Source organism: Mytilus galloprovincialis, chromosome 6, assembly GCF_965363235.1.
Source record: "Mytilus galloprovincialis chromosome 6, xbMytGall1.hap1.1, whole genome shotgun sequence".
Taxonomy (NCBI): Eukaryota; Metazoa; Mollusca; class Bivalvia; order Mytilida; family Mytilidae; genus Mytilus; species Mytilus galloprovincialis.
The window spans coordinates 61,968,269-62,112,447 of NC_134843.1; the positions used below are offsets into that span (position 1 = coordinate 61,968,269).

At 31.8% G+C, this 144,179-nt stretch overlaps 1 protein-coding gene across 1 annotated transcript; it reads left to right on the forward strand.

The window, feature by feature from the left end:
• Positions 1–41,949: 41,949 nt before the first annotated feature.
• LOC143080051 (ras-related protein Ral-B-like) lies at positions 41,950–76,126 on the forward strand. Its single transcript, XM_076255708.1, has 4 exons — positions 41,950–42,730; positions 66,919–67,001; positions 72,419–72,602; positions 74,654–76,126. The coding sequence occupies exons 1-4, from the start codon at positions 42,145–42,147 to the stop codon at positions 74,896–74,898; spliced, it is 1,098 nt and encodes a 365-aa protein (XP_076111823.1). The 5' UTR covers positions 41,950–42,144; the 3' UTR covers positions 74,899–76,126.
• Positions 76,127–144,179: the final 68,053 nt, after the last annotated feature.

Sequence of the window (144,179 nt, forward strand, 5' to 3'; positions counted from 1 at the left end):
AATTTTTTGAATGTTTCAGAAGTATTTTATGACAACTGGACTATTTTCATCATTAACTTAAGCTTAGTATAGATTTATGGTGTCAGTTGAGTTTAGTAAATCATGCAGTGAATATCTTTTTTATTAATATATATATAATTAGTTATCAAAGGTACCAGGATTGTAAAACAGTAAATAAAGCAACTTATTAGATTTTAAAAATGCGACCATTGCTTTGTTTTGTTAATTTAATATAATCATGATTATAGAATTTCCATAGCAATCCTTGATAACATTTTTAAAAAAGGAAATGTGTTCAATGTAACATAAAAAAATTATTTTAATTAAATTTAAGTAGTTTTTTTGTCAAATTAAAGACATTGCATACAAAAAGCACTTTAATATGGTTTAATTACCCCAGTACATGAGTGTTTTACAGGTAAAAAGAAAGCCCTATTTTCTTAAACTCGTGTATTACTTAGTATATTCGAAAGGCCTTATTATTTAAGTTAAACAGGATCTTTCAATTTTGAATAAATGTTATTTAAAATTTAATACCTCTGACCAGGTGTGATCTCATTAATGAGTATGCCCCAAGCAGAGGTAATACTTGATACTTCATCACTAATCAGAAAAACAATTTTATTAATTTCTTTAATTTTATCCCTTTTTATAAATTATATGTAATATAAAAAAAAAATTATCCCAAATTATAATAATATTAGATATATTTCTAAAATAAGGTTAAAAAACATTGATTTTGGTGGCTGTTGTTTTATATGTCAGTTAAAAAGAAATTTATTTTAACAGTTAAAATAGTAGAGGTTATTTGGTTCAGTATGGTTCGGACTGGTCGAGTTTTGTTCAGACCTTTGGTTAAGTATGGTTTAGACTGGAAAAATAGGTCGAGTACAGGTCGAGTAATAGTTCGGACTACAAAGATAAGGGTCAAGTACGATTCAGTCCAGTCGGGTATGGTTCAGACTGGGGTCGCGTAATGTCAAGTAAAAGTTATTAGTTCAATATTTTTGATTTTTGTTCGACACTTTAGCTTTTTCCACATTGCTTTGAATGTGACAAAAAGCAAAAGTTTCGGACAAAAAGCTAACTTTTCGGAAAAAGCAAGTCCCGGACAGAAAGCACCGTATCAGTCTGTCAATAGATATCCAAGTATGCGTGATGATTGCTTTAACATATTTTGTTTTTATTCAGTTTAAAGCCAACGTTTTAGATAAATATTTTATAATTCCTTTTAATTAATTGGTCAACTGTTTGATTCTGTTTAAACTTCAAAACCTGTAGAATTGCATCAAGATGTGGTACATTTTATGCTAGTTTAAAGCGATGGTTTGAGCATTTCTGATATATATAAAAGAGAGCCCATAGATACAACAGGGATGGCGGAAATGAACAACAATTGTCATGAAAAAAAAACACCCACAAAATGACACAAAAGACAACATTAGTTTACGAAACACAACATTAAGACTCAATATTGAGCAACATAGACCCCACCAAAAATCAGGGATTATCTCATGAAAATCTTAAAGTTTAGACGCGCCAAATGAATAAAGTTTCATTTTTATTTCAATGAACTGGGGCGATGCAACTGATGGTACACTATTAGTTTTTGAAACGATAATCAGCAAAGAAGTTAGGACTTGAAACCTACATTGAACACGGTATATGTATATGTCCTTCCCGGTTTAATCAGCAATCTGCACACTAGTATGTTCTTCGGTACTTATATTTTAAAGTTCCTTTCTGGTTTAGTCAACGCATCAAACCTTGTATAAGTATTGGCGTTCAAGTAATATAACCTCGGATATCATTACAAAGTAATTTATTGGCGACATGTGCAGCTATTGCAGTACAATTGGTACTGTTAATGTTTTTATAACAATTGTAAAATAAATACTTCATTCATAAACAAATAAATAACAAAAACACTAAGATTGTAACTCCATCACACAAAAATTGACCGCAGATCCATTTGGCTGTCTATTTTTGACACATCTTTTATATGTGTTTCAAAATTGTATTGTTTATATCAAACAAGAAGAAAATAAAATTCATCCTGTTTGTTCCAAATAAGTATAAATCACAAAAATCAAGTGATAGCGTAAGATTGATAATATAGTAAAGTCGACATGTTAGTACTGTTCTGAACACTAGCACTGAAGGATTGTTTTTAAAAGTTGGCCAAATGTATACAAACAATCAGTTATCATACAAAATTAATTATAGTAATACATGTATGTTTGTCTGTAAAGTTCCTTTTCTTTACATTCTTCATATGAAATTCAACAATCCAATCTTCAAAATAGCACTCTCAACTTGTTTTGCTTCTTATTAAACACATATATGTATACATTCACAATTGATTTTAACAAAAAAACACATGACAGTCTTATTTTTGTAAATAACATAACAGTGTTAATTTTTTATATAACTATGTTAACTTCCTGGTGACAATAGTCAAAAACCTATTTTGAAAGGCTGGCTTAGTGACAACGTTAAATCAAAGATTTCCAAATGAGTTGATAGTTTCTTAATGATTATAAGATTAACAAACGGAAAATTTAAATTTAAAAGGTTTGTAATAATTCATGTCATACAATTTATAGGCTACTGAGATAATGAAACCCGGTTCTAGCAGTTAACAAGCAGCGGTATTGACCCCAATACATTAAAAAACTAATGTGTTGATTTATTTGGTAGATCTAGAATTATTTAGTCTACCTTTCTGAAATGTCATACGGGTTACAGACTAGTGGACTAATAATTTCTTTAGCTGTTTGCAGTCCACCAGCAGCGGTATGAACTAAGTGCTAGATAATAAAATAATAAAAATCTAAATCTAAAAAATCAAAAGATATTATAAGCCTGTTTATACCAAAAAGTCTACTATTTTGTTTTGTATTATTGTTCTGAACACTAGCACTGATGAAAGGTTTTTTAACGAGCAAATATAAATACAAACCCTGGTCAAATGTACAAAAAAAAATCAAATATAAGGTTAAAAGTACTAGGCTTTTCAGTAACATGATAAAGTTCGTTGTCCTTAAAATCTTCCTCCGACATTTATACAGTTATTATGAAGTAGAAAACAATTGAAATTTCCAAATAACACTCTCAACTTGTTTTGCTTCTAATTCAATATACACTAACAATTGATTTGACAAATAAACACATGACAGTCTTATTTTTTGTAAATAACGTAATAGTTAACCTTTGATATAAATATTTTTACTTCCTGGTGACAACAGTCAAAAACATATTTTGAGAATCTGACATAGTGACAACGTTAAATTAAAGATATCTGATTGAGTTGGAGGTTTCTTAATGATTTTAAGATTAATCAACGGAGAATTTTAATTAAAAAGTTTGTAGTAATTCATGTCATACAAAGTAAAGACTACTACGATAATTTTCCCCGTAGGTTCGAACAGTCAACCAGCAGCGGTATAGACCCAATGACGTTAAAAACTAATGGGTTGAGAAATTTGGCAGATGTAAATTTATTACTTCTTCCTTACTTTAATGTCATACTGAGCATAGATTATTGCGCTAAAAGTTCCGCAGGATTTCCATCAGTCCAGCAACAGGGGTATAAACCAAGAGCTAGAAAATAAAATTAATTTTTCAATCAATCAAGGAGATGTACAATTTTCTAAAGTTAGGCAATAAAATCAGGCTTGAAGAGTTCAAATCAAAAAGTATAAGTGTCATTTCAGATAACAGTTTTTCAACATGCATGAAATCCACAAGGCAATGTTTATATATAAGAAGATGTGATATGAGTGCCAATGAGACAACTCTCCACGTTCAATCATTGATATGATTTGTATAACAGTTCCAAAAATAAATTGTTGTAAAGTACGAAACCAACCCAATACGTTGTTTACTTTCTTGATTCAAAACATTTTGTAAACGACGTGTAAGCAGAATCCGTTATATTGGGAAGATATAATTGAATTGGGAAACCAACAATTAGATATTGCATCATACTGAATGGTATATTTTTTTTATCCGACAACAACACTTGTACTTTCATTTCAAAGCACTTTACGGCTTTTACATTTATAAAGACGTTTTGCAGTATTTATGAATATTGGCAAAGTAATTATAAAAAAAAGATGTGGTATGATTGCAAATGAGACAACTCTCCACAAGAGACCAAAATGACATACAAATTACCAATTATAGATAATCGTACGGCCTTCAACAAGGAGCAAACCCCATACCACATAGTCAGCTATAAAAGGCCCCGAAATGACAATGTAAAACAATTCAAACGAGAAAACTAGCGATCTAATTTATGCACAAAAAAAGAACGAAAAAAAGTAACACATAAACAAACAACAACCACTGAATTACAGGCTCTTGAATTAGAACAGGCACATACATTCATAATGTGGCAGGGTTAAACATCTTGATTACTACTACAGTTTTATTAGAAGTTAAATTTTTTTGTATTGTAATAAAACAACTGCAAAAAATAAATTCAAGATAAATCAATTACATGATATTATGCGAAGCATATGAACAATACATTAAGATATTTGGAAATGATTGCAAAAGTTATCTCGGACTCCCTCGTGCAAACTTCTGATTCTTTGTCCGGCTTTATGTCAACTCTTTTGGTCTTTATTGGTTGATGGCTTTTCATCTTCTTTATAAGCTTTGGATTTTTAAATAGTTGGCCTCCAGCATCTCTGAAGAGACAATGACAACTGGTGTGAAAAATGATACCGTTTATGTTATTACTCCTACCACTAGGTCCTTGTCTCTGCTGGTGGACTGACCCCCATGGGTGACTGGGGAATAGAAATATGGTCACTTTGGCTTCTCCCGACCGGCAGTAAAACGCTTGCCGAAGTGGGGCGTCCGTTTGGCTGTGCGGGATGTATCAAGTTCGCAGTCACGTCCGGTCAGAAGGGGACGTTAAATCCGATGTGAATAGAGTGCCACGCTCTTTGTACGTTAGGAACCCTTGCAACAACTCTTTCAGGGGTCCGTAGGTGGCCTGTTGCAAGGCAAAATTTCTGTCCCTATCCAATATACCCTCATTTTCCAGTGGCAGTCCAAATTTCCCCGATCATCAGCCCAGATGGCCTTTATTGGATCAACCTTCCTATTGTATTTATTGTGAACTTTTTTTCGTCCTGAATATGCATGAAATATTTGCCACTGGACGTTAAGCAACCAACAATCAATCAATCAATGCTGGTGGACTGTATTTCACAATAGTATCACGACCCCAGTATCCAGTACTTTTGTACTGACCTGGATTTTGTGTTAAATTAAAATTTTGTGTTACAACATTTTGAAAAGAATCCAAAATTTGGGAATGCATCCCCCTCGTGTAAAGCTCTGATTCTTTGTCTGGCTTTGCCTGTACTTTTTTGTTCTTTTATATTTACAGCCCTCCTTTTTTAAAAAGACTCAAATGTTCAAATACTTTCACATCTATCATCAATGGAGAGACATTTTGAGAACAGTTGAATGAATGAATTGTTGTTAAGTATGAAATCAACCCTACACGTTGTTTACTTTTTTGTTTACATACACTTTGCAAACAATGTGTTAGCAGATGAATGTATAGTGAAAACTATAATTAAATTGAGAAACCTACAATTATACATTGTATTAGGCTTAATGTTATTTTCTAATCCGGAAACAACACTTGTACTACAATTCCAAAGCACTTAATGGATTTTACATCTATTTTGACGTTTTTATTAATATTTAGCAGGCGAGAAGACATTTTTACTGCAATTTTGTATAAGTAGTGAACAGAACTGTTAGTTTTCTCATTTGAATTGTTTTACATTGTTATATCGGCTGTTTTTTGTAGCTGACTATGCGGTATAGGCTTTGCTCATTGTTGAAGGCCGTACGGTGAACTATAGTTGTTAATTTCTGTGTCATTTTGGTCTCTTGTGTACAGTTATCTCATTGGCAATCATACCACAACTTCTTGTTTATATTAATATGTTGCAAAACCATTGACTGTATATAATTTACTCAAGTAAAAATGTTGTCAAATAAAACACTAATATATGATCTTATGCGACGCTTATGTACAAATAGGTGATATATTAGGAAAGGATTATTTATATAAATTGTTCAAAAGAAAATAAAAATTAACTTAAGGCACTGAATACCAGACCAGGTTAAATGAACACAGACGTGAGGTTTTTGAAACAAATACATAAAAATTACGATTGCACAAATAGACGACGGCATACATTTGCCTTTGATTGTATAAAGCAACTTATGTTAAAGCTGAACATTATTTCTGATAACATGGCGTATTCAATTATGGTCCTGGTATCTCTGATTACTAATTATACATAATTTTAAGTTTCATGTCATGTTTGTCTGTGAATAAACTAAAAAAAAATCATGTTTTAATAAAACATACAAATTAAGTAAGATATTTGTTCGAAGAACATGTCACGTAATAGTCAGTGGAAACCTTATGCGTGGTCATAAACTATCAAGAGTCAATTTCTTCTACCAGTCGTCACTGCCATTGTCAACCGAATAAGCAAATTCAGTGGTAATGTTATAGGTAAAATAATGTCTAATAAAGCTTTTTGCAAGAATACCCATCGTGCTTTCGACCATTCTGTTTTGATGTTCAAATGATAATGACCAGATGGAAGATAATCCGCAAATATATGTATGTCCAATAGTCGACCCAAGACGTCAACAGAGCTCTCAATATTTGATGGAATCAAATATTTCACTACAAAGCTTTATTGTTTTCAACCTATTTCTGAGTTCCTTAATTAAGTAGATGGTGAATAAACGGGACAAAGAACGACCGTTTCCAATACAAGTCTGGCAGATTGAATATTCAACTGATCTTGGTGTCCTGTTGTCTCACGCTGCATCAAATGAACTACATCATCATTGATTCCAATCGTCGTCAGATTCGTCTTTTCTCTGCAGCATTTCATTATAAACGATGTAGCTTTCCTCGACAGCTTGAATAAAATAAACGTCTTCAAGTTACAAGTTCACAGACAGAGGGGTTAAAGGTTGTAAAATAGACTTTCTTGCTTTTGTATCCTTATCCTGCGTGAGATCCCCAAGAGCATAGAAAATGAATAAAGGATCAGAGTTTTTACCTTCCGCGGAACCTATGAAATCCTTGTTTTTCAATCGTATCAATATTCTGACACGAAATGAAATTTTGGGTTTTGTTGAGCAGTTGATTACCTTAGCTGTTGCATCGGGCAAACATGTCAGATTGAATTTAATCCGCGCGCATCATAATAAGTATTTCCGGTGGAATATTAAGTTCTTTGATCGCAATACACTAAATGGTTTGCCAGAACCTCGTTACTATTTGCCTTGTCGTGGAGATTGGCATCGTACTGGCTCAAGCGATAAAATCTTGTTGTGATGACGAGCAATAATCTATAATTTTGCACACATACGACATTTTCGAAATACTGCATGAATCGAACAAAAAGATGGAGTCTTCGTTATATGGTGCTGCCATCTTACATTAATTGAAAGCATTTATATGCAGTTTATTTATATTTGATCATTGCTACAACTGGTCAACTTTTTTATGACTTCCTAATTGAGGAATTATCTTGTAAAGCCTTTGTGTCTATACTGTTAGCTAAAAAAGTACTATCAAAATTATTATGAGAAAAGAAATTTTCAATTCTACGTAACCTTGTAACGCAAAAGACCACCATGAAGTTACTAAAATCTGATGAATCATATAACTTTATATAATTATATATTTTTCATGATTTTTATTATGTAAAAAGTGTTAAGATATTTTTCAACTGTTGATGAGATTACATACACAAATGGTAAAGTTTTACAGTAAATCATCTCCACGTGATCCTCTAGGGAATGATACACGATATCAATATAAATGACATGAAACCAAATTTAACATTGTCATGTTTTCTGACTTTCAAAATTATAAAAAGCCTGCGAACTGTGTTTTTTTTTTTTTTTGCTATTTTAGTTCCTAGTTACATTGTAAAATACCAACGTTTGGGTAAAGATCGCTAAAGTAATTCATTTTCGAAGTTAAGTACTAATTAAAACTTGAGTCTTTTTTTTAAAGAGTGGTTAAAAGTTTCAATATGTCAAACCCATTAGCCTGACAAGATGCATTCTAACTGTTTCCAATTAGTGTTCGTTAAAGCTTTCAATGATGACAATTGATTGCTTGCAGGAATATTTGTTTTCTACCTCACAAAACGATAGATTGCTATTCATTTAATTTGATTATAAGAAACAAAAATGTTTCGTTTGAATGTTAAATTTCTCATTGTTACATTTATGAAATATTATCATCGTAATGCAACAATAACCCTACAGATCTCTTATAGAGAGAGAGAGTTGTCATAGGAGTTTCTCAACATGAAGAGAATCCAACATTTCCCGGAACAAGACGTTGGATTTTATACATCTCACACATATAAACGCAACTATACAACTTGCAGGAAGGTTTACCCATTAGGCATAGAAACACGACCCTTTTTATATACCCCTGGATATGGTCGAAAATATGTTTTAAGTCCATCTACGGCCTTTAAAATCCTTTCGGTAATACTTCTGTGTAAGACCTGTAATCAATTCGACACTTCTTTTAAAAAGATTAGGATATGAATCAAAACAAGGATTAACATAAAAGTTTATTGAAGAATCATTTATATGATCGCATATTTCAATTGACGATCTTTATAAACAATATGCACGTATATACTTTGATTTTTTTTTTGTTCGTAATAATACATACGATTCTAAAGTTTTACTCACGTCAAAGCTAGGGCAATGATCAATAAAAGAACTGGTACAATACATCAACATTTGAAAACAACGAGACACCTTAGATCTACAACAGTGCAAACGTGACACTTTTCTAGTGCATCGAGATATAAAGACATCATAAGTGTCAATAATTTCACGATACAACGAAAAAGCACTTTAAGCTTTTCAAATGGTTATCATGCACTTAACCGTTTGAGTAACACATTATTTATCGGAAATAAGCAGAGAATTAGCAGCAGGAAATGTCAGATGACAGTTCACTGACCACCAAATTATCGATAATATTGATGATATAGTGAAAATACCTACATGACAATTTCTTACTTAAAAAGAATACAACTCGAAAAAAGGTTTTTAATCGTACAGATTTATAACAATGCTAATGACATTTGGATGTTTGATTTTGGTTGCTTTTTATTTGACGAAAATGCCACATGTACGTTCATTCATACTTTATAATCAATTCCAATTAATTATTTATTAACTTTCTTTTTTTTTAAATGGTCCAATTGAAATAACATAAACGGTATTATTTTCATCATCATCATCATCATCATCATCATCATCATCATCAGCATCATCATCAGCATCATCATCATCATCATCATCATCATCATCATCATCATCATCATCATCATCATCATCATCATCATCATCATCATCATCATCATCATCATCATCATCATCATCATCATCATCATCATCATCATCATCATCATCATCATCATCATCATCATCATCATCATCATCATCATCATCATCATCATCATCATCATCATCATCATCATCAGTAATGTTTATGTTGTTTGTATTATAATAATGCATGCTCACGTTCAACTTGTATTGTTATATATATTGTATTGTGGAGAAGACTTAATAAGTATGTTTTACTTTTTGTCAGATTCTTTTTGATAAGGGCAAATAAAATAAGTTCAATCTAAAATTAACCAAGTTTTGAGGTAGTGTGTGTCATTTTTGTAGTGCTCAAACTTTAAAATGAGTTCTGAGAAAATTTTGTAATGGTTGTTTGTCTTTAAGTGAGTTTAGTATTTATATCAAGGTGTTTTATGGCTTTTAAGAACTTATGATTCTCGATTCCCCATTGTATCGACTCTCTTATTAATTTCTATTAAAATTATAACATTTGTTTTTAAACTGACCAAATACTACGGCAAACAAACTGATTAAATAGAAATAAACCATCACAGAAAATGTTTCTATAAGGATCCTGATAAATAGCAGTAACAGGTTAAAACATTTTAAAAATACTGTTTTAGAAAAAAGAAACAGATTTTTAATGATACGGGAATCCTTATCATTCTGAAAAATCTTTTTTTAACAACTTCAATTGAAACACGTTTGCTTCGCAGCCTTGAGCTCTTGTTTTCTAAAGATTTGACAAAAAACAGCAAAGACAGAAGCCAGATGTTGACAATAAGATATTATATTTGCGTCCATAAAAGCCTACGTTAGATTCAATTATACGGTCGGCCAGATATGTCTATGTGTCAAACTGACAACAACATATTAAGCTTTATCATTATAGGATTGCAAATTACTTTAAACATTAGCAACCTTGAAATGATACAAATCATCCTATTTACTTTTCTCATGAGGACAAAAACAAATTATCTTGAACCAGCAAGGATTATTACTAGATGGTATAAAATAATAATCTGGATATTGTAAAATGCATCAAAAGATTAAACCTTTATTAACAACAAATATTTGTTATATTTAATTTCTACATTGTTTTACTTAGAACCAAATGGCTTTTATGGGGTATATAAATGTGGTCACACTTCTTTCAGTCTTTCAGTCAGTGTATTATCAATCTATGAGTTTGACTGTCCCGCTGTTATCTTTCGTCCCATTTCCTCCGTCAGGCAGTAAACTTTATGATTAGGGGGCATCCAAACCACTGTTAATAGAGTGTACATACACAGTCCACGTTCTTATTTAATCGAAACGCTAAATTCGACGTCGTATCGTGACATGAGATTGTCCATACTTATTTTTAAACGTTAAATAATAACTTTGAAAAATGTCTATAGATACATATTAATGACAACATATCTAACACCATCTGTAATACGTTTGTGAATGACATATTTGTCATTCTTTAAGGAAACAGTAATCAACCAATAATGTTATATTCACATGTTTCTGTCCTTTTCTACATTAATGTTGTTTACTCGATGCGTTTGTTTTCTTAACATGCACGAGTCATGCGCTACGCGATGCGCAGTTGATCGATTACAATTAAAGACAGTAAAATCGTTTTTATACTGCACTCGTTCTTTTGGAGCAGTCAAAATGCGTTGACCGTATATTTCTATGTCATATACAGTCGCTGACCTGATATCACTTTTTCTCGTGAATATTTAAATACAAATTGCCTAAATTGCAATTAATTATTCATACGACCTATTCAACCTGTTATTGTTTCCAAAGTATACAACAACTCAAACTTATTTCTTTTGCAATTTTTAGAAGAAAAAAAACATATTTCACTTGTTTATATTTTTGGTTTGCGACCTTTCTATCATCATGTTTTATGCTTATTGTTGATATTTTAGTTCATTTTCAAACAAACTTGTTCATCATCGATTGCAGGTTTCAACAGGTAGATGTACATTTCATTGTGCTGTACATTTCTCCGACTGCATGATATGAGGCCTTTTTATAAAAGGGGGAAGTTTCCCAATATTTAAATCAAATAATAACATACACAATAAATAGACAATAATAGTGCATTGACTTATCCAAACGATATAAGGATGAGGCTTAGAAACGGGAAAATGCGAGGCTGTGCACTATTATTGTCTTTATACTGCAATCTAAAAAAAAACATTTTCAATTGTTGTTTAATCCCTAAGGTTATTTATTTGATTTAAATATTGGGGGAAATCCCCTTCAATAAGGCCTCATATCATGCTCGCGGAGAAATATACATGCAATGTACATTTCCCTGTTGAAACTCACACTCGATGGTGAACGAAATCGTTTGAGCATGGACTAAAATATCAATCATAAGCACAAAACATAATGAATTATAGGTTGCTAACAAAAAATATTAACAAATGAAATATGTTTTTCCATTAATTGCAAAAGAAACAAGGTTGAGTCGTTCCATTCATCGTTGTATGCAATTGAAACAAGAACAGGTTGAAGAGGTCGTATGAATAATTAAATATAATTTAGGCAACTTCTATTTAAATATTCATGAGGAAAAGTGATATCGGGTCAGTGACTGTATATGACATAGAAATATACAGTCAACGCATTTTGACTGCTGAAATAGAACGAGTGCAGTATAAACACCAAATGAAAAAGTACTCTTTAAGATTGCAGTATAAAGACAATAATAATGCATTGACTTGACATATCAACGATATAAAGATTCGGCCCGAAACGGGGAAATTATACCTCGGCACAGCCTCACATTTCCCCGTTTCTAAGCCTCATCCTTATATCGTTGATATGTCAAGTCAATGCACTATTATTGTCTATTTAAAATTTGTCTGAAAATCATAAATATGAGCAGTTGCTGATTCGTCCTTTAAAATACTAGTAAGAGAGTGTTTGATCTTTAAAATATAAGTTTATCATTTTTTTAACTGTTATAACAGGTTTTTCCTCTGCGTGAGATTAATCATTTGAAATGTACATTTGTAAAATATTGTTTTTTTATTTTTTATTTTCACTGTTTTGTTTTCTTCTGCGTAAGATTGATTATTTGAAATCTTAAATATTTTTGTTTTTTTTTCACTACCGAAATCACCAAATACAATATATCTAATTCTACGTAAAATATGTCGACACTGTTTCTCCTTTTATATATATATATAAAAAAAAAAAAAAAAAAAAAAAAAAAAACGAACTTTTATAAAATAGCTATTACATGTAGATACATGGCCAGGATCTCTTCTATCATTGCTTTCCTTGATGATTTTTTGTTTTTTTTTTTGTTTGTTAGTATGTTTAATTGTTTCAAATCAAAAGTGTTACTTTTCAACATAAAACTTCAAACATTTTACTTCTACAAACCTATTATACTCTTTAATTGTTGAGAAATTTAAAAGTTTTGAATTTTCCACACTACCCTTGCATATCTGTATGTTTTAGTTCGGTTCATAACTGTCATTCATCATATTATGTTCTATTGCTTTCAGAAATGCTCAGTGCGGCATTCCTTATTTTCACATCAACATTCTCAACAATCTATATACACGTCAACATTAGAAGTTTTCTTTACGTTTGTATCGTTAATTCTGAAATGCAATCAGATAGTAAGAGCTGTTTCAAGAGAATATTTCAAATTTTGATTTTTTTTTTTTTTTTTTGTCTTTCGTTAAAAGTGTTACACTTTTAAAATATTTTAGTAGCAGCATTTTTGCTTTTTTAATTATCTTAGATCGAAGAAATGTTGTGCTCAAATTATCATTACGAGGGTATCACCAGCCAGTAGTCAACACTTCGCTCGGGCTTCGGTGTTGACATGAATATCAATAATGTGGTCATATAAATTTCATGTTTAAATACTTTGGATTTTTCGAAAAACGAAGGATTATCTTATCCCAGGCATAGATTACCTTAGCCGTATTTAGCCCTACTTTTTGGAATTTTGGATCCTAAATGCTCTTCAACTTTGTACTTCTTTGGCTTTATAAATATTTTGATATGAGCGTCACTGATGAGTCTTGCGTAGACGAAACGCGCGTCTGGAGTACTAAATTATAATCCTGGTACCTTTGATAACTATTCGACAATGTTCGAAATTCCTTCTTATTCCATCTCACTAACAACTCTATGGTGTTGTATTCAATGATTCTTCTCTTTTTTTAAACTTGTTTGTATATTACTTTTTTCCGTTGTCTGTATTAGTGGAAGATATTAGCAAGCAAAATCGAGGGAATTGTGCAAATGATGATACAAGCATGAAAATTACTTCAAAGCATTATTATTATATACTTTGTAAGAAATAACTGCTGGCCATTAAAAAACATATTTTTTGCAAGATGGCCACGGCCATTTTCTAAAATGACTGTTTTCTTTAGTTGGAAAATACTGATTTTTCTCGAAAACTTTTCTTTGAACTTCTTTTAGTAAAAACTAATTACCAGGTTTGGTGGCTACCTTCCTTACATCACATATATATCAAAAATGAATATTTGACATATCCAGTATTTGCGCATGCGCGAAAAATGTAACGAAATTCTTTCAAAAATATTTGAACTATTTTCTATATATTTAGTGTTTTTGGATTTCTGATGATATTATGAATTGGTTTAATAACATTTTTCAAGCTTATGATACACATTTGTTTCACACTTTTGCGCATGTGCAAACTATTTATAGACATCAAGACCGATTTGTATGCACTACCAGGCAATTCTGAGGCATTCGATTGTTAAGGCGAAATGTCGTTAATTCCGGAGAAACATCAATTGTAACTGCAGATCAACCACTTTTGGAAATGCCTAAGCAAATTCAGTGGGAATGGCCTAATTTGTAAAGAAAATATAAGTGTATCGTCATGTTTGGTGGATTGCACATTGGAATGACTTAATATAAAACTCTAGGTTATATATTGCCTGATAGGGGATAGACATGTTGTCTCTCTGAAGCCAATATTGCAACACCAAGAACGGCAGATTCTTTTTATGTAAACTATGTTTAAATGTACCTAGGACTAGACAGGCGCATCAGACAACTGCATGTATTTTGCTTAAAAGTTGTTAATTTCAGATTATGAAATATAAACTCAGAATATATAGTTATGTCATGAATCTGTGACGTTCAATGAATTAAAAGACTGGTGTAAGGAAATAGAGTCATCTCGACCACAGTTTAATTCCTGGCGTTCAATCATAAATCAAGAACTTCTTCTGATTTTGGTATTATGCTCATTTCATGAGTGAGATTTCGTACTTTTCAAACAGTCAATATAACATGTATAAAGCATGACAGCGTATTTTTTTAGGTCTTGATCGTGTAAATTATGCTCGATCGTTACCGACCCATCTCCGAGATATGACTTTCCTTTCCGAACATCACCCACAGGTGGCAATGGAATTTGAAAATGATAATTTCACTGTACGTTAGATCAGCAAATTTCTTTCTTGTAACACAATTGATCAGGCACAAAAACAGAATAATACAATTAATGGGGGCGATGTTGGTGCCATAGGATTAACCGAAGATCCCTTTTAGACAAATGGATGGTAGCTGGACCCGGAGTCAGTATACTAGAATATTAATTTGAAAGATCTAGTGATTTGGGTCATTCTAAAACAGAGGAACGACATAATGAAGACTCTACGAAAACACAAAAAGATGTCTTTAAACAGCTTTAAAGGCTTTGCAGAGTGATGAACGAGTTTGGAAATTAATTTCTAGAAGAGTCGTCAGATTTGTAAAAAAAATACTCCATTTAGGAAATTGTTGATTCGGAAACAAGTAAGATATGTAAAAAAACTCCAAGATATTGGTCCAAACAATACAAAGATCTGTTGAAGCAAATGCAAAACGAAGCAGAACCTGCTTTTTATAACCAAATAAAAAAGAACAACTTCCTATTTTGCCCGCAAAATGAAACTGGAAACGTCTTTGTCAAAAACAAAGCTAGAGAACCTTTAAAGGGATTGCGAATCTTTTCTAGACTTTTCATTTCTTGTTACAGAAGACAGTTTTACTTGGAATATTTCTTTATCCGTAAAAAACCAAACTGCTCCTCCGTCTTTATCTCAGGATTTCACTTGAAATAGTGGTATTAAATCGCTGCAAATGGGTTCACTTGAAACATTCTGCGATTTGCTCATCCAAATTCGGATGCATTTATCGTTGGTGGGGCAGCAATGGTTAATTTCAGGTCACAAAGTTGGACAAAAATATTTGATGATTATGCTAATGATGTCATACTGCCTTATATAAAATCTTGCATCGATAAATATTCAAAAGTAGACATTTTATTTGATGTTTACTAAATGAATAGTTTAAAGGCTGTGTCAAAACAAAGGCAAGGTTCTTGTGCCAGATGGAAAGGTGTTGGTTCTGGTAGAACACCAAGGGTATTGAGTAGTTTTCTCTGTGAAGATGACAACAAAACGAAATTGTTCAAGTTTCTTGCTGACAAAATTGCTTCTTAAGGGACTTATAAAAATGTGTATGTTACTCATGGTGAAAATATTCTTTGCAATTTCAATAAAGATACTTCCTATATCTATCCCCTTGTTATCATGAAGAAGCAGATACACGAATGTTTGTCCATGTTCGGCATGATTATGAAAAGTGTTGTAAAATGTAATTTTAGGTAGTACTGACACAGATGTAATAGTATCAAGAATTGCAGCAATCGAAAAATTAGGTAGGACAAATTGTGAATAGGTTATGGAAGGAATACTAGTAACGACTTTTGATGGCTTCCTGCACGTGAAATATCAAATGCGTTTGGTCCTTGTGTAGCTGCCATTCATTTAGTGGATGTGGCACTTTGTCGAATTGTCACGAGTAAGGAAAAAGGCCAGCTTGTCTAACAATGGACGGCTTTCCAGATGTAAAGCACGTTTTTGTTTAGGATTAAGTATGAAGCGAGACACGATGTGAATTATTTGCAAGGAAGCAGCGGCATTGTAATGCAATTCCGCCTACAAGAGGTTCTTTTCCAGAGCACATCAAAAGAGAAGTATATCAAGGAGGAGTTGTTTGGGCTAAGCCTGATTCATGTATTCGACAGGTACGTGTTCCAAGTCATGAACACTGGGGTTGGATGAAAGAAAGAATCAATGAGAGTTGGATACCAAAATGGAATTCTTTGACTGCCGTTGCATTCTCGTGTCACAAAATTTTGAAATGCGGAGGCGAAAATCCAGCTGTGTTGGTAACTGTAGATGCTACCGTTCTGGCCTTCCTTGTACGGGTTGTTGTATAGGCAACTATCAGATAATTATAAAATAAGCAACCTGCCTTTCTAACCAAACTAGGCATTTAAATTCAACAAAGCGTATTTGCCGCCATTTTGGAACCGGAAGTCACTATTTTTCTTCATTTATGTGTTGTTTTGTCAAACCTAGGATTTTTTTTAACATTGGATTATACCTATAACACATCGTTCAAGGATTCACATCCCTTGTGAAGTTGCTTGAAAGTATAAAAATTGAAATTTTTGACTTTTTTGCCGGCATTTTGAAACCGGAAGTCACCTTTAGTTTCATTAATGTATTGTCTAGTCGTAATGTACATGTAGGAACTGTCATTTACGTTCTATTAAATCTAACATTGGATTTTACATATAACACTCCTTTTAAAGGATTAAAGAATTATTGTCAATTTGTAATGACGCTATTTCCGAAATGTGTGGTGGACATCTTGAAAAAATGATTTTTTTTTTTCTGGCCAGCAGCGGATTTTTTTTAATTATCATTTAGTCACCCTTTATACCAAATTTCATGCTTGTATCACGATTTGCACAATTATGTCCATAATATATCCCACTATATATTCTTTTAAGATTAAGGCATTCATCTGTCTAACCATTGAGGAAAAGACCACGTTATGAAGCAGTTCTTCTAGTATCAGTAGTATCCTTAATTTAAAGTTAGCTGGGATATATGAGATACAAGTACTGACTTAAATATTGCTTATTCAATGATAGAACATCATCCATATATATCTGAAAGTAAAATTAAACGTTTAAATGGATCACACACCCGTTGCATGTGTGTATGCTTTCAGTTTTGTTAACAACTGTCGTATTCTTATATTATATTGCTTTTAAAATGTTTAGTGCGACTTTCTTAACTTCTCAATGTTACCAGCCTACTCAATCCTCAATAACAGCATCTACATTAGATGCTTGCAATGCCTCTTTATCATAATTTCTATAAATCATTCAGATTGTTCAATACTTCAAGTTGTATAGTACATTTGTCGTTGTTTTTATTTTTTTTAAATTTGATTAAAAACATTTTCTGATGCTATTAGTTTAAACATATTAATCCCTTTCCACTTTGCGGGTGCAAGTGCTGCCTTGTAGCGGCATTAGCCTACTCTTTTTCGAAATCTACAAGGGTGTCTTTAACGTGCGAGAGATATGGCTCTCTCTTAACACGGGTCAGCCATTTATCGTCCCCTTCCGACGGACTATCATCGTTTCCTCAAGACCATACTCGCAGATGGTGTCAAGGAAGAGCCGAAAATTGAGTTCCTGAAATTTTCATCCCAAACGGGAATCGAACCAGGAACCTTTGTGTTAGTAGTCCGATGCACTGACCACTACACCACGGCTCTCCAACATATTTTCTTTTAAATCTAGTTTAAAACGTCTATGCACTTTCAAATCATACCACTTGAATAAGATTGGTTGCTGTAATTGTATTGCTAGATGTTTTTATCCTTCGTAAACGATTAATTTCATCAAAGTCACGCTCTGATGTCATAATTGTTGTTGATACAGCTTAAATCTGTGTTGAAGACACATTGGAGCCTTCGGCTGCTTTCTGCTCCTAGATTGGGTTGTTGTCTCTTTGATACATTTCCCATTGCCATTCTCAATTTTATAAATACACATGTACATTCATCATGTTCATGTTCTTTCAATGTGAAGTGTTACTATTTGAACATCATTTATATTTTATTAATGTTTTTTCCACAATATTTAGCACAAGTGCACCGATGATAATTTCGTCAGCTTCTGTTTGACAAGGATTCAACAAAGTGTACATTTATTTGTGCTGCAGGTGTTAAAATATTCATTGTCAGATAACAAACTAGACAAAATATGATCTGTGTGTTTGACAGTTCATTCCAAGTCTCTTATGATTCAAAGTAAAACTTTTCTTTTTACGTATACGCAATTCACAAACACAATCAGAAGCCACGGTTAATAAAGTTTAAAAGCAAAATAACAATACTATGCTTGGCATATGAATAATTAACATGCTATTCCCGCTTCAACACTAGATTAGCTGCGCGATTTACTTCTTGTTATCATAAATTATGTAATGCAATCTGATAGTAAAAGCTGGTGAAAGAGATAGATAATTAAGAAAATATTTTGAAACAATTTCTAAGACAATGGTCCAACTCCTTCTTTATTCGATTTTATTCATCAATGTTATTTTGTTGTTAACGAGTGATTTCTCCCTTTTTTACATACTAGTAATCAATTTCTCGTTGTCTGTATGTTATAAATGTAATTTACAACATTTTCTGATGCTGATGAGCACGCAATTTCTTTTAAAAACGGTTTAGCCACTTTAAAATCTCACCATTTGAAATAGATTCAATTGTGAAATTGTATTTATAGATGTTCCTCCTATGTAAACGATTAAGGTCATCGAAGTCACGCTCTGATATAAAATGACTTTTGTGTACTCATCATGCTAAGTTTTATTGGTACAATGTGGTAATTATTATTTGAAAACTTTCCTGCCATGGCAGCTTTATTTGTATCTGAATTGTTTTCCTTGTGCAAACGAAAAGTTTGTAATCGAAGTAATTGTCTGTTATAAATTGTATGATCTAGCTACGTTTTTATTGTTCAAAACCTCTAGCACTAGCTATCAACTCTAAATGTGCGATCAAGGAGCAAATCCCTCAGCTATTGTTTAACAATGAATAGAAAATGTGCGCACACACTGTTTAGGGCTTCAGTTGTTACAATTATTCATTCAATCCTCATTGTAAGACACATATACTATTGTAGTCTGATTGTTTCACAGAACACTCCAAGTCTCTCATGGGTTAAAGTAAAATAATTCTTCTTTCTCATTTATATTACAGAATTAGTAGCAAATGTAAAATAAAGTGTAAAACACATGAACAATTATTTGCTGACCATGTATATATAATAACGTTATGTAAACAGATTTGTATTCAATTTCTATTTTTAGAGATTTATAAGGATCACAACTTATTATGTATGTCAATCAAAACCCCGTTTAAACAAAATCACAAACTATTTGCACTTGAATAGTGATATCCTGAATTGGCCAGTGTAATATTAAGTCCGGCCCAAGACTAGGAATGAGAAAATATTGAACGTGGCGGGGTAAAACATGTTATTGTTAAATCATTCCTTAACCCGGTGGTGTTACAGTACAACATGTGAATGATCAATCAGCCGTGATGAAGCTTGAAAAACAAATAAAAAATATAATATCGACATTATGTAGGACCACAATTGTTCATAAATGTAAACCAATACATAAATCTAGTAATTTTATAATAAAAACAAAAACAAAATCAAATTGAAAGGAAGTGCAGATAAAACTGATAACATATCTCTATAATTTTAAATTAATATCCTTTAAGAAAAAAATAATCAAAGAATTTACATTGATCTTATCTAAACTTGCAAGCTTTATAAACAGCATTACCGTAACAAATATAATGTAATATTCCGCTTTTAATAAGGTACAGTCAAATTTAATTTGGTAACGAAATTCATGAGACTAAGCAATTAATAGATTACTTCATACATTGATGGCTTCCTTTTCACTAAAATACTTATTACATAAATAAGCTTGCTAATGTTTCCCTAAATATATATAATTAATAGTCGAAAAATGCAAAACAAACAAAAAATAGAAGGCTGTGTTTTTATGCTCTTGGTTTGCTTCACAACTGTCATATTCTGATTAGTAATTGGTTAAACTGCTGTATTCTTTTTCTCTCTCAACACAGCCGAACGTTATACGTATAAATTAGTTGTTTTTAATAAAATATAAGATCTGTCAAACAATAAATCACACTGATCTTTCAAAGGAGATTGAGCAGGTGGTTCTTTTTTTTTACGTTTTCAACTTATTGTTCTAGCTATTTCTGGTTATTTTGTTTTTGTTTTTAAAGTAGCAATCATGGTAATTGTTTCAAAACAAAGCGACCTCGGTTCTCTTATTTCTTTATTTTCGAAAAGAAAAACTTAAGTAAAATATTTTAGGATTAATTTTTTTTCAAAACATTTTATATATCAAAATATTATTCTTTTGTCAAGGTCTGTTGATTTTTCTACTTATAACGTTCGGTACTGTCATAAACTTGTTTTGTCTTACAGGTGTTGTTATGTTACAAAATGTCATTTGTTAATAGTTTTTTTTCTTGTTTTAGGGATCTGTGTTATTGTTTGTTTACCTATCATTTGTTGCTGTTGGTTTTTTTTTCCTCCGACTTTTAAAGAGACATAACCTTTGAAATTCGTGTCACCGATGTGACTCAAATTAGTTTATATGATTTATATCCTACTAAGTTTTAACGTAAAAATTAAAAACGTATATCGATATTATAAAAGTCCAAAGGAAACAATTAACAAATCATTTACTATGATGTATCAGAATTTCGTGCATGACATATTGACTCCGAGGAACATATTTTCTGTTAAGCCCTGCATTTTTTGTATGTTTCCCCTAATTAGTTATGAAGTTTGAAACTTAAAAGAAAGTGTTCTGTAAAATGTTTATTCTTTTCCTTACTTTCGAAAAGTTTTATATTTCTACTATTGATACCCCAAGTGTGACCGTGGGATATTATTAGTTACATAGTGTGCTAGTGACCGAGTACAGTATATATATATAGGGTCAGTAAATTCCATATGGAATTTACTGACCCCATATATACCGTATTACGTCACTAGCACACTATGTAACGAATTTATCTTACCGACTATCTTAACATGTGAAATTTAGACTAGTGACCCATCAAAACTAGCAAGTCTTCAATGCTGTTAGCATTAAGAAACTATACTTCCATTGATCCTACCAAAAAACAGATACCAACAAAAACAACTTGTTAGATTTAAATATGTTTTATGAATTTATTTCAATCTTAATGATCAATTTCTTCTTCTGTTAAAACCTTGAAGAGTTTTTCTCAGTACCGTTTTGTTTTACAAAGGGATGTAACACCACTGCTAACCGTGTATGAAATAAGCCCTGCCTTCCTTCTTACCTAATATGGAATATAAAGGGACGTAACACCACAACTAACCGTGTATGAAATAAGTCACACCCCCTACTAACCTAATATCAAATATACACGGTCTTCACGCGGACGCTTTTAACCAATCATATTCCTAGAAATGTATAAGAGGTAAGATAAATATATTGTCACTTAATTCCTCTTTTGACCGGCAGTAAAAACCCTTGTCTAAAAAGCATGAGATATTTGCCACTGGAAGTTAAGCAACCAATATTCAAGAAAGGTTTCATTTGTTGTATTTACAATCATCTATAGATTGATAACCCTCCAGCAACACTTCATATCATATAAAAAAAAATCTGCTCTATCTTCAATTTACACTGATGTGGTGACAAATAAATATGATAATTCTACCAATTTCGCTACTAACCTAATATCAAATATACACGGTCTTCACGCGGACGCTTTTAACAAATTTTATTCCTAGAAATGTATAAGAGGTAAAAAATAAATATATTGTCACTTACTTCCTCTTTTGACCGGCAGTGTAGTCCGGCCAATCGGTGAAAAAAATGCTCAAATAATGAGGAAAGCGCCAATTTTAGCATGATGGCACATTTTGTGTACTGAGCAATATTAGCTATCAACCATCCTCAAAATTCAATATGGCGGCTTATTTCAAGATGGCTGCCATACGTTCTAAAATAATTTTCAGTATTGCACAAACCACAGTGGATTTGATGCTGGAAGCACACAAATAAACATATTTGAATGACTTGGTGTACTAAACAAGATTTTGTTTTGATCTATCTTAGAAATACAAAATGGCGGCAATTTTCAAAATGGCCGCCTTGAAAAATAAGCAAATATTCGTTATTGATAATTGACCTGAACATGCTGAATATAAGCATTTTATTGATGTATAGTGTCATTTAGTATTTGTCCCAGTTCTGTCCTGTTTGATTTTGCCTTGCTTGTAATTTCATTCACAAAGTAGTAGCTTTCATAACAAGCTGAAATAGTAGCTTTCATTAAAAGCTGCACTATTTGTTGTCTTGGGTCACACATAAAAGCTGTGATTTGGGATTTATCTGCCTTAAGATATTATTCAGTGCCTATCTTATTTCTTTGGTCGCAATACTTTGAAATTTGAGATATTAAACTGCGAACAGAGAATCATTTAAACACGTATCAGTGAAATGGCAGTGGAATTGAGGATAACAAGAACAAGAACATTTAAATGGCAGAAGCTGAACAGAAAGAATATTCATAAAGAACAGATGAGAGCAATATATCTAGAGACAGGACAGATCACACGGCTAGTAATAATTGCTTGGCGGAATTGATGGTCAGACCAATTAGATATTCAATGTTGTGGTGAGACGAATGGACAAGCTGACAACAACTGAAGAAGAGGACACAGTTCAATCTAAAAGTGCATGTGAACAGCAGCGAACCTTCCAACAACTGGCATCTGTTGTAAATGAACCAGTGGACAATCGAAATAAAGAAGTTAAAATTCCTGCATTGGACACATCTTCTAACCCAAAATTTGACCTTAGCCAGTACAACACAAGTTTACCAAAAGTACACAACAAAATCCATGCCTTGGGTCTTTCCCCAATTGTAGTTCTCATGAACCATCAACCGCGCCAACTCTGTTGAAGGTGTCTTCACCTTAAGTAAAAACTCCTATGCCAAGGCCCTTGACCCTGCATGAGCCAGTTCAAATTATTCAACAGTAATCTCCATTTAAGAACATAGTATAAACCTGTAGTACTAATCAAGGATACCAGCGAAAGGCTTATGTGACTTCTTACGCACGCTTACTATAAGGCAATAATATTTGGTTCAGAGCAGCACACCATTACAGAAACAATTGGCTGCAAGTGGATTCTATCAAGTTTCTCCAATGCTGAATGCAGTGCCTACTTACGGTATCATCCCCGTCGAGTCAATGGCAAATCCCACATTTATCACTCCAATTATGACAACCTCGTCAGCTCCTGGAGCTCTAACAGGCTTCCCATAACAGCAGGCTGACTCCACTGACCAATCCAGGAAAGGGCAGAGGAAACCAAAAACGTGTGGCAACAGACTTTTCATTGGAGAGAAAATATACCCGATGGAAATAAAATCTTGATGCAAGGGACCGGAGCCGAAGCCCACAGCTCCAAAAAATGCAAAATACTCAATTGAAGAGGATCCATTACTTGGAGGCGTTCATTTACTACTTTGCACGAACTACCGGTAGATGACAATGGGAAAACAGGAAAAATTTGTGTAGGCCCCAGATTGCCAGGCCAATGTTGGCTTTAAGTACGCTTGCAAGGTAAACACAGATAATGCATGATTCAAAGGCCTTAAAAAGAGCATTCATTTGGAGCAGCGCTTCAGCAAGAAAGACGATCAAACCAGATTGAAACCGAAACATTCCGTCGAGGATGTAAAGACAAAGATTCTTCAAGGCATGTAATAGAGAGAAACCCAGAAACATTAAACAAGGCGTTAAAACAATTGAAAACCTCAATAGCAAGCCAGATGGCGATATATGGATAAAAAAGTGCCAATTATGACCATCGACAAGTCTACTTTGCTGATGGCGCAGTATTACCGACCGATAAAGGAAATATGAGCAGTCCTAAGAATAATGAGGTGAATAACCTCACACAAATTGTCACAAAACTAGATGATGTTATGCTTTCAACAAATCCGCATAACCGTGGATTGGCCGATCAATATAACCTCGGTTCTTCTGATCAAATAATCATGAAAGATCATCAGTTCAATGGAAGATCACCTGATGGATATACACGTGGAAGATCTCCTGAGCAATACAATCGCGGTAGATCACCAGATAGAAATACACTTAAGCTTAATGCCTATCGATCAGCAACACCTCCACTAAGCTAGAGATCATATAGTCCCTAAAGACAACGGTTAGCATCTCCACGGACAAACTCCAGAAATCCCGTCTATTTCAGACAACGGTCACTTTCACCAGGATACGGAGCAAATCAAAGCTCAACCCCAACAATGAAGTCTTTAAACAGCAAAGGGTCGGGCCAGTAGCAAAACGCACGATTCCAAAGTTTATTGGCCATGAAACATCAACTCATCACAAAATTGAACAGAGGCCCACGGCCGCGTCCGATATTGTCATCAGACGAACCATTTAGAAAGAGCTTAGAAATACGAGGTACTATACATGACCAGAATGTGAGCATGATTGTGGACACTGCTGCAATGATAACATTAGTAAATGAGAAATGAATTCCGGCAGAAAATGGAGATTTGGAGAACGTAACGCTACGTGGTTTAGGTTAACAGCTTGTTATTGCGAAGATTATAAAGAACGACTCTCCACATTAAAATGGGATGTGTACAAAGAGCCATTAACAGACGATGTTAATTATACTTAGGCTAGATATTTTGGACACACTGAGCGCAGTGATAAACATAAGTACTCCCACAATTACCATCAACAATAAAGTGATAAATGCGGCATTTGTTAACAGTGGAAACGAGATTGCAACTCAGCAAGTTTGCATCACAGACCCCCCAAACTCAAAAATGACTGTTAAAACTAATAAAAGTGCTGACCAGGAGTGCATTTTAGGACCATGCTCGCTGAATAGTTGCGAATCGGTTTCGCACGTAGTTGAAAGAGGAAATAGTTGCCCCTTAACCATTTTAAATGATGGCAATTGTCTAATCCGCCTGAAGAAAGGTACACCTATTGATAACAGAATAATTTGACGATGTAGTGGGTACGGCAGATGAAAACGCGATAAGTGACGTAAGACGTGGCATTGAAGAGACACGAGACAAGGTACCCTCGGCACTGCCTCGAAGTTCAGATGAGTTGCCTACTATTCCACCACATTTAACCGACCTATAGACTCGTTTCAACCTATTTCATTCCAACCATTTAAACTGAAAGCGTTTAAAGAACAATTACAATAACATGTAACATATTGGTGAACATTTTGAATTTCACTATTTGTTTTGGTTTATGCAGCCATATTTGCTGTATGTGTTATAGAAATAACCAAATATTTTTTTTTTATATTTTAAAATTAATTGATAACGAATTCAAGAACATGAAGTCCATTTTTAAAGAATCATTACTTTAATTTTCGAAATTATATAGAATACCAATATATATGGAAGTGTTTAACGACCTTGACTGGCTATACAGTCCTCGCACGGTCGGTTTATAGAATACCTTTAGGACAATCTTGATATTTATACCGTGTTTCCGCCATCTTGAAAATGGCAGCCATATTGGATTTTTCAGAGTGGGTCCATAGCTGAAATCAAAGGATATATAACCAAGAACTACTATGCAAAGTTTCATGCTTTCCTCATCTAGTGAGCAATTGTGCTCTATATCTGCACCAATCGGCCGGACTAGTAAAACCCTTGTCTAAAAAGCATGAGATATTTGCCACTGGACTTTAAGCAACCAATTTTCAAGAAATGTTTCATTTATTGTAATTACAGTCACCTATAATTAAGTCAAGTCTTCCCTTTACCCTTAAGATTGATAACCATCCTGCAACCCTTCATATTATATAAAAAAAAGTATGCTCTATCTTTAATTAACACTGATGTGGTGACAAATAAATATGATAATTCTATCAATTTCGCAGACAGTACACCCGTTTAAACTATACCAATTAAAATTAGAATTACAATACATTATATATTATTATACAGTATTGTTTGATGTTTATATGACAATTATCCACATAAAAAGTAATTGAAATTATACATTAGATATTTCCATACACTTAATTTGTCAATTTTTTTTTACATTTTTTAATTATTTTTACAAAGAATTATTTTCACGCAAGAATCCGTTCATGACGTGATGAAACCACAAGTTTTCTGGACACAATCTAATTGATATAACTGTCTTAAGGCATTTCATATATGAAAAATATTCGTGTAAATGATATCTTTGCGATTAACTGCCGGCTTTAAATTCAATACGTCCGTCAAAATAGTCTGTTGCTAAAACAGCCTTAGTCTAATTTTGTTTCTCTTTTTCTTACGATATCAAAACAGCATAACAATAATATGATATGTGATAAAAAGATATAAAGTATTATTTACCAACAAAAAGAACGAGAAAGTTCACCGCAAGTTTATATACAATGTTATTATACCTTTAAGGGAAGAAACCGATTTCAATTAACCGCAACTCCCCTGAAAGCATACACAGTCGGGAATATTTGTGCTATTACAAATAAATGTAGTGTTTCTACTTCTTAATTTTGTCTTTCAAACACTTTTTTCAACAGAAAATGTCAGTTTTTTTTAGAAAATATACTGATTCAGAAACCATTATCGATAGATTATACGTGCCTAAATACGCTTTCCGCATGCTCAGTCGACGTACTACTCGTGAAATGTAAAACCTCTTTGTTTCAACACTTGTCCGATTGTATCGCAATTTTGCGAGCATCTTTTAGTGTTATAAGATGAAAGACCTGTACAATTTGACTACCGATTTTAAATCCTATTTTGCTTTTTCAGAATCTAAATAAAGAATTATGGGTTTCTTATTGTTCGTACACCAAAATAAAACTAATTTACTTTGTACGTCATTGGTTGGATTTCGATTGCTTATCGTCGCTGGGCTTCTAAAATGTTGTAAATAACAATTTTTTCAAGAAAAATATATCTCACAAATAGGCTTTGAAAATTTTTACAAAATGCATGCTTCCAAAATGCCGTATGTGAACTTGAACATTTTTGCGAATAGCAGTGAAATAAAAACTTTGACATTTCTGGATTATCAGAGAGCTTATATTATTTTCACAGAAATAAAGAAATGTACAATTATTTTATTCCCAAAGCCATTATAAAACTATTTTCAAGTTTTCATACAACATTTTGGAAGCAAACTTTACAAACAACTGGCATTGGCAATTTTGTAATATGTCTTATCTCAAACGTTTTGATTGGTCTAACTGTATGCTATTTTGTAATACCAAAGATTTCCTTCCGCCCAGACCATTGGTGTTAAAAAATATTTTAGCCAAAAATTTAAGTCATATATGATATTTCGAAAGCACAGCGACGTTATGAGGTTTTAAACAACTCACAATTTTTGGTATACGATTTTGAAAATTTACCCACAATGCTTTAGATTCTAAAATGGCGAATTATCTAATCAGACTGATTAGTATAGAACTAAGCGTATCAGTTACTGTACATATATGAGCCAACACCCAAACGATAAAAAAAATCTTCATACAATTCAAGAGTGCACGAATTCATATTTTTGTGCACGACCTTACGTGTCAGATTCTTTTTTTACGAACTAAAAGTTTAGCGTGTGACTTCATCCTGAGCACGAATATTTGTGTTAAATATATTTCGAACATGTGATAATGTAGTATGGACCACACAGTTTTAATGAAGGATATAATATGATATCCCTATGCACACATTTACCTTTACAAGCTCATAATCATCACACTCAATCTTACGAATTTAAATACATGTATCTACTTTAAATCATCTACTTTAAACTGAACATCTCACTGTTTTAATTACATTAGATTTAAAAAAAATTAGTATGATTGCCAATGAGACATGAGACAACTCTTTATAAGAGATCAAATTACACAGAAATTTACAACTATACGTCACATCTTACGGACTTCAACAATGAACAAAGACCTACCGCATAGTCAACTTTAAAAGGCCCCGAAATGAAATACTTGTTTTTTTTATATGATCATAATAATATACGTGTTGTTAACTATTATTATGTAAATAGATAAAACATGGGAAAAAAATGAAGCTGGAATCCTCGTAAAATTCTTTTAAACGATACGGTTGCGTTATCTCTATCTCCGTCTTAGTAAATTATACATCTTGCAGATATTGAATAACATGTTTGAAGCCAAATTAATGTCTTTAATAAACACTTTTCAAAGGTTAAACAAGATGTCAAACTTTCACAAGTAAAAGTACAAGTTGAATTCTTCACGTCATCACAGTCTTCAAATCTTTTGTTTGTTGCTTAAATACATTGATTTGTTTATATTATAAGACTTTGATTACTAGTAATCACCGGTATTTAACTTCAAAGGAAATTATGTTATCTAAAAGAATTATACAGAATATTTAACATTCAAATCGCGATTTTTTACATTTTGAATTCTTTGTGTTTTCTTATGTAAATAAAAACTTCAAGCTAGCATTCTCTTTGAGTTTTAATTTCATTTAATGCGCTTAATTGTTAATTCCAAAGGCAGAATGATATCATATAATAGCATTTCAAAGGAGACAGCTATCCATTAAAGACCCAAGGTCAACGATAATGACAATAACAGATAGGTCGGCGAACCGCTTTCAACAAAGTCCATAGAGTATATATATATACATGTATTTAGCTATGAAATAAATAATTTGGTGAGACGACATCATCTTTTGGGCAAAAATGGGAGAACAAGAGATAAAACATTTCTTTTCTTTCTGGCTACTCCTGTATGCGTCCGAAGTGCTCTTCTGAAAAATCTTTTGCATGAATGAAGGATCTCACTGCCAATAAGAGGTGCATAGGTATTTCGCATAGAAATGATGATTGTCTGTTGAAAAATTAGTTTTCAAACGCAACATAAAAAAAAATATATTGGATTTTTTTAACAGCAAACTTTTCAAAAAAAATCTATTTTCTGTTACATCTTTACCCATGTCACCCAGTCTGAAAAGCTACGACATGCAATATCGAAGACGATAGTTAGGAACCTGGCAGTCAGTGCTTCCCGTTAGTTCTCGTCTGTTTTTTTTTTCATTTTTCTGTCAATAACCAGATACATTTTTGTTTGAATTGTCTATCATTTTGTCTTGTCAATGCCATTTATAAAAGCTGGCTATACGGTGTGGCTTTAACTCCTTGATGTCATTTTAACTCTGTTGTATAGTTGTCTCATTGTAAATGATTATAATACCACATCTCCTTTTCATAATAATGATCATAGTTGTATGTTTGAATAGGTTAGAATGAAGTTAAGAAAGGCGTAGGAAATATAGCTTCAGGTGGATGTGATATCTTACCATTGGTTTCTTTATTAAAGGTAGAAAATGATTGAAATCTAAGAAAAAAGTTCGTCCCATTCACAGAGAGGGAGAAGAGACTAGATAGCATACCTATACCATCAATTTTGTCATTGCAACATGTAATATTCATTAGGTTGTCACATAACAAATTGATACGTAATCTTTTATAAAAAATATTCATCAAACCAATAGAAGTTACTTCTATGCCACCCCCCCCCCCCCCCCTTTTCCAAGATACTGGCTGGAAAGGCCTTCTATAATACTGGTATTCATATAACAGCTCTTTTTTCAATGAATAAGAATACATACAAAGTATGACTGTGTACAACTTCATATCTTTGTACAAAAGTATAAAAAAAAAAGCTTATACTGTATGCGCAACTTGCTGGTATTCAGTAGATATCAAAAGCAATACAACATATACCTTCTAGATAATCAGCATGTTTATTTTCAAAAAACAACTCTGCAATTCCAGCCTTCGTGGCTTCCTAGTCGTTTTTTCTATTTCAATTATCAGATTTACTGAAAAACAAATCTAAACAATAATGAATTTAAAGAAAACACAGATGCTGCTTGGCTTTCCATGCTGTTATTATCGTCAACATTTGAAGATCCAATTACCAATCCCTATGATGTTGACGGAATCTAATATTTCATGCATACAAGATAAGTATGACCACAAAAATGTTCAAAGAAAACATTTTAAAATATATGATTGTCATTATTTTCAATTGTTATTTTCACCTGCGTTATATATAATGACGTCTAGCTATCACGGATAGCATAGTAAAAATTGCTGTATGGCTGTTTAGGGACCAGATGAAGCCTGCCTCCGATCGCAGGATTTTCTCTTTTTGTTGAAGGTCCATTGACGGCCTTGTGCTGTTTTCTGCTCTGTTATGTACATGTATCTTAGACAAATTTCCCGTTACCGTTTTCCATTTCATACAATGTCTTTTTGATAAACAAGTTCCTGCAATATAATTGCTTAAAATTGTGGGTTTTTTTTCTCTGAAAATCCAGTAAATATTTCATGCATAATATAGCGAAATCAAATGATAAATTAGATAGGTATACAGGGCCGTAACTACCTATGGGGCAGGGGAGGCAACTGCCTCCCCTGAATTTTCTACAACAATTTTTTTTTTAAAGTAATAAAATGAAATATTGACAATATGTACACGAAGAACTTGAATTTATATTATAAACAACCTAAGTTTACAGTTTTAACAGTGTTCTCATGATACGTGATATATGTCATTTTCCGGATTTTTGATCGATAGTGAACCGTTTCAGTATTTGTTTTATTTTATTTTTTCGTGTGGCCTTCCGTCTGTTATTCAGTATTCGTACTAGAACACATATATGAAACTTTGCTTTCGACAATTTTGAATAAAACTTAACTATTCACATTTATTTAGGGGCTCAATTAAGCAGAGGAAGTTCCCTTTGTATTGTGAATCGGTTGAATCAGCTGTTGGATCATTTTTTTAACGTCTCCCGATCGTACGAGAACATTTTGATCAATGCCTTAGTAGTTAAACACTCCCATTCGTTGTAGCAGGGACTTTCTATACTAAGTATATACTAGTATAGAAACTTTCAAAGTCCTTGGTTGTAGTTATATACATGTCTGTTCAGCTTTCAACAATATTGAAATTCAAGGTCCTCGATAAAAAAGATATCTTGCGTTCTATGATATCGCTTTATATGGTTTTTTTAACTTACCAGTTTGATTTCTAACAAAAATATCTTTAAATACAGATGATAATTGTTTGCATAAAAATTGCTTCCAGGTTCCAGCAATACTGATGTTTCTTAAAGTAAGGAAATCGAAGGAAAACGGGTCATTTTTAGCCACTGATTTTATTGAGAAAAAATTCTGCGGTCACAATGTATTTAATGTTGATTCTTAAAGTAAGGAAATCGAAGGAAAACGGGTCATTTTTAGCCACTGATTTTATTGAGAAAAAATTCTGCGGTCACAATGTATTTAATGTTAATAATTATAGGTCAAAGTACGGCCTTCAAGACGGAGCCTTGGCTCACCCCGAACAGCAATCTCAGCTTTTTTTTTTTTTGCATAAAAATTGCTTCCAGGTTCAAGCAATACTGATGTTTCTTAATGAAAGGAAATCGAAGGAAAACGGGTCATTTTCAGCCATTTTACTGAGAGAAAAAAAAATCGACAGGGGGCGCAGCCCCCAAACCCCCTCTCTTAGAGGCCTCAATCGGCGGCCCCCAAACCCCTGCCTCCCCTGAATTGGAACCCTAGTTACGGCCCTGGTATAGGTTCTGAAAAAAAGTTGGTCGGAATATAAGAATGGAATTAAGACTGTCTTTCGACAAGGAGAGCATTGGTTGGAACCGAAAAAAGTAACCAGTTTCTTTAGCGTGCAATTATTATGGTATTCTATTGAAAAGGGACGATTTATTTTACCGTGGGTTTGAATATTAACTCGAGGTGGCCATATTTCTGTACCCCAGTACAATAATTGGGTATATGTTTAGAATACATTCGTTCAAAATACGTTCTTATGAATAATGTTTCTTGTTATATCAAATGAAATATAAACTGTGTTATACAAATAATCCTAACTCCAAGCTTTGATATACAGTGAGTCGTTTTACTGATCTGGGATCTATGGATTTTACATATCTATTAAGGTTGTACTTGTACATGACAAAGGATGTTATGTTAACCTTTTTCACAGTGAAATAAAAGTACAGGCAAACGTCTCATTGAGTGCTGGTGATTGGTTATGTCAGGAAAGAAGCAACTTAGACAATGCATCTGATATATGTCCTAAGACAGTAATTTAATGGTTGTTGTTGCCATTTTTATCTGTCTTCCTTATTAATTTCATTTATTGTTTAAGGAGAAATCTAGTCGTTGGTTTTATCAGAGATATATCTACTTTCCCTATGTATTTTTGTTCATTTACAGAATCAAATTGATGAGCTGAAACCAAGTCATATTTGCGGATTGCTATTTTATCCTGTACTACACATTGTATTAAAGACCCATAGCTACATGTAGTTTATCCTGCACTACACATTGTGTTAAAGCCGTTTTGATCATTTCAAATATGTTTATTATGAATATTATATAAGCTTCAAAGTAAAATTTTGCATTGTTTTTTTTTCTAAACGTCCAGTCGTAAATATTTCATGCATAATATTAAGGACAAAAACTCAAATAATCAAATTATTGAAAAAAGTCAATGTTCGGCAATAAACTTTAAATTACAACAAGAAACATACGGACCATTTAGGGTTGATTCAAGAGTTGTTGAAATTATTAAACATAAATGCAGATTCATTCTCTCTAGCTATAGCTTCACGAAGTTATTATGATTTTAATGTTCTAATTCCGACCGAACTGCGTATTTACATATCCCGCCCCTCTTTGGGATTGAAGAAGTGCTGGTGAATATTTTGCTATACCCTAGATAACCCTTGTCGTTATTGTTTTGAAGGAAATCACAAATCTAAATGTGTCGGAAGACCAGATTGAGACCGGCTGACGCACGCCTCCGGATACGGGATTTCTTGCTGTATTGAAGACCCATTGGTGACCATCGACTGTTTTCTGCTCTTTGATTGGGTTGTTATCTTTTTGTTACATTCCCCTTTCCTACTCTCAATTTTAAATTCAAATGTATTTCACTTACCTTAAACAGATCCCTTTTTTTAGTATTAACAATATCAAAGACTACTAAAACTAAATTAAAGTTGGGGATTTGTTATCTGTCTTAATAGATATAGGAAGATGTGGTGTGAGTGCCAATGAGACAACTATCCATCCAAATAACAACTTAAAAAAGTAAATCATTATAGGTCAATGTACGGCCTCCAACACGGAGCCTTGGATCACACCGAACAACAAGCTATAAAGGGCCCCAAAATTACTAGTGTAAAATCGTTCAAACAGGAAAACCAACGGTCTAATCTATATAAAATAAAAAAAACGAGAAACGAGAAACACGTATAAATTACATAAACAAACGACAACTACTGTACATCAGATTCATGAATATCATAGCATAGTCACATCCTGTCCTTGTTTCTTGTTGTTTTCAGTGTTGTTCAATATGAAGTGTTTTATGAAGTGTTTTGTGAACTGTTGTTTTTCTTTTTGTCTTTTTTTTCAAATGACCTTGGTGTTGTCTATCCATATTACACCCATTAGTTATAATTGGCGCAAAATCTTGTCAGTCGAGAACTTAGTTGAATATAAAGTATGATATCTGAGTTGAAAATTTAAGGACTTTCTGAGAGTGACACAAAGTGAAAAAAATTAACAAGACCTTTTTAGGAAAATTGGTTTTTATATATTAAAATGTCATTTTATACTCTAAAGAGTATTATTGTTATCATCTATTCGTATCTTTTTTTCTACCAGCTGGTGCATGTTAATTGGCTTTCAGAAAAAAATATAACATATGTTAACATCGCGTGATCAATCTCTCATGTCTCCTGCTTTCAAACTAGTTCGATATATTAACATTTTACTATAATACTTTGTGATGATTTCTGTTTTGATAGTTTAAAAAAAAGTAAAGGTTTTTTGAATATTAAACCTTTAATTACAGTTTGTTATACTGTTATCTAGATTTGTTTCAGTGTGTTGTGTAAGAAACATGTCTGTTGTTGTTGTAAGATTATATAAAAAAGAAGATGAAGTACGCTTGAAAAAGCGACAACTCTTTACAAAAGACCAAACGTCACAGAAATGAGCAATTGTTATAGGTCACCGTACGTTTATACCATATATAACCCTTGTGTTTATTGTTTTGATGGACATCCAAAATACATGTATGTGTCGGAAGACCAGCTGGGGGCCAGTTGATGCACGCATCCGGATGCAGGATTTTGTTTTGCTGTATTGAAGAACCATCTATGGCCTTCGGTTGTTTTCTGCTCTTTGGTTGGGTATTTGTCTCTTTGACACATTCCCAATTTCCATTCTAAATTTTAAGTTCAAATGTATTTCACTTACCTTAAACAGATTTCTTGTTTTTAGTATTTATTACATTTTGTTTTGTAATACCAAAGACTACTAAGACTAAATTAAATGTTAGGGATTTGTTATCTTTCGTAATATCATAGCATAGTCACAACAGGTCCTTCTTTTTTGTTGTTTTCAGTCTCTCTTAATCTAAAGTATTTGATTAGAAGTGTTTTGTAAACTGTTGTTTTTCTTTTCGTCTTTTTTTCGAATGGCCTTGGTGTTGTCTTTCCATTTTACACCCATTAGTTATAATTGGCGCAAAATCTTGTCAGTCGAGAACTTAGTTGAATATAAAGTATGATATCTGTGTTGAAAATTCAAGGACTTTCTGAGAGTGACACAAAGTGAAATGAATACGAAAAAAATTAACAAGATCTTTTAGGAAAATTGTTTTTTATATATTAAAATGCCATTTTATACTCTAAAGAGCATTATTGTTATCATCTACTCGTATCTTTTTTCTACCAGCTGGTGCATGTTAATTGGCTTTCATGAAAAAATAAAACATATGTTAACATCGCTTGGTCAATCTCTTATCTCTCCTGCTTTTAAGCAAGTTCGATTTATTAACACTTTACTGTACAAACCTCGTGTATGATGATTTCTGTTTTGACAGTTTAACAAAACAAAAAAAGTAAAGGTCTGCTGAATATTAAAACTGTAATCGCAGTTTGTATATGGGTATCTAGATTTATTTCATTGCGTTTTGCAAGACACAAGTCTGCTGATAATGTTCGAATAAATGTGTTTCAAAAATTATATGAACAAAATAACCATTAGCAGCAGTTGGGCCCGAAAGTTTCAAGTGGAATGCGCCATTTTAACTGTCCACCTGTAAAAAGCATGATGCCGATTTTCGAAGGTACGTCACCATGCAACAGGAATAACATTGACAATCCGGTAAAATGTACTTTCTGCATACAGGCACTTGTCTCAGAATTTTTCCCCCATATATACTTTAAGCCTGTGGTTCTGCATTATTATCTATTTATCATCAATACATAATGATAATACGTCTAACAACCATTTAATCAACCATCATGATGTGAAAAGAGCATGTCGTCACAAAATCGCTACAGTGACAAGACCAAAACCAAAAGCACTTTGACAGCGATTCAATAATTGGTGTTTCTAGTCTCAAAATGAAGCAAGACTTTCAACACAGGTCACTACACGTTCCGGACACTAGTAAGCGGATTTTTATCAATATCAATGTGCTTAAACGGCTGTGGGTAACTTAAGTTACCCACAGCCCAAGATGGCGGACTCTAAACTCGTTGATATTTAATTCATACAAAATGTACCTTTTGCGACGTTTTTCATGCAGAATGTAAATATTTATAGGATTATTGAATAAAGAAATGACTAACAATTACCATAAATTTGTTAATATAGAGTTCACTAAAGCGCAAGGTCAACTTTAAAAAATGCATAAGATGTCCGTTACTTTTTGATCGAAACTAAGCAGACTGTCCGTAACTTTATTTTTAGATGTGGGTAACTTTTGATTTAAAATTTTAAGAATTATAATTTCAACAATTAGAAGACAATTAACATCATATTTGTAACCTTCGCGGCCGTTTATACTACTCATTCACCACCAAATGTGATTCTATTAACGCATCATACTTACACCACAGACGTTTTATGTGGGGTTTGTGGTACTCCATCCTGGTTATAGTTTGAACTTTTATTTACTGATGTGCGTCTTATCGACGTTTTTCGCTTGTCAGACCAAGGCTTTTCCATACTCTTTAATGTTTTGAGTTTAATTATATGTTTGCGGTTTACCTTCACCTCTGTTTCTTTCTATGTGTATTTTGATGAATACTCTTTGACGCGGCTCGGTATTTATACATCCCACCAGTTAGATATAGTGTTATGATTTTTTGAATATGTTTCCTAGTATTTTTTTTTCTCTCTGTGTATGTTATCAGGGGTTGTTAGACTATTAAATTACCCTGCTGTCCTACGTAGTTATTTATATTTTTATATACTATGTCGAATTGTTACACTATGTTGACTGCTCTTTTTCTTTTATTGTCACTGACTTTTACCTATTGTGTCTTTTAGTTTTATTCAGTTTAATGAGATTTAATGCAACTTGCATACAAATGAAATATGCAGCTAGCTGTAAAACTAGGTTTATTCATTTATACAAAATGTCCTTTTTTTAAGTTTTCCCATTTACTGTAAATCTTGGCCAGGGTGCCGCAATATCACCGTGCGCAACGTCCCAGTGTGTCCAGATTGACACCCCTTTTATTTTACTGTCAATGCTGATGGGATTTGTTTTTGTGGGGATAAGAGAAAAGTGTTTTTGGCTTTTTCAAAAAGACGGAAAAAGTTTGTGCACTTAAGTCTCGTATAGTCTATCCACTGCATGCCTGGGCAATTTGGGTTCCCCTCCAAAATCCCGGATTCACGCTACCCTTGTCGTTGCTGGCAGAAAATCAGTAAGTGTATACATGCTACATGTATGTGTAGTCTACTTGTTCAAAAATAAAAACGAACAATTATGTTTCAACAGTTTATCTGCTATGATCGGAAACAACCCTCCGAACTAGGCGATTCGGTTACCCCGACGTTATACAAAATGAGACCCGAGTTTTGCGGATTTATCGTGATTTTTTTCATATTTTTCCCAATTTTGTCTTCCATCGATACAATGAATTATATCATACTAGACATCTACTTCGTTTTGTGAATATGTATTCGATGCAATCTCTATCATCAGTTTAAACATTACATCCGCGTATGTCGATTCTTTGAAAGTTACGGACATCTCTATTGGTATGATGAAAAAAGTTACGGACAAGTTGTTTTGAAGTTACGGACAGCCTAAGTGTTTTTTTAAAATCGTGCCGTGATCGTTTATTTTGTAGAATTTAATCACCTTTCCAGTTTAGGCGTTTCCCTAAACGATTAATACAACTTTTAAATTCAGTTGTTTAATTGATGCATTCGTGGTATTGTTATTCTATAGAAGAAAAGTATCTAACCGACGCAAGGCGGCTCCATCTTGGGCTGTGGGTAACTTAAGTTACCCACAGCCGTTTAAGCACAGTGAATATGACGTTGATCATGCTGCATCTGTTCATTGAAGAACTCAGCTGTTGGCAAATGTCAACAAAATATAAATTATAGCGGGGAATGATCGGAAACAAATATTATCATAAACTTTCCAACAACCTTACTTAAAAATACAAAAACAAATATATTTGATTTTATATTAGGATTTTGATAAAATATTTTTCCTAGTGTAACGATTGAAATTGTACATCAGTTTGTGGGTTCTTTACAAAAAAATTTCAAAGAAACATAGGATTCAGCTCGCTTGGGCAAAGTAGCCCTTATAGATAAATTTTGATATGTTTAATAGATATAGGAAGATGTGGTATGAGTGCCAATGAGACACTCGACATCCAAATAACAATTTATATAAATAAACTATAATTACAGGTTAAGGTAATGCCTTCAACACGGAGCGTTGGCTGACACCGAACAGCAAGCTATAAAGGGCCCCGAAATTTACTATATAGTTTAAACCATTCAAACGGGAAAACCAACGGTCTTATCTATATCAAAACGAGAAACGAAAAACACGTATGAACTACATCATCACACCGCAACCACTGTACATCAGATTACCTTCATTTTGGCGAAACACCTCTTCAATTGAATCGGTTCTTATATATACTTCACTTTCAAATATTTAGTTTTCAGCGTTCTGTAGGTGAATGCTTTACTTGAAATTCAGCATTTTACATTGTACTGCTTTTTTGAGAGCAACATTGGTGTATGGCCAAAAATGGAAAAATCCATCATGCAGCTGACAATGTGGCACTCTCTTTACATGTCCCATTCTGATTGGACGTATCTGTGTTCTTTAACTTTGATCAAAGTTGATTATCGTACGATAACTTAAAAATGCATAAATAACAAATACGGAAAAATGATATCCCTTGATACAAAAAAAAACCTTTTCCTTTTATTTGTTATTTAAAAACAGAGGTTGATTTAGAGCTCCTAATGGAGCTACGTATATGATAAATGCATATACTTTTTACAAGCATCGGTCCAAACGTTGTCTAAGGGAGCAGCCATTTAACTTCAAAAGTTGTTTATTTGAAGTGAAAAAAAAATCGCGCTTAGCTCTTAAAATTTAATTTATTAAGTTTTTTTATCGCTACTGATCAAACTATTTGGTTCAAAATTTAACACTATAAGGTAGTGCGGAAATCTGGATTCTGATATTTGTTTTGTCCTCTGCTTCCCCAGATTTTTTTCCCATCAAACTGGGGTTCAGAATATTTTTATGTACGATTATTGAAGCCCTTCGTTGAAGTATTCAAGTAAAATAAATAAAAAAAGTGTCACCTTAGTGACAATATTTATATAGCAGGTTCCCAAATAAGATTACCATTTATCGCTGACATAAATTATTCAATATTTTTTTAATTTTCAAAATGCCGACGCCTACAAATGGATAGATGGGGGCATAATGTACAGCGGCAACTTTTACATAAATATGAAGGCTGGAAATAATGTTTATGGCATACGTTTATAATAAATAAGATGAATGTGTTCAGCTTTTACAAAACCAGAACGATAAGTTGGATGTTAACGTTTCTTATTTTTTTTTTTTTTTACCTTTTTAATTTGATTTGACTTTATTGGCTTTTTCAAAACTTTATTTGATTCGGGCGTCTTTAATTAGTCTTTTGTAGACGAAATGCGCGTCAGGCGCAAATACAAGATTTACAGCCGGGTAACTATCTATGAAGAGTTTATGTAGATACCTTATAAAAATTTCCTGACTCCAGGCTACCAATAATTGATCTTACTCTTAATTTCGGCGTAAAAAGATATCGAAAACCTCCCACATTCCAGACTAGCACAATGTTCATTGGGACATCATGAATTCAGATTTCCTACCGTACCAATACTTAGAACTGAAATCATTGATACAAGGCAATATACAATCGTCATGCAAACGATAAAAAAATGAAAACAAAACGCTAAAAGTTACGACCGATGCGCTTTTCTGGATCAGGAACGCTCAAAGCTGAATATCTAAGGCCAACAATTAATAAAGAAAGGAAACTGTTGTTGATTAAACCATTAAAGATGATCGTTAAAGATTTATTCATCTACTGACATGATTGCAGAAAGTAAGAAATCGTAGAGCAAAACAAAAAAAGTTGAAATCAAATGAGATAATACAACGTGTATTGAACCATTTTATTGCTTAAAGTCCAGAAGAAAACACATTTATACTCAACCTAACCATACTATTTAAACTACTGCGAGTTGGTCAGTTTTTACTGTTACTCCTAAAATATGGGTGCTAGGTAAACCATCATGTAAAATGGTCATTATCAGAGCCGTGTGTCTTGTTTCATAATGAATTCTCTTCTTTTAAGAAATATTTATTTTGTCATCCTATTTTTCACCCCAAAGAACTGTCCGTACCTGTGGTTTTATTTTATACATTAACTTTAATTTATGTATCAGCATGTTTTCACTTCATTCTGTTTCGTTTCGTTTCGCAGTTTACAGGTACCCCTCTTTTTGCCCCTTTTCTATTTTTGACATTTTAATTAAAAGTTTAAAAAATCAAACATTCAAAAAGTGAAATAATCAAAAATGCACGTTAGGTTTAGTATTTTTAAAGTTTGATCAAATTTCTAAACTATCAAATTTAAAAACTATATTTAGAATTTTAATATTTTAATTATTTGGTTAACATTTCAAAATTTCAAAACTTTTACACAATTTGAAATTTTGATATTTTAAAAACATTGATCAACATTCCAAAAATCTACAATTTCAAAACTTTTTAAAACTTTGAATCGATAAGTGTTACACGGACCCCCCTCGATTTCTTTCAAAAGTTTCTTTTTGTTACGTATTTTGTGACTTCAATTATTGCTATGTGCGTACAAATGTAGCACATGAAGACGAGTTCTCTTTAAATGTATTAAATGATGATTTGCGAGCGATTATGTTCTTATAGAAGAGATCAATTATCATAATTGTCGTCATATTACTGCTCAGATGTCATTTTGAGACTGATCATTATTTATACGAGCATACGAGTATCGACATAAAACATATTTTAAATATTCAGTTTGATTAATTAAAGATCATTTTTCTTCAATGATATGACGTTTCAAATTATTGATTTTAAATTTAAAATCTGAAAAGAAAATAAGTTTGAAATAAAATCAAATACAGCGGTTTGATAATTATTTATTATAGAGAATATTGATTCGAAATATTGAATAATGACGTTGATACATGTATTTGCGTCTAAAAAAGTGAGAAAAAAACTATAGAAATAGAAAAATCTTCTGATGTACGATAAGAAATAATTCAAGCAGCTTCTTCACTTTTTTAAAATAGTGAAGAAGCTGCTTGAATTATTTCTTATCGTACATCAGAAGATTTTTCTATTTCTATTTTAGAAATGTTTTTTTAAAATGTATAAAACAATAATTTTAAAGTTCTTTCCTCTTAGTGTACACACTATATATATGTGTGTTTTCACCTTAACATTTCTTAAAAGATACAAGTTCTGGTTTAGTACGACTTAGCTAAGACTGGAACGTAACATTTCCTGTAATGTGCGTGTTTTATATATTTTTGATAAGTCTTTCAAAATAAATGGAAAATCCATTAAACTATTAATTGAATAAAAAACATAAACAAAAACAGGAAAATAAATACGAATAGTACTTGACCACTCACAAAACTTGTATCATATATAATTGTTTACTACATATAATTCATAAATGTGTTGTCACTATTATTTCAATAATTTGACACCCACAACCTGTAACAGTTAATTGAATATAATATTTCTACGTTTAAAATTAAGTGTTCAATGGTATTATTTACAACTAGTATTGTTGCAGCAGATGTCAGACTATTATTAGTATATAAACAAGATAAAAGTTCAAATAAAAGCAACAACCGTATAACAGCTGTCAATCAATACCCGATCTTCCTGATTATCATAAAGGAATATCGGAAACATTTACATTGTGACCAATTGATTAGTTTGTAGCGTGAAATCAGCATTCAGTAGCACAGTAGGAGCTTAATGCTTGTCATCCAATAAAACATCAGCAATCATCTATAAGAATTATCAGAAACCAAATAAATTTACTGGTTTTATAACAAATCAAGCAGTTTGTTATATACATTTTAAAAACCATGTGCTATAAAAAGGAATTACATACCGCCGTTTTTAATTATTTCAAATGCCTTTTGGCTTAGATGGATATAAAAGAATATCAAAGTGAAAGTGATTGTGTTTATTTTTTCGAATGAAAATGCATTATAATTTACAAGAAGTTGAAGAAGGGAAACTAATGTACTTTGATAAAATGAAACATGTTCCAAGCCCTCTTATTGGGGAACATGTTTGCAAAGTTTCGAATAATAATCTGGACATAAGTCCCAGACAGAGGGCCCGATCAACCTCTATGAAAAAGCCTAAAAATAAAACGTTCGAAAATTTCGAAATGGAAGAAATTCGTCCGAGAACAAGCAGTTTACCAACGAAAAATAACTACAGGAGGCCTTTAATAAAGAACTTGAGAACAAACTACGAAGACCAGGATCATGACTTGTATAGACTTAGAACGTTTGATGTGACATCGAAAGGCATTGTCAACCGCGGGGATTCCATCAAATCTCGAAGTACTAACAGTATTGTTTCTTCCGAAGGTGACGGAAATGTCTTGTCTATCGAATCTAGCTCATGTTCTCAAAATAGTTTAGCTAACAGTGATGGTTCTATTCATAAAATCAAGCCTTATAGAATTGTGATTCTCGGTGCAGTAGGAGTTGGAAAATCGACTATTGCTCAACAATTCCTGACATCGGAGTATCTTTTCGATACAAGCGTAGGTAAGATACTGTTACTCAATATGTATTATTCTTTTGCAGGGGTTGTCATAATTTCTTTTTGTATTTTTTGACTTGTGAATGTTTTGGTGCTTGTCTGATTTCAAGTTTCAAATTTTAAATGGATCTTTATGATTTTTTTTGATTTTTTTTGTTGGTACAATTTACTTTTTGTATATCTTGTTCGCTTCCTGTCCTCTGGATATCACATCTTTTTCAAATTTAAAACAGTTTTTCTTTGTACCTTAATTGATTTATAAAATTGAGAATGGAAATAGGGAATGTGCCAAAGAGACAACAACCCGACCATAGAGCAGACAACAGTAGAAGGTCACCTGTATGAGTGTATTTAGGTGAGAAAATACATGTAAATATATGTATTAAAAAACTTCATATTAATATCATTCATATATTCACATACTCGAATGTTTGGTTACATGCACTAAATACATGTAGAATTTGGTACCCAATTGTATTCAAGTACATGTAAGATGAACCTTTCCAAGTAAATGAAATAAGAAGTGCAATAATATCAATGTCATTTGTATCCGAATCGATATCAGTTTCATTGGTAACAAATTACATTAAAAAAATGTTCATTCAGTTTCCCTGGTTTAGAAACCGTTACTGTTAGATCTACTTGTATGTAGATGAAAACTTCGAAATTTTTAACTTATGTCGATATGTTTTGTTTTTTTTATTATTCTATGCAGAATTTATTTTAACTGCTTTTAAAAAGACTTCCCACGAAGAAGGAATTATGAGTTATGTCAATCGAAATAACATTGTACATTCTTTAAGTTGCTGATAAGAAAATATTAATGCATAAATAAATGATTACAAATAGAATTTTATCAGAAAAAAATAAACATAGCAAACGTCTACCAAACGAAAAGAGAAAAGCTTTGAAGCAAACAATTTGTTTTGGAAAAAATAAATAAATTGAAGAATATCTTTAATTTAAAGAAGCGGTTTAATAATCTGTACTGAATGTATTGTTTTGAAAGAAGTCGAAAAATATACATCATAGGTTAACTTACAGACATGTATAAAAAAAATTGTAAAAAACAATCGCTGTTTCTAAATCCAATCCTTTCATCGATGTGAGCCGGGTTCCAAGTTGAAGGCAGTACTTTGACCTGTAATGGGGTTACCTCTACAAATTGTGACTTGGATGGAAAGTTGTCGCATTGGCACTCATACCACATCTTCATATATCAATTAAACGATTTAGAATGTTAGTGTTCTATCATGGCTCTTTTCGTGAATTGTTCTCTGCATCTTTATCCTTTCCTTTGGCCCTTTATGGTTTTGACGAAGGTTGATCTAGATAAGAGCTTCAAACGAAACAATAGTAAATGTGAATGCAACACCCGTCACAAAGTTGGAATATCCATTTGGTATCTTTCGCCCCTTTTTTTAAAATGTGCTGAACCTAAAGAAAAACTATTCAATACATCGTAGTTGACATTTTTTCGCACGGCATAGGGTTTTATGCGATTGCTTTTTCTAGATTTTAAGCTTCGTACGTCTCGGTAAAGGCGGGTATTTTTTAAATGTTTATAGAATTTCAATTAAACTTTGTAAAATTGAAAAAAAAATCAGATTGTCTTTGATTTGTTTTAAGACTTAATAAAAATAGTACATTAGATAGGTTGTAAGCGTCTTAAAATATTTCTACAAACGCGATATACACTTTTTAAAAATTTATTATAAACTCATTTACTGCATGCAAACTGAAACTTTCATTCTTGTTATCTTCAAGTTATTTAATAACGTTTCTGAAATTTAGCATTGCCAGCCTGCCTTAACTAATGATTATATATAATTGTATAAATACATAATTGTAAAGACAAAGATAGTCTTATTGCATGGAACACGCAGTTCAATTATTTTAAAATGAATCTCTGGTTTTACTCAAATTGACTTTAAATGCTCACATTAAGTCAAGTAAACTTAAATAGTTATAAAGGTTCATTTAAGAACGTTTTTGTTATATATCTACGTTTCTTTTTTTTTAATTATCCTCGGCAGTTTTACAATTTTACACTGAACGTTCCTAGTCTGTGATATTCCAGAAAAGTGAATCAACAATTTGCAAGATTATAATTATTCTATTCCAATTACCCTTGGTAATTTGGATTAGATTTTGTTTCTGTGACACCCGGTAAAGAATGCAACAAAGTACATGTATCTAGCTGTGTGGAGGTGGTTATACACGACAGTTGGTCATACCATACAAAGGATGTTTTTTATTTAAGTCTGACTATATATGTTTTGTTTTGATGTACTCATATACCTCAAGCAAATGACTCATCGGCACGTTATGACAAATTTCCACCTAAAATTCTAAAACATGACCGAAAATAAAATAAATGCCATTTCCTATAAGAACTGACTAAGTGTATGATCGATGAGATAAATGTTTGTTTTTCATCTTTTTTTTTTATCTTGAAAGGCCAATAAACAATTAAATTTTTCGTTAAAAGCATCTATATCACGCATTATCACGTTTCTTCTACTGATTTGTTGTCTTCATTGAAGCGCATTTCAATATGATCTTTGTGTCATAACAGTTTTAAGGTTAGCGTATAAGATCACAAAGGAAGACAGGAAGCAAATATTTACATGTAATAAACACTTTGCAGGCGTCTTTATTTAATTTGAATTTTGTCCATAATCGACATTTGTATCTCAGAAATAGTATTGTGGCTACATTATATATGTGACATTTCCGTAAGCTCCTGTCTAAGAACACCAAAACGATAAAAATTTATATTCAAACTTAATGAAAAATGTTTTCATACAATAAAAACAAAATTTTGTCCTTGTTATATTACACACGAAGAGCTGCTAAACGTTCCTGGTCTCAAATTATTTAATGAACAATGTTTTCATACAATAAAAACAAACTTTTGTCCTTGTTATATTACACACGAAGATCTGCTAAACGTTCCTGGTCTCGAATTATTAACACACATACATGTAGGTGGCTTTGACAATGTATTAATAAGGATTTGTTTGTGTTTAGGAATAGACAAAAACATAGGTACTGAACATTTGTAGGTGTTACTGAGTGGGAAGTGTGAACATGGTTGGTGTGGTTTAATACCATTTCAACAACATTGTACAAATTACATGACTTTTTTGTACATATCAATTGCCGCCATGGATTAAAACAGAGGTACTCCGATCAAAGCTCTCAAAATGATACATCAGCCCCCATATTAATCGTCGATAAAGTACTAGTATATGGTTTGCTCAGAGAATTATTTAGATGAAGAAAATCAGAATTATACTTGAAGATTCCGAGAAAATTTCTTTAGAATTCTCATTAGGGGTTTACTAGAAGCCGTCACAAGAAGGAGACGGACTGACGGACGATCAGCCGAACGAATCAACGAATAAACAAACGAAGGCACCATACATAAATCTGTATATGATTATGCAATGTTACATACAATTTTCATTTCTTCAATCGTTATTCGTGTTAAAGTTGAGCTACATGTATACTCAAACCCTGCGAAGAATTTGTACAGTATACACCTCCCGATTGCCATAATAATCGCATTCATGAAATCAAACGTTGAAAATATAAAGTCACAAATAAGACGTGTATGAAAAATAATGCACAAATGAAAAGCAAATGTTTTTATGCTCCATTTATGGGCATTATTATTTCTGGTCTGTGCGTCCGTTTATCTGTTTGTCCGGCCGTTCGTCCGTCTGTCCCGCTTCAGGTTAAAGTTTTTGGTTGAGGAAGTTTTTGAATAAGTTGAAGTCCAATCAACTTGAAAACTAGTACACATGTTTCCTATGATATGATCTTTCTAATTAAATTGCAAAATTAGACTTTTTACCCCATTTTTACGGCCCACTGAACATAGTAAATGATAGTGCGGATGGGGGCATCCGTGTAATAGATATATACACATTCTTGATTTTTTTTCTTTTTCAAAAAACAGATACATGTAGATAACTCTGATTTGCTATCCTTACCAATCTTTTCAACCAGTTACATATACTAGTAATGCGTTTGCTGGCTGAAGTAATTATAACTTGATTTAGTTTTAATCTGAAAACTGCAGGTCACTTTGCGCCTGGCAAACGGAGGAAAGTTTATTATGTGTTTAAAGGATCGTAGGTGTAGCTATTAAAATTAAGATACTAATCTGGCACTTGGTGAGATCTTCAAACTTTCGTTAATTGTATATTTTGGCACATCACAAACAGATTTTACGTTGGGAACAAGTTTTGATAAACATATTGCAACTAACTTTTCAATCGTTTTTCACGGCATGTCATATACAAATCCATAAAAGCAATTGCCCTCCCCTTCACCTTCTTCAGCAAACAGTTTTGAAGAATCAGACGTGTCACCAGAGCGCCATTGTTGTTGGTAATGTTTTATTATAGTATTTACTCAGCAATTCGTCGCTTTAATATAAATATTTGTATCGTTAGAATATTCAATAAATACTACACAGCAAAAATCTATTATGCGCTGCATATGACAACCTATCAATTGTTTATACTAGAAATAAAGAGAGCCATCAAGTGTTCTAAATAAGAGTCATCTATTTGTAATGTAAATGAATTAAAAACTCATTTTATTCCCATGTTGCCAAAAGGTCAATGTGAGCTTATGCTATTACTTATGCAGTAAGTACTTCTTGACTCAATTGTTCTCATTGATGGCTTCGCCTTATTAAACAGTGTCTAAACAAGTCCTTTCGGAGCCTTATATAACTTAAGGTGTTGTATGGGTTATACTCATTGTTGAAGGCTAAACAACAGCCAATAGTTGTTAATTTCAACGTTATTTGGTCTATGGTATAGACTTTTTCTAATAGACAATATAAATGTTAATATTTACGATGCGTGCAATGTTTAACTATCATGATAATTAATGTAGTCCTGTTTTCCCCCTGGATATATCAGTAGCTCTCAAATAAGTATAATAAGTGTGTGCCGTAACATATCGCAATACAGCTATTGTTATTTTGTTTCTTTTCAATTGTTTTTGGCGTATTTCTTTATACATGAACGTTCTAAACACCTGTCTCCCATTGGTAATAATGAAGTTGTTTGTTTTATCTGCTGTGAAGGTAGACGATCTAAAAGGACGTTGTAAACACCTTAATAGACCACTTTGGAGTCACTGGAAAAAACTCGTCAATTATGCTCGCCTTTATAACGTCATTAACCAGATAGAGGGGATCGCCTGTATCCCTACACTATTAACCTTTATCAAGCGTCTTAGTTATCATCATTGTGCAGGATAAGCTAGAAATTATGTTTGTTCTGTAGGTACTTTATCTCAATTCCCTAATGATACACGTGTTGATTGTCAACTACTAGAATTCAATTTGCCGAAAAATTCGTGCAATATAGTATCATAATTTTCCAACCAGTCGCTCAACGGGAACGGAAGTGACGAGGCCCATAAACGCACAAGTGATGTTCACTACAACCAAAGTTTTGACGGAAATGCATCGAACTCGAAAGTTGTCTGTTACATCGGTACTGTTGGAGTGTTTATTTCAGCAGTTGAGATAAACAATTTTCATATTTGAACAATTTATATAATGGCTATACTTCAGTTAAAAATCAATTATGTATGAACATGCTACAGGTTGTTTACCTATATTTGTCAAACAATATTCACAGTAACACGTTTTAAGTGGACAATATGAGCGGTAAGTGGTCTTTTATTACCATTCATCGTCAGCAAGACAGAATTAGTGTGACAAAGGTAAGCACGTCATTAACGACCATAACTAATTCATTTCTGCAATAAACGATATATAAAGAGGTATAAGATCCATTTAGTCGTTATAACTCGAGATGTGAACGAAAGTTGATATAATAAGTCCTTAATAGCACAAGGTAAACAGCAAACAGACAACAAGCAAACCTGCCGAGTCTTCGAGTATAGTCAAGAATCCTCTCCGTGAAGCGCGCATAGACAAGATAGATATGATTACCTAGAAGATTTGAAATCAACACAAACACCACATTAAAATCTTTTTTTAAAGCCTAACTTTTCCCCTTTCATTTCTATTGTAGAGTGGAAGATTAACTTCAAGCAAAATATTTGACTATGTAGCCAAATACACCTTTCACTCACCACACTACATTTTATAAACAATTCAACTTGAATTCACAATAAAACGAAAGATATCAGTTATATTGTGAACGCTGCAAAGGGGCATTTTGGTATAGAAGTATGCTCTCCCCTACCGACAGTAAAACCCTTGTTAGAGTAGGGCGTCCGTTTAGCTGTGGAGGATGTACAAGTTCGAAGCCACGACCAGTCAGAATGGGGACGTTAAATCCGATGCATCATTCAAAGAGAGTATCATAATAACACTAACCCTAACCCTAACCCTAACCCTTATTAATTAAACACCCCAAGATATGTCCCTGATAAGGCAACATGAAGAAAAGAGGTAAATGAAACAGGAAATGGGTTAAATAAAGGTTGAATCAAATCAAGTCTTACAAATAGACCAACATATTGTGCCAACACTATTGGTCTTAATATAGACTTAGTTTAACTATATTATACATTTATATCAATACAGCTTACTGCTTGATTAAATCAAAGTAAACATGTCAGCCTTGTTATATTTCAACTACAATTACATGTTAACACTTTTCTTTAAATATATACAATGCATATAATGTTGAAAGTTAAAACAAATACTGATGCATTTACTAAACGTTATAGATATCACCTGGATGAATATTATGCGTCTCAATATTTTTATGGCGATACACCAAAAAGATGAAATAACAAAATATTTTTTCACAACAAATAACTACAACATGTTCAAGTGTGAAATTACTCCTTTTCAGATAACACAATCAAAAACTGGAAAGACAGAAACCAGCTGACAAATTTGAATGTACTCCCCACGACCCTGTTTAGATTCAGTTCAGATCTTACACATCTATCTTTGCCAGAATGACAATGCCAATAGTGTTAGAGATGCGATTTAAATTATTCACTATGATCAGACACCAAACAAAAATTATACCAAACCATTCAATAATACTTGGTAGCTTAAGCGTATGACTTCGTCGTTTATGTTTTTCTCTTACTGATGGCATGCTCAGTAGTTTGATTTATTTTCCAAGGAAACAAAATTTCGTGGATTGAAGAAAAATTGGATTTTTCGATAATATTTGACTTCGTGGTTTTCCCACAGTCTGTCATCTTCGCTAACCAATGGTTATGATAGAGTCAAAGTTGTAACAGTTGATTTACAGCTGCCCCAACTAAAAAAACGTTGCAACAGTCATAAATAAAAGGATTAAACGCCTAAAAGGTTGTCACAGTCATAATAAGACTGTTGCAACTATTTGAAAGCTGTAAAAGTTAGCTAATAACTGTCCCAACATAGAAAACGTTCAAACAGTCATAAATAAACTGTTTTTTTTTCTTCTAAAGATGATGTTATAATTGATATGAACTCGATAAATGTTCATTAATCGATTTAAAAAAATAATATATCAACCGATGAAATAAAGTATGTCAGAAACATAATTACGGTGTACATGTACATTTGTGACATCATGTTTCTTTTCCCGCGTAATTGACTGGCTGATGGTCTATTAAGTAACATGTATGACTGATAATCACTAATTTTAAATCAATTTTTAACAACATATTAATTTTTATTTGCATAACGTACAGTGGTAAATATTTCCTAAATATTCAAGACAACATAAAAGAATAATTCAAATAGGGGGATTCTGCAGTTTTTGTTTGACTTTTGGTTTTTGGTTATTCCTTAATATGTGATACATGTGTATGTTGTATAGTGGTAGCGTTTTGCCTTAAGACAGGCTACACATGAATCCATACATAGCTAGTTCTCTAAGTTGAAAAGAAAGTGGCATGAGACATTAGATTGAACGTTCCAATTCAAACCGAACGTAGATCTAATGCGTTAAATAAACCCTACAAAGTCAATTAGCACATCATATATCAAGGGTTAATATTTTGTACGCCAAACGAGGGTTTCGTCTACAAAATGAATGATGTATCACCTGAGTGCAAATTAGCAGTGTACAGTGCACAATTTTGTAATTAAACATTCTTGAAATTACAAGGACGCAACATTGCAATTGATTTATAACTATTCATTATATGATTAAATCAGTGGCATGTTATTTATGTAGTAAAGTAATTAAAACATTCCTAATTAAAAAAGATAATGGAACAATTCCAAATCCAAAATTAACAATGCGATATGTTTTCTTTCGAATGTAATTGACGAGGGCGTTCGTTCAGTACTTTTTTCTAATGTATTCCATATATACATACAGGAAAAATTATTTCACGATATCAATAGTTCATATTTAATTAAAAGCAATATACAAATAAAACAAGTTTTTAGGTTATAACTGTTGCAGTTGCTAGTTTGTAATTGTTTGATTTAGATAAGCTGATATTAGAAATAATTACTGATGTATTCATACTGAGTAAATATGTTGTACTTGTTAAGTAGGCCAGTATAATCAATGTTTAAAATTTACTAACTAACATAAAATAAAATGTCCATTGTACTCTGAAATACCGAATTTGGAGAAGGATTCAATCCGACTCTTTCCACTCCTCTCACATGAGCTAAAAATACAGAGAGCCAAAAACAAAAACGCGTTGTCCAATAGTCCTTTATGTTCAAGCATTGCTTTATTATTGTATTATCTTTTTTAAAAATGTTCCGGTAGTCAAAAACAGGAAGAATAGCCACATCAGTTAAATATGTCTCAAAAAACATAACCAACCGTTAAAACCTAACCCTACTTGTGTTCTTGATTACTACGTAACTGATAGGCTAATTTTTCACCAAACACAAAGTTTTAACAGTCGATGGATGTTGAGGACCAGTAACATTTTTCAATAAAATATGCAAGTTATTTAGTTCATCTACATTTAATCTGCCGATCATTTTGACAATATCATATCGTTATTACTAGAAATTACAGAAGCTGTCGATAATTGCCATCCCCTGCATGGTATTGGAGGAATTTATCCATGTCAATAATGTTATCTATAAAATATCTTTGAATAGGAACGATGTATGTCAAATGCAAGTCATTTTAATACCATGGCAGTATTTTATGACACATTGTAACTTGTCCACAGTCTATGTTTTCCAAATTTTCTCTTAATTAATATTCCTATACATGTACAATGTAGGTGCATTGTAGTAAATACGTAATGACGCATAAACTGTGTTTAACTTGACCATATTTACTACATTAATCGATCCCGAAAATGTAATAATATTAGGACCGCAAAGTATTGAGCCATTTTTGAACATGTTTAAAAAAAAAAAAAACGATATAAAAAACCTTGTTTGTTTTTTAACTTTCTACGTCATTATTTATTTTGTGCTATATATACGTTGTTGCTGTTTTATTGAGGTATAACCCATGCATCTTTATTTAATTTATAAGACCAAGTTTAAATGTTTCTTTTGTATAGTAACAACGAGTATACATGTAAACATGTAAGTGTATGATTATACCTTACAGTAAACTACCTTTTCCATGGATATCCTTGCGTTGGGTTTCACCTTAATTTAATTTTTCTTACGGTCTGTTTTCAACATTTAATCCGATTATGCTATTCTAATCCCATTTCCAATTCAAATCAAAACTGAAACAACTATTTTTCACTTCATATCACAACTGCATAATTTAAATATATTTCTCTAGTCAATATGGAAAAAAGAAAAAGTGTAAACGTTACAGCAACCAAACAACAAAGATAAATGTAAACAAATACCAATAAACAAGACAGTGTATATGTTTATGTAAAAATAACTGATCAAGTTTTAACCAAGTTGTGATAATTCTTTTTAGACACTATTAATGACAACCAAAAGGTCTTTCATTACTTGACACTGAATTTAAAATATACCCCCGGCCACCTCTCTCCCCCAATATTTTTTTTTTATTTAGAACTGTCTGTACAAACTGTAATTGTAATACAACTTATAATTAAAGTTAAAGATATAGAAAATGAAAAAAAAAAAAACCACCAGAAAATACTTTTATCATCCAGATTTTACATACAATACCGACGTCTTGACATTTAGAGATAGCGTGTTAAGCTCTAAACAAAATAAACCCTTCATTAACTACTGCATAAATATGATGAAAACGTTATATTTTAAATTGGAAGTAATGTAATTACCAAAAAATGGATATGACAAATTTCTATGGTATAATATTACTTATTACGTTAAAAGAATCCATCGAGACAAATAGAAGTCAATTTAGCAATACATGTTGCGTTCTTCCTGTACACATATGGGAACTGGCGCAATAATATATAATAAAATTGAGAATGGAAATGGGGAATGTGCCAAAGAGACAACAACCCGACCATTGAAAAAAACAACAGCAGAAGGTCACCAACAGGTCTTCAATGCAGCGAGAAATTCCCGCACCCGGAGGCGTCCTTCAGCTGGCCCCTAAACAAATATATACTAGTTCAGTGATAATGAACGCCATACTTATTTCCAAATTGTACACAAGAAACTAAAATTAAAATAAAACAAGACTAACAAAGGCCAGAGGCTCCTGACTTTGGACAGGCGCAACAATGCGGCGGGGTTAAACATGTTTGTGACATCTCAACCCTCCCCTATACCTCTAGCCATTGTAGAAAAGTAAACGCATAACAATACGCAAATTAAAATTCAGTCCAAGAGAAGTCCGAGTCTGATGTCTGAAGATGAAACCAAAGAAAATAAACAAAATGACAATAATACATAAATAACAACAGACTACTAGCAGTTAACTGACATGCCAGCTCCAGACTTTAATTAAACTGACTGAAAGATTATGATTTCATCATATGAACATCAGGCACAATCCTTCCCGTTAGGGGTTTAGTATCATACCATCATAACATATATGAGAAGAACATAACCCGTGTCATGCCAACAACTGGTTTTTGAATAAACGTGTTTAATTCCGATGCAAAGACCCTATAAGTGAATCAATATTAACGCCAAAATATGCAATCTTTAATGACCTGACAACAGTATCGTAACTATATCCCTTCTTAATAAGTTTATTCAAAGGTTTTGTTAGTTTTTGAGGTGAATACTGACACCTTTGTGCTTTATACAGAATATTTCCATAAAAAATTGGATGTGAAATACATGAACGTATAAGAAGTCTACATGTTGAGCTATATTTACGAATGATGTCTTTATACCGATGATAACATTAAGTAAATGTTTTAACTAGTTTGTGATATCGAAAACCCTGGTGTAATAATTTTTCAGTAATACATAAATTTCTCTCGTTAAAATCTAAAACATTGTTACATACACGAGCGAATCGTACAAGTTGAGATACAAGACCAACGTAAGAGGTAATGTTAATATACATAAATGTTTCACGATAAGAGTTTAAACAAGACGAATCCCTATGTAATGACTACATATATAAAGGCTGTCATTTCCTGGTGCCTCGAGAAATTGATAGAAAGGCATGGTGTACAACATATGTTGATTTACTATATTTTTTGTATATTTGATTAGTGGGGAAAATAGTTTTTAATAAATGAAACACCTTCAAATGTCACACTACAGTGTGTTGCTTTGATAAAATAAATTGTATTTATATACTTCAGATGTTGTAGCATATATAATTTTCTAAGAATACGCAATCGCAATCGATATTTATTTTCGAAAATACAGTACTGTAACAATTAATGCAATTTCTTTTTTTTTTCATGACATTTGACTTTTTTTTGTGCAACCTGGAAAATCTCCATTATCAGGATAAGAGCAATAAGGTTAATGCTTTGTCCTATATTCGTTAATGGTTTGGATACATGCAGAGTTTTAAATAAACGTTTCACAATGTGAGAGATTTAAATTTTGATAAAATGATTAACAACTCTCCGTGGATAGAAAAGGGAAATTGCTTTCCGCTTGTATAAATTATTATGTCTTAATCAATATCTATATGATGATATATGATATGTTGGATTATGCAAGTCTTTGATAAAAGATGTAGAAGTATTTTGCTACTAAAAGTGACACCATTACTTTAAAATGTATTTGAACAAGAAACTAATGCTGGACATTGTTACAGTCACCGACCGGAGACAAGAGTTCATCGCGTACAGCTGACAGAAATTGTTCTAGGGTATAACTGTCAGAAACTGTTTTAAGGAAGAACTGTCAGAAATTGTTTTTTATCTTCAGAAATTATTCTAGGGTGGCACTGTCAGAAATTGTATTATGGTAGAATTGACAGAAATTTTTCGGGATGGAACTGTCGGAAATTGTCAAAAGTTCATCGCGCATAGCTGACAGAAATATTTCTAGGGTATAACTGTCAGAAATTGTTTTAAGGAAGAACTGTCAGAAATTGTTTTAAGGTAGAACTGTCAGAAATTATTCTAGGGTGGCACCGTCAGAAATTGTATTATGGTAGAACTGTCAAAAATGTTTCTAGGGTAGTACTGTCAGAAACTGAGATATGGTAGAAATGTCAAAAATTGTTCTAGATATAACTGTATCAAATTGTTTTAGGGTAGAAGTTTCAGAAATTGTTCTAAGGTAGAATATTGTTCTACGGTAAACAGTCAAAAATTGTTATGAGATAGAACTGTCAAAAATTGTTCTACGGTAGAACTGTCAGAAATTGTTCTAGGATGGCATTGTCAGTTATACACCACAAAGATGAAATAACAATATATTTTTCTCAACAAATAACTACAACTTATTCAAGTGTGACATTACTACTATTCAGATAACACAATCAAAACATGAAAGATAGAAACCAGCTGACAAATTTATAGGCACTTCCCACGACCTTTTTTTGATTCAATTAAGATCCAACACATATATCTTTGCCAGAATGACAATATCAATAGTGTTAACTATGCGATTTAAAATATTCACTATGATCAGACACCAAAAATTATACAAAACCATTCAATAATACTTGGCAGCCCAAGAGCATGTGACTTTGTAGTTGGTGTTGTTTCTTACTGAATGTATGAACAGTGGATAAATTTATTTTCCTTGGGAACCAAATTTACTGGATTGAGGAAAAATGTTTTTTTTCGATAATATTTGATTTCATGGTCTTCCAAAAGTCTACCATCTTTTCTAGCCAAGAGTTTCGATCCAGTTTCCCCCTTTTTTCCTTTGCTTTTGTATCTGCATTGGAGTTCTGTATTTTTTTTATACTTTTTTCCGAAACCGATAATATTTTTGCTAAAGATGATGTTATATTTGATATGCATTCGATAAAAGTTCATTAACCGATTTTAAAAGAAAAAAAGATGTCAGAAACAAAATTATGGTGTACATGCATAGATATGAAAAATGTGGTATGAGTGCCAAGGAGACAACTCTCTATCCAAGTCCCAGTGTATAAAAGTAAGCCATTATAGGTCAAGGTACGGTCTTCAATACGGATCCTTTGCTCACATCGAACAGCACGCTTTAAAGGGTACATTTGTGAGATCAAGTTTCTTTTCCCGCGTAATTGAATAGCTGATGGTCTGTAAAGTCACTTGTATGACTGATAAACACCAATGTTATTATTTCAACATATTGATTACTTGATTTTTAATTTTCATAACGTTCAGTTGCAAATATTTCAGGCATATTTAAGACAAGAACAAATAAACAAAAAAATCAAACAGGTAGTTTTAATTAGACTGCTGGTTTTTGGTTATCCCTTAAAACTTTGTTATATAGTGATATTTAAGACGGACTACATATGAACCCCTTACAAAGTTAAATTAAAAAAAAGAGTGGCATAAGGCAATGAATTCAAACCGAATGTAGATCTAATGCATTTAATAAACCATGCAAAGTCAAGTGACTAATCAAAGATACAAGGGTTTAGATTGTGTACGCAAGACGTGGTTTTCGTGTAAAAAAAGGAATGATGCCGTTAATATGCCTTTCTAGCATGTATTTCATTGCTGGATGGGAGAATCATAGAGATGACCATATTGTATATCCAAGTCAATCACTGGTGGTTCTGAAACAACAGAAAATCCAAGTTAAATATGAATTAATACCGTAAAGCCTTTTTGTGTGAGTAATGAAGTCTAAAGTGCACACGTTTTCATTTTAAACATTCTTGAAAGTACAGGGATGCAGCATTGATTTATAAATATTGATTACATGGTTTAATCAGTGGAATGTTTTTATGTAGTAAAGTAATTAAAACATTCCTAATTAAAAAAGATAATGAAACAATTCTAAATCCAAATTAACAATGCGATATAAAATTGAGAATGGAAATGGGGAATGTGCCAAAGAGACAATAACCCGACCATAGAGCAGACAACAGCAGAAGGTTAACAACAGGTCTTCAATGCAACGAGAAATTCCCGCACCCGGAGGCGTCCTTCAGCTGGCCCCTAAACAAATATATATTTGATTGAACAATGTTTATTTTTGAATGTAATTGACGAGGGCGGTCTTTAAGTATTTTTCTAAGGTATTCAATATATACGTACAGGAATAATCATTTCAAGATATCAATAATTCATATTTAATTAAAAGAAATATAGATATGAAATAGGAGTCTTTGTTATAACTGCTGCAATTATTAGTTGGGAATTGTTTGATTTAGATAAGCTGATATCAGAAATATGCTGCCGTATTCATACTGTGTAAATATGTTGTACTTGTTAAGTAGGCCAGTTTAATCAATGTTTTAAAATGTATCATAAAACAAAATTTCCCATAGTATTCTCTCAAGCCGAATTGGCAGAAGGCTCATACCCGACAGTTTACACTCCCCTCATACCCCATACCCCCTTAATACAACACCAGAAAGCCAAAAACAAAAACTCTTTGTCCACTATGTCTTCATGTTCAAGCTTTGCTTTATGGTAGTGTTACCTCCTACAATGAAAAATGTTCTGCTAGTCAAAACGGGTAGAACAGTCACATCAGTTAAATATGTATCAGCAAACATAGCCATCCGTTAAACCTAACCATATATGATTCCTTTACTTTTACGTTACTGTTTTGCTAATTTTTCATAAACCTTTAAATCGACACAATATGTCAACAGTTGGGTGATTGAGGACCAATAACATTGTTCAATAAAATATGCAAGTTAGTTAGAACGTCTATATAATTAATCTGCCGATCATTTCGACAATATCATATCACTATGAGAGATTTGAGAAGTTGTCGATAAATGTCATCCCATACATGTTAATGACGGAATTAATCTGTGTCAATAGTTTTATCTACAATGTATCATTAAATAGGCAATTTTATGTCAAATGCAAGTCATTTAACAATGTGGCGCTGTTATATGATGCATTGCTACTTGACTTAATTGAAAAAATGTAAACACCATATATATCTCCTTTTTCGAAACCCTTATTGCAAAGGGACACACTGATTTAAACTACAATATTACTTTCTTATGTATGTAGCTTCGTAAGATAACGTTTCAGTTATCTTCTGCGCAAGTCTATCTGTCCATTGTTTTCTTAATAATCTGTTGCTCGAGTTTCCTATACATGTAGTTGCATTGTAGTAATTGCGTTATGACAGCGAATATGAATAGAAATTAGGACTGCAAAGTATTGAGCCATTTTTACAGATGTTTAGAAAATGACAAGACTAATTTGTTTGTTTTTTTAACTTCACATATATAAAAAAGAAGATGTGGTATAATTGCTAATGAAACAACTCTTCATAAGAGAAAAAAAATATTCAGAAATTGACAACCATATGCCACTGTACGGCCTTCAACAATGAGCAAAACCCATACCGCATAGTCAGCTATACAAGGCCCCGAAAGGACAAATATACATCAATTCAAACGAGAAAAATAACGGCATCATTAGTATACATAAAAATGATCAAAAATTAAGGAAAACAAATATGTAACACAGCAACAAACGACAACCACTGAATTAAAATGTACAGGCTGTTTTGGGACAGGCACATACATACAGAATGTGGCGGAGAATAAACATGCATATGTAAGATTGATCCCAACCCCCTTACCTTGGACAGTTGTATAACAGTACAACATAAGAACGAACTATAAAACATGCCTTTATTTATTTTGTGCTATGCTGTCTAATTGAGGTATTGATCACGCATCTTCTTTTATTTTATTTATAAGACCAAGTTTGTGTATTGTAACAAGATTTATACATCAAACATGCATGTACACTGCAGTAAACTATATAATCCATGGATGTCCTTTCGTTTCACATTGATTCAAATCTTCTTACGACCTGTAGTTGAACATTAAATCCGATTATGTTACTCTTAACCCATTTCCAATTCAAATCAAAAATGAAAATTCGATTTTTCACTTCATAACACAACTGCATTACATGTAGATATATTTCTCTAGTCAATATTAACAAAAGGAGACACACCTAAATATAACAGCAAACAACAACACAGACGAATGTGAAAAAATATCAACAAACAAGTGTATGTTTAAAAATATAGATACAGTTTTACCAAAGGTGTGAATAATTATAATTAATAGACACTGTCAATGACCATTAAAAGATCTGTCATTTCTTGAAACTGAATTCAAAAAGAAAAAAAGCAATTGCTGATATTTTTACTTGAGACTAACTTGGACCAAATTGTAATTATACTTAAACTAATCGTTAACGTTAAAGATATAGAAAATTAAAAACAACCGATAATACTTAATTTATTTTTATCTATACTTTTTTCAATACCAGCATCTTGACATTTAAAGATAGCGTGTTCATCTCTTAAAAAATAAACCCTTCATTAACCACCGCATACATCTTCTGCAATTCTTATAGCTTAAATTGGAAGTAATGAAATTACTAAATATATATGAACGCTTTCTATGGCATAATATTGCTTATTACGTTAAAAGGATCCACCGACACAAATGGAAGTCAAATTGACAATAAACGTTGCGTTTTTCCTGTACACATATAGGAAAAGGCGCAATAATATACAAACGTTTAAATGACCACTGCAAGAGGTAATGATTATATACATAAATGTTCACGTGCTAAGAGTACAAAACACTACTTTAAATAAGGCGAATCCCGAAGTATTGACTACATATATAAATTCTGTCATTTCCTAGTGCTTTGGACAACTAATAGAAAATCATCATTTATTGATTTACTATATTGTTTTTAATATCATTGATAGGTAGAGGAAAATAGTCCTTATAGTGCCTAACAAGATTTTGTGAGGTAGACGAAATTGACTTTAAAACGATCGTATTGACTTTTGATGTCCAGAAATAGGCAGATCGGACATATTTTGACTTTATTTACTTACTTCTTAAGTTTGTGATTAATTGTAATTAACATATTCCAATGTTACTGAAAAATGTTTTTTTTTTGTTATGATAAATAATAATTTTACCTGCCGTAGTTGTGCGTAAAATATATTTGGGCATTTCTCTTAAAAAATGACTTGTTTAATGGAACAAAACGTCTTATTTGTAAACTTTCTCTTTTATCTCCACAATAGGCTTTTAAAAAATAATCTTTCAACTGTGTATTCAGAAAATTTTGTGAAAATAGAAGAAGTGGCAATTCCTACCTTTCATACCTTAACTTTCATTGATAAAAGATAATATTGACTCGTCCAGTGTCCAGTTTGAAGGTCATTTTAGTTACCGTACACATTCATGCACGTTCTAATTAATCAATAGTCATGTATGAAAAGCATAAACAAGTTTGTAGGTAAACTAATAACAACTTAATCCAATCAAATTGCCTACGATTCAATAACAATGACCAGTCCACATCATAAAAATGTATAGGGGTAAACTGGGTAGGGAGAAAATGTCAGATATTTTAAGTTCATTATTTTGCAACAACGAATAAAAATTTGTTATCCAATAGATTTGCTATAATTTCATAAACATGTCATTCTGTATTGGTATAGTTTTTGGATCTTTTATTTGCGTATTTAAGGCTGTAAAAAGTTTGGCCTTCAAAAGTCAACATAATCATTGACTTTATACAGAAAATTCGCCTTTTTAAAACATTGAATGTATCATAATTAATACGCGACATCAAAGTAAAATCATTTCTTAAAACACTGCAAAAAAAATAATTCTGATTAATACAGTGGTATTGTCATAAATTGCGCTGGAGTGAACAGTGGTACAACAAACGTCGAATTCCCTCACACAATGTTATCACACACTATAGCATGTTTAATTAATGAAACACCTCCACATGACACACTACAATGTGTTGCTTTTGTTAAATAAATTGTATTTATATACTTCATTTGTTGTAGCATATACATATCTTAGCCTACGCAATCGCAATCATCAATACGTATTATAATAAATAAGCACTGTAAAAATTAATGTATTTTTTTTTCCTTTTGTTTTTCATGACATTTGAATTTTTTATTGTTCGACCTGGAAAATCTCTATATATAAACGCAGGATGAGACCAATAAGGTTAATGTTTTGTCCTATATACGTTAATGGTTTGAATACATGTAGAGTTTTAAATAAGCGTTTCAAAATGTAAGAGATTTTAATTTTGATAAAAATAACTCTCAGTGAATAGAAAAGGGAAATTGCTTTCCGCTTGTATTAATTATTAAGTTTTAATCAATACTTATATGATGATATATGACTAGTTGCTTTATGCACGTCTACTATAGAAGATATAGAAGTATTTAGCTACGAAAAGTGAAACCATTGCTTTAAACTGTATTTGAACACTATTCTGTTGAAAATAAATACAAAAATCGAGGACAAAGGGTTCATTTTGTACCGGCACATTTTATCATGCATTTTAATCAAGCACATGAGGGGAATTTATTGATGGTCTGACTATTGTGTAACATGTTTTTGGAGTAAATCAATCTGTATAGGACTGTTTCATTTATATAAATATATCTAGTTATTGGAATCTGTACTAAGGGAAGAATTGTTTAACGGTGTTCTGATATAGAACTGTCAGGCATTGTTCTATGGTAGAAGTAAAAAAAAATGTTCTATAGTAGCACTGTCAGAAATTGTTCTAAGGTAGTACTGTCAGAAATTATTCTATGGAAGCACTGTCAGAAATTGTTCTAAGGTAGTACTGTCAGAAATTATTCTATGGGAGCACTGTCAGAAATTGGTCTAAGGTAGAACTGTCAGAAATTATTCTAAGGTAGAACTGTCAGAAATAGTCTAGGGTAGCACTGTTAGAAATTGTTCTAAGGTAGAACTGTCAGAATTGTTCTAGGGAAGCACTGTCAGAAATAGTTCTATGGTAAAACTTTCAGAAATAGTTCTATTGTAGAACTGTAAGAAATTGTTGTACGGTAGCACTATCAGACATTGATTTAAGGTAGAAGTGTCCTAAACTGTTCTTGGGTAGAATAGCTTCTGTCAGAAAGGTGTCTGGAAAATAGTTATGAAGAAAGTATAAGAAATAATAGAAAATTTCCGTTTTAACATGTATTTTGAGAATATTACCAATCTTGTCCGATAGTAAAACAAATTGGGCACCCCATGGTAGCAATTTCGCACTATTGTTGAGCTTTTTTTTTAAACCCAGCTCTTAGAAACCACACGCACTACGAATTGAAAAACAAACACCATTAGCGAAAGACACCTGCACAAAGGAAACTCCATGGATTCCTGTATTTTCGTGTGTATCAATTTTTCGTGGATTGCCGAAAACTTGCATTTTCGTCGATATATAATTTCGTTTCTTTTGCCTGTTTCTGGATACAAAGCCTATTGAAAATATGTTATTTGTTGAACATTTTAAATCAAAGTTTATATGTACCCCGAAAACCCTCAAAAATTAGTATCCAACGAATAATAATGAATCCGCAGTAATAAGAAATTTCACTGTTTAAAAATTGTAATCATCATGATTGTCGATGATTTTCATTTAATCATCTATAAATTTGACAACTGATACATTCCCCGCGAAGTCCCCTCCACCAGACAGACTAAGTGTCTCTTGCTATGTTAAGCGGCTCAATAATCGGTCAAAAATACGCTATCAGTAATAGCACACAATAAGAACCTTTAAAGATCAGACGACTTATTTGGTAAACATATCTAAAATCAAAATCTATAAACCAGTCTGAGATTACACGCATGCATCATAGTTTTAAAGTTCATTTACTTAATTAATATCATAAATTACAACTCCCAATTGTATCAATTTAACGAGTCTGATATTTAATAGCGTTACGTTCACTTTTTAAATAGTAAAATAAATCACAAAATAATTCCAGTAGCAGTAGTATTACGGACATAATTGATTTGTCTATCTGTCAACTTCAGATCTGGTTAAGCAGACGCATTATAAATTATGCAATTTTCTTCTAAACATCTCGTAAAATTCCTCACGATCAATTTATCACCTTATTTGAACACTATACCAAACTCTTAAGATGAACGGATTGGTTGGCCAAAATCAGTGTCATATCTAATTTAAGGTGGTACCTAATACTACAGGGAGATAACTCTGTAAAGTCAGCTAAACGTTTTAATTACGTTGTATTGTAAAGGGAATATTAAGATTTTCAATGATCAAAATTGGTGATTGTCAAACTGCTATATAACCAGTGTAATTTTTCTGACAAAACGGTTGGTTCAAAATTTTTGAAATTTGTATGTTTTTGTTGAAGGGTCAAAGGAAATACATTGTCAAAATTTTATGAAAATTAAACGAGCCAAATTAATTTTAGTGAAAGTGTTGGGTACCACCTTAAAACATGCATTTTGTAATATTTGAGTCTGCTCTTTTGAAATATCAGCTTCTTCCCATAAAGACGATGACATGACAATTCGTATCCGCACAATTTTAACTCATTGTGGTTCATTATTTGGAGAGTATCTGTTGTTTCATTGGCAATCATAACCAATCTTCGTATTTTTATAATAATGTTTTTCTCTATTAATAATGTATTTTTGTTAGTTCTTTTTATATAATCATACTGAAGCTATATATTTAGCAGAATCAATACTTTTAATAGTCCTTATGATTCTTATTTCATCTATATTTATTTGAACAATTATAAATGTTGAATGGTAAAGATCGAAGTGTTATTGTGACAGAAAAACTGTCAATGTCTTTAAATACAATCTTCTGAATATTCTTGAGAAACAATTACTACTATATAAATATTTGTGTGAGGTGCTTTAAAACATGTAGGCAAAGTAAACTGAAACAGCTGTCTTGTGTAAATATACATTATATAAATATAATCGACTTATAACATGCACAATGAATTAGTAGAAATTCAAAATATGCTGGATAATTTCTATACTGCATAATATAAAACGTATAAGTATAATTAGTTTGCAGGAAACTCGCGTGTGTTAAATATGATCTCAATATTCTTATAACTGTTTGTTAATGTTTATAACAACCGGTTCATACTCCTGGGCTGAAGCGAGTTGAAAGTAAACGACTGTAATGTCGTGTACTCAGCAAATATCGAATTTTAAATTAAATTTAAAGTTAAAGCCGTTCGGGGTTCGAAACCACGACCTGTCACACACAAGTCAAATTCTATTGTTATCGTTTGTTTCTGGCTATTAAATTAATTTTTCGTTTATTGTTTTACATTTAAGTTAGGCATTTATAGTTTTCTCTTTGAATCTTTTTACATTATTCATTTCGGGCTCTTAACAACTTACTATGTGGTATGGGTTTTGCTCCTTGTTGCATGCTATTTGTGTTTAATTCTACGTCATCTGAACTCATGTGGAGAATGGCAATCATACTAGTACCACATTGTGTTTCAGTTTTAATGTATGCCTAAAGCATAAAACGAACCGCGCTGTCTTTGTTTAAATAAATTTGGTTACAGGGTTAACGACATTGAAAGACATTTAAGTTTGGATTTCCTTTGGAGTTTTTTATTGTTGGTTTTGTAACGCTTGTATTACGTTTTAAATTTTCATTTACGTATTGCTGGCCTATTAACGCTGCTGACACCCATGGACGTTATTTAGACTATGCAAGGGACGTTTAGTCAGTCAAGGTCGTTAAAAACGTCCAGCGTTGGTTGACGATGGTTGATGGATAGTTGTCTGAGTGGCAATCTTACACTATTTTCTTACTCTTTATGTATATATATACCATATCGAACTTATTTTATCTGCGGCAAAATTTATTGGAATCATTACACATAATGTAAAAATTAAGACAGAATGTTAGAAAGCTTTATGACAAACATTTTTAACGGCATAATATTGATTTGACATATTTCATCTCCCATGTTACACTAAACCAGGTCATGATATACTAACCTTCATTGCAATGTATGTCCTGGTTTATTTTTTATCACTATTCAATCTATTTCAAATCAATTACAGTTGTTTGTGTATTTTCCCTATAGAAACAAACAATTGTTTACTATACATTATTATAGCCTCATACCTATTCATGTCAATGTTTTTATTTGTAAACGATTTAGTTTTTTTCTCATTAGATTAATAATCAAACAAACATGTAAAACTACGTTTATTTAGATGTAAACTTATTGTAACTTTGCAGAAGAGTATCTGACGGATTAGGTTAAAAAAAAAGTAGGTTTGACCTCGAACATTTTAAAGACAATAGTTCGAAAACGATTAAAACATAGACAGATAGTACAGGATAAAATACCAAGAGCCCTTACAATTTGATTTTAACTTTCTTTTCATCAGTGGATAAAATATATGTGCAAATTGTTAAAGAGAGGCGTCTGGCACCATTAAAGGCCATAATTTATCCACAGTCCAAATTTCCGCATAAGTCCACATCAAATTTCTGCTTAAGTCCACACCAAATTTCCGCTCAAGTCCACTGTTGAATCCACAATAAGTCGAAAACGAAATGACAATGCCCTTTAAGCAAAAAATAAAGCAAAAAAAAAACAAAAAAAAAAAACAATCTATTATATTAAACTTTGGTATAATTTACTTTCCTGTATATAACAACATCTGAAAAATTACGTTTGACTGTAGTGAATAAAAACATTTAAAAGCATCAATTCCAGTGTATGTTATTATGTCCTCTTGACCAAGCAACGGATTACTTACCAACTAAAACAGTGTTTAAAATATGGTTATTTGTTGGATTACCTTGACTGTAATAAACCATTGTATAATGCTACTATTTACATTGTATCTTTAAGAAGTAAGCGGCAGAAATAATGAGCTCAGTAAATCGTACTTTATCGCTTTATCATATTGGAAAACAAGGTCTCTTGATACACGATTTATTGCGTTAAGCTCTCTTAGAATGTTTTTTTTTATTGACACTAAATCTTTGCCCGGGAATTCTTGACAAAAACATACATGAACATCATATTATTCGTGATCAAGCATATCATTATTTGTCTTGGTGCAATACATTGATTTTCATTCCGGATAAATGATTGCGCTTGTCCCATATAGGGCTTGTCAGTTATAATGTATTAGACTGTTTTCATTGATTGTTCCTTTTTTATATTATAATTTTGAGAAATTGCTATTTAGTTTGCAAGTTATTGTTAATGTACTATTCAGACAATAACCATATCAAGTTTTTTTTAATTATTTGGTATCCGAAACAAAGGGAAGTAATCAGGCTTGCATATTATAATTAAAAATATTAATTCTATAAACATCGAATTCTGTAATGGTAATGAGCATTAAGGAACATGATTTATTATTCAGTTTTTATTAGCTTTGTATTAGCTTTCAGTTTGTAAGTACTGAAAGTTCGACACTGTGTATTTTGTCTTGATGTTTAATGTCGATCATATAAGTCTTATGAGTTTTATTGCATTTTATTCTTATGTTGTGCTGTAACCACACTGCTTGAAGGATTGATTGCTCACAACATGTTTCTTAAATCCCGCAACTGTACAAAGTCAGGAACCTGTTTTTCAATGGTTGTGTTTGGTTGCAATCTGTAAAACAAAAATTGTTTATGTTTTTCTTAACTTATCCTGTCGTTTATTTTGTTAGTTTTCGTTTAAATAGTTTCACATTTGTCAAAGCGGGGCCTTTTGTAGCTGATTTAAAAGAATGAGGTTTGTAGAGTATTGACGGAATAACGGTAACATAAAGTTACTTGCATTCTGTTATATGTTTGTCCAATTGGCAATTATACCACATCTTCTTGATTTATATTACACATTTCTTATTTATCAAATTTTTTAATTTATATTTTTTTCCAGACAGCGAACAAGAAAAAATGGTTTCTGTCCTACTAGACGCAGAGGAATCAACAATGGAGTTTGTTGATCTTGAATCAGATTCAGTAAGTTAGTTAAATGCTTCTTTTGAATCACGATCAATGAAGTTTTATAAACACAACCCACACATACAAAATATATTCTTCAGACAAAGAAAGACTTAAATTACACTACACCATCTGTAGCCAAATGACCATGACCATTTCTTTATTAGGGAGCTCGGAAAAGTCGATATGACTGATGGACATTTTTCTATTGACCTAATTACGGCAATTTATTATAGTTGCTTTAAAGACTAATTTAGTTCGTAAATCTGCTGGCAATTTTATAGTGGGTACACATGTAATTAGTATAATGAAAACAAGATATATCTGTGTCTGCAATGCACTTTTGTCTCATTTGGATACACGAACCATAACAAACTGATCCCGCAATTGCAATCAAATGTACTAGTATATTATGTTATCGGAAAAGTGGAATTTCAACCAAATTGAGTACTAATTACATGAAATAAGAAAGTGATCTACTCATTTTCATTTTTTCTTCTGTATGATATCTACAATTTTTTGACAGCCAATGTTTCCAAAGATGATGTCCAACAAACCTATTGGGAGGCCGAGCTAAGTTTGCTGTTAATATAAAACTAAAGTTGATCAAAATGTCATTTATTCAAAATGTATCATCAATTGATAATGACATATTAACAATAGCAAATAAAAGACAATTGTATGATATTTTACAATAAATGGCGAGAAATTTTCTTATTCCTCATGACCAGCCTCCAGAAAATATTGGTTCTTATTTCTCATTCTTTTTTATATAGTTCTTGATTCTCCCTTTTTACCATACTTTGTCGGTCTCTTTCCGACTTAATGCATGTGTGGGATTTGATTCTTCAATTAAAGCTGTAACGGATGTTCAATCTTTATCACTTTTCCAAGTGACTGTGTTGAAATTCATAATAATAATAATCCTTTTATTCAAAAGCAACACAGCTTATATAACTTTAACAAGCTTTAAAGTCGAAACATATACAAATACTTAATTGCATAATTAAAAAAAGTTTGAATCAACAAATAATATAAATAATGAAATATTAGTATCATATTATGAATTAGTGAATATAGGTACATGCATACATGTATATTATTTTACACTTCTCAAAGCCCTTAAATGACTTATCAACCTCTTTCTTTAACGAAGTTCATTTCCTGCTTAACTCCGCGATACATTTACGTTATATTTCCTGAGCTCTGCTAATGAATGACGTGAACAGTGTAATGTAATCGTATACAAAGTATAAAAGCACTATCAAGCTGATAAATAATGATGACAGATAGATGCATGACCTACATTATCCATGAGTTTCTAAATATGATGTATGATATTCTATCGGACAAGACATATTGTCAGATTTCAGACTTGATAGGCTTGATACAATCATTGTCGTTGTATTTTGGCTTTATTGACCTTTAATTATAGCTCCTTATATCAACAAAATTTTATGAACAATTAAAAACCAACATAAATAGTTAACATGACAATAATTGGGACCCAAAAGCACAAACTATGAAACATACATACAACACAGTTAACTCAAAATATTACCAAAATGAATCTAAGATCTATTTTGAATTTTTGCATTAATATTATTGCCGAGTCGTGATGTTCACCATTAAATAATTTGATTCAATTATTATCAGCGAAAATTATTATATTGATATCGTATTGCAAATATCTTCATTTTGACACGGCGGCTCAATATTAACAAATGACGTACACAAATGCATATACAATTAGTCTTAACAATTAATAAATAATATTTGTCTTCTCAACATTATACCAGCGTTAGCTAAAATGATATTGACATGAAGGGTTCATTACCAACTAAAAATGTGTCGATATAACTTAGGTTTTTTCTTTTGTCCATTTACCGTGTCATCTTAGGAAAATATTAATCCATTTCAAGTACAGTTTACATGAACTTGTCACAATAACTTATGAAAGACAGAAAGCTTGATTTAATGAATTGAAGTCTCATAATTTTAATTACCAGTTCTTATTGACGCGATTGTATTGGATATAAAATTCTGCTATACAAAGAGATTTGTAATGAGGTATGGTCAATCCAACGCAATTAAAAGTGTTATGGGTATCTCAACAAACCCCTGCTTGATATGAGATTTACGTCATGAACACGTCAGCATTGGAAATTAATACTGGAGGCGAGATTATGTAGAAACTAGTGACAAACAATTACCTCCCCTGCAAGCACTTAGAAACTGAAGTTTTTTTTTAATTTTTTCTTTTGTAAGATATCAACGACGACGCCCATATTAAAACGTTCTAGTGAATGGAATCATGAAAATATTAATTCTAGCACTATTAACACATAATGTTTCATTTCATACTTAATGTTGCAATTGATGAGGACAGTGTGTTTTTCGAGTTTTGTGTCAATAAACGTATTATAGATACATTGTACCAGGATTTAAAATTTGTATTTGCGCCAGACACATGTTTCGTCCACAAACGACTCATCAGTTACGTTGGAATCAAAAGAAGATAAAAAAGACAAATAAAGTACGAAGTTAAAGAGCACTGAGGACCAAAAAATTGCCGCATTGATTTAAAATGTTGCTATGGGAGTTATTGTTTCGCATACAAATCATAATTTATTTGTCGACTGATTGTATGCGTTTCTGAAACATACAAATTATCCGTAAATAGAAGTAACTAGTACAGAGAGATTCATAAAAAAAATATACACAAAATCGATAGATATAAACGAATGTTAAAACTATAAATTAAATCTCAAAGCAAATTCAAATGGACCGTCTGCGCTAAATTTATTAAATGCAATTTAGTCAACATGATTAAACTGATATAAATTGCTGATTTAAAGGTTTTCCAAAGATCTAAACTCGCAGTTTTACCTAAGGTGCAAATATAAAAGAGCACAGAATAAAAAGCAGTACAAAAAGTACTCAACTCTAATAAATAACGGTTAAAAAAGAGAAAACAGCCATGAACATGATGAGTATAACAAGCTCAATGATAGTATGATACTAAAACCCCTAACGGGAGGCATTGTACCTGATATTCATATGATGAAGACATAATCTTTCAATCAGTTTAATTGAGGTCTGGAGCTGGCATGTCAGTTAACTGCTAGTAGTCTGTTGTTATTTATGTATTATTGTCATTTTATTTATTTTCCTTTGTTACATCTTTTGACATCAGACTCGGACTTCTCTTGAACTGAATTTTAATGTGCGTATTGTTATTCTTTTACTTTTCTACATTGGCTAGAGGTATAGGGGGAGGGTTGAGATCTCATAAACATGTTTAACCCCGCCGCAATTTTGCGCCTGTCCCAAGTCAGGAGCCTCTGGCCTTTGTTAGTCTTGTATGATTTTAATTTTTAGTTTCTTGTGTATAATTCGGAGTTTAGTATGACGTCCATTATCACTGTACTATTATGCATATTTTAGGGGCCAGCTGAAGGACACCTACGGGTGCGGGAATTCTCGCTACATTGAAGACCCATTGGTTGCCTTCGGCTGTTGTTTGCTCTATGGTCCGGTGGTTGTCGCTTTGACATATTCATCATTTCCTTTCTCAATTTTATAACAAACAAAGAATGTCTGCATTTACTTAATTTTTGCCTAGTATGTATCTTGATGAAAGATTTTGATGTGGATTTAGATTTATTTTTAAAAAAAAATTTTAAAAATTAGAAAATTGAAAAAGTATACAGTATATGATTTGACAGTTGCTATTCACAAACGTGTTAGATCTATTGATTTTGACAATAGATTACGGACTTTACGTTTTCAATTTCCCTCGGAATTCGGTATTGTTTATATTTTACTTTTTGTCATATGCGTTGGGATTTGAATTATTCTCAGAATAAAGTATAGCTACAAAATACACTACAAGTATTGCCCTATTTGCCATATAACGCTCACGCTTATGTTAGATGGTAAACATTGTGCAAAAAATTCAAACGTAATGCACAATAATGACAGAGCGTTTAAATGAGTGCATGCACATTATGTCCCACAAATTTACCATCAAAAACGAATAAACAGAGTAGAAATTATTCATTAAAATCTTATAATTTTACGACTTTAGCGTGGAAATAATCAACTCTTTCGTAGGAAAGTATTTACAATTTCAAACAACAATTAATCGATTGAATCAAACTGTGTTATCTATGCATGCGTTTGGTACGGGTTAGTTTAATTAAACATTAACCAAAATTGAGTTCCTTCAGTAATGATCTTAAAAAAAACAAATGTATTCTGTTCTTCTTAATGTTGCTGTTACTTTCATCTTTTATATAACAATAAAACATAAGTGAAAGTTCTAACTCCTGGTGCGTTTACATTATTCATTTTCCTCATTTGGTGAGCATGAAGCAATATAAGTGCGCTAGGGTCATACATTTCCTACTAACGATAAGCTTGAAGCAACTCAAGTGCATTCAGATCTTTTCATTACTTATGATTACAGTGCATTTGAAACCAAATTTGTACGAAAGACCAAAATTCCCAAACCTCTATTCGGGAAAGTGTTTACCATACTTAGAGCTTTATAATCTAATAAATTAGTGCCAAATTTTGCACTTAATATTGCGTTTTTTCCTGTACTGAATATGCACGTGAATGTATGAAACAAGACAGAGTTGACGTCCTAAGGTAGTCATCATCATATGAGTTTGTAAACGAGACAGCTGCGTGTCTACTTTTTTTCTGCTTTTCAAAATATTTTAACCATGTTGCTTAGCTCGCTCACTCTCTATTACAAGTGCCATGTTGCTATTAGTCTCTCTCTCTCTTTTCCCGAAGGTCAATCTTTACAATATATCTTCTTTCCTTTCTTTCTCTGAAGTAAGGCTAGTCCATTTCTTTTGCCATTTCTAAATGTTTGCTGATATGATTGTTTGTGATGGTCTTTATCAATTATGGTTTTCATGAAAATGAAAAAATGTATATTTGAAACTGTTTTGTAATCCTATTAATATATTTTTTGTAAAGCAGAGGACTCATTACTCTTCTTTGAAGCAACTTGAATTACTATGACCACCAAAGAGTATCTAGGTACTTATTTAAAATTTGATGGACAAAATGGAACCAAATGAAGTATCCTCTGGTCAGTAGAATGTCATGTTGTTCACAGTTTAAGAACATGTGTGACATCTCTCTGAGTGATTCATAAGTAGCTATGCATATGCAAGCTAGTAAACGTTCTGCTCCTACCTTAAAAAACATTTACAGCCAGTAGCAGTTTATATTTTTTTTCCTTCGTGTATCCCAGTCGTTATACGTGGTAGAACATACACGTAGGGGTCATTCATTTGCGTCCATACCATTCCATAAATACTTTCCAGTGAACGTTAATCAAACATATATTAATCGTCGGTTTTTGATTTCATGAATGTACTTGATCTTGTAAAAACATATTGTTTATCTTTTAGGCTTATCAAGTAGAAGAAGGATACGATTGCTACGTAGTTGTTTATTCAATTGATGATAGAAAGACGTTTGATAGAGCTGTGGATATTTTGTATCATCTTCGAAAAGAGAAGCATAAGAAATCAGCCATGATATTAGTTGGCAATAAAAGTGACCTTGTTAGAACAAGACATATACAGGCTGAAGGTAATTAGTATTCAATAACACCTACTTTGTGTACAAAATGCATCTTATCACATTGAAGTACTCGAATTATGGAAACTGCAAAATTATAAAAAATACTTATTAGTTCAATTTTGTTTTAAATGGGATATTATAAAAAAAAAAATCTTAATTGGAAAGTTAATGATGCAATTTTTTGACTTTCTATCTAATTTAATTGGAAAACTATGCCAATATGCCCTGTTTTTCCGTACCAGCAGAATTACCGATTGGAGTAATTAAGTTAGGAAAAGAGACATTAAAGGTGATTTCACCGCCGTTTCTGTTATGGCTTTAATATTATTATTGAGCATTTTTATCAGCCAGCTATGCTAATTGCATGACGGTCTTCATTTAATTAATCACCTTTTAAAGTGTGCCATACAAAGCATTGGATAGTTCTTTACATTTGCAAGCACCTTTAATTTGTTTTTAAATATTGTATAATATATAATAAGTATGTAACGTAACTTACACATAGAGAAATTCTCAATCCACACTGATATCAAACATTAACAACACATGACTGAAGGAAATCGTGTTAGTGCATTAGTGTTAATCAATTGCATCAAAAAGAGTGAATTGCTAGCTATTAAACCCTTAAAGCGAAGAGACTTTTGAACTGTTTTATAAAGTCGTTAACAATTTTGATTAGCACCACCGATTTCGTCTTTTGCATTCACCTTAACACCAATGAATGATGATTTTTATTTTATTTCGAGATATTTTGTTAGTATGGATAGAAATAAGATGTTATATGAGTGACAATGAAACAACTCTCCATCCAAGCCACAGTGTGTAAAAAGTGAACAATTACAATTTAAAGTATGGCCTTAATACACTAATGAACCACATCAACAAACCACAACCACTGAACATGGATACAAATGCAGCAGGTTTGAACGTTCTTACAGTCGCCAATATGCACCCTAAGTTGAAACAGTACAGTAACATTACAACTTAAAAAGACACACTATAAAATAGCAATTGAAATGGCTGAAATTGAACAAAAAGACATCACGACAAAAACAAATTAAAATACACCGAACAAAAAAATTTGACCCATGAGACTATATAAATACAAAATTAATAAAAAAGATCTTATTAAACAATGACAAAAAGATAACTCTCACCTGGAACAAAACAGCTTTGAATAAAATAAAAGAAGCCATTTATGGCTACAGGTGAAATATCACATAGTAAGTAACATTCACTGTTATCCAAGATTATCCAGATTTTATTTCTGTGTAGTATACGATTCTTAAAGTTACTATCTCAACAAATGCTCAAATATTGGGACACGATTTCGTAGAATCATTTTTGAACGTCATAATGTGATGACCACATTATACTCATTTTTTGCTCACTACACAAGACATTTGACGCAAAGCAACATACATGCACTCAAAATGTAAACACTACGAAGGAATGATATCAGTAAGCACATAAATCGTTCCAGTCAGTGGATTTACGACATATTTATTGTTCATTTCTAATACGACTATTGTAACTTTAAAAGATGTCACTAACTGGATTGGAACTTCACAATCAAAAGGATACATATGTGCCCGTTTTGGAAATAAGATGAATGGACATTTTTCATTTTATACAATAATATATACATGCTATAAACCATATAAGTTTGATGAATTAAGTTAGGCGCTACACAGTACAATATTGAGTAGCTAATATGGCGTTATAATTCATCTTATTGGGTTATAAGCAAAATGTGTATAATATGAAATGTATCATTCGGATATTGCAAATAAGGATGGGCATTTGACATACAATGGACAAGGCCATTGGTTATACAATGGAAAGTCCTGTAATAATCATGCATGATAATCGACTGATATTGTAAATAGTTTATCGAACGGGGAATTGATAAATAAAATGGTTACGAAACTAAATTCCGAAACAAGTATGTAACTACATGCATATATATTGTCTTGATATGTGAACAACCTTTTATCTCTAATTATTTCATTATTTGTCATATTTATCTGTTCTTATTTCATTACATGTTATATTTACAGAGGCAAAGCCTGTAGCAGTACAATACGACTGTAAGTTTATTGAAACCTCAACAGTGCTTAACATCAACATCGACGAACTTTTGGTTGGAGTATTGAAACAGATTAGATTAAAACACAAGAAGGACGAAAAGGAACGAACACACGGGACGGAAATTGGATGCATTATGAAAAGTAAATCATTGCTCACCAAACTCTTCGGGAAGGACACTTTTTCAAAATCATGTGAAAACTTGTATGTTTTATAAGATTTTATGTAAATGCTTTTTTTGGGAAGCATCTTTTCAATTCATATGTATATAGTTTTAAATTAAACAGGGGTAGGATATTTGTGATAGAGAAAAAACAGGTTTAAGAGTATATTTTAGTACTTGAAACGAGCGGCACATACATGTAACAGGTATACTTAGTACGACTATGTGTATGTTCATTAAACTTTTTCGCAGAATATAGACTAATACTTATTTCATAATGTTTGAGCAAATAATATTTTCAAACATTTTTATTTCTATGATTGAATGCAAGAAATTCTCAGTAGTTACATTGCAATTATCTGTGGATTGAAACATTCATTTATACTTAAGGTGGTACCTAACACTACAGGGAGATAACTCTGTAATATCAGCTAAACGTTTTAATTACGTTGCGTTGTGAAGGCAATATAAAGGTTCTCAATGATAAAAATTAGTGTTTGCCAAACTGCTATATAACCTTTGTAAGTTTTCTTATAAAACGCTTGGTTCAAATTTTTTCAATTTTTCATATTTTTGTTAAAGGGTCAAAGTAAATACTTTGTAAAAATTTTATGAAAATTAAACGAGCCAAATAAATTTTAGTGAAAGTGTTGGGTACCACCTTAATACTGCAACTAAGGAACCTAGTGCATGTTTTTGGATACAAGCATTTGAATGTTAGATGTCCAGAATTTTAATTGTACAGTTATGATAAATATCAACTGATGTTTGTTTTTTGCCGTTATATGAACTGATGAAATCTTTTAAAGATAATCGGTTATATACCTAAAATGATTTGTTTTCTGCCGACGAATAGCTGAGAAATATGGAGTTAAATACATATAAAAAGATTCTTTTCATTTTCATTTATTTTCTGCCTTAATGTCCTTTTCAATCTCAGTGTGTTTTCAACAATTCTTATAGCTGCATTAGATTTAGATTTGATTGAATATGTAACATAACATTGTTGTTTAAACTGCCATGATTTTTTTTGCAATACAATTGTGACAATCTACATCTCGAGTGCGACGAATTTATAGTTTCACTCGATTATAAGAAGTAAACAATTTCAATCATTTATTCGTTCATTCACATCCCTTTTGATTTATTGTTGACATATTCATTTTTGAAAAATCATTTGAAACTATTGAAACTATTTTTGTGTTGACAGACAATGTGTTTTACAGTGCCTGTATTCATATTTTAAGTAAACAGAAGTTGATTGTACAATAAAAGTTAAAAACATAGTTTGTTGTTATTGTTTTTCTAGACAACTGATAAACAAAATTTTACTCTGTCATAGTTTCCTTGTCGCATCACCAGCAGCAGGTCAGTGTGTGTCACTCATTTTAATTAGCAGATCCTCGTTTGACATGCATTTCAGTAAGTAAATCTTCCTGTGACCTACATGTTAGTTATCATATCCTCGTGTTAAAACATTTCAGTCCGCAGTTTATCATGTGACATACATTTCAGTAAACAGGAGCAAATGAAAATCCTACTTTAAAAAAAACGAACCAAGATAACCTTCTTAAGGTCAAGTTACAGTAAATGAGCTATGTCACAGATTTTGGTTAAATTTTGCAAACCACTATGGGTCGATGAACTTCAACTCAAAATCGAAAAACTATAATGCATTTATCTCATTTATCATTTAAAGTATTACTGATTGAATTCTTACAAAATTGGTGAACATTTGTATAGAAAGCGCATAAAATCGGTACAAAATCTTCATCAATTTGTCTTAAAATCGCCAAAGATTTTTCTTACAAAACTATATGTGATTTATGAGTTTGGCTGTCCCTTTGGTATCTTTCGTCCCTCTTTTGTTGATACATACATTTCCGTTATAATGATGCAAAATAAAAATAGGGTCACCAACTTCGTTTTTTCGATAAACATCATTTAAAGTTTTGTTCTTTGTTACAAAAATCCAATAAAACTTCAAAATAATCGTAAAGTCGCCGCGTTGCAGGCCGTAAAACGTTGACTTTTGACGTTTTTCACTTCCAACAAGGTAACATATTGATTTTCAGACTAAAAACGAAGTCTGTGACCATATGATTATTTTATATCATTATTAACAGAATTTTATGTGTCAACACCATATAGTTTTTAAAAAAAATCAATGAAGTGGAGTTAAAGATTCGGCGATTTTAAGACAAATTTTATATGTTTTTTCGCCGATTTTTGGTGCTTTCTATACAAATATTCACCCATATCAAAAGAAATCAATCTACAATATTTCAAATAATAAAAAAAATAAATGCATTATTTTTTCGATTTTCAGTTGTATTTCACCGAGCCAAGGTTGTATGCAAAATTTTGTGTTTTAGATATACAATAATCATAGATATGCCCAAGTCATATTCTTATCCTGTGCAAATAACCATATGACGTCATAAGCTTTCAAAACAACAATGACAGACAGAAACGTTGCTTAAAATGACAACAGAACTTTCAACAGAAATAACGAACACTTATAAAAAGAAAATTTGACATTGATATAGTAATAATCAGACTATCTGATGAGTTGAGCCATTTTAAACCTTTTTTTATAGTTCGTTCCTATGTTGTTCTGTTATACCACTGTCCCATGTTAGGGGAGGGTTGGGATCCCGCAAACATGTTTAAACCCGCCACATTCTGTATGTTTGTGCCTTTCCCAAGTTAATTCAGTGGTTGTCGTTTGTTTATGTGTTACATAATTTTTTTTCGTTCATTTTTTGTACATAATGATAAATCAAGCCGTTTGTTTTCTAGTTTGAATTGTTTTACATTGTCATTTCGGGCCCTTGCATAGCTGACTATGCGGAATGGACTTTGTTTATTGTTGAAGGCCGTTCGGTGACCTATAGTTGTTAATTTATGGGTTATTTTGGTCTCTTGTGGAGAGTTGTCTCATTGGCAATCAATATGTCTTCTTTTTTAGTATATATATTTGAACGGTTGATGAGATTCGTATAAGAATTTATCTCAATAGATGGGAACAAATGTATGATCATGACAAACAGTGTGATACAGAATAATAAAATTCTTTCTCCTTTTAATGCATTTGATGTGAAAAATATATTATAACATATCCTTTTGCATAGGGGATCTGGTATTCTTCCTCGACCAAATTAGTCATCGGCTATCGCCTTGGGATAGGATGGGAGTTTCTGTATGATACAATTATGATTTGTAATTATTCAAATGGTTTTGCGAAAGATGGGAAAATTCTTGAAAACCTTTGATTCATTGCGGCAAGTTATTCGAGTACATCAATGACCTAAATGTTTTAATCAATCTTGTTTGCTAGTGGGTCATCAATAGAAATACTAAATGCTTGCATAACTACCAAATCGACAACTCAAAGGTATTCACAAACGAGAACAGCAATAACAACTAAAATAAGAAAACAGATAGTGCAATTAGAAATTATTATGTGATTATATCAAATGCTCAAAATAATATGCATATTTACGCAATCAGGCTGCTGCACTTTTCATATTGTCATCTGGCTGTCAAAACGTTATCATGGTATATCCAAAAGGAAATTAATATGTGTGGGAGTCTTATATAATTAAATGGAACGGACACACATGGGAATGTAGGTTCGCATTTGATAATTGATTTGATTATGTCTCAGTCACAAAACACCTCACCAAAAGACAGGAAAGATCGGACACCATGATCTCCAGTACTCTATAATTATCTGTTCAACGTTTTTATTATAAAGTTTATTGATTATGTGAAAATTATCGAAGTACTTGATCACATCATAGGAGAGGTAAATTCTTCAAAAGAAATGAATTTCATAATGGATTTATAATATATATAGTAAACGGTAATAAATATCAAAAGATGAAATATAAAGAATGCATGCATTTAGATTTTACACCCAGTATATTTTCTTGAATCATTAATACAGGACTAGACGACAAAAATGGGGATCCGGGTTCCTCCACAAAAACCATATTTGACCAAGATATAGTGAAGGGCTGTGAAGATATCGCCTATGCAACTATATCTTACTGTTATGGTTAATGAATTGGTTCAACTGTCAGAAACCAACATGTTTAAAGCGATAAAACAAAAGTTGTATCCCAATATATATTTGTTTCAATGATTTGTTGTGGCAATGGTATATTCAAGACCATAAAGTCTCCAGGTGCGGGATTTGCTCGCCATTGGTGGCATTCACCTGTTTTCTTCTCTTTGGTCAGGTTGTTGTCACATTCCCCTTTTCATTGTCTAATTTATTATATTCGTATCTTACTTTATTCCGTAGATACTTTTGATAGAATTCTGCCAGAATGGCAAATATGTCTCATATATTCAACAGAAACAGATTGACTCCACATACAGATGAAAAGTTATATCAATTGCATCACACGAGATATCGATAATACAAAAAAATCCGCTGCAAAACAAATACTTTATGTTCCCAAAAGGAGTTTGAGATATCTGAAATGCATTCAAAGTTTGAAGCGTTGTATTAAACTTCATCATTCAAACCGTACAGTTCTGCAACGAGGGACGAAAGATACAAGAGGGATAGCCAAACTCATAGATTGAAAATAAACTGACAACGCCATAGCTAGAAATAAAACGACAAACAAATAATAGTACAAAAGACACAACATAGAACATTTCGAAAACTAAAGACTAAGCAACACTACAATTTACATATTGATACATAGAAAGGGCCGATTCATTTATTTTAGTCGGTATCAATTTTCGGTGATTGAGGAAAACTTGCATTTTCGTGGATATTTGATTTAGTGATTTGCCTATCTGTGAATACTAAGGTTACAGAAAATGTTCAATTCGTTGAACATTTAAATTCATGATTTCTCTCATAAGCCACGAAACCCTCGAAAATTGGTATCTAAAGAATAACTAGAATTGCCATCGCAAGCAATAGCGGATGTCACCCTGGTCCACCAATTGCCACTAAACAGCAGCCATGGTAACGGCAGCCATTTTGGAAATTCCAAAGTTGAATGCCGCATCTAGATTTACAAGTTAACATTTCTGTAACGTTTCAGACATTTTTGAAGAATTTTCAAAATTTTGCTATTTTTGAACAGTTTCCATGGCAACATTTGAAAATTCCAAAGTCATACTGCTGCTTTATATTGTGTTCCCCATAATATTATACCATCATATAACATTTAATGGCCGTAGAATTAATTTAACACTAATGTTCTGGAATGTTCCATGAAAGTTTTCATATTTTTGCTGTTTCCATGGCAATGGCAGCCATCTTGGAAATGCCAATCCCCGATTGCACATCTGCACATGGAGCTTAACATTATGGTAAGGTTCCATCATCATTGGTCCATTCAATTCCGAGAAATAGTCTGGACAAAAAAGTGTGGAATAATAATAAGGAAAAGAAAAAGAATCGAACAATAACAATATGTCACCCGACCTCCGTCAGGGTGACATAATAATAAATCCAAAGTATTCTGTTATACCACAAAAAACAGTTTAATGTTATGCAAATATCCAACATCTGCAATATATTCCTTTGTGCTGAAAATTATACAATAGAACTAGGAAATTAAGTCAGCATGATCAGGACGAGGATTCGTAATGTAAATGCCTGATAATGTGTATTGTTTGTTTCTTCAACAATGATTATTCAGAGCAGTGATATCGAAAACCTAGAATAACATTTTCAAAGCAAAGAATTTGAATACGTTTTCTGATAAACATATGTATAGCATTTGAGTAAGAAAGATCAAATACAAAATATCTATTAGTTACTTCTTAGCATTCAGAAAAAAAATATATATGCTTTATGCTTTTTCATAGATTTACTAAAAATGTAACTTGACATTTGTTTAATATTTTTATGATGTTATCAATATCATTCCTTATATTGATTCTACACCATAACTGTTATTCTTTGTACAAACATCTCCTCTACATAACTTATCTAGCATCTACAGGCGATCTTAATAGGTGACAGAATTTCTGCTTATATCCTTTTCTCATACCTTATCATTTTCTCATACCTTTTCTCATACGGTTAAAGACCATACTTTGACCTATAATGTTTTACATTTACAAATTTTAACTTGGAAGGAGATTTGTCTCATTGGCACTCATCTCACATCTTCTTGTATTTACTTAGCTGTATTTTGAGAAACATTTTGGAATGTGTGGTCCTCAATGCGCGGCAATTTCGTACTTTATTTTGCCATTTAAACTTTGTTTGATTCGAGCGTCACTGATGAGTCTTTTTTTTAACGAAACGGGCCATTTGTGCAAATACAAAATTTCAATCATTGGTGAGTTTATTTCCATATATTTACCGTAATTTTAAAAAAGGGACGAAATATACACGGGAACTGCCAAACTCATAAATCGAAAGTCAACTGACAACGCCATGGCTAAAAATGAAAAAGACAAACAGACAAACAATAGTACACATGACATAACATAGAAAACTAAAGAATAAGCAGCACGGACCCAACTCAAACTAGGGGTGATATCAGGTGCTCCGGAAGGCGAAGCCGATCCAGTTTGACAAAAGAAACAGAACAAACTTTGAGCTATCTTGTTAGAATATTTTATTTTCTTTCGTACATGTAACTTTCTGAGTGTGAAAACGTATGATTGGAATATTTTTTGTGAACTTAAAAAGATAAAATTTGTAACATCAAAATAAAATTTCTATCTGATTGACATTGGAAAAGAGTTAATTTGTACAATTTCTGTAAGATGTAATTGACTTTAACATTTAAAAGGCAAATTTAAATTGACAAGTCATATTAAATCAGAACCCGTACCACAAAGAACGAGATATAAATACTGATGTCTTTATTTTTAATGCATGCAAATGAAAAAAAAGCTAGAAATACCTAATAAAATATATAATATCAAAATCACAAATAGAAAATAGAAAATATAATATGGTTGTTGTCGCCGATCCTAACACTGCTAACAAGTGAGGACGAGATCTTACTATATATTTAGCTTTAACATTATTTAATTAACAACTAGGAGTACTGACAGCCGAAAAACTTTTAATGTCTGTATTTTTAAAAATTTCAAAAAAGTTAAAACATTTTTTTATGAGTAAAAAAATGAAAGTCCTCCACACACTTTGTTTTCCTTGTCAGATGCATATCACTGATTTATGAAAAATCCATGAGTCGTCCATTTTTCAAAAGCATGAAAAAGTGTTACATGACCTTTGATATCTAATGTTATATTTTATGGAAACGATGCTTTTATTGTGTAATTTGTTATCTACATTTTATACTTAAACCATGCCACCAAATCATAGAATAACTATTACGATACCAGGACTACTGCACGAGATATGCATTTAGGCAATCAACGTCTCTTTATAGATGTCGAGGTAAAACAATGTACTGTTATAGTATATGTGTTAAAAAGTATAAACGCAGTCAAAGATGCAATGATTTTAACAATAAACAAAAGTTTGTACTATTATTGATTTCAATTTTCACTTCTGCAAAATGTATATTTTGTATGTGGGTTCTCATATACCATTATATTACATTGATTTGATTTTTTTTGTTGTAATGCCAATTTTAAGCACCGCATTTAGGCTATTTCGTGGCGGCCAGCTGTTATTGGTGGAGGAAGCCGGAGTGCCCGAAGAAAATCACCGACCTTCGATAGGAAAACTCACAATCCTAGTCAATTAAGATTGGAGTCGAGTGCACCCGAACGAGCGGGGTTCAAATTAACAACCCCAGTGTTAACTGGGGTTTGATTACAGTGGTAACTACTTAGACTACTTGGCCACCGAGGCCCCCATTACATTGAGGTCAGAGTCCATGACACAATCAGGCATACACATGTTGAAGGAACGTATACTCATTTGTTTTATTAACACATAAACTAATTGAAAATAGTGTGGTATTATCTAATAAGTAATCAGAGCAGGAATATAGGGGCATAAATTCTGTTCCGGTGACAATCAGATGCATACGTTACTTCTACATATACATGTACCCGTTGTTTTGTTACTTAAAATAAAATACTTGCTCTCTACTATGTTTTTAGAAAAATCAGGTGACTGACGTGTCAGAGTAATATATTGAAATGACTGCTAGTCTTTCCGGTTTTTTTCAACAACAACAAAAGGAGATACGAGACTATGCCAAATTAACAACAATAGTCTAATTACATAAATTGGAGAGGTCGGCTGTAAAAAAAATATAAATCGACCTCATACATCATAAAAAACATTTTATTAAAATAAAGTATGTCAATAAAGGTTTTGATTTTGTAAATATTGCCGGTATATTTAACGACCATTCTGTTAAAGAACAAATTCCTGGATATTTTGACAATACTGAGCTACCTCTTATTTGTTATTTTTACAAGAAATCTACCCGGAAATTTATGTTTAATTATAGTCAACTGTGTAAAGATGTTAATATCAGTGAAAATACACCTACTTCATGTAATTGTAGTACCTCCGAATATATTTATGGACCCATTTCCCATGTTATAACAGGAGATCTTAACTTCGTTCAAGACCTAGAGTTAAAATCATTCCTCAGTAAAGGACCTAAATATCGTCCCCCGTCAATTATTAATTGGAGTGAGTGTCGTAATATCATCCACGACTCACTCCATACTTACTGTATGAAATGGATAAAACGGGAAAAAGCTGACAAAACATCTTTGGACTCTTTTTTCAATTCAGTAATGAAGATAGTTGATATACGTATTCAACATTTTAAAGAACATTTTACTATTAACAATAAGTACAAAAAACCTATTTCTCGTATCAAACATAAACTAAAAGAACTAGCCATGAAATTTGTTTTTGTCCCGGCCGATAAAGCTGCTAATAACATTATTATTGTTTGACGTAAATTTTACATTGAGGTTCTGAAAAAAGAAATCACCAATTCACCAACATTCTAACTGACTCCATTTTCAGAAAACGACATCTGTAACAAACATAGACTTTTAGCTAACGCTTTACAAGCAGAGCCAAATACAATGAAAGTCCCAACTATGTACTGGCTTCCGAAGCTACACAAAACACCTTACAAATATAGATTTATTTCGTCCTCAAGCCATTGTTCCACTACTAAATTGTCTATTCTTCTTACCAGCACACTTTGTACAATTAAAAATCTGATAATAAATTGTTCAAATAAGGCCTTCGAAAATAGTGGAATTAATTACTTTTGGAGTGTCAAGAACTCGTTGGAAGTACTTGATAAATTGCATGTTTATATTGGTGATTTTGAATCTGTTCAAAGTTTGGATTTTTCTACCCTGTATACCACATTGCGTCACATTCTCATTAAGAAAAACATTCACACACCTCATTAAGTGGGCATTTAAAAAGTCAGAATGTGAATACATATGTTCAAACTCTTTTAGGTCATTTTTAAGTAGCAATAAACAAAAAACTATGTCAATTGGACATGCTTTGATATTATGCCCTTGAATTTTTACTAGATAACATTTTTGTTCGCTTTGGGAATTCCGTATATCGTCAGAGTATCGGAATTCCTATGGGGACTAACTGTGCACCACTTATTGCTGACCTGTTTTTGTATTGCTATGAGTTACAATTCATGACAAAAATAATTAAAAACCCATCGAAACAACATCTGATAAACAAATTTAACAATACTTTTAGATATTTGGATGATATTTTGAATCTCAATAATGACGACTTCAGTATGTATATTAAAGAAATTTATCCTGCTGAACTTACTTTAAATAAAGCTAATACTAACAATGACCACTGTCCTTTCCTCGATCATGATATCTATATCACTAACGGAAAGCTGAATACTAAAATTTATGATAAAAGAGATGATTTTTCATTTCCTATCGTTAATTATCCATTTTTAGATGTTGACGTTCCCTTGCCACCATCTTACGTTGTTAATATATCCCAACTTGTACGATTCGCTCGTGTATGTAACAATGTTCTAGATTTTAACGAGAGAAATTTATGTATTACTGAAAAATTATTACACCGGGGTTTTCGATATCACAAACTAGTCAAAACATTTACTAAATTTTATCATCGGTATAAGGACATCATTCGTAAGTATAGCTCAAAATACAGACTTCTTATACGTTCAGGTATTTCACATCCAATTTTTTATGGAAATATTCTTTATAAAGCACAAAGGTGTCAGTATTTACCTCAAAACTAACAAAACCTGTGAATAGACTTATTAAGAAGGGATATAGTTACGATACTGTTGTCAGGTCATTAAAGATTGCATATTTTGGCGTTAATATTGATTCACTTATAGGGTCTTTGCTTCGGAACTAAACACATTTATTTAAAAACCAGTTGTTGGCATGACACAGGTTATGTTCTTCTCATATATGTTATGATGGTATGATACTAAACCCCTAACGGGAAGGATTGTGCCTGATGTTCATGTGATGAAATCATAATCTTTCAGTCAGTTTAAATGAAGTCTGGAGCTGGCATGTCAGTTAACTGCTAGTAGTCTGTTGTTATTTATGTATTATTGTCATTTTGTTTATTTTCTTTGGTTACATCTTCTGACATCAGACTCTGACTTCTCTTGGACTGAATTTTAATGTGCGTATTGTTATGCGTTTACTTTTCTACATCGGCTAGAGGTATAGGGGGAGGGTTGAGATCTCACAAACATGTTTAACCCCGCCGCATTTTTGCACCTGTCCCAAGTCAGGAGCCTCTGGCCTTTGTTAGTCTTGTATTATTTCAATTTTAGTTTCTTGTGTACAATTTGGAAATTAGTATGGCGTTCATTATCACTGAACTAGTATATATTTGTTTAGGGGCCAGCCTCCGGGTGCGGGAATTTCTCGCTACATTGAAGACCTGTTGGTGACCTCTGTTGTTGTTTTTTTTTCAATGGTCGGGTTGTTGTCTCTTTGGCACATTCCCCATTTCCATTCTCAATTTAATAATATTTTGTTTTTCAATTTTTCCAGAAATTGTTCATCCACTCATATGGTATTTAATTCTGATGGCAAATACGTGTAAGTCCATACAAAATTTATTAAAAACTTTGAAAACTGAATTATATATCATAAGTTTATAATAACCATATGATCAACATTTTATGTGTTGATGGTGGGATACCAGGTACTGGGGGTACCAGCTGACGGTAAAAACGCTGAATAAGATGTTTAACGTGCTAGTAAACTATAATATTTCGAAGATTGACATGACACCTTGTCCTGAAGAATGATTCTTTATCTGATCCCACAAGTTTTGCTCTTTCAAACAGTCTTGGCATTTTACGATTTTGCTATGAACGTTTCAGAAGAGGACTTGGGATGCATTGAATTTTGCAAAGTTGTTTTGATTTGTTGTCGAAATGGTTAGTATATAAACACTATACAGTCCTCAACAACAAATGACTATTATAGCTTACTACAATGCATTACATGGGTTTGCTTATTGATTAAGAAAACAGTAAAATCACAAAAATGCTGAACTCAGAGGAAAATCAATTCGAAAAGTCCATAATCACATGGCAAAATCAAATAACAAAATGCATCAAAAACGAATGGACAAGAACTGTCACATTTCTGACTTGGTACAGGCATTTTCAAATGTAGAAAATGGTGGATTGAACCTGGTTTTATAGCTAGCTAAACCTCTCACTTGTAAGACAGTCGCATCAAATTGCATTATATTGTCACCGATACGTCAACAAAACAAACAGACACAATAGGTAAAAATGTCAAAAAGAGGGGTACAGCAGTCAATATTGTGTTATCATCTTAATCACTATAAAAACAACAAATGTAGCAAAGAAGCACAAAAAGGCATACATCAAATTAACATCCTCATTTTGATTATATTATACGATTTTATTTGTCTATGTAAAATGCAACTATCAAGGAAGGAGGGTTTTGAGTACTGGTGTAAAATTGCGCGTTTGAAATTCGCACAGGTAGATATAAAATAATTTTGTCGTTCAAAGTATAACGGGATGCATAAATACAGTCACGCAAAATAGATATAACAAAAACTGACTTAACAGTTAAAGTAATAATAATAAATAAAATAACAGTGTGGTTCAAAGTATGACGGGATACATAAGTACAGAGTCACGTCAAATGTATATCACAAAAAAGTGGATTAACAGTAAAAGTAATATTAATAAATAAAATAATTTTGTCAATGTGATTATGTAAACATTGTGACCTACTATAGATGCTTTCGTTCATGGATGTTATTTGATCTCTGTTGGATAGACACATTTTAGTACATACATTTTTAGTCATTGCTCTAAGTGAAAATAAAATCTAAATGTTATACTCGATTTCCAATCGTAAAAATGAAGTAAAGGTTAAGTTACATACTTTCACTTATATAACAGGTATCAGACGAACTGGTTCTAAACCACGTGAAAGTCATCGTATTCATAACATGTATACATAATGTAAGAGTTAATGCAGCATTTTAGAAAGCTTTAAGACAAACATTGTTTTCTATTAAATGACATTTAATATATATTTGACATTATCCGTGAAACAGAAACAGGACATGGAATATTGAACTCCATTAAATGTAATGTGTGTCCTGGTTTTGTTTATATTATTTCTGTTGATACTAAATTACAACATATCGTGCTTTCTATTTTGAACCAATTAGAATATTGTAAATATCCTTCGTGTTGTGCTATTTAAACAAACAATTGGGTCATATGTATATACATGCTATTTAGGTCGGTGATTATATTTGTAAACGATTAATTATTTTGATTGAATATAGCTCCATTAAATTACATTTTTAAGATATTTACTTATTCCAATAAAATTGAATCTCTATCTAAGGTGTTCAACTGAAGGACACATGAAAACGGATTCAGTGGGGACAAATTATTCCGAGTCCGCTGGGTAGCATAAGAAAAGTATACAATTATTTATCATTCGGATTTATTTTTATAAAATTCGACATTGAAAACTACGTTTATACTTCGGTTTGAAAATAATGATGAAAAAACATGGACACACATTAGAGAATAAATAACAATCAAGACGATATAAATCATTTTTTGTTTCATCAGCGGACGCATTGACATATATATTGTATTAAAGTACGATATAGGCGGAAGATATCAAATGATATTCATAATTCATAATTCGGAATCTGACATTGTCATTGCAAACACAAAAACAAAAATCCATCAAAGGACGAAAACTAATAGTAAACTGTGATAAAATTGACTCTCTTGTATATACTAACGTATGACAAAATGAATGTCAGTACAAGGTTCGTCGTCCCCTTATTTTGCCCAACCATTTGCACATCAAAACACAAGCCACTTGAAAGTAAACATTGTGTTTCAAAACCAGACAAAAGAGAGACAAAAGATACCAAAGGGACAGTCAAACTCATAAATCTTAAACAAACTGACAACGCCATGGCTAAAAATGAAAAAGACAAATAAAAAACAGCACTCATGACACAACATAGAAAACTAAAGAATAAACAACACAAATCCCACCAAAAAACTAGGGGTGGTCTCAGGTGCTCCGGAAGGGTAATCAGATCCTGCTCCACATGTGGCACCCGTCGCAAATGTCAGGATCGTTCATTGTCTGTTTGATTTTATAATTTAGGTTACAAATATACGTTGTCCAGCGCTTTAATCTGTATAAAAATATTCTGTTCAAAACTTCCTAAAAAATAGGTGCGTTAAAATTCGTGTGCAGCCCATCTGAAGCTTTATCATGTTTATCTAAGGTGTGAAATTGAAGTCACATGAAAACGGATTCAATGAGGACAAATTATTCACTTGCAAGTAACTTCAATAACGATGATTCTTTCTAAAACAAATCAGATCTTGTAGCTTATGCCCCTTTTTAAATCAGTGATTTAATCAAATATTACCTATCAATAATACTACCAATGAACAAATAATGATACAAAACCGCTGTGTGGTATAAACAAATAACTTGTGGCGTATAAACAAATATCTTGACAATGAAATATGGTAATGCGTTAGATAACCTTGGAAATATAACAAATTGTTTAATAACATTCATATATAACATTGAATCTCAAAGAAGTAAGTTGCACTAAAAAATGCACTCTGTGAATCGTACTTAACTAGTTTCTCATATTTGAAACCATGATTGCTTGATACACGATTCGTTACGTCCAGTTTGCATATGATGTTTTTTATCGACAATAACTCATTATTTGGAAATTCTAGACACAAACATTCATGGGCATAATTTCATTCGTGAACAGGGGTAACATTCTTTGTGTTGATGTATTGCATTGATTTTGATTCCGGACAAGTGATCATTGCTCTTGTCCCATAGGGTTTGACAGTTATACATTCTGTTTTCAATAACTGTATCTTTAGTGTTATTGATATTGAGAAATTGCTGTCTAGTATGTCACTAAATGTCAATGTACTATTTCTATTATAACCATATATATGAGATTTATCCAAAACAAGTTTTTTATGTTATAATAATTACATCCCCCCCCCCCCCCAATCATCCAATTGTGTATTCTTAACTGTTATTACATTTTTTTAAATCAAAATTATCAAAATAATTGATTCGTTTCTTATATGTTCTTGGCGAAAAAAAAATCGGCTTCGAATTGTTTCTAATGAAGATAAATCCAGAAAGGACATTCGACGCGTGTTATTTTGTTGGTAGAAAGTAGCGAACTGTTACAAACATACCTCAGCATTGGGAAACATTTATTTATCAGCTGTTATTAACTTTGAACTGTATCCAGTAAATTCGTGTTCTTTAAGATCAACATTGTGTGTCTGTTGTCTAGACGATTGCTTTTCTGCCTCGTAGCTACAGTTGTTTTCTTATGTTGTTCTGTCCATAACGCAGGTGAGCACGCATCAACATGCTTATTTCGCCACATTCTATACGTGCCTGCCTCAAGTCAAGGACCTGTTATGCAGTGTTTATTGTTTTTATGTTTTGTGTCTGTCATATATTTATATTTTGTAAATTGTTTTGTCCTACACTAGGTTGTTATTTTTCATTTAATTGTTTCACATTTTGTCTTGGCTTTAATGGCTGTTTTACAGGAATATGAATTACTCATTATTAAAGGTACTACATTACCCTAAGTTTATTAAATATGCTTCATTTGGTTGCCTTATTGGCTATGATACCACTTTTTCACCGCCTAAAACATTACAAATGTTTTAGGCGGTGAAAAAAACACATAATCGTTTCTATATAAACTTATCCTTTTTCCAGACAGCGAACAACAAATAATGGTGTTTGTCCTAGTAGACGCAGAAAAACCCACTTTTGAGATTATTGATCTTGAATTTGACTTGGTGAATTACATGCGAATATATAAGTGCGTTAGGATCATACATCTACTTCTAACGATTAGCTTGAAGCATAGTAAGTGAATATATACATTTCCATTAATGACGACAAACTTGAAGCCGACAATATGTATATCAGCGCGGAAAAAAACCCCGATTTACATAATCACTATTGAGCGTTCTTGTTTTATAATCATCCGACTAAACTTTATCTGTTTGATTTAATGACATACATTTGTTTTGGTCATTGTTTTATAAATGCACGTAAAAGTTGGACACTAGAAACTAGACGTTGGACGCCAGACATCTAGATGAACCTTTTGCTTACTAACTCATTTATACATTTGTCTATATATCCTTATGTCATAGACTTCCTAGATTGCTCTTGTTTGAGAGTTGCGATGTTTTCTTGACTTTCCTCTCATAGTTTTCTCATCTGGTGTTCAACAAAGGCTATCGCTGTGATATTATTTTTTTTTACTTTCCGTAAAAAATCAACCCATTCATTTTAATGTCATTCTTTTATTTCTGATCTGATGTATCTTTGAAATGATTCTATTTATCAGTTGTTATTAACTTTGAACTGTATCAAGTAACTTTGTGTTCTTTAAGATCAACATTGTGTGTCTGTTGTCTAGACGATTGCAACTTTTCTGCCTCGTAGCTACCTGCTGAGTCAAGTAATTTTCAACTGATTATTACAGTTGTTTTCTTATGTTGTTCTGTCCATAACGCAGGTGAGCACGCATCAACATGCTTATTTTGCCTCATTCTATACGTGCCTGCCTCAAGTCAAGGACCTGTTATGCAGTGTTTATTGTTTTTATGTTTTGTGTCTGTCATATATTTATATTTTATAAATTGTTTTGTCCTACACTAGGTTGTTATTTTTACATTTAATTGTTTCACATTTTGTCTTGGCTTTAATGGCTGTTTTAAAGGAATATGAATTACTCATTATTAAAGGTACTACATTACCCTAAGTTTATTAAATATGCTTCATTTGGTTGCCTTATTGGCTATGATACCACTTATCCTGATGTTAAATTACAAATGTTTTAGGCGGTGAAAAAACACATAATCGTTTCTATATAAACTTATCCTTTTTCCAGACAGCGAACAAAAAATAATGGTGTATGTCCTAGTAGAAGCAGGAGAACACACTTTTGAGATTATTGATCTTGAATTTGACTTGGTGAATAACTTTTAATGAATTTATGTTTTTTCTCCGAATGACGATCAATGTACTCTAATAAACACAACTGAGGAATACAAAAATATATTTTTCTGACAAATATAGAATTACTTTTAGTAAAATACAATACCCCATCTGCAGCAAAATGACCATGACAATGTCTTAACTTGGGAGAAGTCGATATGTTTGTCAGACATTTTCCTATTCAGTTATTTACTGCCATGTATTTTCGTTGCTTGAAAGACTAATTTAGCTCGTTAATCTACTGGCAATCTTATAGTGGGTACATGTCATTAATATAATGAAAACAAAATATATCTGTTTATACAATTATATAATGTACTTGTCTCATTGACTACTGGAACATAATATTCTTATCTCGCAATTATAATCACATGTACTATTATATTGAGTTGTAAGAAAAGCAGAATGAGAAATTGATCTACCCATTTCCTTTTCTTTTTGTTTTATATATATAATGTATCCTACAAGACGAGAAATGTTCTTATTCTTCGTAACCTTTACCTAACTTATAGGTTGACATTTTTTTTATTGTCTTTCCAAATTCATAATTCCATTTTTTTTTCATGTTTATTAGTTGATGTTCAATAGGTTATAATCCTCTTAGAGTAAAGGAGAATCGACGGTTTTGATATTGTTTTATGTTGCTGGTTCTGTAAAGCTTTTATGCAGTGTTTTTCAACAATAGTGTTTGTCTTGTTGTCATGTTTTGTTTTAAGCTAAGATTTTGATGGTATTTTTCTTAACGTGTATTAGACTATGTTATCTCTTTTATAAATTGTTTTGTCATACACTAGGTTGTTATTTTTATATTTAATTGATTCACATTTTGTCTTGGCTTTAACATTGTTTAATGGCTGTTTTAAAGGAATATGAAATACTCATTATTAAAGGTACTACATTAACATAATTTTATTAAATATGCTTCATTTGGTTGCCTTATTGGCAATAATACCACTTATCCTGATGTTAAATTACAAATTGTTTAGGCGGTGAAAAAAAGCACCTAACCGTTTCTATATAAACTTTTTCTTTTTCCAGACAGCGAACAAACAATAATGGTATATGTCCTAGTAGACGCAGGAGAACCCACTTTTGAGATTATTGATCTTGAATTTGACTTGGTGAATTACATGCGAACATATATAAGTGCGTTAGGATCATACATCTACTTCTAACGATTAGCTTGAAGCATAGTAAGTGAATATATATATATATTTCCTTTAATGACGACAAACTTGAAGCCGACAATATGTATATCAGCGCGAAAAAAAAACCCGATTTATATAATCACTATTGAGCGTTCTTGTTTTATTATTATCCGTTGCTGGTTCTGTAAAGCTTTTATGCAGTGTTTTTCAACAATAGTTTTTGTCTTGTCGTCATGTTTTGTTTTAATCTAAGATTTTGATGGTCTTTTTCTTGTCATGTATAAGACTATGTTATCTCTTTTATATCTTCAGAGTTTTTAATAAAACCAATGCTATAATGATTGGTCGATCTTTGTTAAACATCTGTGTCACTGATCAATTTAAAATAAATACACAAAAAACAAAATTAATAAACAGCAACACACAGTAACAACAGAGTTATAGTCTCCTGACTTCAAACAGGCACATTAAGAATATGATGGAGTGGAACATAATTATGGGCACTGAACCCTCTCATAACCATGATAACCTTGGACAACAGTTTTAAAGCACGATATATATTCAGTTGAATAAGTCTAAACTTGTCAGATTAGCAATGTGTCAAATGACCTTTTAACCCCTTTCTTCACAAAGTCCTTTGCTGCTTAACCCCGAGAGATATTAACTTTATGATTCCTAAGCTTCTTTTATGAATGACATGGAAGTGAAATATAATTATGGTTTATAAAGCATATACAGCGCTGACGAGCAGATACAAGTAACGGTGATTGATGAATGACCTACGTGATTGTCTACAATATTTTAGTATACTATTCTTACTGCTGTGTAGGATATTGTAGTAGACAAGTTAAATGTTGTCAAGTGATTTATTGTATGACAATAATTCCTTTAACTTCAAATACGAAATACGAGCTAAAACCATTTGCTACCTTTAAAGGAGACGTGACACAATTTTTTTTTTTTTTTTTTTTTTTATTAATTAATAAAAATTGGTAAAAAAAAACGTATTGTAATAAATTTTTCTTGTCAAAACCTCATTTAACGGCCTTTTAATGGTCAAAGTATTCAGCGCTTGTCGTAATCTTTGATTTTTAATGAGATACCGGTCACGTGATCGTGATGACGTCAGTGGATACAAGCCGAGAAAATGTCTCAATAAGGACGAAGTCGATCATATTTCTGCATAATTAAACAATGGTCAGTGTTAACATCAGTTTTCAAGGCAACTCTCAAACTTTAGATATTCGACCGTATCAGTTTGAGCCGTTACTTGTAGAAAAAATCAAGTAGAAGATATAAATTCGTCATCCGACATTGACGATCTTTCAAGCAATGCCGATATAATATATCAATAATAATTTCACCAAAAATAAAGATACATTTCTTAAAAATGTTTGAGTTAAACAGGTTATTGAATTAAATTTAATAAGAGAAAAAGACAGGTCATAAAGAATGTAGGACAAAGGTCACAGGACAAAAAGTCACAGCAAAAAAGTCACGGACAAAAAGTCACAGTACAAAGAGGGGGGGCAAGGGGGTCCCAATAACAGCAAAACAGCAAATTGATTTGGCTCATAACAGATAACAAGGAATTAAAATGGACAAAAACAGATAACAGTAAATGAAATATTAAAATAATTCGGTCTTTGACAAATCAGTATTTCTTATTACGGATATAATCCTTTGTAATGCATTCCAGTTTCTCTGACTTTGTTTTTAGTATTAATTTATGTATCTAGAATGTGTATAAATTAAGACTCAATATATTATAATACTTTTTATACGCTCGTTTACGGAACGTATTATGGTATACTGTTGTCAACATGTCGGACATTAACTCAAAAACTCTTTAACCAATTTGCATTAAACTTTGGGAAATTGTTTATATCTAATGACGTGAGCTCCCTTTTTGTTTTTTTTTTATAAATGATATACTTGAATTGTCCTGGACCTCACTTCTGAGTTGGGTATATTTTAATGGAATCCTTCTCTGAATACGGGACAAACATATTAGTAGTGGTAGACCCCAATGTCCAATGATCTTCAATTTTTACAAAATATTGAATGTCAAAAAAAAATGCTAACATTCCAATTTTCAATAACAGTTAACAGCAAATACATTATCACAATAACAGATAACAAAAAATCTAAAATCCCAATAACAGCTAACAAAGAATAGGACAATAACAGCTAACAGCAAATATATTTTCAAAATAACAGATAACAAAGAATTAAATTGCCCCATAACAGCATAACAGTTAAACCCCTTGCCCCCCCTCTACAAAAAGTCACAATTTATTTTCGAAATTGTTTTTCTACTAACAAGAAAAAAATAATTTAGAAAAATACAAAATTCTTGATTTATTATATATGAAGTAACTTTGTTACTAAAAATTATTCAATAGTTATCAATAATTAAATAATTGTTATAAAAATAACATGCCAAAGTGGCTTCGTATCTATAAATGGCTTCATTTTTGCGTCAGTTATTTGCATGATTAAAATTTAATATTTTTTTCATTAATCAAGCTTCAGGAAAAATTTCCTAAACTAGCAAATGAATAAATATAATAAAATAAAATATTTCAAGATCATTGTCTTATAATTTAAAAACAATTATCAACAACCGTCATAAATTACCTATCACCTTACCAAGTATGACGGGTGTAAAATTTGAATTACTAAAGCTGTCACCAATAAATGTGTAATAAGTATGACATAACAGGGGGTAGGGGTATTAAAAGTAATATTTTAAGAAGTTTAAAACAGTAAAATATATCCATATGTCTTTTTCTCCTCCATAATAATCCCATTGAAAATGTTCTATCGAGTACTGACTTATTTTGTTTGATATTTTTTCTGTGTGGTATATCTTCAGTCTATAAATTGTTTTGTATTTTGTGACTAGTCTTTTACTTCGACAAAGTTTCGCATAGGGGCCTTATATGTAAAATGAAAGCTTATGGTATCGACGAAAACTTATTGAATTGGTTTCAGGACTATCCACACGACAGAAAACAGAGAGCAGTAATGCATAACAGAAATTTAAAAAAACGATAGGCCATTATGTAAAATTGAAAGGTTTCATTTGTACGGCCCAATAACGCAATTGAGATGTTCCCCTTCATTCTTAAACAATGATCTATTTAGAGCTAATATTATAAATGATCCTTCTTGTCATTGTGGGTCAGATATTGAGGATGTCTACCATTACGTTTTTGTTTGTCCAAAATACACATCATGTAGAAAAACCGTATTCAATAATCTTAACTGGCTATCTGAAAGCATTGTTTTAGATACAAAACTATTAATTTGCGGACACATGGAACTTTCGAATGAACAAAATATTCAAATTTTCAAACATGTTCATTTTTCATAAAATGGTCATACATGTATAAAGAAAAAGTATAAACACAAAAATACTAAACTCCGAGGAAAATTCAAAAAGGAAAATCAAAAATCAAAAGGCAAAATCAAAAGTCCAAACACATCAAACGAATGGATAACAACTGTCATATATGTATATCATATGACTTTTCAAACTTTCTTTTTCTCTTTTTTACGTATGAAAGCTAGTATTATTCTATGAACTGTTTGCCTTATATGTATGTCCATTATATTATACCGTTATAATTGTAATTTTATATTGTATTATGGAGAAGACTTTATAAGTATGATTTACTTGTGTCTAATCCTTTTTGCTTTAATTCAGCAAGTAAAATATGTTTTAACTAACTCAGTCTATACTATACATTATCTACTACTCCCAGGTCTGTATCAATTGATTTTATTTGCATTATTTAAGTTAAAACTATGTTATTCAGCTTCATGTCTTATGCAATATAAAGACTTGCATACATCCACTAGCCAAAATATTTGTTTCTCATTCAAGTCACCTTTTGCATTTAATTTTTTCACCACAATAACCTTGCATCAATGGTCTGTCATTTTAAAAGCATCACTTGGCATCTCTTCACAATTATTTTTTATTAAGAAATAAAATGATTTTTAATAAATAAATAAAATAATAAGGGTAAATACTAATAACTTATTGCAATACACATACATGCCTGCCGAATTTTAATTAGAAAACTCAGAAAGAAATTTATGTACCAACTACAGGTTATGTATTAGTTATGGGGACTGACAGGCTTTTTTTTATTAATTTTTTACTTCAGAAGCATTTCTCCTTAATTGTCTATTTATTTTGCTTATTTACTTATTCTTATTATACTCTATTCTTTACATAGTAAATTCACAAACCCATTTTTTTCTATCCGCCCCCTTTTTTAAGCTGCACTGTCAGTCCTTTTTCTCTATTCTGTAAAACCCCATATCCGACAGTTAGGTATTGACTATTGTTTATTCAAACAGGTTAAACAGATATGCATTACGTAATTTATATCCGTAACAATTTCCAACCTCACCTGTGAACCCAGTAGGTGATCATGGATGTACACAGATTCGACGCATGTTACGCAATAGTGCGTATTGCTGATGACTTATATATCACCACCCGGGGGCATGACACCTGTAGCTTTCAACTTCAAAGGTAAACCAAGCATTACAGAGAACGTGTGCCGCATACCTATAACTTCTGATCGATGTTGATGACTTTTAATTTATTATGTCCAATTTCAGTGTACACACCTGCACACGTGAACAGGTAGTGAGGTACACAATACCAAATTTAAACATTGCGATATATTTGGCTATACAATTGTACACAAATATGACTAAACTATAAATATATTATTATAAAGGGACGCAAAAAAAAATTGCGAAGATTTTTTTTATTTTATTCGGCCTTTCTCCGCTTCTCATAAGCTCCCTGCGTAGGTATAGGGGCCTGGGCTCAGCTGTTGTTGGTTGTGTCAATGGAATGTCAGGTACTGCATTTGGACGGAGTTTTGGCTTCATGGTAGGACATCCCTAGAGATTCTTCCTAACTTCTGGGTCACAATCGTAACAAACATTTGTAAAGTGGGCGGAACAAAGTCTATGACTAGTGCTTGGTAGGAAGTCCTATCTCTTCCTAGGACTAGCCTGCGGGTTACTCGGAAAACGAAAAAAATAATATCAAACTGTCCTTATGCTTATTGTTGCATCCACTGGCAGCACACAGAACCATTTTTAATCACTGTCATGGTTTTTTTGGAAGATATTCGAAAATGAAATTGCGCTAATTATGCCTATACACCCGTCAGTCAAATATGATTGATGTAACCACTGACGTCACAGCCTCGTTCTGAGTGACTTCCGGGATAGAAATATGCATAATTAGTAGGACGACAGTTGGATACATTTAAATTCATTATTTATCCATTTAAACGATAATTATATTGCTTTCGAGGTTTTTTGGGGGGTAATTATGTATAAATAAATATTTATTTACAAAATTTTTTTTTTTAAAAAATCATGTCACATCTCCTTTAAAACGCATGCAGTTAATTGACAAACGATAATATTTCCTTAAATAAAATAGTTCTACGATATATCTCGGATATTTTGCGGTAAATATTGTTGCCAATACATTTGATAGTCACCATTACAGTTTTTTTTTTAGTTTATAATCAGCAAAAGGTTTTAATTAACATCATACTGCAAATATTTTCAGTTTGACACGATCGCTCGAAAACAACAATGACGTACCAGTTGTATATAACATTAGTCTTTATTGTCAATAAATAATATTTACTTTCGCAAAATTATACTTCTGTTTGCTTAAATGAAATTGACACGCATGGTTCATTATTTACTGTAAATTTAAGTGTCGATACAACTTTGTTTTTACCAGTGTACGCTAACTCTGTCTTCATGGGAAAATAATAGCTTATTCCAGATGACAGGTATAAATCTCATGGCTACTTATATTGAAATCTTAGTATTGTTATCATAAGTTATATAAATTGTATGATGCACTCATATTGGTTTTAAAGTACAGTTATGAAAAGAGACCGTCTAATGAGGTAAGCTCAAAACAAAGCACATCAAATAAAACATCTCAATTATGATGTAGCATTGACGTCATAAACATGTCATACTGAACGTCATACTGGATATAGATACTGATAAGTGGATCAAAATAAATACAACTTTAGTGACAAATAATTACCCCCTAAAAACACTGAGATACGAACTTGTTAACGATGTGTTTTTTTCAGAGGATTTGTATTGCAAATAGTAATGCAAATAAATGTCTATATACATAAACCCCATGCATCTGCGCATGAATCTCCGTTTAAAACAGGGAATATCAATCAAATTAGATCTTTTATTGTTAATCTTTTAATTTGTAGTCAGAGTATCTTATAAAATTAATACTATCATTGAAAATAGTGTGATACTTAGTTGAAACTGCAAAATGATAACACGATTTCATATTTTAGTATCAAACTATTTTTTCTACATATGGATATTTCAACGAACTATGGCAAATGAATCAACATCCCTTATCTAATTACGTTGGAAGAGAGTTCAGTTGTGAGCTATATGCAGTAGACAATTTAAAAAAAAAAACAGTTTATATTGAAAAGCTCATGAAAGTTTATTTTAAGAACATTTGTCTTAAAGTTGTGTTGCATTAGACATAGTTTGCCAGTTTATCCCTTGTGTATCTCATTCTGCTTATAATATAGATATTATGTCGTAACAGAAAGTGGGTGTGTGGAAAGCTCTAAATCGCTCTTTGTTTAAGTAATCTGAAATTTACAGAAAACATCTGATCTTTCATAAAAAAAAACAAAAACATAAAAGACTAACACCCCTTCCTGTTCCCAAAAATAAGATAAAAATATTCAGGTGTTTTTCCTCGGAATTGCTTACGAATCTGCTGATGGGTTGAACGTTTTTCTTAAGGTCTATAAAAGTGGTACCGCCGGTCTATCAACAGACAGAGAAAAGAAAATAAGACAAAAATGACTTACCTCTATAATAACAACTAAACAAATCTTAATATTATATACAATAGACCATCAAAAATTGTTTGCAGTTTTACTTTATATATGTTTTAGTAAAAGGAAAGAGGTAAATGTATATTTTTTTTTAAATGCACTTTTAATATAAAAAAAAAACAACTCTCAATTAAAATTAGGTAAGTTGAAAAATAATGATGCACAATTATAATTAAAGTGTTTATTTGATTGCTTGCACATTGTGTCAAACAAAATAACCATCAAAAATACATTCATGTGGAGCAGGATCTGCTTACCCTTCCGGAGCACCTGAGATCACCCCTAGTTTTTGGTGGGGTTCGTATTGTTTATTCTTTAGTTTTCTATGTTGTGTCATGTGTACTATACTATTGTTTTTCTGTTTGTCTTTTTCATTTTTAGCCATGGCGTTGTCAGTTTGTTTTAGATTAATGAGTTTGACTGTCCCTTTGGTATCTTTCGTCCCTCTTTTAACAGAGTTGGAATCATTCATTAAAATCTCACAAAAAACAAATTTGACGTAAAAAATCATCTATTTCTTTGAAACGAAATGATGAAGAATTTCAATACGAAATAAATAATTTATTACACACTGTATTATTTACGAATTCTTTAGTTTAGGGGTTAGGTAAGATTCATGGATCATTAACCTTTATTATGTCCTATCCTCAAAACAAACTAAATGCAATAATATTGGCTCTTTTCTTTCACTATAGAAAAATTGCTAAATAACAGTTAAATGCTTTGTGCATATCAATCGTTTACCTTTGGTTGTAAACATGCGAATATATAAGTGCGTTAGGATCATACATCTACTTCTAACGATTAGCTTGAAGCATAGTAAGTGAATTTAAATTTTTCCGTTAATGACGATAAACTTGAAGCCGACAATATGTATATCAGCGCGTAAAAAAAATCGATTTATATAATCACTATTGAGCGTTCTTTTTTTATAATCATCCGACTAAACTTTATTTGTTTGATTTAATGACATACATTTGTTTTGGTCATAGTTTTATACATGCACGTAAAATAGGACACTAGAAACTAGACGTTGGACGCCAGACATCTAGATGAACAATTTGCTTACTAGCTCATTTATACATTTGTATTCGACTTACCGTAAAAAATCAACCCATTAATTTTAATGTCATTCTTTTATTTCTGATCTTATATATCTTTGAAATGATCCTAATGTCAGATTCAGGACCTTGAGGATTTGAATAATATGCAATTAAGAAACAGTTATTTATCAAAAAGATAATACGAAAACTATGCCAATACGACCTGTATTCATGTAACAGCAGAATTTCTAATTGGAGTAATTGGGAAATAGAAATAAAGCGTGAAGCCATTGCCTTAATTTACCGTTTCTGTAATGGCTTTAATGATGTAGCATATGATCACTCTATGTCAACCAGTTGTGCTAATTATATCACGGTCTGCATTAACTTGGTCACTTTCAAAAGTGTTTCATGCGCAATATTTAATAGTTATATTTGTAAAATAAAAGGCATTTGAAAGGACCTTTAATTTGTTTTCGAAACGTGTACGCATCTGTGAATGTAGTTGAAATATTTTAGTTCATATCGTAACTTGAGGGAAATTCACAATTCACACTGAGATCAAACAATATCAAACAGAAACAGAAACTAATCTCATTAGTGAAGTGCAATGTTAATCGTTTGCATCAAACAGATTGAAATGCAAACTATTGAACTTTGAGAGAAAGTATACTTTAATGGTGAAGTTACAAATGGCTGTAAGAATTCTGATAATCACCACCGAGTTCGTCTGGAAATGCTTCTTGTATCAATAAAATAAAGTTAAGTAATGATCTTTTTTATACGCAAGGCATTTTATAAGTATGCAATCCATGTATTGTTTTAGGTGAATAAGTCTCATGAAAATACAAATAATACTGACATTCAAATGTATTTCGCAAAATATTACTCTATAGTTTTTGTTTTCGTAGATAAAACATGATACTCACTCTTCTACTCAACATACACATGATACAGTATACAATAAACTGTTAATATTAAAATCTTAGACGGTCACTTACTTACTCTTAACTTACAATCAAAAGATACACATCAGCCCGTTTCTAAAAAAAGACGAACATCAATTTTACAAAAAAATATACATAAATGTATTCATACTTAAATATATAAACGATATGTTAAAGGTTAATTTCAAAATAGCCATTACCGCTTGCAAAATTATCTGTGGAGTAATTCATTTAGTCTCATAATTCATGCTATCATAATTCAGATTATTTGGTTATTAGCCAAATATGTATAAAACTGCATGTTTAATGTAGACATTGCGAATCAGGATCGGCATTTGATCTATCATTGAAGAGATAATATAGAAATAATCGTACAACAGAACTAGTATAACCCAAAACAATATAATGCATAATTGATTATGCAATAAGTAATCCTTTATTGAACATTTGCCACTGTTAATTGTTTATCAAATGGATTATCATAAAAAATAAATCATGTCGTAGACAAAAATATAGAACAAAGTATATGCACATATGTTTCATATGTCAACGACCTCGATATGTCAATATTTTATTAAGTGTCACCTGTTCATAAACATTACCGTTTACAATGTATTGCAGTAGGTACATACTTTTATAGAAACCTCAACAATACTTATATTAACATCGACAAACTTTTAATTGAGCATAAAAACTTATAAAGGTACCAGGCTTATAAGTTTGATACCCCAGACCCGCGTTCCGTCTACATACGACTCATCAGTGATGCACAGATCAAAATAGTTAAAAAGCCAAACAAGTATACAATTGGAGAGCATTGATGACCCAAAGTTCCAAAAGGTTGGGCCAAATACGGCTGAGGTAAGATATATGACTGGGATAAGAAAATCCTTAGTATTTTGAATAATTCTTACTTTTGCAAACAGTTAATTTATAATAAAAAAAATACCATATAATTGATATTTATGTCAACACTAAAGTGCTGACTACTGGGTTGATGAAACAATCGGGGACGAAACGTCCACCAGGTGTGGCATCAAAAAGACGAAGGGAACGAACATACGGGACAGATATTGATTGTATTATGACAAGTAAAAACAACTTGGGTGTTTTAACATGTTTGAAAAAGAGAAATTCTTAACGTATTGCGATAAAATAAAATCTGAAACGCACAAGAAAACACCATTTGAAATAACTTCTAAATTTACAGTGGTTATATCAAGTTCTCAAAAACGAATACATATTCAAGTTATAAAAGTTGCACCGTTCGCATTTGCAAAAATATATTGTTACATACATGTAATAGTAAATCTTCGAAAACGTAAGTATGTTATTGGAGATTTAATAACATCCCACGGAACGGACATATATGAGTACTCATGTTTGAATTCCATAATTCATTTGATTATTTTTATTCACAAAACACCTAACCAATGGACAATACAAATCAGACACTATGATCTCCAGTACCCTATAATTTTATTAAAAAATGTCCAATAACGGTTATTTGTACTGATTACGTTGCAATTATCATACACTCATAGAAATTAGTCACACCATACGACAGCTGTACTTTTCCAAAGATATGAATTTCATAACAGTTCTGTGATAGCATTGTAATCAATATCAAATAGCTTGAATATAAGTGAAGTTATGGTAAATACTTCAGTTAGATAATCAACTCTGTATATTTTCTGCACCAATACACGACTAGACGACACGTAATTATTGGCACTCCGGCTTTTACTGCATATCAAAATTGGCCGCAATGATATGGTTAAGAGTACTGAAAGTAGCATTAAACATCAACAACCAATGAAGCATTGACACGTGATGACCACCAACAATGCACAGGCTAAGTAGGTACAATGTATCATACGCCTCGAATAATACTGTCAGCATTTACTTAGGGCTGGCAAAATGTTGAGGGCAATGTCTTTTTTACATAAACAGTTGACCAAACAAATTTTAATTAAAAAAAGAAACAAGTAATAACGAAATGATTAAGTCATACTTCGACAATTTGGTGTAGTTCTGACTTTTACATCTTGTTATATATAATGCATGCTACATGAAAGAATGAGATATTACCGCTTTCGAGTTAGCTGGTCGTAAATCAAATGAACCTTCAAAAAATCAAGTCGTGACTTATTTTTTTTTCAGTTTATTTTTTTTTTCTTATAAAAATTTATCATACTTTTTTGCATATTTTCGCAGGGTTTCTTAATTGAATTGCTGACTACTACGAGTATCTATTGCATTAAACGATGGCATGGCATTATTTTGAATTGTTAAATAAAACATCAAACTACGTAACCACAAAGTGGCAATCTATTTTTTTTGTTTTCTGCTTTATGACCACATGTGTACTTGTATAAGAATCACAACGAGGTGCAATATGTGGAACAGGAACTGCCTTCCATTCCGGGGCACTATCATGTTTCCTCGATTTGGTGGGGCTTGCGTTTCTCGGTACTTTATGTACTGTTGCCTTGTTGTTTTTTTGTTTTTTTTTGTTTTTTTTTTTTGTCGTTGGTGATCATCGAGTTTTCCATCTATTTGTAAATAATTTTAATAAAAGATTTATAACATCGGAAAAAATTTTGAAATTAACACTAAGTCTTCTCGGTGAAAAAAAATGAGTTGTAGATTTGTAGATTTCCTGTAAGATGCGATTTAAATGGGTATTTTGAAAGGCTTAATTGAAAAGTTTTTTAAGCGGTTAAATAAAGGCAACAGTAGTATACCGCTGTTCAAAACTCATAAATCTATGGACAAAAAACAAAATCGGGGTAACAAACTAAAACTGAGGGAAACGCATTAAATATTAGAGAACAACGACACAACATTAAAATGTAACACACACAGCAACGGACTAAGCATTAGATAAAATCCGATGAGAATAACCAATATAACATCAAAACCAAATACATGAATTTGGGATAGAAAAGTACCGTGACATGTCTTATAGTACACTCAAATATAGGAGAAAACAAACGACACAACGGAAACACAACGTAAAAATGTTAAACACACAGAAACGAACTATGATATAACAATGGCCATTTGTCATACCTCAAACAACAAGAGAAAAAGATTGACATGTTCACTAGTTAACCTAAGATAGACAAAGTATCGTTAATCAATGAAACATATAAGTATAAATCACAAGTAGGACATACAATATGGTTTGATACTTAAGACCGATAAGGAAAAGACGACACTCAATTAGTTTAAGCCGAGTCTGATTTACATCTAGGAATAGTGACAACCTTGAAAAATATAAGTCTCTATTTTCCAACGTCTTTTAACTGTTTCAATTTATGAAATGGTTTCTTACCCTTGTCAAGGTCAAAATTGTTGACAAAAGAAACTACAATTATATCAAAGTATTTTTGGAGCTTGGGTGAACTGTACAATTTTCTTACTTCAGTGGAATATGCAAGAACGAAACGTTTAATAATCCTTTAATACTTTTATCATTGAATAAATTTTGTACAGATTGCCTTAAAAAAGACATACTGCATCTGTCATCCTCAGACTATGACTGCCTTCAAATAATTGATATAATGTATTTGAAACGCGATGATATATTGTTGCATCCTTTATACATAAGGCATCGGATTAGTTTTTTTACGGACCGAATAGTGCTGCATATAGATATAGGAAGATGTGTGTGAGTGCCAATGAGACAACTCTCCATCCAAATAACAATTTATAAAAGTAACACATTGTAGGTCAATGTACAGCCTTCAACACGGAGCCTTGGGTCACACCGAACAACAAGTTATAAAGGGCCCCAAAGTTACAAGGGTAGAACCATTCAAACGGGAAAACCACCAAACATACACAAAACGTACCAGGCATGAGTTATATGTCACAAGAATGAATCAAGGCATCAATACTATAATAAGTATTAATCTAAAAATAGCTAACTGAACTGGCTTAACCATTTTAACTGAATTAGGGAAATTGTCTTCAAGGCTATTGTTAACTTGATTTCTAGTATCATGTTTATCATGATACTCATTACACTAAATTGTATCAATTCTACTCATACGCATTAATAAAAAAAAAAAACGGTTTGCTATTGTGCAAACGTTCAACATCTGAAAATCGTGTTGCTCCTTAAATGATAGCTTAGTATGTATATGCATTGATATATAAACATAGAAAAATTTATTAAACACAACAAAGATTCAGTTTTCATGAACATAAAGCTATGTATGAGATCTGAGGAAAATTTATAAGTGAATGCTAAATTATAAGAAGAAATATAGATGATGATAAATGTACATTGCTCTACTTCAAATGCTACTTGATGTCTGCTTCATATTTACATGCATGATGATTTAACATGTATGTTTAACTTAATGATTCCCAATATTGATATTTCACTATTTGTTTTACCATGACTGACAAAAGATGTAGAACAAACCTATTTGTTAAATTGTAAAAACTTCTCTCATACATGGTATTTTCTCTGAATAAAAGGTTAAGAATTAATATCTGTAAAATTAGAAATATCAAATCCCCAGCACTGAATAAAAATGTATGTTTGAATGACATGGAAAACGAATTACTTTGCAGAAGCGCTTTAAGAAGTAATTGACTTTAGAATTCAAAAGGCAATTTTAATTAAGAAGTCATTTTGAATCAATGAACATACCACATAGAACAAGAGTGACATTTCCACTGCCAAACTTAATTAATTAAAAAAAAAATAAATAAATAAACGGCACCAAATTTTAACCACAAATAGAGAATATAACGGTTGTTGTCGTCGACCTAAATCTGTTATCCGGTAAACATGGTAAAGAAATATAAAAAACTATATTAGTGTTCGTACATTACAATTAAAAACTGGAAAAACTAACAGCTTTACAATGTTTTTGTTTGTATTTTGCAGTGTCTCCAACCGTTTTACAGACCATTTAAGGTTGGTGTTCTGTATAACAAGCACATCATAGAAACCAGGATTAATACAGACAATCAAATATCTCGGCATTGTTTAACCTGTCAGATGCTTGTCCCTGGTGTTTCATAATCAGTGTTTTAACAGCATTCTTCATAACGAAACACTATAACTTGATTAGGGACTTTCTGTTTTGAATTTTCCTCGGAGTTCCGTATTTATTTTTATTATATTTTTGACCTTCAACTGTTGATGCTATATATTTTATGAAAATATGCCTTAATCATCTCATTTGTTATGTGATATTTTATACAAATTGTACGCACATTTCTAATTATGAAATTGTATTATAGTTATGTTGAAATCAATTTTGCGTTTCAACACTTAGATGTAGTCAAACACAGTTTTCATAAGGATGAGAAGAGCACTACTGACACATAGAAGTCATAAATCTTGTTTTGATGTGTTGTCGAAATGCACCGCTGGTGTACCTGGTGTGGTTAAATTGTTGTTGTTAATTTAAGTAAGAACACCATATGGTCATTAACACCAAATTACAGCTTACCTTATCGCATGACATGGGTTTTTCTTATTGTTCTAAGACGTATAGCTGTTATCGTACATGAACGTCATTTAGTTTCTGCTGTATGGAAACATTTTCAGTACATACATGTTAAGACATTGCTCTATGTAAAATAAAATATAAATGTCGTGTTCGTATTACCATAAGAATACATTTTGAGATTAAGTTACATATGTTCACCTATATTACAGAAATCAGACAAACTGGTTTTAATCCATGCGAAATCATTGAAATCATTCTGCATAATGTTGAAGTTATTTACAAAACTTTATGACAAACGTGTTTTCTATTAAATGGAATACAATTGATTTGACATTACATTTTCCATGAAACAGAAACAGGACGTGGAATATTAAACGCCATTGCATGCAATATGTGTCCTGGTTTATTTTATGCCTGTAGAAACTAAATTACAACATATTAATCTATTTTAACCAATTAGAATAATGTAAATATAAGTCTTGTTTTCTGCTATATAAACTAACAAAGAGTTTATATATATGCATACTATTTAGGTCGATGATTGTATTTGTATACGATTCATTATTTATAATTAATTATCACGTAAAAATCGTGTGACATAACGTCTTTTTGTTAGATAATTACTTATTCCAGGTATATAACGTCTGAAAAAAAACACGTTTGAATGATTTAGAATATTAAGAATTTCAGTACATTTAACTTCGTCACCTTGCTTTGCCCAACCATTGTCACACTTTCATTGTTGGAAAAAACTTTCTAAAATTAATATTTTTTCTGTTAAATGGCATGATATTGATCTGGCATTACATTTTCTATGAAACAGAAATAGGACTTGAAATATTAAGCTTCATTACATGTAATGTACAACAATAAACACATGTCTAAATCGTTTAGTGCCTTGAAAAATATCAACGAATAAAACTGAAATATCATAATTACAGTAAACTAGTTTGTCAGTTGGTCTCTTGTAGAGAGTTGTCTCTTTGGCAATCATACCACATCTTTGTTTTTATTTAGATGCACGTACTATGCTCAAAACGCAAGTAACGAATAAAACCATTCACAGGGTATACACTCGTCGATAGCTCTCCATCTTCGTTTTTTAAAGGGATGTCAGCTGTCAAATTCAAGTTCACTAATTTGAATCAGATTCTCATATTTGAGTTATAACATACTTAAACGTATATCCATATTATACACAGTCTAAAATAATATAAATGCATAAACAGTACAATGCATGGGCTCTATGATATGTGTCATTATTTGGTGTGTATGTAAGTCTAGACCACATCTTATAAACTATCGAGGTGGTCTCCGAAGACTTCCGATGGTTACATAATCCGATATAAATGTAACTATATGTATAAACAGATAGCGAACTTATGCAGTCGGATTTTTCTAGGTATCATCATTTTTATTTGTACAAGCATAATAAGAATACGTTTTTTTTTGTGAATAGAATCAGTCCGTCATATGGTTTACCTATGTTTTCCTTTCAATGATGACATTCGGTTTAGAAAATACAATGACCAATATCATAGCGTTTGATATATTTATAAATAATCAGAACGTATAAAAAGTACACTCGGTTACCGTTAGAATGCTCAAATTATCATATTTCATAATCAAATAAAGTTTATTAAGTCAAACCGATTATCAGACAAGTTTTCATAAGAAATTAATGATAATTAATCAAACGCTATGTGGTATAAACAAATAACTTGTGGCGTATAAACGAATTACTTGACAGTAAAATAAATTAATACTTAAGATAACCTGGAATATATAACATAATGTTTAAAACATCTTAATAACATCCATATATAACATTGTATCTTTAAGAAGTAAGCTGCAGAAATAATACACCCAGTGAATCATACTAAACTAGATTATAATATTGGAAAACACGGTTGCTTAATGCACGAGTCGTTGCGTTCAGTTCGCATAGGATTTTTTTTTTATCGACAATAACTCATTGTTTGGAAATTCTAGACACAAACATTCATGTGCATAATTTCATCCGTGAACAGGCGTAACTTTCCTTTTCTTAATGCATTAAAATCGATTTCTATACCGGATAAATGATTGCTCTTGTCCCATAGGGCTTGACAGATAGGCTGATGCAGTCTATTTCCAATAACTGTATCTTTTGTGTTGAGAAATTGCTGTTTTGTTTGCCACATAATGTCAATTTACTGTTAAAATAATAACCATATGTTATCAAAATCATATAAAGTTATCAAAATTATATATCTGGATATGCCTAAAAAAATAAAGACTATATTCGGTTTATATTGCATATATACCTGTGTGACGTTTACACACTGATGTACGTCAAACGGGCGATTATCTGTCAGATATAATGAGAACTTAACCATGTGCCTGTCAGGGTAAGGATTTGGTCCAAGTACTTATAATCTTTCATGGTTGGATTTAACATAGGTAAATAAAATCGTATAATAATAAAAGCAATGAATGAGGTTACTTAATTTCATATATGCTTTTTTGTGCTTCTTTGTTACATATTTGTTTGTTTTTATAGTGATTAATATTAAAGCACAATATTGACTGTTGTACCTCTATTTTCACATGTTTACTTTATATTTCTGTTTGTTTTGTTCACGCATCGTTGTCAATATAATGGAATTTGATCTGACTCATGTGACAGACATACAAATGAAAAATTTAGCCAGGTTCATTCCACCATTATTTACATAAGAAAATAGCAGTATCAAGTCATAAATATGACAGATGTTATCCATTCGTTTGATGTGTTGTTATATACTCTTGGCATTCAAATTTTGGGCTTTGAATATCTAAGGTAAAGATTAACCCAGAAAGCGCTTTTGACGCATGGAATTTATAGTGTTCTTTCATGGAAAGTAGTGTACTGTTACGATCAAACTTCAGTAAGGGAAAACATGATTTATTAATCAGTTTTTATTAATTTTGACTTTTGTCAGACACTGTGTACTCTCAAATCAACACTCTGTGTCTGAGGTCTTGGCGATTATTTCCCTGCCTGTTATGACAAAATTTAAAGGAATGAAAACGGCTTATTTATAAAGGTAAAACGATATCCTAAAGTTGATTAGCTTCATGTGGTTGTCTTATTGGCAATGACACCTCTTATCCTTATGCTATATTACATATTTTTTTAGGAGTGATAAAAGGCACTATATATCAATATATCCCTTTTCCAGACAGCGAACACGAAATCATGGTGTCTGTCCTACTAGACAAAGAAGATGTTTGATCCTAAATCAGACTTGGTGAGTTACTTTACATAAAGTTTTTTCTCCGAATCACGATCAATGGAGTCTAAAAACACAACTGAGGAATGCAAAAATATGTTCTGACAAATAAAGAATAAATAACAATACACCATCTGCAGTAAAATGACCAGAACAATTGCTTAACTTGGGAGAAGTCGATATATTTGTCGGACATTTTCCTATTCACTTAATTACTGCTATGTATTTTCGTTGCTTTAAAGACTAGTTTAGTTCGTAAATCTACTGGCAATTTTAAAGTGGTTACATGTCATTAGTATAATGAAAACAAAATATATTTGTTTTTATAATGTACTTGTCTCATTGACTACTGGAAACATAACAATCTTATCTCGCGATTGTAACCAAATGTACTATTGTGTTGTGTTATCTGAACAGCAGAATGAAACAAAATTAATCACAAATAACATTATATGAGAAAGTGATTTAATCATTCTCTTTTCTGTTCTGATTGATTAAAATGTACTATGCAAGACGAGAAATGTTCTTGTTCTTCATAATCAGCCACAAGAAATATTGGTTCATGTTTCTTACTGTTTGTTCCTAATTTTGTTCCTTTTTCATAGTCAATAATTATTATTCCATAGACTAAGAATATGATTAATTCGATGCGGTTCGTGTTGCTGAATTTGTCATGCTTTGTGCTGTGTTTTTTTTTATCTATAGTGTTTGTCTTGTAGTCAAGTTTTTTTCCATGACTTTGTCGTCTTTTTATCAACACATATATATACTAAATGATTTCTTTGGTATCTTCAGTCTTTTTATCATATCAAATACAACAATGTCGATATTAATATTCATAAGTTACATGTTAATGCGTCAACATTTTATTACTTGAGGCAAATCCCATAATGGTTATGTATAGATCATTAGTATATGTAAATATATAGATACAACTGATCTAGATGTGGTTAGTTTATCAATGAGACCACTCGTCACAGGAGACTTCATGGCACAGAAATTAAAATATATAGACCAGAGCACGATATTCAACAATTAACAAAACAAATACAGCTTAGGCAGCTATGAAAGGTCCCGAAATGACAAATTTGACCCAATTCAAAAGAGAATAACGGCCTGATTCATATAGAAAACAATGTCCAAATTTTTTTTTTTATATACATCCACAAACACCAATCACTGAACTATAGACTCCTGCCTGACTTTAAACAGACACATAAAGAATATAGTTAGGTTAAACATAATTATGGGAGCCCAACTCATTACCTAAGACTGTGCACATGTTGTGACTGCACAACATCTTGTCAGATGTTTAAAGTCAGTTAAAAGGGCTTTACTCGTCTGGTTAGCAATATGTCAAATAACTTGTTAACCCCTTTCTGCGCAAAGTTCTTTGCTGCTTAACCCCATGAGACATTCACTTTATGTTTCCTAAGCTCCTCTTATGAATGACATGGAAAATGAAATATAATCATAGTATATAAAGCATATACAGCGTTGACAGGCGAATAAACAACGGCTAAATATGCATGACCTACGTGATCGTCTGTGTAGGATATTCTTTTAGACAAGCGAAACATTGTCAAGTTAATTTTTTTCTGAAAATACAATGCAGTTCTTTTACTGTAAAAATTGAAAAGCGAACTTGAACATTATTACCTTCAAAATGCATGCAGTTAATTGTAAAATAACAATATTTCAATACAAGAAAAAAAAAACGATTTGTTTCAGATTGTTTGCAGTACATATTGTTGCCAATACATTTGATATTCACCATTAAATATGTATATACATTACCATCGTACTTCAAACATGTTCAGTTTGGCACGATCGCTCGAAAACAAAAATGACGTACACAAATTTATATCACATTAGACTTCATTGTCAATAAATAATATTTAATTTCGCAAAATTATATTTCTGTTTGCTTAAATGAAATTGACACGCATGGTACATTATTTACTGTAAATTTAAAGTGTCGATGTAACTTTGTTTTTACCAGTGTATGCTAAATCAGTCTTTCTGGGAAAATAGTCGCTAATTCCAGATGACATGTATACTTCCATGATTACTTATATTGAAATCTTAGTATTATTATCACAAGTTCTTAGAAAGTTATTGACACAATTGTATTGGTTTTAAAGTACCGTTTGAAAAGAAGTCAGCTCAATACACAGCACAACAAATAGAACATCTTAATAATGATGTTACATTGACGTCATGAACATGTCATACTAGATTTAGATACTGGAAGGTGTCAAGTGGCAAAAAATACCTCCACTGAAAAAAGGTGATACGAACTTTTTAGTGGTTTGTTCGTTTTCAGTGAGGATGTACAGATAATGAACTTTTGCAAAATAATATATTTTTAAAACCAGTATTACCATATTATATTCTTATGTGTCTTTTAATTTAGAAATCGATTGGAAACCAACAAAGAATAAAAAAAAAATTAATAAACTATATTGCCATTTAAATATATTTTTTTCAAGATATCGTGTGTTTGCATTTTGCTCGTTATGAATATTGCATACATATTATACAATACGAAAAAACACTAATTTATCTGGGTATGAATCTTTGTTGAAAACAGATAGGATATATTAAATGATATACACGTATTATTGAAAAAAAAAGAGAGTTGTATGCTATACGCGGTAGGCCGGTGCTAGCATACAGTTTATATTGAATCTCCAATACAAAAGTCTGGCGTACTTAATTAAAATCCTGGTACCTTTGATAACTATTAACACCACTGGGTCATGCCACTGCTGGTGGTCGTGTCGTCCCCGAGGAAATCACAAGCCCAGCAGTCAACACTTTGATGTTGACATGAAAATCAATAATGTGGTAATTTTTATAAATTACCTGTTTACAAAACTTTGAATTTTTTGAAAAACTACGGATATTCTTATCCCAGGCATAGATTATCTTAACCGTATTTGGAACAACTTTTTGGAATTTTGGATCCTCAATGCTCTTAAACTTTGTACTTGTTTGGCTTTATAATTATTTTGATATGAGCGTCACTGATGAGTCTTATGTAGACGAAATTCGCGTCTGGCGTACTAAATTACAATCCTGGTACCTTTGATAACTATTAGAATCTTATCAAAACTTATTTTAAGAACATTTGTCTTAAGTTGCCATGTCTTAGACATAGTTAGCCAGTTTATCCTGCGTGCATCTTATTCTGCTTACATAGCTATTAATTATTTTCAATTTTAGTTTCTTGTGTCTATTTTAGAGATTAATATGACGTCCATTATCACTGAGCTGGTATACATTTTTGTTTAACACATGTCTAAGTGCCAGCTGAAGCGCGCTTGTGAGTGTGGGAGTTTCTCGCTTCATTGAATACCAATCGGTGGCCTTCAGCCGTTGCCTACTGTTAGATCGGTATGTTGTCACTTTGACCATTGTAAAATCAAACGAGTATGTGAAAAGCTCTTTATCGCTATTTGTTTAAATAATCTGAATTGAACGAAAAACATCTGAGCTTTCATCAACACAAATACATAAACGACTACTCCCTCCCCCCTCCTAAAAAAAGATAAAAATAAATCAGAATTTTTCCTCGGAATTGCTGATGAACATGCTGAGGGGTTGAACGTTTTTCTCAAAATCTCAACTAGTGGTACCGCCGGTCTAACAAAAAACAGAGAAAAGAAGACAAGATAAAAAGGACTTTACTTTATGATAAAATTAAAAAACCTTGAAGGTTTGAATAATATGCAATAAAAAAACAGTTATTTATCAAAATGTTTATAGGAAAACTATGCCAGTAAGACCTGTATTCATGCACCAGCAGAATTACCGATTGAAGTACTAAGGTTTTGGAAATAGAAATATAGCGTGTAGCCATTGCCTTAATTCACCGTTTCTGCAATAGTATTAATGATGTGGCATATAAGTACTCTATAGCAGCCAGTTGTTCTAATTAAATCACGGTATGCATTTACTTGATCACTTTCAAAAGTATGTCGTAAAAATATTGGATAGTTTACTTCGCAACAATAAAGGCATATGACAGCATCCTTGATTTTGTTTTTAAATATTGCTTGCATCTGTGAGTGTACTCTAAAAAAAATTGTTGATATCATAACATGACAGAAATTTACAATTCACACGGAGATCAAACGAAATCAAACAGCAACAGAAACTAATGTCATTAGTGCAGTGCATCGTTAATCATAAGCATCAAAAAGATGAATTGCAAACTATTGAACCTTAATAGAGAATATTCTTTTAATGCTAGTTAAATTCCAAAGGGCCATAAACAGTTCTGATTATGACCGCCGACTTCGGCTGGATATGCTCCATTTATCAATACAATAAACTTCAGTAGTGCACTTTTAAATACGCAAGGTATTTATCTGGTAGGAAAACTAGTTATGATTCAAGGTGAATATATCCCAGGAAATACAAATAACAATGATATCCAAATTTATTTCGCATGATATTACTATGTAGTTTAAGTTTTCGTAGATAAAAGGGAATGTTTTAAAGGGATGACAATATGATACTAATCCATCTACCCAACATACAGTACATTATTTAAGCTGGATACGAAATAACGTACATAAGTTTTAAATTATGTAAATTCAATTTCACTCGATTTGTGGTACTTTAAGAGTTCGTTTTGAAATCTTAGATGGTCACTTACTAGACCTTAACTTCACAATCAAAAGATACACGTTTAATTGTCCGTGTCTTAAAAAAACGAATACTTTACAAAAATATACATATTCATACTTAAATCCATTAACCATATGTGAACCATTAGGTTGGTTAAATTCAAAATAGCCGTAATAGCATGCAAAAATTTATCCATGGATTAATTTATTTGGTATCATAATTCAAATGATTGAGTTTATTGGCCACATTTGTATAATCTTGCATATTTCATGTAGACGTTGCGAATCATCAGGATCGACATTTGATCTACAATTGAAGAGGGACAATATAGAGTTAATCGTATAACAGAACAAATATAACCCAAAGCAATATAATACATAATTGATTATGCAATAAGTAATCCTATATTCAACATTTGCAACAGTAAATTGTTTATCAAATGGGTTATTGGATCATATAAAATAAACTATGTCGTAGACTAAAATCTAGAACAAAGTATATATGCACATATATTTGATAGGTAAACGACCTGTATATGCCAATATTTTATCAAATGTCAAATGTTCAGAGGCATTATCGTTTGCAATTTACAAAAATACAACTGGAAGTTTACAGAAACGTCAACATTGCTTAATATCAACATCGACAAACTGTTACATGGAGTATTTTACCAGATTGACTTCAAACACAAGAAAGACGAAAGGAACTAACACACGGAACGGACATTGATTGCTTTATAAAATGTAAAACATTGTTCGTTTGCATCTATTTGTGTAAACAGATTCTCCTGTGTTACATTTTAATTAGCAGATGCATGTGTGGCATTCATATGAAGATCATGTTTAAAAAAAGAGAAATTCATAAGCTATCGTGTTACAAAAAACAAGAAAATACAAATTGAAACAATTCCCAAATTTACAGTGAATATATCAAGTGCCTTAAAACGTATGCACATTTAAGTCATCATAGTGTTGCTTCTTTCGTATTATCAATCGCATAGCAAAAGATATTGTTTCATCATAGTAAATCTTAGAAAACGTAAGTATGTGTGGGAGACTTAATAACCTCCCATTGAACGGAAATATATGAGAAACTATGTTTGAATGCCATAATTGATTTGAGTATGTATTAGTCACAAAACACCAAATCAATTGACAGTGTAAATCAGTCACCATGATCTCAAGTAGCCTATAACTATCTGAAAAACGTCTAATAACGGTTCCTTGCATTGATTATTTGGAAATTGTCATACATTCATTGAAGTGAGTCACACCATAGGACATCTGTACGATTCCAAAGATATGAATTTAATATCACTTCTGTGATAGCATGGTAATCAATTACAAATAGCTTGAATATAAAAGAAATTACAGTAAAGACTTCAGTTAGACAATCAACTCAGTACATTTCGTGCATCAATCGTCCACTATACGTAATTGGACCTTCAAGCTTCTAACACACATTTTATAACTGCCCGCCACGATGTGACCAATAGTGCTGAATGTACTAGCATTAAATATAAAAAAAAAAACCAATGAATCATCGACACGTGATGACCACCAACGATGACCAGGCTAAGTAGTAACAAGCTATGATACGCCTTGATCATACTTTTGGCAGTTACTAACGACTGGCAAAATGTTATAGATTATGTTTTCACAAAGACAGTTTACAAAAAAATGCAAATTTAAAAACAAATGTAAGTTATAACGAAACAATAAAAAATGATAATAAGAAAATAGTTCAGCTTGTGATATATAATGCACGCTAAGAATGAATGAGATATTTCGGCTGTCGAATCAGGTCGTAAATCAGTTGAAATCAAGACTTAACTTTTTTTTCAGTTATATATTTTTTTTATTTGTAAAAATTAATCATACTTTCAAAAAGTAAAACAAGACGTCAAAAGATTCGTGAAATACGCATTATGTATATCGTTCATTTAAAGTATGATTTCCAAATTGAATTGCTGACTTCCTTCCGGACCATCTATTACGTCTACAGACAATTTTACTTTAAATAGCTTACACATCAGTACTTAAATTCTCTATTTATGCAAATATAAACCACATGTTCGAGGTAATGCATAGATTATACTTTTACAAAATCTTCCATGTCACTACCAAAAAAAAAGTACAAAAAAAAAACTAAAATAAAAAGACAATCTAAACGATTGCATGTCATTATTTAGCATTGATATAAATTAAAAAAAGAATTGATAATTTCAGTTTCTTTGTTTTCTCCTGTTCCTGTGCATAATCACCACAACGGGTTGAGGTTTGTGGAATATGAACTACTTATCCTTCCATGACGCCATTGTTTGCCCCGGAATTTGATGGTTTTGTGTTTCGTAGTACTTAATGCCTTCTTATTTGTTCATCGTAGGATACTATCGTTTTTTTTTCACCTATTCTTACATTGTTCTAATAAATTATAAATAACATCGAAAAAATATTTTAACCTTATTACCATTTCCCGGTGAAACATATGTTGATTTGTAGATCTTTAAATTTGCTTTAAGATGTGATTGAAAAAAGTATTCAAACAGACACGTCTTTATTGACAAGTAAACATACCTAAAACAAGAAGAGAAAAAAGATTGACATGCTCACTAGTTAACCCAAGATAGTGGAAAAAAAAAGACACATAATCATTATTCAGTGAAACATATACGTTTAAATCAAAAGTAGGACACACTGTATGTTTTTTGTATCGATTTTAATACTAAAGACCGATACGGCAAAGACGACACTAAACTAGTGTAAGCCGAGTCTGATTTACATCTGGGATAAGTGACAACTTTGAAAAATATAAGTCTCTATTTTCCAACGTCTTTTTACTGTTTCAGTTGGTGAAATGGTTTCAACCTTGTCAAGGTCAAAATTGTTATTAAAACAAACAACAGTTATAGCACGATAGTTGTGGAACTTGATTGAGTATAACTTTCTGACAGTTCTCACGGCAATGGAATATGCAAGACTAAAATGTTTCATATTCTTTCATTACTTATATAATTTATAAAGTTTAAGAAGTCTGTCAGGTTGGCAAATATGTAACGTGCAACCAGAAAAGTAAGATGCAAAATCTTATAGGTACGGTCTGTTGACAAACCAGGATTACAAATCATAAATAATTGCCATTAAAAAAGATTGGTTCTTAGATAGGAGCAAATTCATCACCTTTTATCATGTCAGATATGATTTCAAAGGACCTCATTCTTGCTACATTAATATAAACCAAACCGAGCTAGTTGTGTTTCATGTAAAAATATGCAGCACTTTCCGGTCGAAAAAAGAAATAAGTTAAACACACAGATAACCCAGTATGGTTTTATATCAATGTCGCAATAATGAAATTCTTTGAAATCATATTTTAAACTCATAGCGTCACTACCATAAGCTCGTAAAGAAATTAAAACAATAACAGCGTGAATTGGACTGGCGTTACTGAAATTATACACATAACCACTTATGACAAACGGTTTTATGTTATTAATAGATATGGAAGAATCAAACTATTACTTTTTGTTCCAAATTATACAGAAAAAAACAATAAACTATTACAACTAAGTATGATCAAAAGGGCCAATTGTAAACGCCAGAAAATCATCATTGTTAGTAAGTGCTCATATGTAATAAAACACCGACAATCTTATTGATGTGTAAAAAATATGAGGAATAAAATTATATGTGAATACTGAATAATAAAAATAAGTGTATATGCTTAATTTGGAGTACTATACACCCACCACTCTCTACATAAGAACACACCTGTATCATATCAGGAATATGGCAGTTGTTAACCATTCGTTTGATGTGTTTGAGTTTTATGATTTTGTCTTTAGATAAGGGATTTTCCGTTTTAAATTTTCATCCAAGTTCAGAATTGTTGTGATTTTACTTTTTACTAGAAATGCTACGTGATGTCTGTTTCATATTTACATGATGATATTTTATTTAACTTAATGATTCTCAACATCGATATTACACCATTTGTTTTACCATTTTTGTCCTTTTCACGCCCTTCTTACGACCTAACTACGTTCATACTACGACGATCATTCTGATTGTCATTTTCATATAAAATATATAAAATGTTTCCAGGTTTTCAGTATGTAATTAGGACTTCTTGTCCATTTTCTCTAACGGCTAAACCATGCTTCTCGTTTTTATATAGAATAGACGTTGGTTTTCCCGTTTGAATGGTTTTAAACTAGTCATTGTTTTGGGCCCTTTATAGCTTGCTGTTCGGTGTGAGCAAAGTGCCGTTTCCGTGTTGAAAAGGTTGTAATTTAGGCTGGATGGTCGGTCCGTCATCTCTACTTGATCAGAATTATTATCAGATCTTCCTCTGCATCTACATGAACCCCTACCACCACGTCCACGTGTTCTAGTAAATTGTGGTGGCATGACTGTATTGTTTCCGAGAAATTAACGTATTAATCAGAAATAGAAGGAATAAAACTCTATTGATATGGAACACGAGGTTGACGTTATTGCTGAGAACGTAGTATAATCGTGGTGAGAACGTGCTATAATCGCAATAGAAGCGTGGTAAGATCGTGTTACAATCGTATAACTCTTGGTGTGGTCGTAGTGAGAACTTAATGAGCGTTGAAAGATCGTGATAAGCGTAGTGAGGTCGAAGAATAAGCGCGGTGAGAACGTGGTTTAATCGTAGCTGGATCGTTGTAGAAGCGTAATGAGGACGTAGTAGCCTCGTGAAAGCAACGAAAATTAACATGTTCATACCGCGCATACCGCGACCTCACCACGATCTGAATTTATTTTAGATCACGGTGAGCGTGGAGCGATGGTGGTCTAGTGAGACTGGGGCTTTACGTAATACGTAGTGAATAACCAGATGATTGAGCAAAAATATTTGAAAATCCAAAACTTCGAAGAGCTGAGGTAACCGAAAAGAATAGTACAATATAGCCAAACCGGAGCCAAAATTCAAAAGTCTAAAAAATAAATTTAATAAATTGAATTTCAACTGATCAATAATCTTCTGTTATATCAACACTACAAACCTAATCTTGAATTCTATCCTATTTTTGGGAAATATTAAGAAATTCAAATGTGACATCACTTGAATTTGTGCGTTTTTCATTTTGGCTAACGTTGCTGTACATTTTTATATACTGGTTTAGGTTATTTATCTATCCATTTTTATTTTGTAGTTAGTCACCGAATTTATCATTTATATCACTTATATAGTCATTATAAAAAAAACAATGTTTGCAAAAGTATGAATTGTTCTAAACAATAAGGATGTTCTTATCTCAGACAGAAACCCTGTCCGTATTGGGCACGGATATTTGGAACTTTTGGTCCTCGGTGCTCTTCAGTTTTGTGCCTTTTTTTTTTTTTTGGCTTTCGAACTTTTTTCGTCAGAGCGTCACTGGTTGTTCTTTTGTGGACGAAGCGCGCCTCTGGCGTATTGGATTTTAGACCTGGCACCTTTTGTTAGCTATTATTCGAGTGTTTCTCTGTCCTATATGTTCTCCCATTTATTTGTATTGTAGTTTGATCATGTATTGATGTCATTTTAATGTTATATTTAACATTGCTATAAAAGCAGAAGGTTTGGCATGCCATAAAACAGGTTCAACCAGTTATTTCTTTTTTCTATTAAAATGCCCTGTATCAAGTCAGGAAAATGGCAATTGTTATATTATATTTCGTTTCTTTGTCTATTACATTTTACTGTTGTGTGTCTGTTTTGTAGTAGTTCTCCTCTTATATATATTTGATGTGTTTCCGTTAGATTTAGTTTGGAACCCGAATTTGTTTTTTTCTCAATCGATTTATGAATTTTGAACAACGGTATACTACTGTTGCCTTTATTTTAAACTTTAAATATCTGATTAACGGAAATATTCCTTTTGTTACTTTGCTTACTAATTGAGATACAATTCAAATACAAGTAATATACACTAAGAGACTTCTGACAAATTTTAATTATAAAAATGCATTAGTTTGTGACAGACATACACAAGCAACCAAATGCTTGTACATATTCTTTGCAATGATAACAACATAAACGATTACAACCCATACTATTAAATCAGCATTCTTGGACATTACATTGAGGAATTTTCTATATGTTTGGCAGTTACATAACATAATTATGTATAATTTCAATAAAACTGAAAACACGATTACCAAAAATATTAATTGTGTGTAGACAAACAACAATAACAAAACAATACACGTTTTTATTTTCTAGTCATAGCCCAAGACGTTCTGTTTCGTTTTTGCATTGTCGAAATTATCTTCATCATGTCTTGTTATTGTTCTTCAACCGCTTCGTTCTGATTAAACTCTGTACTCAAATTGAACAGTTAGAAAGAAAATTACCTATTCACATTTACTTTTGAATTGTTTTGACAATGTGCAGAATATCAAAATAACTTCTATGTATATCAAGATTTCCCATCGATTTAATATTCGTTATCGCCTTTTTTTATAGCATAGAATGATGAATAGTTCAAACAGATATTATTTGGAAATTATTTTGTACAACACTACCTTTACATGCATGTTCTGGCTTCCTAGATGTACATGCAACAATATTATGTAGTTATACACTAACCAGGAGAGTCTGGGATAAAACATTTTTTCAGACATTTTGCATGACTGCAACAAAGCAAAATTTACAATGAATTCATCAAGTCGCATTTCACCAGGAATTATTTCAATATGCAATTAAATGCGGCTTTGTACAAATTAAAACAATCACCGAGTCTTAACGTTGAAATGTATTACTTAATTCATTTTCAAGCTGTCAAAAGAAATTAACCCTGCAGCTTTAACTGTGAATTTCCGTCAATTAGTGTTCATTACACCTTTCAAGGTCGGAACTTTATTGCTTTAAGTATTCTATTTGTTTAATCTTTCAAGACACTGACTGATCACTATTAATTTAATTTGTATTCCCAGAAAAAAAAAACAGGAAGCCTCTAAGACACGGATTAGTTAGATTTTTCAATTCAATTAATTTAGTTTCTTAAAAAAATACCGTGAACAAAATTTTTAGACATGTAAACAATTTATTCAACAATAAAAAATGTCTTTTATTTTACTGTCAATACTGGAACAAGTGATCGGACATAAACAATATCAATAAATTTATAGATTCTTATATTTACGCTGTAAAATAAATTGGGTCATGATTTTTGAAGTCAAGTAGTGATTTGGTCCAGTTAAAATTGTTAAAACATAAGTATGTCTGTCCTATTGAAATCAAGAACCCACCATTATGAATTAAAACTAATTAACCTATTTATAATTTTGATATAACCTGTCACAAAAGTAAAATAAAACACTGCAAAAATATAATAAGAAAGTGCATGTGCGTCTTTTGCATTCATTGTTAAATAGAAATACAATACAAATTGAGTGAATTACCGAGGCAATAACTACATTTGTTGATTTGTAGATTACCGTGTTTATTTCCAAATAGAATTTGCATTTTCATAACAATGTGAAAGCAATGCCAGTAAGGGATGTCATAGGGAAAAGAAACGGGAATTGTGTCAAAGAGACAACAATAAAAACAAAGAGCAGATTAAAGGCAAACAAGTATTCTTTTTTTTTTTTGTTCTGTCGTATTGAAAAACATTCGAGAAACTTTAAGATTAAGTCTTGTTTACTTTGATTCTGGATTTGACATTCTAACAAAACAGCGAGAGTTGTTCGGAAATCCGATACCATAACAGGAAAGCAATTAAAATATGCACGATCCTGTAAGGCATTGTATTCTATCAGGAACATTCGCTGTAATTTTTTACCTCCAGTTTGTAATTAACAAGGCAGAGTCTCTGTTTCTATTTTATTTCTTTCAAGTCATTTGTTAATGAAAAGTATAAATACCAAAACTGAAAGATCAAAAGTTAAAAAGAAAGATATCTGAAAAAATTTGCACAATGTATATTTGTCCTAGTTATTTTACAAATTTAAATATTTTATTCTATCATACTCACGCAGTTTTCATGTATTGTGTAGTATACCAGAAAGGTTAAATTTCTGAAAAACATTAAATGTTGGGTTCTTACACCGAACAACCAATGGTAAACTAGACTAGATAAGACAAACAATATTTTATAAAAGTCCCACCTCGAGTTTGGCTTTATAACTTTTTTGATCTGAGCGTCACTGATGAGTCTTATGTATACGAAACGCGCGTCTGGCGTACTAAATTATATTCCTGGTACCTTTGATAATTATTTACACAAATGGGTCGATGCCACAATTGGTTGACGTATCGTCTCCGAGGGTATCACCAGCCCAGTAATCAACACTTCGGTGTTGACATGAATATTAATAATGTGGTCATTTTATTAAATTTCCTGTTTACAAAACTGAAATTTTCAAAAAACTAAGGATTTTCTTATCCTAGGTATAGATTACCTTAGCCGTATTTGGCACAACTTTTTGGAATTCTGGATACTCAATGCACTTCAACTTTGTACTTGTTTGGCTTTATAACTATTTTGATCTGAGCGTCACTGATGAGTCTTGTGTAGACGAAACGCGCGTCTGGCGTTCTAAATTATAATCCTGGTACCTTTGATAACTATTTACACATTATTGACATATAAAACAGGAGCCACTCTGAAAAGAGTTGTGAAAGACTATGGTCAAATTGTTTGTGGTAGTTAAAGATTAAGATTTAATAACTTGACATTATGGCAAGAAAGATATCTATGCACCTATAATCAAAGGAAAAATGGTGACCCTTAAAGGACAAAAGCTATTGTGTACTAGAAAGAACAAGCGTATCATTATCAAAATATTGTCAAATGAACATTTATTGAACTCGAAATGACATTAAAACTAATGTCTCTCGTTATTTGTCATATTGATATTAATAACATGTACTACGTATACGGTTCACTCCAGTTTTAAAAGGATAGTTGAAAATATATAGCTGTAATCCTTGTTTTAAGTTCGGTTTGTGTTGCTCAGTCTATATTTTCTGTGATTTATATTTACATTATCGTGGTATTTTGTTCTTTGACATCTGATTTTTTAATCATGTTGCTTCTTTTTCTTTATAAGGGGGGGGGGGGGGTGATAGTTAAAATAAAAAAAATCCGAAACAAACATGTTCCTTTATATTTAATAACGAAAGAAGTTTGAGAAAAGAGATAAATTTATAGTAACACAAACGGTATTTTATGAGTTTATATCGTCGTGTTGGTAACCTCCTGGTCAATGGATAACTCAAACTGTATAACTGTTTTGACCCATGTTTTAGCTTCATTATGTCGTTAATTATTTTAGTTTTTTTTTGTTTTTATCACATTATGCCAACTACCCCAATACAGAGTAGAATAATATGGAATTTCAGAAATAGGTGATGTTTCAATGTGGAGACTGAACATTCATATTAATTACACGTGTCCCGGTATATGTGTAGTTTCCCAAACAAATGACTAAAATAGATGTTTTCAATTTAAATATATATTCATTGTATATATATGTGAAGCCTGGAAACAGATACTCGACTGGGCAGGTATGTCGACTGTTGTTCAGCTTGATGATGGCCTTGTAATTGCTTTAATTTTATGAACCTACCTTACGTATCTGCGCCTGATTTTTTTTACAATATACTTCAATTTTGACTTTGGTATGCATTGTTCTGCAATATTTGTCAGTTGTTGTTAAGGAACATCCAATCATGCAGATATCCAAAAACCAGGTTTTCCTAAATTTACATTTATCATTTGATATATAGATAAGTAGTATTTTTAACTTTCAAAATTTAGAAGTATTGTTTTGCATGCACTAGACATACCGAAACTGTAAACGTTATTTTCTGCTACATCGTTATTTCGAAAGAACTTAATTCTAAGTATATGCATCAGATTACTCTTGTTAGGCAGATTTCATGTCTGTCAAGTAAAGTAATAAATTAGACAATTTATATAGGACATTATCTTAATGTATTGTCTGTAATTCAAACTGCCCATTACCAACAATACCAATGCAATATTTGTTTTTCGTTAAATATGATAATAGGGAAAATGCAGTCGAAATAGAAAACCTATAGATCAATTGCAATACATATTGAGTAATGTGCCTTTCATGACCAAGGTTATGTTATTTATTAGGAACGTGAACGTAGCGTGTTGGTGAAACTGCAATGTGAAACCTCCATGGACACAGTTACGGTAATATTTAATATCATCGAATTACTTCTCTTGTATGACAAAATAAACTCCATCAAACATGTCAATTTCTAAGGGGATATACATTTGCCAAATTGTATAAAATTGTTATTGTAATGGGAATATTAAGAATAAACTTGATTTTAAATGTACTTCTTTTCCCATTGGTAGTCCAAGAAGTAAAATCACAAAAATACTGAACTCCGAGGGAAACGCAAAAAGGAAAGTCCCTAATCAAATTGCAAAACTATAAGATAAAACACATCAAACGAATGGACAACAACTGTCATATTCCTGACTTGATACAAACATTATACATAAAAAATGCAGGATTAAACCTTGTTTTAAAGCCAGCGAAATTTCTCACTTTTATAACATTCTCATCAAATTCCAAGTATAACCTTTCGTTCTAATCGTCCCTTTTAGGCATGGCCAATTCAATCAAACTATTAAGACTCTCAACGTGCTCAGGAAGAATGAAATAAAGCTAGTATCATATATATCCTTAAGATTCAGAGTGCTCAGAGTCTTTATATATGATAACCGTTCACTAAAAAGTGTAGTATGTTAAGCACAATTTTCCAATTATCGAACTTTTAGTTACGGATAGCGAAGACACATTTTGGTCTGCTGTTTATCATGTTTTAAGGAAACCACAATATTGGCAATTTGAGCTTGTTGAGAACTCAACGTTAACCCTTTGACATAATAGATGAATTTAGACTTTCTATCTTGATAGTAGTCCAAATTGCCCCATGTCTATTTTTGTCCACGTTATCCCGCATTTGCAGAACCTATTGCATTGATCTTTGGTTTAAGTTCAGCAAAGATTGATAAGATGTTGCTTACTTCACTTCATTTGCATATATCTAATTAAGAAATAAATGCGCTTTAATTGCCAATAAGACAATCCCCTATCAGAGACCAAATGACGTAGATTTTCAAGAAACCAGGTTCGACATGAAACATTTCAACAAAAACGAAAAATAAACATGATATACAGAAATAAGTTTGGAATACTAGGCTGAAATCTTTTTACGTCCACATCCGAATGGACATCCCTGCGTAAATATTCATCCCACACATCAAAGATACCTCTTAATTATAAGAACTATGACAAATTTCTATATCCTGGTCATCATCATTACATGCTCTGTATACACAAAATATGTACATGCATAATAAAACAACATGTAAACGTGTACATTTCACGAAGTTCTTATTCACCTTTGTGCATTCTGTGTTTTTATAAACATTGTCAATCGAAGACAACTCTAAGTATATTCGATATATAATAACAGAAATTAAACAGATGAGATAGCACGTTAAGAAGAAGAAGATACATGTTGGAACTGTACAAACATCTGTGTCAGCCTCAAAGTGTCATCTTCAATACAATTATAGTGGTATTTACCCGTGTATGAACTCTTTCAATTTGATAAACATTTCAATAGCGTATTGCTAATGGATTGCTTTAATAATTAGCTTTTACATTTTCGACACTTGTCACAAAAGTAATTTGAAATCGTGTGTTTACAGAATTTGAAATCGTATGCTAACAGAATTTGAAAGAAAATAGTTTCTTAACAAGTGTTTTGTAATAACAATTTTATTTATAATAATAAAACGTAATTCTAAACATCTTGTAGCACTGCTCATACATTTTAAGAGCATTTGTTCACCGATGTGAATACTGCAGTATATAAACAATACTTTTGGAAACTTTCATTTTGTTAAAATATGAATATCAAAATATTGTCTTATAGAGTAAGATGTAGCTTTACCCAACGTAAGTAGGAATTTAACATATCCTAAATCGACGATACCACCGTTATAAGATATCTGTTGATAACGACGGATATGTTTCGATTTCGTCACTAGAATCCCGTACTCTTTCCCTCGAATGTGACCTACCGAATTAGACAAATCCATGGGTTCAGAATAACATGGGCAACACTAAGGTTACCAATTATCCCGTTGGAGAACCTGAGATCATAACAGGTATTTCATTGGGTTCGTATTTCAAATTCATTAGTTTTTTATGCTGTGATTTTTAGTCAATTGTTTGTCCTTTAGTCGTCTTGTTTTTTGCCATGTCATTGTCAATTTTTCCCTACTTTGCATATCGTTTAAAATTATGATGGAACTTTTATTTTGTGTGGCCCTGGTTTTCCATGTAGTGTTTTGTAGCATTTTTTATTTTTGCCATTTTCTTACTTTTAAATTTTTCTGTTGTTTCTTTTTGCGACTTCTGGTTTTTATTTTTGCCATTTTCTTTCTTTTTAATTGTTTTTCTGTTGTTTCTTTTTGCGACGTATGGTTTTAATTTTTTTTTTTTACTCTTTAAATGTATGTTGGTAAACTCAAGGTTTAGGTTTTCTCATTTACATTTTTAAACATCTAAGTAGACGACATTTGAGTTCGTGCACTTTCCCGTGTATTTCTACGTCACAATGCTTATTTTATTACGCCACAATAAGATCCGATTATTCAATGACGTCAATGACATAGATTGACCTTGGTCAACATATGTAACTTATTCATAAAAAAACCTCAATGATGGTGTTTTATTTCCAAGTTAATTACATTTTCCTTTTTTTGTAGATTTAGTTTGTATAATTGGAAAAACAATTCAGTTCAATGAACGGAAAACGAATGTGCAATACTAAACTACGCAAATATTCTAATTGATATGTATAAATGAGACATAATCAATTAGTAAGCATATAATCTGCTTTGTGATTCATGTACTGAAATTAATTGAATTCTCCTAGTGGTATTGATATAATTACTGAACTATCAAATGACAGTCATGCATATTTTACTACACGAAACTGGCAATGGGGAAATGTTTTCGAGTTACAACATGATATACAAACCCTTTATCCCTTCTTTCTCCATTTGAAATGGATTGAAACATGTATTGGCAATGTTGCATATATTTAGAGCGATACAGTCTGTAAATAGAGGTTCTAATTTTCGTTATTAAATTTTCATATATTAATTAATTTAATATCTTTATTTGCGAAACAAACAATTGTGGTTAAAGCAAATACATAGACAAAACAAACATAAGAAAAACTCGACAGTTATTGTTCTCCTTTCTGCAGTTACAATGACTCTTTAATAAAAGAAACACATGTTTTTATATCATTTGCTGTTGATGGATTTAGAAGAATCACGAGTTTATAAATGTTAATTAAAACGAAAACGAAATCTTTGAGTATATTTTCTTAATGAATTATCTATAGACATCGATATGTTATAATCGTATGAAGGTGCATGAGTGTGATAGCTGTTTGATTAGGTTCAACATGAAATTGTTCCATGAAATTAAGGACCACAACAAAATAAGCCATACAATATCGTAGGTTCAGTTTAGTGCTACAAAAGGAATGAACCGTCGTATGTGATGGTGCACATGACTTCAGAAATATCTTATGTTGTAAACTACATGTCTTTCCTTCTTTTTCTCCTACTTCATGTATTTTGTAATACCACTTGTAGTTGTCTCATTCTGTCTTTATTCTGTAATTATTTCATTTGAATGAGTTGCCCTCATTAGAATGGACATACATTTGAATTGACAATAAGGAGCTCAAGTAAAAGTATATTCATCTACGTGATGTGTGAAATTTTATATATTTTTTTAAACCTTTTAATTTTGCAAATTACAGCTTTTGTCAAGTAAATACTGTTGATATTGTTAGTTTTGAAATACTGGTTTAAACGTCTACATAATTATCACTTTTCAACTCATGATTGTTTGCATTTTCTCCGGTTAATAACACGTATTCAAAATTGCAAATTGCAACAGGTTTCATTTAAATTATGTAATAACAACACCATTTTTTTCTGCAAATTTGCAAATAGGATACTGACGTTTAACAAAACGTGTAGATCGAATAAAATGCACTTTGATTTCACATTAGTTTCATCCGTTTAGTTCATTAAGATTGTAAGTCCGATGTGTTATGTTTACTTCATATACAAATATGTCTTTCAATTTTATTTATGCATACCAAGGGAATTATATAATGAACATTAATATGTAAATCCGGCAAAAATTATTTGTTTTTCATATTGAAATCAATGTATTACATCGTGGAAGATATCCTTAATTGTCAAACTAAATGTATACAGAAAATGAGTTATCAACGAAAACATGAGAGTATGTCACTGTCATGTGACTGCTTTATCAAACTTTAGATTTCACAATGCAAACAATGATAAAATAAATCCTCGACCTACAATGTAGGCATGTTTTATAAAACTCATTGCACACACTTGGCTTATTATTTATTAATCTAAAAAATAGTTAAATCTTCAGACCAATATATCAATGGCACGAAAATTGAATCGGTTTGAAGACCAAAATGATAACAAAGTTAAGAGCATTTTAACTCCACACCCCAATTCTTTCAAATGATTTTAACATCAATTTAATGTTCTTTATAGAACCGAGGTCAGAAATTTTATTATGTTTTTCAGTGTGTTTTTTTCTTATTAAAGAATTGTTATTTCTTTGCTTTACAATGTTTTTTTTCCACAATCTTAATATTATGTTCATATGACTATAACGAACTTATTACTTTAACCATTCCATATATCGAATACACGTATGGACCCAGACGGGAGCTTTAGGATATTGTAGAATGAAGAGGATACTTATATAAAAAAGGGATTGGATACATTGAGTGTAACTAAAACGTTGTTCGGAGTTTAATGAAAAAGAATTGAAATGGTACTTAAAATATAATCAGGCGACAATTCACAACACATACACGAAAATACACACGCACAGCCTTGTTTGCTTTTTTGTTTTTATTTGCATTTTTCAGCATTTTTTAACACAAGTTTTGTAACGAAACATGTGTCTGGAAGTGATGTTTGTTTTTCAGATGTTGACAGGCACGAATGTCATGCAGTGACGCATACAATACTTTACTGAATAAATAAACAAAATTTAACTGTTCAAATGTCATAAAATGTTTATTTGTAGAACAAGGCTGAGAAATAATTACTATACCTACATAGAAATCATCTTGACAAAATCAATTTTTCATGACGTGAAGACTGGTTTATGTATACATTTAAAAAATCTTTGCGTGTCAAATCATCATGGGAAAGTTATATTCCATTACATGGAAGGTAATAATTATCATGGATATTATTGTAATTAACGGCATGCCAGATCAATAATTTGATTTTCTTATTAAAATGGCTGTGTTTCTTACGCTGTGTTTGTTTGCTATAGGTAGATTTATTACTACAATGTATAATAATATTCTATAGATATTGGTGTAATATTTAATACATCATGATACATTATATGGCTTCAAAGTTTTGGCGGGATTTCAAAATACATTAGTGCAACCCCTTATTCAACAAATTTTTGTTTTTCAAAATTCAAAAGTCTAGTTTATCACGAGACAAAATATTTACCATTAGACGATACATGTTTAAGCATTCAACAAATTCACTAAGTTTAGCGCCCTTTCGACAAATAATTGTTTATGAATCTCATGATTATTGAAACAGCAAGAATTTAACTGTTTTCATACTTTCACATTGCTTCTCTTGCATTATCTTTGAACCAACGTTTTTTCAAAGAATGAAAATTCCTCTTAAATAATGTGCATATTTATCAAACTTATCAATGCTGTCTTAGATTATATGCTTTAATCCTTTCCATTTTTGAATAAAGTTAGGCAAAACATGTTATATTGCGATAAACCCGGAACGACCTAAATCAAGCCGCAATCTACCAACCACGTTGCAAAAACGTGACTGTTCATATTACTTTAGTACATAATTTTCTATTCATTGGATATAAGATAAAACATCACGCTTAATTTGCAATATTGAGCATCTTTAACTCATGTAATATCAATGATATAGTATTAACTTCCTTTTATAATGAGGTCCTTATTCTCTTCAAGAAACAATGCAGTGTTTTAATCCATCCTTGTGTTAATCATACTTGTTCTAATAGGAAATTGACCTCAGTATCGTTTCATCTTTTATCTTTTATGTTTTCCTACATAATCCTTTATTGAAGAAAAATCTAAATGCAATATCCGTTTGATGAACTTTCTTGAATATCATGGTTCAAAATATAGATATAATGCGTAGTGGTCTGCTCAAAAACTGAGCGTGGGATCATCGTGGTTAATCAAGGTCGTAAAACACCCCCGTAGTTTGTAATTGATTTTAATTTAACAAAAATAAGTTTGCTATTTCATTTATTGGTTGTCTTTCTTTATTCTTTAATATTGGCTGTGACCTTCCATTATCTCTAATAGATTGTAACTTTTATCAAGAAATATTGTTGCTGATGAATTTATATTACAAAGAGGATTCATAATAGACATAAATGTTATAAACTCTTCAACAAATGTGAACTTCAATACGATACTGACAGCTGATGTCTTTGTTGACATCTTATAAAATCAAGAGGGTTTGGTATGGTTGCCATTGTAACATCTATCTACCAGACATCGACATGGCGTTGACGACAATATCTTAAGGTCATCGTTGACAGACGTATTGTATTGATGGGTTTGTTTTTTCAGGAATTAGATGTTGGATACAGATTGTTACAAATTACCATAAGCAACACGTCGGGTGCCACATGTGTAGCAGGATCTACTTACCCTTCCGCAACACTGGAGATCACTACAAGTTTATGGTGGGGTTCGTGTTGCTTAGTCTTTAGTTTTCTATATTGTGTCTTGTGTACTATAATTTGTCTGTTTGTCTTTTTCATTTTTAGCCATGGCATTGTCAGTTTATTTTCGATCTATGAGTTTGACTGTCCCCTTGTATCTTTCGTCCCTCTGTTTGTCGATATACTCTTTGTTTATTCATACATATTTTTTACTCATGGTTGATTAATAAGTGATACATACAGTGGATAGTAACTTATTGCTGAAGACGGAAATAACTGCTGTTATGTAATAACTCCTGATATTAAATAACTGCATATATGTCATTACTGCTGATATGTTATAACTGCTGATATATATATATATAAAGGTTATGTTTTCCTCCTTCTGTTGGCTTGATGACTTTTTCACACAATCTACATGTATCTCTTTTCATTAATATACGTATAAACCAGACATATTATGGTTTATGAATATAAATTAATGATTTTGTAATATCAGATATAATTTTGGAGAAAGATTTTTTCAATTAAAGCGATATGTATGGTGATGAATTGGATTAAAGTATATAGAAATCAAAATACTGTATACGTAGTTATAAAAATAGTTACGAACATATTCTAGTTTGTCTTAAACTGTGTGTTCATGTTGAATGAACATACGTCATTTGTACGTGCTACTTTAAAGTTGTACAAAACACATTGACTAACATTTATTGGTTAGTTTAAATTTCAAATTATGAAAATTTCAAAAAAATAAAAACCACACACTCTTAGAAATAAACATTGATTAGTTCTAGAAATAAAAGTAAGACAAACACTAATTTTGATCATTAAGAAGCTTAATGTTTAATTAACAATAGAACGTGATTAAAACGTTTAGCTCATTTATACAGAGTTATCTATTTGTATATAAATAAACAAAATTACATATTAACCTTGTATTATTATTTATTTAAGTGGTTGGTCATTTTTAATTTCCTGTTATTCTTTTTAAAATTTTGAAATTTTAGAGATTTCAATGGTTAAAGTGAGGGTACCCAAAATGCACCCATTTGAACATTTTTTCGTCTTCAATTATTTATGATCCAGACAAAAGTTTCCATTCTGTGTTCAGTTTTGTAGATGTTTCCTTATTTACCTTATAGTTCCACCAATTTAATTTTTAATACATATTAAATCATAGAAAAATGGGTTCGAACCGACCTTAAAACGATCCATAGTTCTGTAATGAGGAGTACCCAAATTGTACCCATGATTAACTTCATATTCTTCACAATTAAATAACTGATGTTTTGTTTTTATCTTTTTTAAATATTTAGAACAATTTGACATAAGTCTGTGCCTGCTATTCATTTTATAAAGAGTTGACGCTCGTATCTTATTTTATTTGCTCATTTTTAAAAGATGACAATTTTTGGAGTTCGCGTATCGACATTTTCAAGTGTATAAATCATCTGTTGATTAACTTAATGAAATTTTGTGATATATTTGAATATATTTATCTAAAAGACGTACATAACGTCAAATAAAAAAAATGTACAAATTGTTTAGTCCTTAAGAAAAATTATAATGATTTTTCGTTGCTACTTTTGCTAAATAAATGCAATTTTGGGTACTGTAACGTTGCATTTAAGCCTTTGAAGATTTTTTTCTCCCATGACCCACTTATAACGTAAAGTAGCAAAAAACTTGCGTTTTATCAAATTAAAGATTTTGAAAATATATCTTGTTTTATTTTCTTCTTATTTTTAGATATCTTGGTTCGCCATCCTTGTCCAAAGAACGCGTATTTTCTCGTCTATTTGGACGTTCACCTTATTCAACAGTATACCATTAATGACTGGTTTGATTTTTAGAAATAAAAGTTCGTTTACTCTTCTGTTTGACCTACTTTGCTTTCCCATAACATCATAAATAATCATAAAAAAAATATAATGGCGTCCTTTTCTGATGACTAAAAAGGAAGTACATTAAAAAGCAATTTTGTTTGGTTATTCAAAAGTTGCAGTAATTAAAGTCTGTAAAAATTTTGTTTTATTTGAAATACAGAATCTGTAATTACAATTTATATTTGAATCAAGATACAATTGGTTTCAAAGCAAATCTCTACTAGGATAAAAACACAAAGTATTAAAAAAAACAATTATTGCAAATTTATTACGTAAAACGATCGTTTTTTAGATAATTGTTCCGGATAAACGAATACCATGTATTCTTATTTCATAAGGTTGTAAAGTTTTAAATTGTATGTCATTTATCGTAACATATTCATTAACGTAAGGTATATTATTTCAATTTGTCATTAAAATTTGCAATAAAAAGCAATACCAAATGTATAGAAATTTGCTACTGTGTAGGAAGTGAAGATTAATGCCTATGGCTATTTATATGATTTTTTTTTTTTTAGAATGTAAATTTATCGTTACAATACTTAAGAGAAAGATTTAAAAAAAAGATAACAATGCGACTGTTTAAATAATTGATATGCAAATATGTTTTATTATATTTGTACTTGCAAACACAAACTTTCCAGTTGCTGTCTACCATCATTATTTTTTCAATTTTTCATCATGAAATTTGACCAATAAAGAACAATTATTAATTTAATACACTGCTCAGGTAAATTCATAAAGAGGGACGACAAAACGACCAATGCTATTGAAAGAAAAAAATAAAGATAAGTATGTTTTGATGTATGTTATTATAGAAGTGGGAAACTGTATATGTCGTATTTATATAAGACAAGTACATACCCGTGATATCGCGGGTCCGTGACTGAATTAAAGTATATAACTATGCCTAAGCCTTATTTTAGTAATTGGTATTGTCAACTGATAAAGTCATGTCGATTATAAGATACACAGTTTTCTCTGCTTTCAAATCTTTCTGTTTGAACCCGTCGACCTGGAACTTATCAATTATTGGAAATATTAATTATTTGGAAAACAAAAGGTCCAGGCTATCCAGGAATGGGGTATTTTTTAATCAACAGCATTGTCCTATATTAGTTATCTTAGTAAGTCTTGCTGATTGCTGAATAAAGCTACAATAGGGAACAATTTGACAATGATTGAATTTAGTAGTGTCAGCCCTTTGATTATGACCCGTGTATATAGCAAAATCCTAAATACACCGTTTGGTGGTGCGCCTGTCAAATGCGGAACGTACAGATAAGGTAATAGCTAACAGGTGAATATACTATTGGTTAGACCCGGAACTTGTTAATTATTGGCAATATAAATTATGTGGAAAACAAAAGGGTCTGGAGTGGTGTAATTTTTAATCTACACCATTGTCCTATATTAGTTATATATAGAGTTGAATTCTTTGATTTGTCGTTTTTACCCGATGACGGCTGACAAATTGGACCTCGTAATTTTAGTATTATAGATGTCTGGTAATGACGCAGTGTAGTAATTCTGTACATAGTATTAACTTTATAATGATCGAATAAGATAGAAAGTTGCTATATGATCGAGTTCAAGGTATATTTACAGGTGCAAGACATATAACAAATGGTTGAAGTGGCTTTGGCAGATGGATATTCAATATTATTCAACATTTTAAAAACTCAAGGACCTATTCAATGTTATTCAATATTTTAAAAACTAAAGGACTAAAAATTATGTACAGTTTCATCTTCATTTCATGTTATTATATAGTTATCAAAAGTACCAGGATTATAATTTAGTACACCAGACGCGCGTTTCGTCTTATAAGACTCATCAGTGACGCTCATATCAAAATAGTTATAAAGCCAAACAATACAAAGTTGAAGAGCATAGAGGATCCAAAATTCCAAAAAGTTTTGCCAAATACGGCTAAGGTAATCTATTCCTGGGACAAGAAAATCCTTAGTTTTTCAAAAAATTCAAAGTTTTGTATCAGGAAATTTATAAAAATGATCACATTTATATATTCTCGTGATTAATATATTGTCTTGAGGACTTCATGGACGACTTGTATTGCTATGTCAGGAAAATCATTCTAACGATACTAAAACTCATTTGAATTCTTATAACGTGGATGGTGTCTTATTCACTATAATAAGAGACAAACTAAAAATCAGATATTGATTTTTTTAAAAGGTAATATCCAAATGATTGATATAAAATAAATCGGATCGCACAAATTCCAGGACAATAATTCATATTCCTAATGAAATTCATATTTCATGTTTCGTTTTCATGTTTTCTTGTGAAAAGATAAAAGACACACCCTCCCGTGGAATATGTGGATCATGATGTAGGCAAATTGAATCCTGATAATAAACATAAAATCTTGACATTTTCACAATATCAATTTATATAAGTCAACAATCGCTAACTGATTTTATCAGCAAATATTCGCAATTGTCTTGTGCTTGCATTGAGTGCATACTTTTTTTTCTTAAGTTTCTTTAATGTATTTCGGAGTTTGACAGTGTGACATTCATTACCACTGAACTAGAACACAATTTTGTTTAGGGAGCCTCCGGGTGCGGTATTTTCTCCCTGCATTAAAGACCCATTGGAGGACTGCGGGTGTTATCTGCTCTTTGGTCGGGTTGAGGAGTAAGACCAGACTGTTCAGAAAAGTGTGTGTCATTAAGAGTTATTTGTATTCATGTCGACTGTTTGATGTTAAAATATAACTCACCATTTCTCATTGATATACATATTGTTATTCACATTTATGTTTAGTTTTCTTGTAAATTGAAATAAGACACAACCTCTTATGGAGTACTCGTATCATGAAAGCGAGTTGAATGTTGCCAATAAACATAAAGTCTTGACATTTGCAATGGTATCAATATATTTCAATCAACAATCGTTTACCCTGTTTTTATCAGCTAATATCTTTCGGATAATTAGCATTAACATGACAATAACCTAGTTTGTACAGGTACATTATGTAAACAGTTAAGCGGATTCTTCATTTGATAAAATTCTATTATAAATTAATACATTCGTGTGCGGGAAAAGGTTTGAAATACCAAACTTATTGTATGATTCTTCATTTGTTCAATAGTCAGTAAAGAATATTCATATTTGATTTTGAAATAATGGATTCTTATTGCCAAAAACTATCAAACGTATTGTCCTGAAAACGCACGTAACATATGCCTCTTGATGTTAAGCATCCATCAAGCTAGACTAAAAGACAAGGAGCACCTGAGTCACTTCAAGTTTTTGGTGTGGTTCGTGTTGCTTAGTCTTTAGTTATATATGTTGTGTCGTGTTTACTATTGATTGTTTGTTTGTCTTTTTCATTTTTAGCCATGGCGTTGTCAGTTTGTTTTCGATCTGTGAGTTTGACTTGTCTCTGGTATCTTTTGACCCTCTTTTGTCACTTCTAAATCTTTAATGGGCCAATGCAGTAATTTTTCTGCCTAATTGGTACTTAAATAACACATAATTTAAGGTATTCATAGTTTGTCAACAAAATTATTAAAAATGGAGTCTTAGTCGTTAGCAATGAACTGAACTACATTGCTGTCATGTAAATAGATACCTATGCGTATTATCTTATTCAAAACTAATTTACCTACTCTGTATGTGGACAATTTTGTGAAAATATAAGGAGCGGTAATTTTTAACTTTCATACCTTTAGTTTCACTAATAGGAAACTAATATGAACTCCTCCAGTTTCCAGTTTGAATATCATTAATTAGGTATGCACCTTCAATCACGAAGTGATTTGATCAATATACATGTATGACAAACATCAACTTATTTGAGGTAAATTTATAATGACTAAATCTAATCAAATTTCGTAATATTAAGCAATAACCAGTTAAGGGCATAATAAGGTATATGAGTAAACTGGATAGGAAGAAAATGACAGATATTTTATAACAAGTTTTTTGTGGTAACGAAAAAATTCGTCAACCTTAAGTTTAGCTATTAATTCAAAAACTTGTTGTTCTGTACTAGTATAGTTTTAGGATCTTTCATTTGCTAATCTAACGCAATAGAAAGTTAAGGCTTCAAAAGTCTACTTAATCACATGTTAAGTTTTGCTATCATTTCAAAAACTTGTTGTTCTGTACTGGTATAGTTTTTGCGATCTTTCGTTTGCGTAGATAATGCAATAGAAAAATTTAAGCTCAAAAGTTTACTTAATTATTGACTTTCTACTGAAAATTCATCCTTTAAAACATTTACTGTTTCACAAATTTTTACAGAGATATAAAGTAATATCAATTCTTAAAACACTGCGAGAAAATCATTATGGTTGGTGATGTGGTATTGTAGGAATTTTTAGGAATTTTGGTCCTCAATGCTCTTCAACTTCGTACTTTATTTTGTATTTTGAACTTTTTTGGATTTGAGCGTCACTGATGAGTCTTTTATAGACGAAACGTGTATCACACACTACCACACATTTTGAAGGTGAAAAGCGTATTAACAATGACACTTATTACTTAACGTGTGTGTTGTTGAGTGGAGTTTTGCAAAAAGTGATAAAATTGTTACCCAGTTTCAAGTTATATTTCTTACAAAATTCCCATGTTACCTCTTTATTGCTGTTAATAAATCCTAAATTAATTTGTTTGACATGGTGTTTGTTTTCCGTTTTTCGCATTCCTTTCGTGTAATTCGAGTTATTGCAGCTACAGTTTTGATCTGCAGTTTCTTATTCTTATAAATCCTATTAAAAACTAATTATATTGGATATGTTTTCTTTGTTTTGAGAACAAAATTGAACAAATAAATGAATTGAAAACAACCTTTACAAGGTATTAAGCTGGCTACTAAGGGGCATTGATCGTGTTTGTCCATTCGTAGTAAGAACTATCATCCCCAAAAGACGCAAATAAAGGAGAAAATCAAAATTCTACTTTTGTTTGTAAATAGATATAGGAAATGTGGTGTGAGTGCCAATGAGACAACTCTCCATCCAAATAACAATTTAAAAAAAAAGGTAAACCATTATAGGTCAATGTATAGCCTTCAACACGGAGCCTTGGCTCACAACAAACAACAAGCTATAAAGGGCCCCAAAATTACTAGTGTAAAACCATTCAAACGGGAAAACCAACGGTCTAATCTATATAAAATTTAAAAAACGAGAAACGAGTAACACATATAAATTACATAAACAAACGACAACTACTGTACATCAGATTCTTGACTTAGGACAAGTGCAAACATTTGCAGCGAAATTAAACATTTTAATGGATCCAAACCTTCTCCCTTTTTCTGAAACAACAGCATAACATCACAACATAGCAAAAACACACAATAAAATATCAATTGGCAGGCTTAACTCAATCAAAAAACGAAAATTAATAAAAGATGATTATCAAGATAAATCGTAACGATACAAATTGATTCCAGAGGTCAATAGCGGTTATATCAGTTTAATTGTAAGACAGAAGATTTTCTGAAAAAGTGAAAGGAAAAGAATAGCATATCGACAAAGGAAATTGTAGACTAAATCAAAATGATCTCAAATATATTCATCAGCTGCCCAATGCATGCTATGCAAATGGAAAGATTTAGCAAAAAATTACATACAATTAGTAAAAAAATATTTATTGGTAAGATGCTTTACTGGGCGTCACTGATGAGTCTTATATAGACAAAACGCGCGTCTGGCGTATTTAATTATTACTCATTGTACCTTTGATAACTTATCAATGTTTTCGTTGTAACCATCAAAGTAAGATACACGTGCTGTTGAATAAGAACGCCGCATGTTTTGTTTGAATTACAACTTGTACTTTTAAGGCTAGACCTAGTTCAGTGAACCACCTCAGTATAGTAATAGTTTCAAACAGGAAGTAACTGTATTTGTAATTGACAATATTCAACTTCCGAGTTAACTTGACGGATGAATTGTACTATATAAAAACTTAAAACATCATTATTGTCTGATCCCATCAGAAAACAGCAGACATATTTATATAGAATATTGTATTAACTTTACATGCTTTTGGAAAGATCGAATCTGTAAGCTTCCGTTGAATGACAAGACATTTAAATTAACGAGGCCCAGAAAACATAAATCTTATTAGGTTGAAAGTGATTTATTGAGTTCTATGTAATACAAACCCTATCACTCTCATTCATAATATTCTATGTAAACAGCTTATTGTGCTATTTTTCCTCGGGTTCCTAAAACCGCTGTGATAGCCGATTACTGATGTTTCGCCCTGTCAGCTTAATAGTCTTACAATTGATTATAGATACGATTCATGTTTCATATAAAGATATGAATATAGTGATCAATGATCAATAAATCAAATTACAAACTAAAACAATAAAATACTATACCGGTACCAGACAAACTCTACTTTTAGTAATATCAATCAATCTTTTTTAACTTGATCTGCAAAAGATGTATTCATATTTAGAACGGAAACATGAACGGTTAATATTATCAGTTGCATTGACTACATCCGAAGTGTGTTTAACTGTTTGACGCCAATTATAGTAGTATTGTGTAAATTCTTGCAAAGCGTTTTTTGGGGGGTGGAAGCCCAAGTGCAAGGAGCTATAATCATTGACCTTTGGTAAGCAATAAGACGATTCTAGTCGATAAAGATCTGAATCGAGTGCATGTTACCTGTTCGAGATTTGAACTTACAACCTTAGTGTTGAAAGGCAATTGATACAATAGATCGAATAATTAGACCCATCAGCCCGCGATGTCCCTTTTTGATAAAGGTAACATTTAAATATAACTGCATCTCATTTTCGATACATCGAACAACTAACAAAATAGTTATATCACGATAAGATATGTGCCAAAAAGAAGCTTTACATTTTTTTTAATTTGTCCAAGTATCAAACTTTCCAAAATCTGTTTACCACTAGAGATGCTGTTGTTTTTCTTCGTTTGGTTAACTTCCTGTAGATTATGGTAGAATTTCAACAGTTGAATTACTGGTTACTAGACATATCAAGTCGTTCTGTAACTCAAGCGCAAAGCATTAATAATGAAACTAACAGAAAAGAGCTCAAAGGATGTCACTTTTTGTACATGAATGTATATCTCTACGAAACATGTGTTACTGGTTGCATGGTTAGTTTTTATCCGACATTACATTTTAAATAGCACTAGCTGTCAAATTCATGTTCATCTATATGACTAAAATTCTCTTATTCCACTTATAACATACTAAAACGTATATCCAAATAAAGCAATGCACAATGCATAAGCTCGAAAAAATGCATCACCATTGCGTGTGTATTTCAGTCTAAACGACATCTAATTACATGTAACCATGAAAGTGACCATCCGAGGACTGCCGATGATTATATAACCCAATATTAATTTAAACATAAATAGAAATAGAAAGCGAACTCGTGCAATTAGATTTTTCTATATAGGTTTTCATATTATAGGCTAAACCAAAATGTTTATACTCGTTTTTACCTGTATTAAAATCTACATAAATCACATTACTCTTAAAAGAACACAATATTCTGAACAGCCTTTTATTTTACTCCTTAATGTCAGCAAATACAAGTTTTGAAGTCTCATGTTTGACAAATATGAGAATTCAATTCCCGAACATCAGCACTTTGATGCAGCATATAATGGAGGAGGTTCACAAGGCTTAAAATTTATCATAAATGTTAGAAAGACTATCCAAGATATGCCAGTACAAACTCACATAGATCATAAAAGAGGAACGAAAGATACCAGAGTGACAGTCAAACTCATAAATCGAAAAAAACCTGACAACGCCATGGCTAAAAATGAAAAAAAGACAAACAGACAAACAATAGTACACAAGACACAACATAGAAAACTAACAATAAGACACACGAACCCCACAAAAAACTAGGGATGATCTCAGGTGCTTCGGAAGGGTAAGCAGATCCTGCTCCACATGTGGCACCCGTCGTGTTGCTTATGTGGTAACAGATCCGGTAAATAGTCTAATTCGGTAGGTCACATTCCTGAAAGGGAAGGGGATTGTAGTTACAACGTAAGGAACATATTCGATATCATTTGTGAAACGGTTATTCCATAACGGTCAACCAACTCGTGGTGGCGTTCGTAAAATTTACGAAGGGATTTTTTCAACTTCCCCATTTGGAATTCTTGGTTAAATAGCTACCTTGTGAGCAGCAACCCTCTAGAAAATCATGATAGGAAATGCTAGAACGGGAATATCGTATCAATTAGGAGATGTAAACCATGTTTGCAGGTGCTGCTGGAATGTTGCTACTTAGAAATGGAAAGTTCAAAATTGGAAAGCTAAAATCGTCTCTTTTGTCGTAAAGTTTTGTTTTCAACCGACCCTCATTGTCAATTTCTAGATGTAAGTCAAGATATGAGGCCGACTTAACTGTATCTGTAGTATCCTTTATATCTAGTTCGATGGGATAGACGCGTTCAACATAGTCACCAAATTTTGAATTATTTAGTGAAAGAACATCATCTATATAGCGGAAAGTAGAGTTAAATTATATTGCTAACTTCTTGTCCTTCTTCTTAAGAAGTTCCTGTATGAAGTCAGACTTATAATAATAAAGAAACAAGTCAGCAAGAAGAGGGCACAATTTGTACCCATTGGAATGCCGACATAAAAGACATTACAAATAACAGACAATCACTAAGATGAGTTTCACGTTTAGATATACAAATGTCAAAAAAAATGGTTGTTTTAAATTGCTTAACGATTGATCTCTTATACAAGTAGTGAATACCCGAATATATCAATTAGATATGTCAGTACTTTGATCGCTCTTTTCTGATAATAAAAATCGTATATTGTTTTGGCGTATGGGTTTGTTTACTTGTATTATTTTATTTAAGCTACACAGTGGATCTGTAAACTTAAAACAACATCATTGTCTGAGCCGATAAGAAGACATCAAACATATTTATACAGAATATAGCATTAACTTTACATGGAATAGTACATATCGATTCCGTTAGCTTCCGTTGATTGACAAGATATTTAAAATAATGAGGCTCAGAAAACATATATCTCATTTGGTTGAAGGCGATTTATTGAGTTCTATGTAACACAAACCCGATTTCACTCATTCCAAACATTCCATATACACGGCTTATTGTGCTCTTTTTTCCTAATACCGCTATGATAGCCGATATCTGATGTTTCGCTCGGTCAGCTTAATAGTCTTACAACTGATTATAGATACGTTTTGAGTTTCCTTTAAAGATTACAATCTGGAACAACAAAAAGACAATAACGTATCAGACATACTTCAATAATAGGAATATCAATCTGCAAACCATATAATACTATGCAGATATGGAACAAAAACATGAGCAGTTAACATTAACATTTGGCTACATCTAAAAATTAATGATTATAAGGAAAAGGGACAATATTTTTCATCACTGAATAATTGATTTGTATTTATCGCCACTTTCATCACGTGTGTGCAATTGCGTGGTAAACAGTTTTTATGTGAGGCAGCCGCAGTGCCCGGAAGAAACCAGCGACTTTTTTTAGGAGAATTGACAATCATAGTCGACTTAGATTGCAGTTGAATGCACCTTTACATACATTTGGGTATAACTTTCCACAAATGTATAGATTCTGATTACCAACATACAAGACTGTCACGTCAGTATTCAAACTTACAACCTCCGTACTAGTATTGAGAAGCAATTGATACAGTAGTTCGAACAATTCGACGTCCTTCTTGATGAGGAAAGGAATCAGCATTGCAAAAAAAAATGACAGAAAGATTCTAACAATTGTACACACAGAGCTATTACGTACAATGGGCGTAGATCGTATTAGTCTGCGCGAGGTTTTAAAATTTGTGGCGGTTGTTATACATCCTTTTTTAAAAGTTGTTTCATAGTTGATATTAAAATCATTAATGGGGTTTTCTAATGACACAAAACTATAATAGATATCTGGTGCAATACTCAATTTGTGAGTCATTTACAAAAATAAATTACCGGTATAAATATATTCTAAAAGGAACCAAAAACAGTAATTATACAGTGGCGTATCTTTGATTGCTTTACATTATATCCACGTAGTTTGAAAGTACTTTGACTATTGAAAGAAACCAGAACACGGTAAAACGTCAATAATAAAACAACTTCATTATTCAATCTCAACTAAATTACGATACAGTTTATATTTCGCCCGTCGTTGTCACGCCTACATCCATTATGTTCTAAAATGGAACATGACGTTTTACAGGTAGCGTTTAAAAAATACGGTCTCTCATTCTTATACAGCCTACAACAAACAAAATAGTTATAACACTAAAATATAGGTGCCAAAAAAGAATATTTACAAATGGGTTTTGACTATTGGATGGTGGAAAATAAACTCATCATAGATACCATGATTGAATTTTTTAATTGTGTGAAATGCGCCTTTCACAATAGGAGTCTTCGGTGACGTTTAAATAAAAAAAGCTAACTAAAGTACAAAGTGACTGATGCTATCCAGAACAAGGAATAACGTCATTAGTTAGATACATTCATTATTGAATCTCAATAAAATTACGTTACAATTTACTTTTCGCACGTCGTTATCA

Excerpts from the sequence above, each read along its gene's own strand:
- LOC143080051 (XM_076255708.1), top strand. The coding sequence starts at position 42,145 with ATGAAAATGCATTATAATTTACAAGAAGTTGAAGAAGGGAAACTAATG. Across the intron at positions 67,002-72,418 it reads TTGATCTTGAATCAGATTCA|GCTTATCAAGTAGAAGAAGG; the intron begins GTAAGTTAGTTA and ends TTTATCTTTTAG. Across the intron at positions 72,603-74,653 it reads AAGACATATACAGGCTGAAG|AGGCAAAGCCTGTAGCAGTA; the intron begins GTAATTAGTATT and ends TTATATTTACAG.